The sequence below is a fragment of the Pelodiscus sinensis genome, chromosome 1 (assembly GCF_052426305.1).
Source record: "Pelodiscus sinensis isolate ZL-2025 chromosome 1, ASM5242630v1, whole genome shotgun sequence".
NCBI lineage: Eukaryota > Metazoa > Chordata > Testudines > Trionychidae > Pelodiscus > Pelodiscus sinensis.
The window spans coordinates 9,414,106-9,536,001 of record NC_143052.1 but is presented as its reverse complement, the minus strand read 5'-3'; the positions used below and the strand labels follow the sequence as shown (position 1 = coordinate 9,536,001).

Below are 121,896 nucleotides of genomic sequence, written 5' to 3'. Positions count from 1 at the left end.
GTCTGGACTTGAAATTCCTCAGAAGGGAGGACCTGAGTGACCTGGCCAGAGAGCCAAGCCACGAAGAGGAAACTGCAGGTCTGAATGTGAGCAGGAGCCACAGAGGAAGGCAGGATAAAGAAAAAACACTGCCACAGGAAGAGTGAGAGCCTTGAGGGATGACCCACAGGATCTGCCACTCATAGTGAGTGGGCCTTATGACTCGACTCAATGCAATCTTAAACATTGGAAGCATACTTGCAATTTGGTAGCAGGTTTAAAACAAAGAAATATTTCATTAAACAGCTTAGTTGAAGGGGGAAATCTCGCTCCCCTGGGGTACAGAGCCCCCAGAAGGGTCCGAGGCTGGAGGTCAAATCAGTGAGGCAGGAAAGAAACCTAGAAGAGAAAACTTTATGATGCATGCATGCAGGCTGTCACTTCCAAGAGTGAAGCAGCAGCCCTGACAGACAGATTCAGGTATCCTATATACAGAATGCTTAGACAGTTCAGTTGCTGATTGTTCTTCTTTAACATATCAAAGTCTCAGCAGAAGTACTCTGAGACTTCTGTTCACCCCAGGAGTGCTAGAAGTAAGTTTTTACAGTACACAAAGCCACATGAGAACTTGAGTGGAGGAGTCTACAAGGCAAACTGTGACAAAGATAAGGGTTTACATGACAAATTGTGACAGACTAGGAGTATCCATGAATTTGAGATAGTCATTTGTAAGGGTCTTTGATTAGAGCTAATTTGATTTCTCTCTGTTACAGGGAGAGAGGTCTGGAAAACTTTTTAACCCTTACAGCAGTTTTCTTTTAGAAAGTTATGATTTCTGCACAGTTCCCCCCTTTAGACACAATTGGAGTTATTTGATTTTTCTCCCACATAGTCAACCTGTGGAACTCCTTGCCAGAGGATATTGTGAAGTCCAAGACAGCAACAGGGTTCAAAAAAAGTTAAATTCATGGACCATCTATGGCTGAGCCAGAGTGGGAAGGGATGGTGTCCCTAGCTTCTGTTTGTCAGAAGCTGGGAAGGGGTGAGAGGATGGATCACTTGATTGCCTGTTCTGTTCATTCCTTCTGGGGCACCTGGCATTGGCCAGTGTTGGAAGACAGGATGCTGGGCTAGATGAACCTTTGGTCTGACTCACTATGGCCATTCTTATGTTTGATTTGTGACCATGTCCCTTTAATGCAAGCAGTCTCCCTCCTTGTCCCAACCAAAAGAAAAAAAAAGCCAAGTTTTAAACAAAAGAATGTTTATTGACAAATACATGGTGTCTTCAAAATATATTTTGTAGGAAAATGCAAGAATTATAATCTCTACAATCCAGTTGCTCAGTAACTTCCAGTGTAAATCAGACTCCTGTCCCTGTGAGATGCCACTACACAGCACGCAGAATTGCTGTCTTGTGTTCATGTGAAACATTCAACAACAAAATAGCCACTTTAAACATGTATTTTCCCTCCCCATGGTCTGTTTTGGGTATGAACTTGTGGTCGTGGTAATAATATAACCCTACTGTCAGCTGGACCGTAGCATATAACTATGAGCATAAAATATGCATTATTTACACTTTCCTTCTATGATTCTTAAAATAGAAGTTTTGCAAGAACTTTAGTCTTACCAAAATGTAAAAGTAACGATCTCTTTGTACAGTGTGTCTTTATGTTAAAGCTAGTGGTTTGGGGAGGATTTTCAGTTTTTGTTTGTTTGTTTTTTGGTCTCACGCACACAATTATAGCTACATGATACTAAGAAGTTTTAAGGCCAAAGATGCGCAAAGCTGCATTTTCTAGTTCCCTTATTTACCTAGCTGACTTTGAAGAACATTATCTCCTTGGCATCACTTCCCATTCTTCATAGGGAATCTTTATTTTAAGAGAGGGAGGGAAATAAAATGGTTTTTTTTTTTTTGTTTAAAGCTACCTGTAGTTTAAAAACACGGTGTTTGGAACAATAAATAAATTTCACATTTCCCATTCATCCATTCAGTTGCTGCTTGTTGAGCAATCGTGTTGGCTCTGAATAAGACCTGTAACATCACAGTATCGGGTCCCCAACCTTTACAGGATTCTTCCAATCTGTAATATGAGGTCCTTGGACCCAGTTCAGCAAAGCAGTTAAGTACAGTAGATACTTGATTTCAAGAGGACTTAAGTATGCGCTTAAAGCTGAGAACTGCTTTCCAAGCGCAAGGAATGTGTCTTTGACCTTGCCGCCTCTAACATAGACATGTATATTTAAAAAACAAAACAAAAAACACCCCAATGTGCCTAACTGTATGGCTTTCCCCTGGGGTAAAACCGAGATGTTAGACACACAGTGAAGGCACTCAGTTACTCTGTGATGAGCATGATAAAAGCACATATGCAGAGTAGAAGTAAGTTGAGCCGGATTTGCTGAGTAGGAGCCTTTATGGAGCTCTCTTGCAACTCATGATTTCTTGGCATATATAAGCAGACTCTCGATATTATGTAAAAGGGCAGGGGTGCAAGCTGGCAAATGGATGGGTTGTCCACTAGAACAATTGTGAATCAAAATGGTTCTGAAATGTATCGGAAAGACTGAGGCCAGTTCCGTAAGGCTTTTTGTAACACTCAGCAGCTGGGGCCTGTTTCAACCTGGAAACAAAGCTGTGTGTTTCGAAGCAACAGTATGCTTCAGAGGCGGTCCCTTGGGCAGTGTTGGTCAGATATCAGCACCCTGCTTCACCCTGGCATGCAGCAGGGAGTCCCTGGGCCCGCCAGACTCTTCACTGGCAGGCTCCTGGTGGCGAGTAAGTTCCCGGAATGCTCAAATCCGTCCTTCGTGTTCAGATTCTCCGCCCCCGGTCAGGCTAAGCAGCACTTGCCTGGGAGAGTTGTTCCGGGGGGGGGGGGGGGGGGAGCTGCTCACACACCACTGGACTCTGCACCTTTGCTTTATTTCTTCCCCCCCCTCCCAAAGTCATTGCCCCTCAAGCAGCCTAAGGCAGCATGCTGTGGTTGGCTGAGCCTCATGGTGTGTTTGGGCCAAGGTTTCCTAGCCAGGGCTAGAACCTAGGGCTCCGGGACCCTTGTCGAATACCCTGTCTTTGAATTAAGGAGGCTACTTTAATTGTTCATGTCTTGGGGTCGCACTGGTGAGGATTAAGTTAAAGGGACACCATCCACTTGAGCCTATTTCTAAAGGAAGGTTAAAGTCACTTGTTACCACTTCACCTGCCCACGTGACTGCAGCCTCGCCATCCAGTTCCTCTCTTTTAAAATGTTTTCTCTACTGCTGCTGTGTTAAGACTCTCAAAAAACAAGAGCGGCTGCTTGCACCGGCCCATGAACCAAGCCAACAAATCGAAATGGCAGAAGCAAAATAATTCTCTTAGCTTAGCTCCCGTGGGGGAGCCTCAGCAGAAGGGGTGGGGCTGAGGGAGACTCCCCACTGCCCATGTGCAATCCTGGTGTGTGTTAATGCTAACGACGTGGTGCCCCCTCCCGTGGCAGGGCTGTGTACAGCAGCTTAACTTGGCTACTGCCCCCAAGCGAATGACGCTCCTCCTTTTGCTCAGGCTTTAGATCCACTGGTCCCTGGGTCAAACCCTGCCCGTGACCCAAGCCAAGGCAACACTTTGGTGGTGGCAACGCTTAGAAGTGCTCGGTGGTGTCCAGCCACGAGGGTGAGCAGCGCTCTGTGTTGGTGTGAGTGACACTGGGCTCTGCTCACAGCGAGAATGACTGTGGAAGTGAAGGGCAGCAATCCAGATCAATGCCTCGGGACTTCCAGGGTGGCGGCTATATAAGAAGGTGGCTTTTGCTTCATGCGTCCTTCCCTGCTGCAAACGCTCGCTAACCTGTTTGTAATGTATAAACCAGACTCGCGCCCCCTCTCCCATTGCTTTGGGGTTGAATTCACAGCTGCCTTTTCATCTGCACAATATTGCTCGGCACGCAGTGTGCCTAAGCACGTTCCCACTGGCTGTATACACGCCTGAGTTTCTGGGAGCTTGCTACGCAGAGGAGTCAGCCCCCGAGGCCAATGCCCCCTCATCTTTCCCATGCTACGGGGCGGAATACATGTATGTGCACCAAGGCATGTGTGAATGTGCACCACCACTAGAAACACACATCTAGCTGTGGGTGCTCTGCTGATCAGCTGGGGGCACTGGACTCCTGCATGGCTGCCCAGGGAACATTGCCCTAGGCCCAATTATGCACAGGCAGGAGCAGAGTGTAACCACCCTGATCTATAATACTGAGGTGCAACCTACAGAGGAGACAGGCCCTGCATGTTTTGATCCGTGTGACTAGGCGGGACAGATCAAAGGAATATTGCATGCTGGGAGATGTAGTCTCCACACTTGTTTATCCCTCCTTTTACCCAACGCCAGGACCCCTGCACTGCTTAGGTGACTGGTGAGTTCTCTGGGCCTTCAGCGAACCCTGCTGGCTTGTGTGAAGTTGCTGGCGTCCTAACATAATTGAGATGCTGAGCTGTAAAGCAGAGTTTGAACTGGCATCTCCCCAGGCTCCTTTGTGGATAAATCTTTGGGATGTGCACAGAACAGTGGGGCTTTTAAAGAGAAAGGTCAAAATCCAGCCCCGGCATTGCCGCTGAAGTAGAAATGTCTTCGGAGTGCCTGCAGCTCCATCCGTCGGCAGGCTGACATGCTTTTAAAGAAGAAACGCTAAAGGGGCCATTCAAATATACCAGTAATATCAGCCTGGTTTGCGAGGTAAAACCAGTAAAAACGGAGGGAGCTGTCTGCATGCAAGCGAGAATTTGACCCACGGGCTTCTCTTTGCGCTTGTATTAAGGCTTTCACTGTGGCTAACCCCGTTTTTAAGACACTATCCTGCGTGCACACATCTGAGGTGTTGAATTTTGCATCTCGTGTCACATATTAGACATTCGATCCAAGGTGCTTTTTCTAGCTGAGACTGATGCAAGATCCATTCGTCTTTCCTGCCTGTGAAGCTTATTTATTTCAACAGGGTGTGTGGACTGGCAGAAACGTTCCAACACCAACTGGATCCGGAGAGGAGATTGGGAGACTGTCTCCCGCAATGAAGCCAGCTCTTGCTTAGCCTGATTTCTGAGTTCTCTTCTCTGCAGTGTGGCGGCGCTTTCTGATGCCACAAAATGCTGCCAAAAGTGGGGCTAGGAAGCCAAATTTCACTCAGCCCAGCTCTAACTTTGGCACCGACTTGAGGTTCCCAGGTCCATGGGGCCCTGCTGCATTTCTTTGCGTGTAGCACAGGGTGCATAGCTATTGTGTATTGCAGCGGTCCAGTATGGTCTGCCAAAGGGTCTTGCTCTGTTGCCTTCTAATCCTGCACGTGCTCAGCAGTAAAACACACGTCCTTACAGCAAATGAGCAGCTCTTAGCTGAAGAGAGATGCGATTACTGCCCACCGGGGGGCAGGTGCGCTCAGAGCATCTGGAATTGCTCTGAGCTGCAGGTGTGACTTTATGCCCCTCCCCAAAAGAGCAGGTGATGCTCTGGAGTGGGAGCTATGGGGGCCTTCCCTGTTCTGCTGCATGGCACAGACTTTCGCAGGTTCTCAGCAGCGTCAGGGACGTCTCCACCCAGCACTAGCCCTGGCCTTGCACAATGAGTTTGAATCCTTCCTTTACCATCCTGCGTTCTCGTCAGAGCTGCATCCCCAAGCCTGCCTGTGCACCGGCCAGCCGAGGCGGCAGGTTCCTATTTGACCGCTCTTAGGTGCCTTTTTAGCATCAGCGAGGAACTTCGGGACCGAATTTGTCACTGGCTGGCTGGAATGACTAGAGTCCTGCTGCCGACGCAGATCCCGCAGAGGAGCCCTCCTGGGCACCTCCCTCACCACGTAGGCTTGGGAATTGTATTTGATGGGTAAAGACCGTGCAGGTACCCCCTGCTCAGCCTGTTTGTGGACACAACATCAGCCCGGAATGAAATAACTCTGCTTCCATTGGCGGAGGGAAGACACTACGGGGTCTGAAAAACGCTGAATTTTAAAGGCTTGAGAAGGCAACGTCTACCTGCGGTGGTTAACGAAAGCCAGCAGAAGTGCAGCCTTAAGACTGTCCCTGCCAAACACAGGACCTCGGCATCGGTCAGTGGAATTCACCCTGCAGGCCAGGAAGGTGCACATGGGACAGAGGGAATATTAAGGCGCAGGAGGGGTTGCTGGGGAAAGCATTTTCCAAAGGGATTCCAGGGAGATTTTGCAAATGATTTGGGATGAGGGCAGCAGCTGCTCTTCCTTTTTCCTCCTGTGGCTAACGGGCACTTCTAGAACGCTTCTCTGCACATAGCAAAGGGGGAGCACGCGCACGACGTCTTTCAGAATGGACCCCGACCACGCTGCTCCGTGCTCTCCCCACTGGAGGACGCTGCTCCCCCTGAGGTGATGGCAGCGGAACCCCCTGGGGATCTGACATGCAGGTGAGCCATGACGGGGAAAGAACCAAGAGGAGGCAGAGGCTGGAAACGTACTGGAAGGGCCAATCCTGCACTGGCAGCAGGCGACGTGCATGGTGGCCGATCGAGGAACTGAGGGAAAACGTGTTACAGCAGATCGCTAGCCCCTTGCCTCTCACCCTCCCGTCCCGCATAGCGCCCTCTGCCATGGCAGATCCGCTACGAAACTAACTCCGCTTCTGGAATAGCTCGGGAGGCGACAGCCGCTTCTATTCTGTACTCAGGGTTCAGCCCAGTGGGAGCAAAGCGTGGGGGGGGGGGGGTTTGACTACTCTGCCCTTCCCATAGTGCTAGATCCCAGCTAGATGGAAGGGGTCCCAGCATGGAAAAGGCTGAGGGGCCCTACAAGAGGCCTTCTGTCCCTTTCCTTCTATGACTGGCAGCAGCTGAACTTTCTTGTGTCCTCTGGCCATTACTTAACTCCCAGCACCCTCCCTCTAGAGAAGAAGAAAAAAATCTCGTCTGGAATAGGTTCGGATTTACCAAGGTTTAGCAGGCCAGAGCAAACTCCAGTCCTGTCCAGGCACCTCTGTGTCTCCGTGCTCCGCATGACGGCACTTGTGGCTCTAATCATCCTGGGGTTTTTGTTTTGCTTTTTTTTTTTTTTTTAAGATTTTAATGTGGCTTATAAATGCGTGTCCTCTTCCTCCAGATCCTCTTTCGTGAGGTTGTCCATGGGGACAATCCAGCTGTCTCCCAGCTCCCCGTTCAGGTTCACCTTCTTCTCCTGCATCTCGGAGGGGGTCTCCATCACCTCCAGGGTGGGGTTGTCATGGTAACCGTTCTCCATGGTCTGGAGCTCTTCCGTCAGTCGTTGCTGGAAGGGGACAAGGAAATGACAACAGCAATCTGTGGTGAGCACTACGGCAGCGGTTTTCAAACTTATTTTCTCGTGACCTAGTTGAAGAAAATTGTTGATGCCCACGACCCAACGTGATTTGGCTGTTCCCTCCCTCTGGGGCATCTGGCATTGGCCCCTGTGGGCAGACAGGACACTGGGCTAGATGGACCTTTGGTCTGACCCAGCCTGGCCGTTCTTATGAGGGCAGAGCTAGTGCTCAGGGCAGGGGCAGTGCCCAGAGCCCTGTGTGCTTTTACACCACCACCACCTAGGAGCTGTGCCTGCTGCCGGCTGCTTCTGGGGCGCAGCGCAGTCTTAGCACCCCCACTGCTCATCTGATCCCCCTGCACAAGGAACCCCAGTGCCTGACTTGCCACCACCCAGCCCTGGGTCATGACCTGTCGTTTGAGAACCCTGCCCTAGAGCGTGGTGGATCTGCGGATAAATATGCACCATTTCCCAGCAGTCAACCTTATCCTCAGAGCATCTAGCCACACTGCACAGCCGTCTCGTAACCAGGCAGCTCGACTAGCTGGGGCGCAACAAACAAAAGGAAGTTTTTCTTCATGCAGCGCACAGGCAACCTGTGGAACTCCTTGCCAGAGGATGTTGTGAAGACCAGGGCTTTAACAGGATTCAGAAAGGATCTAGATACATTCATGGCAGTTAGGTCCGCCAATGGCTGAGCCAGGTTAGGTAGAAATGGTGTCCCTAGCCTGTGTTTGTCAGAGGCTGGGAATGAGGGACAGGAGAGGGATCACGTGATGGCTAGCAGATCTGTTTGCTCTCTCTGGGCTGGATGGACCTTTGGTCTGACCCAATATGGCCGTGCTAGTGTTCTTACCCAGTCCCCATGATGATGGCAGTGTGAGTGGGCCAAGTGTGAGCGAGCGGCGCTGCAGCCCCATGAGCTGGATTGAAACTCTGTCCACACGCATTTGGGCCAGTCGGAGGGGCAGGGCCAAACCCAAGGGGAGCAGAGAGCCCGAGCCAAATCCAGCCAGCCCCCCCGCATCCCCCCCGTGAGGTGAGGGTTAGGCAGGACACAACCCCACTGGGGGTGCACAGCAGGTGCAAAACTACCCTCAGGTTATTACTGGCCATGGCAGGCCCTAAATATTTGCAAATGGGTCCTGAGCCCCCGAAGGTTGAGAATCACTCGAGTTTTAAGGCCAGAAGGGAGCCTCAGCCTATCTGATCTGTATAGCCCAGGCCTCCACACCAAGCCCAACAACCAGCATCACACTGCAATACCCCAGCCCTCTGGTGCCTACAGGGCTGTGCCCTGTGGCCAGAGGTCAGGAGGGATAGAGATAAGCCACGGGCAGAGAATTGCCACCACTACCTTCTCCCATCTGCTCCCCTCAGCCCACGTCTGTTTGAAACTCCACCCTGCATCTGAGCAGCCTCCAGGGCTCCAAAGCGGGGCCCTGGTCTGTTCCGGTCCAAACACAGCTTCCCCTTCACCCTACTGTTAATCTCCAATCTAGTGTGGGGTCTGGTCCGTTTCCTCAGGGCTTGACACGCAGGCTGAGGAGGGAGGGCCTCCATCTCCAGGCAGGCTGCTGCCGCTTCCTGTTGGGTGGGTGACTGCAGCTTTCCTCTCCCCTTTGAATATTTATGATCTATTAAGTAAGCTTGGAAGGAAATTTGGGGCTGGGGTGACAACTGGCTCTGGGCTAGCAAGGACCTGCCGATGGGACGGGGCGGCCATGTGGGCCTGTGCCCATTTGTGTGCTGCTGTTGTACAGCGAAGGCCTCAAATGTGTTTGCAGGGGAAGGATCATGCACTTGTCTCTTGCTTTAGAAGTTCTGGCCTCATCTGCCCCCGGAAGACACCTGTGGTGACGGGAGAGGAAGAGGCTGAGCAGCACGCGAAGGTTTTGCTCTGAGGTAGCTGCGCTGATGGAAAGCCCCCGAGGCAGGCTGCGCCCTGAGCTTACGGGCAGTGGTTTGGAAGAGGAGGGGCAGCTGCAGCAGCCGGAGCTGTTGCTCACACTGGTGAAGTTGTGCTGTGTTGAAAACATCCTCCCCAGGGAGGATTTCTAAGTCAGGGTGTTCTAAAACCTTTGCTCTTGTCCCTGGTGGGAGCATGTGTCTGTGGCTGTGAGAGAGCGAGAGCAACCTGACACTTCAGCAACCTGATCCCGCAGCTGCTCAGGAGAAATTCAAATTACCCCCCCTTCCCCAGCCCACTAGCAAAGCACCCACAGGGAGGTTCTGTTTCATTTGGTGGTGCACATTGTACATGCCTCAGTGTACAGGGAATATTTATTCCCCACATAGATGGAAATGATTTAGAGGGCGCTTTAGATATGAGTGTGCTGAACTGTGGTTGGATTCCCAGCGGCTGGGTATCTATGCAGCAGTGAAAGAAGATACCAGGAACTAGAGATGTAAAATTCTGTTCATTTACCCGTTAAACATCACTGGCTGGGTGGTACTGGAGTGGCCCCTGCCTGCCTCATGCCTGGGCCTACTGCAGATAGAGGGTAGAGGGGAAGCTGCTCCTTCCCCCCCATTGGTTAACAAGACCTGGTAAGCATCACCTGTTACGCATGATCTCAACCGGTTAACCTTTCACATCCCTACCTGGAACCTACATGTAACATTTCTGCCTGGAAATGTATTTAAACCTTTGACAATAGCCAACACTGAGCATTGGGAACTTATAGTGGGGCTAGTGTCACTCCCTGCTCCTCTTCTCCTCCCCCCCCCCCCCCAGCAAGTTGCCAAGTTGTTGTTTCATGTGAACCCCTCACAGAGCAAGAAGGGTGAGAGAAAAATTTAAACTCTAGCTCTGTCCACCTAGCACACCATGGCCCTAGCTAGTATATCAACACAAATAACTGTCAAATCAGCCCTTAAAAAAAAAAAAAAAAAAGTTAATTTCAAGTTGACGGTGTCCCTTTAACAGCCCTGAGTGACTAAAAGTAAAATAGACCTGAGACCAACCTGTCTTTTCATGCCTGATCACAGAAGTGGGGCGGTGCTGTGTGTAGGAAGTTGGTATTACAGCTGTTCCGTGATCTCCAGGACTCTTCAGCTCGCACCATTCATCAGTCCAGGGGTCGCTAAGGCCTGGTCTACGCTACACAATTAGGTCAATGCAAGCCTGCTTGTGTCCACCTTGCGGTATGCTTCAAATTGGTTTTGAAACTGAGGCTACGTCTACACTCCCAACACGGCAACGCAACCTTTGTAGCACATCAGTGTACATCCTCACTACAGTGATGGGAAGGCCCCTCCCCATTGTAAATCGTCCCCTCTCCCGAGGGGGTAGTTAGGTTGATGGAAGAATTCTTCTGTCAACCTATGGCACTCAACCCTGTGGATTTTTTTGCACCTCACTTTTCAGGATGGCCCAGCCCTGAGAGATCACCTGCTATAGACATTCCAAAGCCAGCTGTACACAGGATTCTAATTCTCTGACAGCCTGAGGGCATTTTGGGGTTTAACTCATGAAGGCCTCCTGTGGCTTTGACCTGTTGCAGGCTTCTGGCATATGACATTGTCAAATTCCTCCACCTTCGCCTCCAACCTTCTATGAGTAGCAGCTGGAGCTGTGTCTAAGCTTCAGGATCAGTGAGCTTGGGGGTCTTTTTGCTCTTTAGACTGATGCTACCTGTTGCCTTTATCTAGCCCTGCCTCTGCACAGGCAGCACAAAGGGATTTCCCTAGCAGTGCTAAACTAACGGGTTCGATTGCTGCCGCCGCAAAACCTCCCAGCTCTTTGCTCTGAAGTGTGTAGCACCTGCGCCCTCCTGTGGATATCAGCTCTCTGTGCAAATCCCCTCTGCCCTCCATGCAGCCCAGCAGACCTAGCCAGGGGCTAGCAGGAGTAAATCAGTGCAGATCTTAGGCCGATATTCAGATCCGAAGGGAGCCTTTAGCCTGCTAATCCTGGGGAAAGTCAAAGGGACCTGCACAAGATGTGTGTACGCTACCCTGCCAACTTAGCCCCTTGCAAACTCTACAGCTCTGCTCACAGTAGCCTGACCTGTCAGCGTCCCTGGGGCCCTGAAGGGCTTTATTGCAGGAGTTCCGTGCCTGGCTTTGACCCATCGTTACGTTCTGAGATGCCAGATGGTTTGAATGCCGGCTCAGGGCAGGCAGCCAAGCTGCCGGTCCTTTTGAAAACACAGCCCTTTGGGCTAAGTGCGTAATGGCCAGCCCTGTGCTCGTTCTCCAAGTTTGGGGGCAGACCTGAGGACAAAACTTGCTGGCACCTTAGAAATGTTGGGTGTGAGGGAAATGTCATCCCACCTTCTCCGTATCCTCTCTCGGCCAGAGAGGAGGATTAAGTCTGGCACAGGAAAGGTTAAGAAATGGTGGGTGCAAGGACAGATTGTTCCGTAACTTGATTTCACGGGAGGGGGGGAGAGAGGGATGTCTGTGTTCCAGCTGGTTGAAAAATGCCAATTGTTTTTCACAGGAAACTTTAAAACTCCGCATAGCTTTCTTTCAAAAAAGTAAGTGGTGGGGGAGGGAGTTCCCCTTCAAAAAAAAAATGCCAGGAGAAATTTTTTTTCAGGGGAGGGGAGGAACCCTCCCCAATTCAAAATATATAAAAAAACCTGATTTTGATAACCACATTTTTATCCAAAAAAGTGCATTTTTGCTTTTCTCTCAGGCAGCTGGTGTTTCGCTGCCAATAGAGTGACTCTCCAAACGCATCTTCTGTGCTCAGCGAAAAGCGGTTTGATGGAAACTAGGTTTCCGGGGGAGGGAAGGGGGGAACAATTCTCACCAGCTCTTGCCTGTCTGATAGAACGGGGAGGGGACTGCTCCATATCAGTCCTCCTACCCCAGCCACACTCACAGGGCCGATCTTCCACCCCCGGCACAACCCCAAGGAATTCGGGACAGCTGGCAGTGTCTGATCTGAGGACCACCCCTTTGGTTGTGGCAGTGGTACATGGCCGTTACCCTGCCATGCTGCTCCCCCCCCAGCCTTTAACCAAAATGTAGAGGGTGGGGGGGCATGTAACGAGAGGCCCGGACGGGTGCATGGAGGATGGGCGCTGCTTACCTGATCCTTCCTATGGGCGATCCGCTGGTGGCAGCAGCCGTAGATGGCCGCGATGAGCAGCAGGGTGCAGGCCATGCACACGATGGTGATGACTAAGGGCATGCTGAGCCGGTCCTCATTATCCTCCTCCAGGCGCATGTGGGCGTAGGTGACATTGCTGATGCCAACCTGCCAAAGGAAGGGTGGGTGAAGGGAAGGGCCAAGGGGCTGATCCAGCACCATACGGGCGCCTTTTGCTTGGCGTGGGGCCTGCGCTGACCGGCCCCCTGTCCCTCCCTATGCCCCGCGGTGGTTTTATGACGCAGCCAGTGGCCCCGCTCCTGCCTCCTCCCTACAGCTGGGGCTCCAGGCAGCGTGCACAGTAGGACAGAGGGGTGTCCAAGAACAAGCACAGGGGGAATAAGCAGCCATCCCCCTGTTCCGATTCCCCCACTGCTCTGGGCAGCTGGGCGCCGGCCCGCTTAGTCATAAGCTAGAGCCCTTTGGAAACAGAGAGGTGGACTGGGCCTAGGGTTACCAGATGCTTTCAAAAAAACACCGAATGCACTTGATCTCAGAGCGGGGTGGGGGAGGGGCGGCCAGGAGAAAAGTGGGGCTGGTTGGGGGAGATGGGGAGGGGAGAACTGGCCGGCGGGCAGCGGGGCTGGTGGGGGAGGGGAATGAGGGGGGGAAGTGGCTGGCGGGCAGCGGGGCTGGCTCGGGTGCACATGATTCACGGGGCGCTGCCTGTCCCGCATACGGTCCCAGCGGGGTCCACAGGTGGGTCCAGCCCCGAGGATTTCATCCTGCCCTCACGCTCTCTACCGCGTACTGCCTGGCTGATAAGACACGCTGGCGCAGTACGCCACGACGAACGGATACTCCTCCCAATAATAAAACATACCTAGTTAGAAAATCCTGCATATTTCTACGTCTGGTATTTTCTCAATCTGTTTCCCAGACAGAAAGCGCAAATACCGGATTGTCCGGTTCAAAACCGGACACCTGGCAAACCTCCCGGGGGCAGTGGGGCTCTCCATTACCCTCCATCCTAGAGCTGCTCCCGGAGGACTAGGCCCTGAGCAGCCTTTGCTCAAAGCCGCCCCCCAAGAACAGGAAATGGGGCTGGTCGGGGGAGGAGAGACGAACCTTCTGCAACTCTTCCTTTTTGGTCGCCAGCAGTTCAAACAGCTCCTTGGGCACAGTGTGGGCTGGGGGGAGAAAGGAGCCAGAGGTGAAGGGCAGCCCCTGCCTGCCTGCCCCACGTGGGCCTCAGGCCCCTCAGCGCTACAGCTCAGCCTCTTCCTCACACACGAGGAAGCGGGGCCGGGCGGTGACTGAACGGCGCCTCCCCCGTCCCTGCGCGACCCACTGGACCGGTGTCGCTCAGCCATTCCTGAGGCCTCTGCCACGCCCCCCCACTACAATTCGTGGGCAGTGGGACGCTGCCTAATCGCCTTTCTGCGTGGCGGGCTTGGTAGACGTGAGCTCAAGGTGGCCACGTGGCTGGCTCTGCTTTGCCTCTCCCCTGTGTGCTGCACCAGATGGGTTCAAAGGAACATCTGCTCTGGCCCATTTTGGTGCCAGAGCTTCTCGGGCTAGCTGCATCCCGGCGTGTGGCGCTCCGCCACCACCGCTGCAGGGTGTTATAGCAACAGCCCGCGAAGAAGGAGCAAGCCTGCAGCTTTGTTTGTGCAGCCGGTTCGGGCCCTACGGCCCGTGGACACAGCCCTGTCCCGTAAGTAGCCAATGTTTCAACCTAAGCAGGCCTGGGGGGAAGAAATGGCTTCTTCCAAGCAGCATGCACCCAAATCTCCCAGCAGGTGGGGCGGCTGGTGAGGTAACAGTGCAGCGAAGGGGAGGAGGAAGGTAGCTATGGGAGATGCTACGGCAGTTTTCCACTCTCTCTCCCTCATGAGCTCCCTGGCTGGGGCTGGTCCCGGCAGCTCTCGCTGGCCCCAGGCCTTGCTCTCAGCGCTCCACCTCCTCGGTGGTCAGAGCAAGAGCTTCCCGCAGGGGGACCAGCTATGGAATAACCTGCCCCATGGGGAAATCGCTTCCTGGCAGTGAGCATTTGGCTTCTGCCCTGGAGCAAGCGCCCTCGGGCTTGTCCTGCTGCTCTGAACAGGGGCTGTCAGTTCCTGGCCCCCAGGAGATGCGAGGGAAGCTCACGCCCAGGCCCTGGTCCGCTGGGGGCAGGGTCACCACAGAAACATGTGCAGCCAGGACCGAAACCTGCCCCTTCCTGCCATCCACCTGGCACCTGACCTGAGCTGGATTTGAACCAGGGTCCTTGACGTGAGAGCGCATGGCTCTGCTTCTCTGCTGAGCAGGGCCCTAAGCAATATGGGGGGAGGGGCATGCTGGGCCCAGAAGGGGCAGTGCCTTGGATGAAAAGGGCAGGGGGGGGAACCAGCCCTCCTCCCTACCCACACCATGCCAGGTTGGCCTCTGCTGGCCATTTAAAGTGCCCGGATCCCTGGCCCCTTTGAAATCACCAGGCCCCAGGGGGCGACTGTCACCCCCTGTCGGCAGCCCTGCTTCCGAACCTCCAGCGGGTGCGGCCTGCGCGCCGTTTCCTTGGTGCTACGTTCCAGGGAGTTGTGACCCTAGTGGAAGCTGACCCGGCTCTCCTGAGCCACCCAGCAACAGTCTGTCGCCCCTGGGAACACGCAGCCCCAAAGCAGCCAAAGTCCCCGGTCAGGCGAATTACACAGCTCCAGGATGCCCACCGGGCTTCTCCTCTGCTTCCTGAGGATGACGACAGGGGCACCTGGACTCTTCCTCTCGCACATCCCCCTCCTGCTCCAGTGGTGGAGTCGTGGCTGGGCGGGGGGCCAAAAGGGCTCTGTCTACACGTCTTCTTGTGTGAGTAATATGCAAATGAGGCTAAACGTGGAATCTCGCTGAGCTTCATTTGCATCCCGAATGAGCCGCCATTTTTGTCAGAAGAGGCTCTTGCACAAGGAGGAGCGTCTACACTGCCCCTTCTTGCGCAAGAGGGTTTTTCTTACGCAAGAAGGGGCAGTGTAGACGCTCCTCCTTGTGCAAGAGCCTCTTCTGAAAAAAATGGTGGCTCATTAGGCATGCAAATGAGGCTCGGTGATATTCCATGTTTGGCCTCATTTGCATATTACTCACGCACGAAGCCGTGAGTGTAGACACAGCCAAACAGGGACTGGTGGTTGAGCTGTGGCCTGGGGCAGGGGCTGGAGCCAGGGGTGGAATGGAACTGGCAGTAGAGCGGGCCTCATTGGCACCCCTTCCCCGTCTCCCGATGGGGGCTAGCCCAGCCCGGCCGTGCCCCCCAGCATTCCTCCGTACTCCCTGGGGGCAGACACACCCTGGCAGTTTCGGCACCACTGGCTTAAAGGGTCTTTATCAGTGCTACTCCCCTGCCCCTCCCTGCACAGTCACTGTGTGGAGAGCGGCACTCACTTTGCATGGACACGTCGAGCACAGCGATCTGGTGGGAGGGGGCCGGGGCAGTAGCCACGCGCACGACGCAGCTGTCTCGGCTCCGGTTGAATGTGGCCTTCGCAGCTGTGCAGAGGATGGTGTGCAGGGTCTCGTTGATGGGGCTGGCCTGCAGGGATGGAAAGCACACGTCAGCCAAGCCAGTATCTATGCCAGCGGCCAATCCAACCCTGCACTGCGATGAACTAGCCAGGGGCGGGGGCAGGTGTGTACATCTCAGCAACACCCCCGCATGAATTGGCCAAGTTGTGGATGGCCTCAAGAGACAGTGACCAACCCTCTTGGCCCAGCCGTGGTACTGCCAGGCCCGGAGTGGAGGTGTTGCTATGGCGACAATGGTGGTGGTGGAGCGGCATTATAAGGGACCTGAGTGAGACGGATTAAATCCAGCCAGGCCTCCTTTTCAGAGTCCCTGCAAGTCTTCAGGCCTTCAAGCATTTCTCCACCCAAGCCTTGCTGGCTTTGGCCTCGCAACACCCCTGTGAGGCAGGACAGAGCCAGTATTCCCAATGCACGGATGGGAATGAGGCCCAGCGAGGTTGTGACTTGTCCACTGTCACAGGGGATGTTTGTGGCCCACCAAGACATGAACCCAGGTTTCCCAAGCCCTTGCTGCTAAGCCTGCTGCCACTGTATTGAAAAAATACGGTCGGTGGCTTGCACTGAAGATGCTAGAATGGCAGCAAACGTTTCCTGGTTGGGGAGCGGGGTTGCTGCCTAGAGGGTGCGTATGACAGAGCTACCCCTTGGCAACGAACACCCTGTTCTTGGCAACCCGACAAACTCACTACACCAAACCCGTCTCCCCAGGTATTTACGCGTAGGGGCGTGTCCTGGCTCTGGAGTCAGACTCACGCCGCGATGGACGTAGATGAATGACTGCGGTGTTGCTATTGCACGCAGGCGGGACGGCCAGGGTGTGAAAGTTAGTCCCGGGGGTGGGGGGCGGGAATGTATTTGGGCAAATGGCAGCTGCCACCCCTCTCCGCTCAGCCAGCCAGTGCAGCTTCAGGGGGGCTATGTGACCCCTGTGCCACCCCAAACCCAGCAGTGCCCCCTCCCAAAAACGTACTTGAGCTGAAAAGGCCCTTTCTAGCAGGCCTGGGCTGGGATTAACTCCTTCAACGCTGGGGAGGAGTCTGACCCGCTCCCCCTCCTTCCCCTAAAGAAACCTCTTGGGGAGCAGGGTTGTTCTTACAAACTGGCACCTGGTTCCGGCACCGCCAGCCAGCTCAGCAAGCGCCTGACCTGCAGAGTGAGGACCTGGGGGGGGGGGAGGGGGAACCTCCTTTGGGAGCTAGGAAAGGGTGTGGCCCCATGTTTGCGTGTGCATGATGTTGTGTTCCATGGACACCACTGGCTTCCCCTGCGTTGCTGCTAGCCGCTGCTTGGTTCGGTCCTAACGACACGGTTTCATGACCCGGGCTGGGTGGTTGGGGGGGGGGGGCGGGGAATTAGGGTGGCATGGGGGGGTCCCACCAGCCCTTTGGGCAGCAGGGATGTCTGCAGAGGCCAGCTTGAGGGGCTGCTGGTGCCAGGGGCCCCCTGCACACACATGGGAGGCAAGGCGACCGGGAGGCCTCCCAAGAAACATCTGTGTTGCCTCTTTTTCCAGAGCCAAGGGCTAACCTGAGCAAGGGACCTGGGGCAATCCTCCCTACTGCAGGCCCCATCCCTGCTCCATTCCTCCCACAAGCCCTGCCCCTGCATCCTCCCCCGAGCAACGCGGCCTGGAGCATTGCAAGGGGCTCGGCGCGGCGGCAACCTCCCCCGGCCCACTCACTGCAGCAACGGGCACTGGAGCGGTGTCATGATTATGAGGGTAGGCCAGCAGCCTGGGGAATAAGGGGTTAACTACACCTAGCCAGGTGGAGTGACCAGTAGCAATGTAGGTGGAACTTTCAAACTGGGACAAAGGAATTTGGGTTTTTTCCCTTTCTCCCTTTTGTCTCTCTGGGTGTCCTCTGCAGCTACAGAGAGGGACAAGCATGTCTCTCTCTCCAAGGCAGCATTCTTCATTTTCTGTAAGTTGGGTAAGGTTTAGGGAGTTTCGTTAGGCTTTATTGTTTTAAGGGTAGGGTATGGGATCTGAGATCTGGCACTGCTTAAGAGATGTTTGGCTTTTCTTTTTAACTAAGTTCTAGCCCATGGTGTAACTCCTGCATGAGTCTATTTTGTTACCTTTCCCTCTGATCCTTATGCCTGCAACAGGAATATTGTTGTAATAATAAAAGTTTTCTCTTTTCTTTTTATTAACCTGGCAGTGGTTACTTGTGTGTCCTGATTTTTATAATAGGGGTGAGATTTTTCCAAATGATCTTTCCCCTAAGCTCGTTATTAATATTTGGGTGCTGGCAGCGGAAGTTTTATTCCCAAAATCTAGGTTTTTAAGATTTTGGGGGAAGTTTTATACCAAAGCCTGGTAGATAAGACTTTGGGGTACACTTGCTGGCCCCCCACTTCTGCATTTATCATGCCAGAGTGGGGAAGGAGCCATGCCAAGCAGCTCAGCAACCTGCACCTGCCACCCGCCTGGCCCGCTGCGGCCTGTGCCTCTGTGGCAGCGGGACGTGGCGCACACTGGAATCCTGCAGGTCCTGTCCATAGGCCAGCTGGTGCGGGGCCCCCAAAAGTGCAGCCTCTCTGAACCCTCCGATGGACTGGCTGGCTCTGCAGATGCCACCTCCAGCTTCTACAGCGCTGCAATGGTTCACCCTGGCTGTCTCCCTCTCCACAGAGAGATGGGGCCTGCCTGAGGGCTGCCAGGCTCCAAAGCACCAGCTTGTGGAGCAGCGATGCTACCTCAGCCAGGGACTGTTCTCCCCTGCGCCAGACCCCGACCCCCCCCCCCCGACTGCACCTGCGGGGTGCGCCGGGAAAAGGCTCCACGAGCAGCCGTCCTGGCTGTGGGCTCCAGCGTCTTCCCCCCCCCCACTCTCCCCGGCCAGGAAGCGTCGCGGAGTCGTTTCTTTAGCACAAGCCAACGCCGCTTGGCTGCGTGCTTCGCCGGGGCAGCCTTATCTGAGGGACGCAGCTTCTGGCATTACAGGAATAGCAACTCCCCGGGGGAGGGCGGGAAGCAGGAGGAGGCAGATCGCAGGGCCGGCGGGAGAGGCTTTTATGGCTAAGGCTGAAGCAGGCCGGGGATAGGATGCGCTGGGGTGTGGGCAGGGCAGTGTAAACAGGGCCCTGTGAGCGAGCAGGCCAGAAGGACGAAGTCCCGGAGGCGAGCAGTGTCCGTTCAGCACCCAACAGGAATTTGTGAGCAAAGGGCTGGCCTTGTGACACTTTGCGTAAATGCTGTATGGCTAACCGGTGCACGGCCGTGCCAGGCCAGAGACACCCCCCACCACCACCACCACCATTCCTGACTGGGGGAGGAGGGAGCCTGCCCTGTATCCCATACTATAACTCACAGCGCCATCAGTCCCTGCCCTTGGACTCCTCAGCAGGCGCCTCCATGAGCCTGTGCGCAGTGTGGAACCCAGGTGGGTAGATTCTGGGGCGTGGCGCCAGGTGAAAAGGGGTGCACAGGCCCTACCAGAAAGGTGCCTGGCACAGATGGGGAATGGACCCCGGAGGAGAGCAGGGGTGGATGCCCGGGAGCTGCCAGAATGGCACTGAGCCGGGGGAGCAGAGCCCTGGGAAGAAGGGGGTGCATGGAGCGCCCAGAATGATGCTGGCTGGGGAACAGAGCACACCACCACGGGTCTGGCAGCGGCTGTGCTGCGACTGCAGCTCAGGTCACTCAGCCCCCTCAGGCTGCTCCCGCTGGCTGTCTCCAGCCGCTGTCTGACCGGAGGTGCTCACGGCAGCGCTCTGGGGTAGGAACCCTCCAGACAGGATCCGGCCAGCCTCTTGCGGTGCTCCCGCCACCACACAGCCTCCTAGGGCTGACGCAGAAGGGGCGGAGCTCCTGGGATGCTGGGGACTGCCATAGAGGGGCCAGGGCGGTGGGGCTGGGGGAGACCAGGGCTGTCTGATACGCCCCAGGGCTAGCAGCTACCCACAGCACAGCAGCTTTATTCCTGTCCCCTGCCTGTCCCCCTCTTGGCTAAATACTCGGGAAGCGGCTCAGGGGGCGGCCGTGGCGGTGACAGGATGCACGTGCTCAGGGGAAGGAACAATCCCCAGCCGCCGGCGCGAGGGAGTTTGCCTCCTTGTGCATTGTTCCTCCCCAGCAGGGACAGGTCCTTGGCCGCGGCTCCAGGAGACCTGCGCCTGCCCTTTCGCTTTCCACTGGGAAAGTCAGGCCCTGGCAGGCTCTTCAATCACACACAGCGAGTCCCTCTAGGGCGCTCACCTTCCTCCGACCCACAGCCTGCGGGGGCGAAGGGGGGGGCTGGCCCCGAGCTCCAGCATTCACCGCACGTGCCGCTTGAGGCCCAGGCCTGCTAAGGGCTCGGCAGTGCTACGCTTGCCCAGGCGGGTTCTGTGCTTGGTCACGCTACCAGGGCCTCAGGCACAGCGCGCACAGAACGGCCGGGCTCCTTCCCTCACAGCGGAAAGACGAGGCCCAGGCGGCGAGTGGACCCAGCGCGCTTGCGGGATCCTGGCCTTGGCTAACGACATGCACCACATGGTGCGGATCGTCCGTTTCTTTTGCTCTTTAAAAATCCTCCCCCCCCCGCCGAGCATCTGCCCCTTTGGACTATTATGCTAGTGGTGTGTGTGTGTGGGCAGGAAGTGGGGAGTTAGCACTGGCTGCCTTTCCCCCTCGCTCAGCTGGCATGGGAGTTCTTATCCTCCCCTTCCCCAGGACATGGTGCTCCAGGCTTTGGGAGTTTGGTTACAAGTCCCTGTCTGGCTGCAGTTTTCTAGCGACACCTGTTAGGCACCTTCCCGCTCCTGGAAAGTCAGTGAGAAGGAGGCAGCTCCTTGCTGCGGGTGCTGTGCGTAATCTTCTCCCTCTAGTGGCTCCGGGCCTCAGCTCTCCCTGCAGGGCTCATAGCACTGCACGAGCTTCCTGTCACGCTGAAAGCCCACGAGGCGCTCAGCTCGGGGGCTCCGTGAGGAGCCGGAGGTCGAGCGCGGGGCAGTGACGTGCCGGTATCCGTCGCTCTGAGCCATTTCAGCAGAGTGCAATGACGTCGCTGCAACCAGATGGGCCTGCTCCATTCCTGGGGGACCCTGCCCTGTGCTTACTGGCTCTGTGTGGGAAGGTATCTTTTCCATCCCTCCTGTCCACGAGCCAGCATGTTCAGTTGAACGTGCTCAGGAAATTGCTGCAGCCCAACTACACCAGGGAGGCTGGCTGTGTAATGTCCACAGGCAGCACCGAACCTGGGACCACTGGAGCGCAGTGCACGAGCCCCTACCTCAGCTGGCTCTCCGCTCAGGCTGTAGAGGAAACTCATCCTCTCGCTCTGTAAGTGGCCAAAGTGCCACCGCCAGGCACAGAGCACCCTGCCCAGCAGGTGGACCCCAGATGTCCCAAAGGACTCTGGTGAGGAAGACGCCGAGGCTGCGGGACAGACGGCCGAGAGGACGCCAGCGTGGGGAACAGCGGGCGGACAGGCAGAGCGTGAGACACCAGGCTCAGCGCACGCCGGCAGGATGGAGCCAGGCCAGGGCGGGAGACATTCCCCCATCCAGTTTGAGACGTCCCCCTCGGGGGCTTGGGCCTGAGAGGGAGCCACAGGCCTCAGCAGCTCCACTGCTCCTCGCCTCCCTCCCATGAGCAACCAGGGCAGGACGGTGCTTCTGTTCCCCGCAGCACCCGCCCGGGAAAGGAGAGAGAGGAAGTGTCCTTGGCACCCCCCAGCCTGGAAGAGGGAGAGGGGGCCCCAGAGGGGGAGAAGAGCCCCAGGAGAAGCAGAGTTGAGGCTGGAGGGGGATGAACTAAGGAGGTGGGGCTGGGGTGGGGTGAGCTGATGGGTCAGGGCCCGGGGCAGACTTGCTGAGGAGCTGTAGGACAGAGGGAGGCAGAACTGAGGGTGGTTAGGGGGCAGAAGTACGGGGGGAGGAGGCAGAACTAAGGTGGGTTAGGGGGCAGAACTGCGGGGGGTCAGGAGGCAGAACTAAGGTGGGTTAGGGGGCAGAACTGATGGGGGTTGAGGGGGAAGAACTGATGGGGATTAGGGGGAAGAACTGCAAAGGGTCAGGAGGCAGAACTAAGGGGGGTTAAGGGGAAGAACTGCGGGGGGTTAGGAGGCAGAACTAAGGTGGGTTAGGGGGCAGAACTGATGGGGGTTAGGAGGAAGAACTTAAAGGGTTGGGGGCAGACTAAGGGGGGTTAAGGGTCAGAACTGCGGGGGTCAGGAGGCAGAACTAAGGGGGTTAGGGGGCAGAACTGATGGGGTTAGGGGGAAGAACTGCAAAGGGTCAGGAGGCAGAACTAAGGGGGGTTAGGAGGCAGAACTAAGTGGGGTTAGGGGGAAGAACTGCGGGGGGTCAGGAGGCAGAATTAACAGGGGTTGGGGGCAGACTGGATGGAGGTTAGGGGGCAGAACTGATGGGGGATGGGGCAGACTGGATGGAGGTTAGGGGGCAGAACTGATGGGGGATGGGGCAGACTGGATGGAGGTTAGGGGGCAGAACTGATGGGGTGCAGTAGGATGGGCAGAACCAATGTGGGGACTGGGTAGGACAGGATTGACTTGGAGGTTAGAGGCAGAATTAATTGCAGAGGAGGGGTGGAGAGAGGTTGGGGTGAGACCTCCTGAAGTGGGGTGTAAATTCCCTTCCCCAACACATCTGGGAGAATGTGCGGCACCAATTATCTCGCAGGCACATGCGGGGGCTGGGCAGGGGGGCGTGCAAACATTTTAGAAAAGACTCACTTCAGGCTTTCGAAAAAAATCTTCTGATACCGGGGGCCGGCTTCCAGATCTCTTGGGGGTCTTGGGTCTGCCTCACGCCGTGTGATCTCCCGCGGTTGCCAGGACGGCAGCACCGTCCCCTCCCCGCTCCCAAGACCTGTCGAGAAGGCGCGGAATGCCGCGGGAATCGTGGGCCGCTGGCGAATGCCGCCGCACTTCCTGGGTCCGCCTGAGACGCTAGAACCAGTGTGACTTAGTGTGAGTGGTGGGCGCCGGCCTGGCTGAATCCTGGGAAGAGGGGTGGGGGTTCCCCGTCGCAACTGGAAGGCCTGGCCCCCCTCAAGCGAAGCGGTGGAGCCACACACTCCAGAACCGAGCGGAAAACGGAGGGCAAAGGATGAGAAATGGGGGAGGGGGGGCAGCTCACGGGTCAAACTGAGGGACCCAGAATTGGGGGGAGGGGGGAAGAGGAGGGGCGTCTTGCACACGTCAACTACGGCTCCTGCAAGCCGACGCCGTCCCATCACAGGCACGTGACCTCCTCGGCCTGCTTTGATGTTTGGCTATGCTGGCCAATGCCAGGCGACTGAGAAGGAATCTTCAGGACGCTGTAGGACCACGGATGGGTCAGCCCAGCAGAGCAAAGGCCTCTGGTGTCCATCAGTCACTCTGCTCCGGGGTGCCCTGGAGTGGATGCCTGGCAAGCGTTTGGTCCTGCCTCCACGGCCCATGCTGTCATTGCTGCCTCGCCAGTGAGTGCCAGCGGCTATGGCTGCCTCGCCACTAGAAACCCGCCGGCTCAGTGCCTACAGGCCCCCATAGCGCTAACAGACAACTCTCAGCCACTCCGGACCTGGGCGGGGAGAGGGGTGTCTGCTGCCCTTGTAGGCAAACATCTCTGTTCCCCTTTCCCCGTCTCCTGAACCTGCCTGCCCCCTCCCCACACTTTCCATCGGCTCCGATGCCTCCCCGCCCTTCGGAGTATTTCACATTCCTTGGCTGGAGTTGACAGGGCCTGACGGGCTGATGTAATCTGGTTCCCACACTAGTGGGAATCTAAAACTAACATCCCCAAATGAGGTAACAGCACTTGAATCAACAAACCGCCCTGCGCAGATGGACAGGGAGCGAGAACAGAGATTTCCCCCTCCGCCACTCCCCAGCACGGCGAAGCCACGCCGCTCAGCGCTTAGCATGGCCGACGTGGGAAAATCCGGGCCCCAAGGCATAGCAAGCATTCGCCTGGCCCCGTCAGAACCCTGCTTTCCCATGTCAGCCGCTGTGGGGGGGGGGGGAGCTGCCAGGTGGCGACATTGCCCAGATATCCAGGAAGCAAAGGCCTGTCCTCCTGGCCCTAATTCTTTCCTTTTCTGGCGGCGAGGGAAACATGTTGTCACCGATCTTTTAAACAACACATCACATCAATGAGACGAACGGGATGGTGCTTCTGAGAGGCCGGGCAAAAGCTACCCTGCCTCAGGAAATCAGCCCCCACCGTAGGGAGAATCTGCTGAGCATGGGGCGTCCCCTTTAAACATCCTTCTTGCCTTCAGGCGGCCGAGCGGCAGAGCGTGAGGAGCGCCCGACAGACTGATCCTGGTGATTAGGAGAGTGGCATTGGACTGGCTGTCAGCAGATTTGGGGTCTACTCCTGAGACTCCTAAAGCCTTTTATCAACTTTAATTGTGCCTCATGATGATAGGAAAAGGTGAAAGTGATGCTCACTTTACTTGCTCCTGAAATGCAGCCAGCTCTGGGGTGGTGGGCAGCAGCAGCTCCTGCATGGAACACTTCAACACGACAGCAAAGAACCTGTAGAATCTTCTGTCCAGCTGGAGCGACCGTCTCCTCTAAATCTCTCGTGCAGCCACCCGAGGTGGAATTTAAGGGGGACCCCCTCCAGAGTGGAGACCGTCACCAAAACCACTGTCTCGTAAACAGTCACAGACGGGTGGGACCCCATTTCATCAGCAAGACAGCCCCTGCTGCAGCCCAGCCCCTAACGGCATGGTGGGGCAATGGTTAGGGCTCACGTAAAGGCACGAACTGAATCAACAGGTCTCCTGCCCAAGTGCTGACCCATGCCAAGCAGCGTGGCGCTGGGAGACGCTGCTGCTGCCCACCACCCCAGAGCTGGCTGCATTTCAGGAGCAAGAATCACAGCGCAGCGCAGTACTGTGTTGTGAGGCTTAATTAGCGTTCCTTTCTCGGCCATTTTGAGCTCCGTAGCTGGAAAATGCAGCCGAAATGCAGATACCACTCAGGGCTGTCTTGGCTTCTCCCCAGCCCAGAAAAGCACACTAGGCCCTGTTCTACGCTAGGGCTTTCCTTGGAAATAACCCCCCATAGGTCGAATTATTAAGCGGCGCATCCACGCTACCAAGGCTGTTATTTCAAAATAACAGGCAGCTTATTTTGGAATGTGTACTCCTGCTTTCCTTGGGGAACAATGCTAATGGTGAAATAGTTATTGCGAAATAGTGGGAGTGTGGGCGCTCCGGTGCCGCTATTTCCAAACAACTGTTCTCCAGAGTCATTCAAATTCATTCCTCCCCAGTGCCTCCTGGGACTCTTACGTCGAGGTAGCGTGTCCACATTAAGGGAGCCTGCCTCGGACTCATTTTGAACCTCAGGTTCTCCCCCGGTAGCGAGGACACACTATTTCGATTTTGTTATTTCGGGGGTTATTAAATCGATGTTAGCTATTTCGAAATAGTTTCCTAGTGTAGACGTGCCCTAGAAGGCCTCAAATACTGTCAGGACAGCCTCAGTATCAGCGTGCTGGGATGTGGCAATGCCAGGTGTGTCATGAAACGGCGAGCCAATGGGCCGAGTCCTAGAGAAGGACTAGAAAGGTCTCTCCCCTGTGACATTGGGCTATGCAGGAGATAGGCCTTAGTTCTTGGGGCGTTCGTTCCATAGTCCCAAACTGGCCCCAGAAGAAACTATCACAAAACTCATCACCTTCTACTCCAAAGTGCAAGGGGCACCTCTCTGCCCAGCCTCTTCTAATATCCTCACAGCGTGGCCATGTACATTACAACCCTACCAAAACAAGCCACTCTCTGCACACATCTCTCTCCCCCCGGGGACCCCAGAGCAGCGAGAACGAACCCCAAATAACAGCTACTCATCTCGCTGCTTAGTGCATGACTGGCAGATCCTACGGCGAAGCCACAGGTCACAGACGAGAGCATGTCACTTGAAAGAGAACGGCGCAAACACCGTCGCCACCAGACAGACAGGGAGGCTAGCGCCAGAGAAGGGGAACTGGGACTCTTAGGTTCTCAGCTCACTGCTGGCCTCTATCTGCAGAGTGCTTTGGGCATCTCTGAGCTCCGCCCACGTGGAGCAATGTGCGTCCCTGTGCTATACAGTAATTCCTCATTTAACACTATAGATGCTTTTCTGAAAATGTTTGTGCTAAGCGAAAACATGCTATGTGGGATCAATTTTCCCATTCAAAATAATGGAAAAGGTGGGGGTTGCCTTTCAGGTGGTGGAGGCAAAGTCAATTGTTTGTTGGTGCAGGGTTGTCAGCATTCGATATCTAGCCACACAAGATAACTAGCCACACAAGTCGCCACGGCTTCTTAAAACACAAAGATAAATACATGAGTGAGCAGAGGCGTGCTTGTGACCATGTGTGTTCATCCGCTCATGCGTATTACCACTGTTTTCACCAACTTTTATACCGCCGCACGAAGTCGTCCTCCACTTGATTATTTTTGTGCTATTTCGAGGACGGTTGTGTTATGCGAAAAATGTTCCCTAAAAAAAAATCGTGCTATTGCAAAAACATGTTAAGCGGGCACGTGTTAAACGAGTAATTACTGAACACACGCAAGGTCGGAGGCAAGCCAAGCAGAGTCAGCACAGACTAGCAGTGTGCAGCCTCCCGCTGCGACGGATACAACCACACAGACCCTGAGCTGGGCTGCGGCCTGTCATGCAGAGTTGAATCAATCATGGAACAAAACAGCCCCCTTTTTCTGCTTTCCCTTGTGTTACCAAGTGCATGAGACTGTCACGGTTTGGCTAGAGACTTGTTTGCCAGACTGGCCGGGGGCAGGGAGAGGGGGAGCAGACGCTGCAGGGTCTCAATTATCTGCGTAGCTTGGGAGACATAAAAAAAAATCGTTCCAGTTTTCAGACTTCCTATCATGGGGTATGTCTACACTACCCTCCTAGTTCGAACTAGAGGGTAATGTAGGCATACCGCACTTGCATTTCCCGGGCTTCATTTGCATAAGCGGGGAGCCGCCATTTTTAAAATCCCGCTGGTTCAAACCCCGTGCAGCGCGGCTACACGGGGCTCGAACTAGGTAGTTCGGACTAGGATTCCTATTCCGAACTACCGGTACACCTCGTGGAACGAGCCCCGTGTAGCCGCGCTGCACGGGGTTCGAACCAGCGGGGTTTTAAAAATGGCGGCGCCCCGCTTATGCAAATGAAGCCCGGGAAATTCAAATCCCGGGCTTCATTTGCAAGTGCGGTATGCCTACATTACCCCCTAGTTCGAACTAGCGGGGTAGTGTAGACATACCCATGGGGAGTTAAAGGAAGGTGAGGAGGGGGCCTTCCAATGCTGATGGGATGCACCATCTAAACCTTGCTGCAGCTGTTTAAATATTTAATTAGTACATCGTGTTAACAGCATTTCAGGCCATTATGATGTCCCTAAGAAATGGGAGCTGCAGACTTCCTGACTAGCCTGCCAGAAGATGCGATAGTGCAGCTCCCATCAAGACACCGGAGATGTGACCGGTGGAGGCTAAGCCATGATGCTCACAGGCTGATTACCCGACTTGGAAAATGCGTTGTGGGGTGAGAGGGGGGGGAGACTTAATCAGCCTCATTTCAGCACAAAGGGGCATTTCTCCGCTTTGTTTTTCAACATTTAAACAAACCCCGTGACTGACTTTGAGGAGTGGCTCTGTAATGAGCCCTGGCTGTGCAGAGACGGACGTCTCCCTCGTGAGAGGACCGAGCACAACGCCTTCGGCACTGAGCACACGTCCCCGTTGCTAAACCCCGTTAGCAGGTCACAATCACACACACTAAGCCGGCGTAATACACGTTCTCTGCACACACATTACTGGGAGAGCACATTCCATGTCAGGTGTGATTTTGTAACAGCCGCTACAAGTCTACAGACAGACACTACAGGTGGACAGCAGCACCCAGAGCACAAACCCTGCTACTTAGGTTAGAGCAGTGGTCACCAACCAGGAGATCAGGATCTACTGGCAGATCTGGGAGCCTTTGACAGGTGATCCCGACAGGCTTGGCTGGGAGGCTGTCAAGTGCCAGCATTTCATCTGCCCCACCCACACTGCCCTGCTGCTCTTGCCGCCCCCCTACCCCCTTGCTTGCTATTCAGGGCACAGGAAGAAGAGGAAGGGAGTGCTGGTCTCAGGGTCCTCCTCCCTACCCTCCTCCATCTCCACAGAGCAGGGGGAGCAAGGATGGAGGGAGTTTACTGGCTGCTTTGGGGAGTGGTGCAAGACCAGGATAGGAGTGAGCCTGCCTTAGCCCCCTGCTCCACCACCCAGAAGCCAGCAGTGCCCAGCTGGAGCCTGATAAAAGTGAGTGAGAACGGGGCAGGGAAGGAGGATGGAGTTAGCAGGGGCGGGGCCTCAGAGAAGGGGCGGGAAAGAGGCGGGGCAAGGGTGTTTGGGTTTGAGGTAGACCCTAGATTGCACTTCATTTGAAAAAAAGTGATCACATGCTTAAAAAGGCTGGAGACCCCTGCGTCAGAGGAAGTTTCTACCTGCACTGTGTGAAGCAATAGGCTTCTTACACTGGCCGGGGCCTGAGGCAGAACGAAGAGAATCCTATGCTACAGCCTGTCGTTAGACAAAATAAGTGGCAGCCAATTTAGGTGCAGATTTTTGGGTCTGTAAACAACATTTTCATGAATTAATGTATACACACGGTCACTGCAATCGAGGGGCTATTCCTGGTCAGGATTGAACAATCCGATTTACAGCGATCAGACCAAGACCTGGCGTGGGGAACAGATTCTCCCGTGCCTGCCTACAGCAGAGTTCATAGAGTTTCCACTGACACGTCAGAGACAACATGCTGGAGGAGATGGACCTCGGTTCTGATTCAGTCTGGCAATTCGAGGTTCCTGTGTTGGACTGCCCCCTGCTGGTTACCAATCTGGCTTGTGCTAGTGACTGACGATATGGAAGTGAAACTAACTAGAAACACCCGCGAAACAGGCCAGTGTAGCTTCATCCTCCAGTCCAAGTGACATGTACCAGTGGAGAAAAGTGAAGAGGAACATAGCCAGAGCCAGACTCAATCAGACCAATCCAGGATCCTGTCTCTGGTGGTGCCCAGTTCAAATTGCTTCAGAAGAAACGGCAAGAAGCACTAAAAATGGGCAAGTCTGGACTAACCTGCCCAAAGGAGAAGTTTTCTCCTGACCTCCTCAGGGAGAGGCTGGCTCATAACCTGAAACATGAGAGTTTATTTCTTCCAGACATTTTTAACCTTGTACAAGGTGACTTGATATTTTAGCCATATTAATGCCGAACACTTTTTGGAACCCTGAGCAATTAAGCCATCAGAGAGTAGTGGTGACACAGATGGGGTGGGTGTTAGTCTGACTGTCTCTTGAAGGAGCTCGTCACAATACACACACACACACACACACACACACACACACCCTGATCAGCAAGAAAAAGAAGCGTTGACGGAAGACCAGGTGGTGGCAGCAACGAGTCATTTCCCATCTCAGCTGTTGCATCCCAGGCTGTGATTTAGGTGCAAGCTTGCACCAACCCCAACCACAGTTTGTATGGGAAGAGGCCAGAAGTGACTCAGAAATCACCCCGCTCACAGAGTCCCTGCCATCCTCGGGCCCTCACTTCTGTACCTTTTCGAAGCTTGCATGGTCAGAAGGGGAATTGATTGCGCTTTCCAAACTACTTCTGAATCCATCCTTAATATCCATCCCCAGGGAAGGGGGGGGAGGAGCTGGACCCCCCTGGGAACAGCTTCACTTTTCAAATGATGCACATCCACACCCACCCAAACAGGAGCGATAGTCAGGGCTCTACAGGCAGGGTGGGGGCTGGTCTGCACTACACAACAGACTCTCATGGAAGGCGCTCAGTGCATGTTGCAGCCATTCAGAAATGGTGTCTCCCCGTCTGCAGCCAGATGGAAAGAGCAGCACCCATTAGTGGAGATGCAAGAAGCCACATCCTCACATTATTACATTAAAATAGTGTCGTGCCAGGCTCTTAAGGAGATCTTGTCCTAATGGCACCCAGTGTCACCAGATAAAGACACGGATCTTAAAATGGCTAAAGTTTGACAGCATTCTGTCTGGCACAAAACTACATATCAATAGTTGGGGTGGTGACATCCTCAGTCCTTCATTGTCCCTACTTCCCTATTGTTTGTCTGTATGATCTTGGCCGGGTTCTTTAATTGCGTCTGTCTGCTGTGTAATTCATTTTTCTAGGTGTAAATCAATTACGGTGGCAGGAGATCACTGTTTGGAGAAGTATGGTACAATATGCTCAAGACTGGTTAATAAAATTTGAGTCAAGTAACTGGCTCAGGTCTAGCTAAGCAGGACGCAAGTTTCACTCTATAAACTGTGGTCCCCAAGGAAGTTCTTTGGGAACCAACTCCAGGACACAGCTCCAAGATCAGAGCTGCCCGACCTCAACACTCTGCCAGCGACACCGGGCAGAAACTGAAGTCCCGCCCCCCAGATAGACCTGATCCTGACTGGCCAGCAAGAAAAGTTCATGTGTCTTATTGGGAATGGAGAGCACTGTATGCTGAGCGTGTGTATTCTGGCTTTTGGTGATTGTCAATAAACAGAGGTGAAGGAGGATATTATGGTGTGAGGCTCTCTCACTGGTAAAAGACCCCGCAAACCCACAGAGGGTAAGAGTCTGCCTGAGCCCTAGCAATGGGGAGGGGGCTTGAAGGGAGAAGGTTACACCTGAGCTCCACAAATGGGTCAAGTGTGCGAGTGACAGAGGAGTTTGCGCGGGTGTTGCAGGCAAACGAGGGTACTCACGCAGGGTCTGGACTCATTCAGGGTTAGAACGACTTCTGATTCGCTGAACGAGAGCTGTTCCTCACAAATGACCTGGAAAAACAAAACCCAGCCCAAGTCATTTCTGCATGGTGGCTGGACAGCTGGGCCTTGCTGCTGCAGACGGATCAGAGACATGCAACTGAACACACGCTAATCAGTTCTGAAGCCTGTGTTCGGCAGGTCAGACAGATGGATCATTTCTGGCCTTAGCATCCATGAATACAAATCAAGAGGCAGAGACGGGAAAGGCCTGGCAAGTCTCCAGAGCCCGTATCTCCCAACCCTCTCTATATGAAGTGTCCTGAAGAGCCTGGGTAATTCTATTCAGGAAGCTGTTGTCTGATCTCTGTTTGCTAGTGCATGTGCCAAAATGGGCCTAGGACCTACAGCAAGAAATCAGAGGGTGAGATCAGGGTCTCACAAGCACGTTCCTGCCACCAAACACTTGGGCTGCGTCTAGACTGGCAAGTTTTTCCGCAAAAGCAGCTGCTTTTGTGGAAAAACTTGCCAGCTATCTACACTGGCCGCTTGAATTTCCACAAGAACACTGACGATCTCATGTAAGATTGTCAGTGTTCTTGCGGAAATGCTATGCTGTTCCCGTTTGGACAAATGCTTGTGCAAATGCTTTTGTGCAAGAGGGCCATTGTAGACAACGCGGTATTGTTTTGCGCAAAAAAGCCCCAATTGCGAAAATGTCGATCGGGGCTTTCTTGTGCAAAACCGCGTCTAGATTGGCACGGACACTTTTCTGCAAAAAAGTGCTTTTGTGGAAAAGCATCCGTGCCAATCTAGACGCTCTTTTCCGCAAATGCTTTTAACGGAAAAACTTTTCCATTAAAAGCATTTGTGGAAAATCATGCCAGTCTAGACATAGCCTTGAAGTAAGACACGTGAGGTACAGGAGTCAGCCATGATGCGTGCTCACCTATCGTGAAAACAACCCCCGACGGGCGTTTCACTCTCCCTGTTTCCTGTGCCATTGGTCCTCACTCCTGTGCCTGGCGCAGATCACATCCTTGACCCATCATCTAACTTCTGTTGCTGTTTGTAGCAGGCCCACTGGACAGAGTAAATGCAGACGTGGCCTCTGTCCAAAGCCGTGACAATCTAGTTCATTGCCCAGGCATTCAGGGCTAGAGTCACACACGTGCCTCGGTGCCTAACCCCCCGATTTAGAAACCTAACTCCCAGTTTTGGCTCCACGTCAAGCCTCAAAACTCCTGCTGAACCTCCCAGATGCCAGAACTCCCTCCATACCTACATGTTTGCTTTCAAAATGGTCACCACGCCTCTGGGACTGTGTATTCTAGTCGCCTGGACCTGTACCTCTCGCTTAACCAAGTCACTAACCGGGGAAAGAAAGGCGTCGGGCTGCCTACACCGCTGATTGTCATCAGCAGCAGTAGTAGGGCTTGCGTCTTTTCCACGGTCCAGCCACTAGAGGGAGACCTAACAGCACATACTGAACCTGGCATATTCCAGTGACAAAGCTTGGCACTCTTATGAAGGCACATTAGCCTTTTCTCCTGCTGGCTTGGGCATGACTAAGGAATGTCCACCAACATCCTGGCGCCCAGTACCTGATTGTTGAGTAGAGCATCCGAGGGCCTGGCTTTCCTGCCAGGAGTTGAAGCATGGTGGCTTGAGGATGTGCTGGTTGTCATGGGGACCACAGTGCTGGTTGTCATGGTTGAGGATAGGCTGCCATCAGCCTGTGGTACGCCACCAGCCTGTCGAGTGGTTGCAACCGTCGTTGCCCCAGGTGTGGTGGCACCCTCCTTAGTAGCCACAGGCGTCGCTGTCTCGTGTCCTGGCTGGGTGGCGTTTTCCTTGTCTGCAGGGACACCTGAGCTCTGCACTACACATCAAAACAGAAAGCAAATAAGACACTGATAAATGATAGCAAAGCCCCACAAATATGCAAGGAGCGGACAGGTACCATGAGGAGGCACTGCCAGTGAATGGCAGAGGGAAACTTTCACCTGAAACTTTACATGGCATTTACTGACAGCCCCCGTGTATCTTCAAGCTTTTTGTCTCAGAACTTCTTTAATGGTGTTTATTTATTTTATTAAAGGAAAGGGACAGGCAGGGAGGAGGGGATAGAAAATGCTAATATGTGAGGATTGCTATATTTCCTTGAGATGCAACCTCTCCCCACTCTGAGGCCTGAAGGCTGCCCTGTCCTATCTCAGGCTACATCCACGCTCTGGGGCTATGCTACCCTACGAGGTTTTTCCGGGATACCAGAACTCAGCTGCATCCAGGGAATGCGTCTGATCTTCCGCTTTTTTTTTGCGGAAGAGCAGACACGCTCTTTCAGAAGCCCTGGCTTCCTCAGCCCACAAGAAAGAAGGGCTCTTCCGAAAGAGGAGGCTTTTCCGAAATTTGGCCCAGTGTCGACGGGCCAAATTTCACAAAAGCCTCTTCCGAAAAAACGATCAGAAAAAGGTACGCAAATTGCGGAGCACAATTTGTGGACCTTTTTCCAATAGATCATTGTACAGGCTACCCCCGACGTGCAACGTGATCAGTTCCTGGGATAGCGTCGCAAGTCGGGGGCATCGTAACTCGAGCCTGTATTTACGACAGGAGTTGTGTGTGGTCGTAAATGTGTGGCCGAGGATGTATGTCGGGGGATTTTGGCCCCTTCCACACTTACAGTTGTAAGGTTGTAAGTGAGGGTGGTCATAAATCCATAGTGTAGACAGCCTGGGGTATTAGCTAGGGACTGAGATGGGGGAAGGTCCCGGCTAATGCCTCCCTATGGATCCCACATATTGAAGGATCTTGCCAATGTCTCCATCCTTGGTCTCAGTCTCTTCTCCCTCAATAGCTTATCCCTGAGTCATTTAATCTGCAAACACAAATTCAACCACCTTCTCTAGGCTGAGGATTCATGGCTTCACCTCTCTACTCCAAATCTGTCTCCTTCTTTTCAAACTCAAAACTCAGCGTGTCTCTCTGACACCAGGGGGATGTCTAGCCTTCAACTCAAGTGCAACACGGCTGAGGGTATGTCTACACTACGAAGTTAATTCGAACTAACAGACGTTAGTTCGAATTAACTTTGATAGGGACTACACATACAAACTGCTAGTTCGAATTTAAATCAAACTAGTGGAGCACTTCATTTGAACTAGGTAAACATCATTCTACGAGGACTAATGCCTAGTTCGAATTAACTAGTTCGAATTAAGGGCTGTGTAGCCACTTAATTCGAACTAGTGGGAGGCTAGCCCTCCCCAGCTTGCCCTGGTGACCACTCGGGGCACCACCAGGGAAACTCTTCTGCCCCCCTCCCGGCATTTGCGCAAGAGGGCTTTTGCCTGAACAGGAGCAGCACAGTATTTCCTCAAAAACACTGACAATCTTACATGAGAACATCAGTGTTCTTGCAGAAATTCAAGTGGCCAGTGTAGACAGCTGGCAAGTTTTTCCACAAAAGCAGCTGCTTTTGCGGAAAAACTTGCCAGTCTAGACACAGCCAAGCTGTTTGTCTTCACTTTCAAGGCCCTGCAGAGCCTATTGTCACTCCACCTATCATCTCTACCATACATGTGAGCTTTGGAGTCCTGCCTCTGATTCACCCATGAAATTGGCCTCCATGGCTTACCTGCTACATTTTCAAACAAGCACACACCAGAGCCCTACTAAGGACAAGCAAGAATTTCGGCCTCTATGCAGCATTCAGTCCAGAGCCTCTACTGCCGAGGCTGCCAACAAGGAGGCCAATTAGTAGGGAGGCTTTTGAGAGAAAGACTCCGGCCCCGGCAACTGGACTGTGAACCCCCAGGTGAACTCATGATCAGCATGGCCAACCCAAGCGCGCTACGAACCCATCTCTTCACCTAAACTGGAAAGACTCTACAACCAGCCTTCCCCCAGCCTCCCAAACCCAGTCACAATCCTGCTCAGACCTGTGGTGCCTTCTGATGTTCTGGTCTTCTGAGGTGGAGACGTGGCTGAAGAACCATGGATGGAGGTCGTGGGTCTGGAGACGTCAGCAGCAGGGGTGGTCACAAAGGTGGAGGTGGCAGCAGACGCAGGGGCAGAACTAAGAGCGTTGAAGACCGTGGCAGCTGTCGGGAGGGGAGCAGCACTGCTGTGGGGGGTCACAGATCCCGTGGCGGTGCTGACCGCTGCCTTCGTGCCCTCAGGGGTAGCACTAGTTTTAGGGGATGGAGTGCTGGTGTCAGCTGATACTGGGGTGTTGGCAGGGGGCAAGGTGCTTGTGCCAGAGTGAGGGGGGCTGACAGTGGGGGACAAGGTGCTAGCTTTGGGTGAGGTGCCAGCACCAGAGGTGGATGGCACATTGGTGCCAGGTGATGCAGGACTGATGGAGGGCGGCACGGTGCTGGAACCAGACAGGGTGGTGGTGGGAGACAGGGTTGTAGGAGTGATGCTGGTGTCAGCGGAGGATAAGGCACCAGCTTTGGTGGTGGTCAGGGTGCTGACGAGGGCTGTGGTAGGCACTGCTCTTGAGGTGGAAACAGGGGACTGGGTACTTAAGGTGGTAACAGCTTGTCCAGAATCACTGGTTTTGTCAGTAGTATCATCTCCTAAAAAACACAAAGGGCCAGATGGTTACAAAAGGTTTCCTGGCTTCCATCCAGCCCACCCCTCCACCTGCTTTCCTATGCACCATGTCCAGAGCCAACACTTGTATAAACAGCTAATGAGTGGGAGCCCAGCCCCTGCCCACTGCTGAAAACACTCACTCAGCATTTTCCCTGTAGTCCCTATAGGATAAAGTCACTGGGTGGGAGTTTCAGAAAATGCCCCGAAGAGCAACGTGGCAGAGGGGAGACCTGTGGACAAGCTAAGGAAAAGGAGTGACGAAGCCAGTCTCTCATGGGAATAAGTGTGGTAAATTGCACAGAACGTGGGCGAGAGGCGCACAGGTGGCGGGACGGGAAGAGTTTGGAGGAAGCACCAGGAAGTCGCTCTGTGTGCACATGGCTGGAATGCTGTGCAGACTCTGCATCTCTCTAAATGGTTCTCTTATTGAAGAGCCTGTTTAATTTTACCAGCGCCGAGTCCTTTCATGGTACCATCTAGACTCTGGTACATGAAAAAACAGGTAAGAGGCCAATGGAGGAGCATGTGAGACTTGCCCGATACCAAGCAGGGTCCTTCTCTCACCCTCTCACATCACCTCCAACCCAAAATTCAAAAATACCCAGCTGAAGATTAATTCTGTCAGAGGATCTGTGGCAGGGGGTAGCTGCAAGACAGCCCAAAAATGACAAACCCCAGTTCAGAGGCGTGAGCAAAAGAATAACACTAACATTGATTTAAAGTTAAAAAAAACCCCACGACTAAGAAACAAACTCAGAGTTTGTTTAATAGACTTTCACCAAAGGCAGGTTCCTGCAGGTGACCTGTTTTCCGCTCCCCACACGGGCGCTGGAACAATTTGCACACTGCGGGTAGGCTTGCCAGATAGTTTCAACAAAAATACCGGACACACTTGACATGACATCACAATCGACATTCCATCTGATTTAGAAAATATCGTATGTTTATAGTTTCTCATTTATATTTTCTCAATTTGTTTCCTGAACAGAAAGCTCAAATACTGGACTGTCCGGTTCAAAACCGGACACCTGGCAACCCTACCAGTGCGGGTGCTGAGAACCATTGAGCCAAACTGTAAATCCTGTTTATAATGGAAACCACGTCACTCAGGGGATGCGGAAGTGCCACCAGTATGCCTAGTTCCAGCACCGTTGCTTCCAGCTGCCTGGTTTAGGGTGTGTCTACACTTTGGAGCTGGGGGTGCGATTCCCAGCTAACGTAGGCATACGCACACTGAAAGCGCAGTGAAGCCGCAGTGGCGTGAGGTGCGGGCCAATTGCATAGAGGGTGGCTAGGCTTGCTTATGCTGTCATGGATACCCTGTGTTTCTAGCCTGCTAGCGAGGAATCGCACCCCCCAGCTCTAAACACAGACACACCCTCACAGACGTTCCCCCTGCTGGAAGCCAGGGGGCGTTCCATGGCGAGAAAGGAAATCCCGCCCGTAGCTCTCTACTTGATGGACAGCCCTCTTAGCCAATTGGCTTTACACACAGATTCATAGCCAGGCAGTTTGGGTCTCACTAAAAACCTTCCGGCCTGCAAAAGCCCCAGGCTCTAAGTCATCAGTCCTGCTCACGCTCACTATTTTAAATGTAAAGCGGCCAAATCTGGATTGTCGGCAGGTGGGATTGAACCTAGGGCCTTAAACCATGTGCCTCTATTGCAGGGGTGGGCAAGAGGCTGCCAGCAGGCCAGATCCAGCTGGCCAAGCCACCGGATCTGGCCCGTGGCTGCCCCGCCGGAACCCTTAGGCAGAGAACAGCTCACACTTTAACAAGCCAGCTGTTCTCCTTTCCAGCCAGCTGGGGAGGGAGGAGGGAGATGTTTCATACTGTACCTGCCCCCCAGCAAAATCTCTTAGCTCCGATTGGCCAATCTCTCCGTTTCTGGCCAACAGGAGCTGAGAATTTTTGTCAGAAGTAGGGGAAGTGTAGAAAGCCTTCTCCCTCCCTCCTCGTCCCCGCTCCCCTTCCCTCTCTCATGGAACCACGTGGAGCAGCCTGCAGCAGACAGTCTGCCTCAGGTTTCTGCTAGTAAGTGCCTCCCAGCCAGAGCCTGCCTCTGGCACCTCAGCCTTTCCCTTCCCCCCCGCCCCCACCAAACCCTCTGCCCCCTCCTGCATCCATACCCCCTCCCAGATCTGGCATCCCAGTCTCTTGCCCCAGATCACAATCCCCTCCTACCCTAGGTCACATCCCCAAATCCTGCAGCCCAGTCTCCTGCCCTAAGTCCCTACTACCTCCTTCACCCAAACTTCCTCCCCGATCCCATTCTTCCTCCTGCACCCCAATCCCTTCCCCCAAGCTCCTTTCTGCACCCAACCTCCAGACCAGACCCTACACCTCCTGGAAAAGTGCGGCTCATGGCCACTTTCCAAAATCTTGGAGTGGCCCCTCCATCAAAAATTATTGCCCACCCCTGATCTACAGCATGAGCTAAGGCTGCAGAGACTTCAGGTGCCCTTCTCAGCGGTCTCAGGGCCTGTGGATTATACTAGTATTAGGGCCCGGATTGAATTCCTAGCTCAGCCTGCTGAGTGTCCTTGGGAAAGTCACGTCACCTCTACGTGCCACCTCTGGTCCCCCTCCCCGCTTTCCGTCTCTCTTTCAGGGCTGGGCCACCATGCGACTGTGAAGCTCCTCGCACAGTGGGGTTCTGATCTCCCTTGGGGGACCCTAGGTAACGCCACATAATAATAATATGGGGGGGATCGGATTCCCCCCAAAGTGGGGGTTGCTGACCTGGCCAGAGCCAATGAGCTATCCACCTGGATCCCAAACAGCTGTGTCATTGTCACCTCCAGCTGCAGCGATTTCATAACATCCCTCCCTCCCCCCGCACGCTCCTCCACAAAGGGAGCTTCTGTTAATTAATTCCCGGCCACAAAAATCTGCAACTTGTGATTTTTCCTGGCTGGGTGAGAGCTGCAATTCTAACTCCCCCTGCCCATCTACCGTAGCCAGGCTCCGTAGACAGGACAGCAGGCAGAAGAAGGACATAAGCAGTGGAATTCCCTCTTCTTTTTGTCGCAGCTGTTACCCAAGGGTATAACAGAGACAGAGAGAAAGGGGACCGAGATCTCCCACCCACCTGGAGCCCCTGGCGTGAGTGATCGATCTGTGAGCAACCCGTAAAGTTGGACCATTATTTCCCGAGGAAGGTGGGGAAGCACTGGGATGGGTGGAACCTCCATCCCTAGAGGTTTTTGAGCCCTGGCTTGACCAAGCCCTGGCTGGGATGATTGAGTTGGGGTTGTTCCTGCTTTGGGCAGGGGGTTGGACTCGATGACTCCTGAGGTCTCTTCCAGCCCTGGGATTCTGTGAATCTTTGACCATCAGACCATTGTTTCACCCTGTAATGCAGGATGGTGAGGACCCTGGGGAAGCCCCTGAGCTCCCAAAACTGATCAGAAGATGGGGGGATGTTTTGAAACCTCTGGTGGAGCTCAACTCAGCCCTGGCATCTGCCCCACTCACCCCACCCGTGTGTAAGGACACCTTATCTCTGGGCTTCAAGGCAGATTCTTCCAAAGAGCAAGTTTTGGTGGCCGGAATGGAGCACGTGCCCCAAGTATGCTGTTCCCTATGCTTCCGAGGGAGAGGAAGTCCAGGAGGTCTTCAAACCCATCTCTCCTCCTGCCTCAGTTTACACACACCGCTGCGCGCAGGGGGTTGCTCCACCCCCACGGGGACTGCTGTGGCCTGGGGCGCGACGGGGTGCAGCAGGAGCTGCTCTGGCAACTCCCCTATTCATGCCCCCTTTAATCGGTTCACCGGGTAAACGTTTAACCGATGAACAAATCACATGGGATTTTACACCCTAATAATAATCAGCCCCAACTGCCTTTACTTCCCTTGTCGCCTCCCATCTATTGGAGAAACTTGTGTCCATCATGGCCCGCAGGAGCAAGCCAGCTCCCATGGCCGTTAATTCACTACCAGGCAATCATGTTCGACAGACCATCCACATTGCTGTGGGATGCACCTTTCTGCAGCCGCACTCTTCCAAGTGTCCCACCCCTGCCTCCTTCCAGAGTAACAAGAACAGGATCGGACAGAGAAGGGGAATAAATACGTTGATTCGATTGGCCCTCACCCTGTCAGAGGTCACATTCGCCCAAGGATGCTGAGCTCATCAAAAGTTAAGAGAAAGAATCGTTTTTTTTGCGGAAGAGCTAAATTATTCTCATCATCTCCCTAGGGAAAGACTCTTTCTGACCGTTGGAGGAACGTGCCTCTGTGGTTTCATCTAGGGTCACCCTCCCCTGACCCTGGTTTTGGGAAGGTGGAAAATTATCTGCCTCTCCCCATTCTGAGGTGGTAACATCAGGGTGACATTTGATCCACCACATTAACTGGACTTTTATCTCTTGTATCATGCCAGGGGAAACTAAGGCAATGGTTCCCAACTGCCAGGCTGCAGACCGGTGCCTGTCCGTGAACCGCTGGCTGCCGGTCCGTGGCGGCTGCTGGAGCTGAAGCTGGCTGTCCGTGGCGGTTCAGCTCCAGCAACCATGGTGGCTGATTTTTGCGCTTGGGGAAGGAGGGTGCGCGAAGGAGGAGGGAGCATGCACGCTGCCAACGGCCACTCCCCCTGCCCGTAGGGCAGCCTTGCTCAGGACTGCAGGGGCGGGGCAGGGTAAAGGGGAGTTGGATGAGGGCATGGTGGGGTCATGGGGCAAGAGGGTGTTGGCATGTAGGGGTCAGAGGTCAAAGGGTCAAAGGGCATGGGATCAAAGGTGTTAGGCACTGGGGAGCAAGGGCTTGGGTTGGGGCTAGGAGGACAGGTAACATTTCATTTGCATATCTGCCTATTCATTATTTGCATAAATATGCAAATATGCAAATAAAATGTTACAGGTCTGCCAAATGTTTGTGAATGGGTGTGGCAGTGTAAAAAGGGTTGGGAACCACTGAACTAAGGGATTCTCCTTCCCCCCCCCAGTATTGCGGTGGAACCATCATGGGTACGACAAAACCCAAATCTTGAGGGCGAAGACATGCTGCACGGGACGCTTTGCAAAAAGCCATTTAAAATTCAAACTCACGCAGCAGTTTGGGGCTAAATAGGCGGAAATGAAGAAGTGCCTGGAATAAGAGCCCAACATGATCCGGTCTGCGTGTGCGTGAAAGATCATTTGTCTTTCTCGAGGGAAGCTGTAGCGTGGACAAGACTCTCATACCAAATGCTAGTCAGCAAGTGAGCCGGGTCTAGGGTTATAATGCTGAAAGTGCAAGGGTCAGTCCCAGTCGATGGCTGAGCCTGATTCTCTATTGGCCCGTGTCTTGTGGAATTGTTCACAGAAGCGCAACATGGTGGTGAAATGCTCCGGTATTTAGTGGGGGAGGGGGGGTCTGGCCACCTGAAGGGCTGGACAGTGGAGACCCGACTAATCTGTGCTTCACATTCTTAGGACTTGTTCTGTTTGCCCAGACCCAACAAAGGGAACCATCATTGGCTGGAGTCAATTGGCATAACTACACTGAGGTCAACAGAGTGAAGCCAAGTCACCCCTACTGAGGATCCGGTCTAGAGTTTGAAAACCAAAGCTCCCGATGGCTGGAGCAAAGGAAACGGACAGAATTTATTCAGAAAGACCACATGGGGGCGTGGGGGAAGAGGAGGGCACACGGCTCCGGGTGTGGAGGAAGAGAAAGGCACATGGCTCCGGGCATGAGGGAAGAGGAGGGCACACGGCTCTGGACGTGGGAGAAGAGGAGGGCACACGGCTCCGGGCGTGGGGGAAGAGGAGGGCATACGGCTCCGGGCATGGGGGAAGAGGAGAGCACACGGCTCCGGGCGTGGGGGAAGAGAAGAGCACACGGCTCTGGGCGTGGGGGAAGAGGAGGGCACACGGCTCCGGGCGGGGGGAAGAGGAGGGCACACGGCTCCGGGCGTGGGGGAAGAGGAGGGCACACGGCTCCGGGCGGGGGGGAAGAGGAGGGCACACGGCTCCGGACGTGGGAGAAGAGGAGGGCACACGGCTCCGGGCGGGGGGGAAGAGGAGAACACACGGCTCCAGGCGTGGGGGAAGAGGAGAGCACACGACTCCGGGTGTGGAGGAAGAGGAGGGCACACGGCTCCGGGCGGGGGGGAAGAGGAGGGCACACGGCTCTGGGCGTGGAGGAAGAGGGTACACGGCTCCGGACGTGGGAGAAGAGGAGGGCACACGGCTCCGGGCGTGGGGGAAGAGGAGGGCACACGGCTCCGGACGTGGGAGAAGAGGAGGGCACACGGCTCCGGGCGTGGGGGAAGAGGAGGGCACACGGCTCCGGGCGTGGGGGAAGAGGAGGGCACACGGCTCCGGGCGTGGGGGAAGAGGAGAGCACACGACTCCGGGCGTGGAGGAAGAGGAGGGCACACGGCTCCGGGCGGGGGGGAAGAGGAGGGCACACGGCTCTGGGCGTGGAGGAAGAGGGTACACGGCTCCGGACGTGGGAGAAGAGGAGGGCACATGGCTCCGGGCGTGGGGGAAGAGGAGGGCACACGGCTCCGGACGTGGGGGAAGAGGAGGGCACACGGCTCCGGGCGTGGGGGAAGAGGACAGCACACGGCTCCGGGCGTGGGGGAAGAGGAGAGCACACGGCTCCGGACATGGGAGAAGAGGAGGGCACACGGCTCCGGGCGTGGGAAGAGAATTAAAACACACTGGAGCCAAGCACCAACATAGGGAACTTCCCTCGTCATCCTCCCCCAAAGCCATCTAACGCTGCCCCCTCCTGCTCACAGCTTCTGTGTTAGGTTCATTCCCCGTCCCACCCCTTTTGTTTCCTCTCTCCGTAACTCCCCCTCTCCCCCCCCAACTCGTCAAAACAGCTCAGCTTGGCTCCAAGTCTATTAATAGTGGGAAAAGGAAATGCAGGAGAATAACCTAGGAAATGGTGGGCGACACGCCCCACTCAGCCTAGCAAGCAGGCGCAGGCCCACCCCTTGCTGGCGGAGCCCCTCCCCCCCTCCTTCTCCCAAGACCTGAGGGGAAATGGAGGGACACGAGGCCAGGCAGTTGGTGGGAGGGGAGGCGATAACCTGGGGCTGGCCAGGCCTGAGGAAATGCCCATTTCCCTCTTTGCTGCCGTTCCTGCTTAACAAAGGGCAAAGGGTTGAGCTCATTAAAAGGAAGATGGATTTGGGGAGGGAGTGTGGAGGGCAGTGTCAAGAGTCTTCCATTCTTTCCCCTTCCTCCTGCGAGGTCCCACGGCGCTTTGCCGGCTTATTTGCAGAGAGCCCCCGGAAAGGCAGCAGCTGTGCCAGCAAGCACAGAACCACCAACTGAAACCAAGAGGGAAATTAGAACAGAATGACTCGTGCTGGAAGGTGGTCACGGCGCCGGGGCAAACGCACCTACTGCGGACTAAAGTAATGCAGGATATTTACGGAGCACATGGGAGTAGGCCCTCAGGTTTAGGGGACCTGTAGAAAGGTTGCACATTGAGCACAGCACCCCCTGCTGGCACACCAATCCCAGTAGTTATACTAGTCATGGTCTAAGACCAGTGGTCCTCAAGCTTTCAGGGCTGGCGGGTGCCCGGGGGCGGGGCCGAGCATGCGCCAGGCACCCAGGGCGCAAGAATAACTCAGGCTGGCCCTGACCATGGCCAGCCCGCAGGCACCACGTTGGGGACCCCTGGTCTAAGACAGTGGGTACTTGGGTAGGGTTGCCAGGTGTCCGGTTTTGAACTGGACAGTCCAGTATTGGAGCTTTCTGTTCAGGAAACAAATTGAGAAAATATAACTGAGAAACTATAAATGTCCAGTATTTTCTAAATAAGATGTAATGTAGATTGTGATGTCATGTCAAGTGTGTCCGATATTTTTGTTGAAACCATCTGGCAACCCTATACTTGGGAGAAGTCTGGGGGGTGCGCCAACACAACTGAAATTTGGAGAAAACTTAATTTTTGTTTTAAGTTTTACAGCCCTTTATTATTTTTGTACTTTTTACACCCAAAAGTTTCATTGCCCTTCCGGCTACAATTAAGTTGTTTAAACAAATGTGTTGCAATGGTAAAACAAAATTGTGTGTCTGAAAACTGGAGGTACTGGAGGTACTTTATATATGTATATATAAAATTTATTTATATATATTTATTTACAGGGCCCAACAAACCGCGGCGAGATCTACTCACCATCCACGCACCGTGCATGCGCCAGACCAGCACTGCGCATGTGCGCAGCGCCAGTGAACAGGGCGAATGGAGTGACCAGCTGAAATCTACTTGCCATGGTCGAGTAGAAACAGCGGTTTGTTGAGCCGTGTGTGTGTGTGTGTGTGTGTGTGTGTGTGTGTGTGTCTATTTAATTTAAAAGGGGTACTTTATAAAAAAACCAAAGTTGAGAAACACTGGTCTAAGACAGTGATACTCCGAGTGAGGCTCGTAAGCCGTGGCTCTATCGTGCGTCTCCTGCACCTCTTTGCAGCACATGACATTAAAACACGGTGTGATTTCCTTGTTAACCAATCACTTTTGCTATGTTATTAACCAGTGGTAGTTGATAAAATAATGCTTGATTAGTTGTTTTGCTGAGAGCAACCATAGGATACTAGGACTGGAAGGGACCTCGAGAGGTCATCGAGTCCCGTCCCTTGCCCTCATGGCAGGACCAAATACTGCCTAGACCATCCCTGATAGACATTTATCTAACCTACTCTTAAATATCTCCAGGGATGGAGATTCCACAACCTCCCTGGGCAATTTATTCCAGTGTTTGACCACCCTGACAGTTAGGAACTTTTTCCTAATGTCCAACCTAAACCTCCCTTGCTGCAGTTTAAGCCCATTGCTTCTTGTTCTATCCTCAGAGGCCAAGATGAACAAGTTTTCTCCCTCCTCCTTATGACACCCTTTTAGGCTGTGTCTAGACTGCATCCCTTTTTCGTAAAAGGGATGCAAATTAGACACATCGCAATTGCAAATGAAGCGGGAATTGAAATCCCCCCGCTTCATTAGCATAAAAATGGCTGCCGCTTTTTTACGGCTCGGAGCTTTGCCGGAAAAAAGCGCCAGTCTAGATGCGGATCTTTTGGAAAATAAAGCTTTTTCCGAAAGATCCCTTATCCCTCTTAAAATCAGGAATAAGGGATCTTTCCGAAAAGGCTTTATTTTCCAAAAGTTCCCCGTTTAGACTGGCGCTTTTTGCAGGCAAAGCCCTGAGCTGGAAAAAAGTGGCAGCCATGTTTATGCAAATGAAGCGGGGGAGATTTAAATCCCTGCTTCATTTGCAATTGCGCTGTGTCTAATCTGCATCCCTTTTCCGCAAAAGGGGTGCAGTCTAGACACAGCCTTAGATATCTGAAAGGATGCAATGCACACATAATACACGACAACAAATTCACACTACCGTGGCTCTGTGGGTAATATTGCTGGCTAATTTGTCTCCTGAACTACTGAGGTCTGAGTGTTACGGCTCTAAACCTAACAGTCGGGTTACAGAACAGATGATAACTCAGTGCCACTATGCCCTGGGGAAAGCAGGCATCCACACGGCAAAAAAAAAAACCCACTCACTAATTGGCATTAGCTGATTCTTTTGCGGCTGGTCTCACAAGAGGTGATTAAGAGGCGGCTAAAGCAAAGAGAATGAACTGACTCCGTGGGTGCTCTGGAGCTGGGGCATCCATGGAAAAAAAAACAGGTTCTTAGCACTCACTGGCAGCCAGATCTCCCTTCCCTTCCCTCTCCGACGCCCTCTGCTGCCAGCCCCAGCTGATTAACTCCCCCTCTCTCCTAGTGTCTCCTGCCCACTGCAGTCAGCTGTTTCATGATGTGCAAAGGTGTGGGACAGAGAGGGAGAAGCAAGGATGGGGAGTGCTTGGGGGAAAGGCAGGGTGCGAAGAGGCAAGGTGGGGTGGGGACTTGAGTAAAGGGGCGGGGCTTGGGCAGAGCAGAGGTAGGACAGGGCGGAGTGGGGTTGAGCACCCCTTTGGCCCAGAGGAAGCCAGCGCTTGTGACGGATCCCTTCCCCTCTTCTCCCCCCACAAAGAGAAACCACCATGCCACATCCTCCACACAAGGACACTTAGCCACCCATCCAAGCACTTGACAGCCAATACTTCAACCGTTCCATTATTGCCTGGGGCAGAATTAAAACCACGTGCTGACACCCCGATGTACCACATCTCTGGGAAGGATTCTACCATGTGTGGACTCGGAGTTAGTGTAAGGGGGATGGCTTTCTAAATTGGGGGGGGGGTCTCTTTAGCCTCCCCCAGATACGGAGCTGGCTTTCAAGTCAGAGCTTTTAGTGTGTGAGTGACACAGAGTGATCAAGGCAATAAAACACACTGGGTAGGTGTAAGTGTCTGTGTGCATTCTCTCCAAAGCCTGCCAGGCCAGAAGCCTGCCTGATAAGCCCTGACTGTCTGAATCAAGAGAAAGATAAAGGCAGGGCATTCTTTAGATCTGAAGTGTCCTGTTCTTATCACCCCAGTTCAGACAGACAGCATAGCCAGTGGGTAGCAGAGGCAAGGGAAGCCATTACGCCCGGGGGTCTTAGTGCCCTACCATTCTGCTCACCTCTTTCTATCCCTTTTCTGACCCGTCCTGCAGGCACCCACAGCCAGATGCTGCCCGGTGAGTCTTCAGTCTAGTAATTTAAGAATGAAAAAGCCTCCCACTGTGTCAGAGCTATAAGCAGAAGATGTACATTGTTAAAGAGCCATTCACTCAGCATGCAATCAATCTGCGGAACTCCTTGCCAGAGGATGTTGTGAAGACTAGGACTTTAACGGGGTTCAAAAAAGAGCTAGATAAATTCATGGAGGTTAGGTCCATCAGCGGCTATTAGCCAGGATGGGCAGGAATGGTGTCCCTAGCCTCTGTTTGTCTGGAAATGGATGACAGGAGAGAAATCACGTGATGATTACCTTCTGTGTTCACTCCCTCTGGGGCATCTGGCATTGGCCACTGTCGGCAGACAGGATACTGGGCTAGATGGACCTTTGGTCTGATGCAGTATGGCCGTTCTTATGTATTCAAGTGGTAATGAAGCCATTTAACAGGCATTTGCCAAGCCCACGTGTAATACTGCCAGTTTCTGACTTTACTGATACGTTCTGTAATATCTCTTCAGAACATGCTAGTTAACAGGACCTTGGCTTAAAAATTTGCTTTAAAGTATTTCAGTGATGTGTTGTTGAAGACGATAAAAATCACATCTCCAAAGAATCCTTGCACAGATATTTAGATGCACAATCTGAGTATTCATTGGGGATGTAAAATCCTGTTTAATCTGTTCACCAGTGAAACATGTTAAACCACGGTCAGCAGGGAATGCCAGCTGAGCTGGAGAGCCGCCCTGCCCATAGCACAGCTGGACTATAGGTTAACCAGTAACTATCACCCTCTTACCAGTTAATCCATTAATTAGTTACGCATAGACATCCCTAATCTTCATCGTTAGCCTTGACTGCTTGTATCTTCAGACATAGAGGTTTTAAATAAGTCCTTCAAAGGACCACCCTTATCTAAAATGTACACATTGTAATTTTAATGATTATAATACAAAAAAATGTGTCTCCTGTCTTTTCTGTCCATCCCTGTAAATTTAATCTTCCTCCCTTAACTCCCCCAGCCACTGCCACTCTTCCTTTAAGGGGGCCCTTAAAAGATAACACCCCTTTTGCTTCTAGAGCATTTCCCTTTCTCTACTTCTGACTATTTGATTAATACTTTTAAGTGAACCCGCCAGGAAAATCAGTACCTTGGTAAGATTTAAAATCCTTTGTTAGGCCTAAATCCTTAGGAAACGATTTTTTTTTCAAGTTGGTGAAATTTCATAAACATGTCTATTGTTACGGAGAGCCCACAAAGCGAGTGTTCCCTTCTTTTTTTTTAAGGAATAAACATTGTTATGAACAAACTTAACCACTCTACATCCTAAACTCCAAACTCCGGTCATCTGAAGAAGTGGGCTGTGCTCACAAAAGCTCATGATACCATCTACATGTTTTGTTAGTCTAAAAAATTCTACAAGACCATTTGTTGTTTTTTAAGTTCACTCTGACTGATGATTTTAAAATGATGCCTTTGTTTCAGTGAGTTAAATATGGAGTAATCGGGAATGATTACTTTATGAAGGCTTAAGAGGACATTAAAAATATAAAATCAGCTTAGAAATACTGGCAAAGAAAATGTAAAAGAGAAGAGCTGCAGCATGGTATTCCATAGTATTTCAAGTTGTATTCAACAGGACAATTAACTAGCCCTTTACTATACAGATTTTATAAATAAATCTCTGACAGTCATAGGTTTTTTAATACACCCTGAAGTTTAACACTTTGTTCCCATCTTTAGTGCTTTTCATTAGGTACCTTCTGCATGACCAGCCTTCAACATCTTGCCACAGCTGGGCCACCCAGCCTCGACCTGGATCCTGTCTGTCAGGGTGGCCCAGCCCCAGCACTGGTTGCAATCCTGCTGCCACCAGGGCAGCTTGGTCCCAGCCCGAGCCCCGATACAGGCCAGGCTGCTTAGCCCCAATCCTGAGGTGGTCCGTCCCTGGCCTTGCTGCAGTGATCCAGCCTTGCTGCTGCCACGGCTGGAACACCCCAGTCCTAGCCCTGACGTGGCCCTTCTTCAGCCAAACATCTCTTAAACCTGGCCCCATCCCACAGCCTGTGCCCCAGCCGGAGCCCTTACATTTGTGCACCCCAACTCTCTGTTCCAGCCCTAAGCCCTCATCCCCAGCCCCATCCCAGAGCCCGCACCCCCAGGCAGAGCCCTCCTGGCCTGGCACCCCAACCCTCTGCCCCACACACCTGAGCCCCCTCCCAGACTGCAAACCCTTCCCCCCTCCAGACACATGAACTTTGTTATGGGCATCAATAAGGAGACGTGTTGCACCTCACCTTACATAACCTCCACATTGGTGCCCATAACAAAATTCATTCCACTCAGGGGTGGGAGACATTAGAGGGAACACTGCCCAGAACACCTGGGTTTGAGTGTAATTTCACCTTTACATTTCCAGATTACTGGGGGCTGTTGTGCCTTGCTTGGCTTCTCTGTGCCTGGGAAAGCTGGCCTCAGTTTCCTCCCTCCCCCCAAATAGGCCATTTAATTTTCCATCGAGCTTGATTCTCCTCTGACTTTGCTAGAGTCAGGCAAGCGCTAATGGAAAAAAAAACTGGTTACTTATCTTGTAACTGTTGTTCTTCGAAATGTGTTGTTCGTGTCCATTCCAATTAGGTGCGCGTGTGCCGTGTGCACGGATTTTTCCGTGAGCAGTACTCGTTGGGCCAGCCACGGAGCCCCCTGGAGTGGCGCCGGCATATCGGTGCATATATATCCCTGCTGTCCCCTCACCTCCTCAGTTCCTTCTTGCCGGAGTCCTCCGACAAAGGGGAGGTGGGTGGGATTTGGAATGGACACGAGCAACACATCTTGAAGAACAACAGTTACGAGGTAAGTAACCGTTTTTTCTTCTTCGAGGGCTTGCTCATGTCCACGCCAATTAAGTGACTCCCTAGTCGTGTCCTAGGAGGGGGGGGTTGGAGACTAATGCTATCTACATGTTCACAGACTCCAGCACTGCCTTGCCAATGGTTGCATCTATCCTGGCCTGCTGCATAATCGCACAGTGCTCTGAGAAAGTATGCACGGAGGACCACGTGGCTGCCCGACACATGTCGAGGAACGCCACGGACGTCGCCTGCGCTCTTGTAGAGTGCGCCATCCGTGGAGACACCGGTCTATCTGCGCTGTCATAATACTCCTTAATGCAGGAGGTGATCCCTGACGATAAACATTGGGCTGGAACCGGTGAGCCCCTCATCCTTTTAACTATTGAAATAAGTTGTGGAGATTTCCAGAACTCTGTTGTTCTCTCTGTATAGTGCAGGACCTGTTCCCTAGCTGAGGCGAGCGGTTTTGGGAAGAACGCCAGTAGGTAAATGTCCAGTGACATATGAAATTGAGAGACCCCCTTAGGGAGGAAGGCCGGGTGGGGGCGCAATCTAACTTTGTCCTTAAAGAAAACCGTATATGGAGGCTCCGAAGTGAGGACCTGCAATTCTGAGACTCTTCTAGCAGACGTGATCGCGATGCCACCTTCCACGATAAGTGTTTCAACGACTCAAATTGTGCTCTCAGTAGGCCCGTAAGGACCAGATTGAGATGCCAGGGTGGGACCGGGGGACACGTATAGGGAAGTAATCTATCAACCTCTTCCAAGAACCGCTTAACCATGGCGTTAGCGAACACGGACCTGTGACCCTCCCCAGGGTGAAAGGCCGTAATCGCTGCCAAATGCACCTTCTGTGAGGATGTAGCGAGGCCTTGATGTCTCAGCTGTAGCACATACTCCAAGATTAGCGGGATTGTGGCACACAACGGGTTTATCCCCTTCTGTCCACATAGTGACCCGCCTCCACTCGGCCTCATACAGCGCCCTGCTGGAAGGTTTTCTGCTGTCTAGCATCACCCTCTGTACCTCCTGTGAGCACCATTGTTCTACGCCTGGCAGCCATGCGGGTTCAATCCGGCCTGGTGGAGGGCCGCTAGGTTTGGGTGTCACAACCTCCCTCCTCCCAACTCCTGAGTAATCCGGTCTGGGACTAGAGGCAATCTAACTGGGTCTTCCACCGCTAGCTATAACAGGGTGATGAACCAGTACTGGCGGGGCCACATCGGCGCCACCATGATGACCCTCCCCCGAACCACCTGACCCTGATCAGGGTCTCGAGAATTAGCAGGAAGGGGGGAAACATGTACAGTAGCCCCTGGAGCCATTGTATATGCAGTGAGTCCCCTGGAGACCCGGGCCCGTGGCCCACGAATGAGCAGTAGCTCTGGCATTGGGCATTGTTTCGTGAGGCAAACAGATCCAGAAGGGGATAACCCCACCTCTGGAAGACTTCCTTTATAATATCCATCCTGATAGTCCACTCGTGGACCCGGAAGGAGAGGCTGAGTCTGTCCACTAGATAAAGACACAAAGGATAGGGTACTAATTAACTGAGAAAGCCAATAATTAAACCTAAAGAACTATATACAAGCTAAGGGAAAGACTACCAGACTTGACAGTGCTCCAGCTACCCTCACGGGCGGTAAGAAGGAACTGAGGGGCCAGCAGGGGTATATAGGCACCGAGATGCCGGCGCCACTCCAGGGGGCTCCCAGGCCGGCCCAACGGGTACTGCTCAGGGGAAAAGCTCCGGAATCTGTGCATGGGGCAGACACACGCCTCACGGGAATGGACATGAGCAAGCACATGAAGAACAGAGCTCTTCATGGATTCTCACCCTGCCTACCCCAGGGTGGCAGCGCCCCTTTAAGAGGGCAGCGGTGACTGGTCAGCTGACCCCAGCTACGCTTTAAAAGAGCACACCTCGGCTTACAGAGAGAGATTCTGACCCATGGATGAAGAGAAAGCCTGGGTAAGTCCGGCTGAGAGCCAGGAAACGGGCGGGAAGAGGGGCCGTGGGGCTCTCACTGCCTCCTCCTGGGAGCCCTAGAGAGCAGGAATTCCTAAGTCCCCCTTAGGAGCAAGACTGTCACAGTGCACTGGGAGGGGACACAGACGAGACCGGAGAACCAGCCCCCCGAAGCTGGGGGGAGGCCCCTGCCTTGATACACTGCCCAGACAGGTAAGGACCAAACAGCATCCTCAGAGACCCGCACATGTTGGCAGACAAGGGTCCATGTTCCAAGAAGGGCAACCCAGCCCCCTTGACAGCAGCCTCAGTGACCTGATCAAGAGACGGAACCCCAGGTCAGGGCTGAGGGACGCTAGAGGGACACTATGTGAGGAGCTTGCCTAGATACAGCCCTACAGATCGAAGCAGGACTTCTGGGTCCAGGGCTGGGACGCCAGGCTGTTCCCCAGCATTCTGCATTGAAACCGTCCATGGCGAAGAGGCAAAAATCAATAGCCCCGTGTACAAAAGGAGGGACCTACAGAGTTCTTCATGAGATTGCTAAACAGGAAACACACACACCCCGCCGCTTCCTCCCTCCCCAACCCCATTCTACATCTCAGCCCCCATGTCATTTAAGAAATTCGTTGAAAGCTTCCATGGTGCAGTCATTTGATTTCTGGTGGATGCAGCTTCCCCTGTTCCAGCCCATCGCCTACCCAGAGCGAAAATCCTGTCTGCCTAAAACGTGCAGGAAATGGGAGAGGAACTGCTGGACAGGAAAAGCAGGGGATGCAGGCCAAGAAAGCAGCGTGACCCTGTTGAGCCAACTGCTCTAGAGGCAGCTCCATAGACACAAGAGCCCCACGCTTGAAATCCTTCCGAGGGCCTGTCATTTTAGGGGGGTTGCCCCACCAAACCAGAGTGGTGCCAGGCTCTCATAAATTCAGAGGCTGAAGCCAGAATTCAGAGGCTGAAGTATTCAGAGGCTGAATTCAGAGGCAGAATTCAGAGGCTGAAACCAGGGTGGACTGGATCAGGTGGATATAATAGAGGTCTATAAAATCATGACTGGTGTGGAAAAAGTGAATAAGGAAAAGTTATTTACATATTCCCACAATATAAGAACTAGGGCTCACCAAATGAAATTAATAGACAGTAGGTTTAAAACAAACAGAAGGAAGTTTTTCTTCACTCAGCACACAGTCAATCTGTGGAACTCCTTGCCAGAGGATGTAATGAAGGCTAGGACTTTAACAGAGCTAGATAGATTCATGGAGGTTAGGTCCATCAAGCCTCTGTTTCTCCGGCAGTAGGTGACAGGGGAGGGATCACATGAGGATTACCTGTAGTGCTCCCTCCCTCTGAATAATCTGGTATTGGCCACTGTCGGCAGACAGGATACTGGGCTGGATGGACCATTGGTCTGACCCAATATGGCTGTTCTTATGACTAGCGCAGTGCTTCTCAGCCAGCACTATGTGTAATCGGGGGAGGGGGGGAAAATCAACTCATCTAAATATTTACCAAATGTTGCAACAAGCTGCATAAGGAGCACTAGCGAAGTCAGTCACCCACTGACGTGTTTATGCTGCTTAGGGATAGTTTCAGAAAAAAAATATAATCGTATTAAGAAACACGCGGTGAAGCTTTTTGGCCCTAACAGGCTGCCGGCGGCCACCCACCGGTAAGCACTAGGGTCGCTGGGTTGCCAGGCTGCCTCAGTATTGAGCTGGACAGCCCAGGATTTTCGCCTCCTGGCCAGGAAAAAAAAATCAGAAAGTACCGGACATTTTAGGTGTCCGGTATTTTCTGGATTTTTTTTTTTAACCAGACAGGAGGAGAAACTATCAAACTATCCGGGTAAATACCGGACACCTGGCAACCCTAATGCTGCTCGGTAGGCCACGTGCTGAGATGTACGCCCAACAGATGTATTTGATAATGACATGGCGAAGACGGAGAAAGGCAGCTATTTGTCAGAAACGAGGTTCAGTGACAACTTCCACGGGGCCCGGGAATTCTAAAGGGCCCGGGGGGCTCCATCCACCCCTGCCACTGCCGCAGTGGCGGCTGAGACTCCTGTCCCTTTAAATTTCTGCGGGAACACCACCCAGCACACTCAGAGGGCCGGGAGAGGTGCAGCGTGGTCATCTGTGGCGGGTTGGCTGCTCCAGCCCCGCCTCTTCCATCCAAGACCCCGCCCTTTCTGTTGGCATGGAGCCCTCACACACACCCATCGCCCAGGGGCCCGGCAATCCTGTCGGCTCCCTTGGGAGTCTGCAAGAGAAATCAGACTCCTGAAAAGAGTTCAGGAGCCTGGTGCGGTTGAGAGCCACTGGACTAGAGGTCCTCTGCATCTACAATTAGCTCACGTCGTTATTCAGGCCTGGTGCAGGTGCACTGTATCCCCATTTCCAACGGGTGCAAAATATCCCTGGTGTGAACAAGCCCTCGGAGGAGTTTTTCCGTTGAAGCGGGTGATAAGGGTGCTCGTGGAATGAGCTCTCACACCCTTGGAGTCCTGCAAGTGCTACACTGGGGCCAAGAAGAGAGTTTCCAAGTAAACCAAAATAGCACAAGAGTGGAGACGGGCTACCTCCACCCCCCAGGCTCCCTCGGCCGTAATCGTAAGTAAGGCCCGCAAAATGAGGAGATTGGTGCTAGGGATAAATAATAAAACTGCCTCGGCTCCACAGGCCAACTGCTTCAACCCCATTGCCTCTTCCTGCACCAGGCTTTACAGAGACCAGCCAAAGGGAAATGGTGCCAGTTTCAGCAGCAATCGGTGACGGGGCAGGCAGGCCATGTTGTAGGAAAGAGATCTGTGCTAAGCATGCAGAGGGCCATGCTACATGCTCATAGGCCTGTGTCTGTCTAGTCACAACCAGGCCACCAGCTTGCCTTTTGGGACTCCGGGTGTCACATCAAATTGTACCCCACGGGAGACGTAGCCTTCTTTCTCCAGTTCCACTCGCTGACAGAGCTTCTCCGTGATACACCAGAAAGGCCTGAAAGGTTGAGCTGTTTAAAAATGAGGCCATGGGGTGGGTTCTTCTGCTGGGTTTTATGTTAGAAAGTGAACTCTCTATCCTGCTTTGCCTTGAGGATTCAAAGGAAAACCGAAGACGTAGAGCTAGGAGATCCAGCACCACTATGAAAGCTCAACCAGATGAATTGCAATGGGAAGCGATTTTCATTCACACTGGCTGAAATGCCAAGTTCTACCCTCATTTGCAACCCTTGAAAATGCAGGGTTTGTTTCTGCAAACACCTATTTAGCTCAAAGGCCTGGAAGGAAAGGTCTCTTGGTTAAGGATTCTGCACTTGGTAATTAACGCTGGCATTTCCTCGACCTTGAGTGTTGAAACAGTGGTCTCAATGTTACCATCACAGGTTTCAGAGATAGCTGTGTTAGTCTGTTTCAGCAAAGAATAATGAGGAATCCAGTAGCACCTGACAGACTAACACATTTATTCTGGCATAAGCTTTCGTGAGTTGCAACTCACTTTATCAGATGTGTAAAGAAAAAGAAAAAGAAACCAAGAGTAGGGATACCAAGATGGGTGTGTTACCTCAGAGCTAATTCAACCAGATGGATGTGGATAAGACAGGGGGTATGTCTACACTACCACCCTAGTTTGAACTAGGGTGGTTAATGTAGTCATACGGAGTTGCAAATGAAGCCCGGGATTTGAATTTCCTGGGCTTCATTTGCATAAAGCCGGGCGCCGCCATTTTTAAATGTCCGCTAGTGCGGACTCCGTGCCGTGCGGCTACACGCGGCACGGAGTCCGCACTAGCGGACATTTAAAAATGGCGGCGCCCGGCTTTATGCAAATGAAGCCTGGGAAATTCAAATCCCGGGCTTCATTTGCAACTCCGTATGACTACATTAACCACCCTAGTTCAAACTAGGGTGGTAGTGTAGACATACCCAGGGAGACTATCTAAAGTGGAAAATTACACATTGCAATGAGAGAGCCATTCCCAGTCCCTATTCAGACCCACTCTGACCGTGTCAAATTTGCATATCGATTCCAGCCCAGCAGTTTCACACGGCAGTCTGGTTTGGACATATTTTTTTGCTTGAGGATGGCAAATTCCTGCCCAGCGTGTGGGAGCGAGACCCAGCTGGCATGGGTGAGGAAGCAGGGTAACTCTGCAGTGAACTGGCAGGTAGGGGCTGACTCTGACCTGCTTTGCTGTCCTGGCACTTACTTTGCCCTGCTGAAAGGGACTCGCGGGGGTGCAAGGCAATGAGAGCCAGACCTGGGGAAGCACAGCGCAAGAGCGATGTGCAGAGAGGGGCATGTGTGCGAGAGGAAAAGCATCCACCCAGGCATGGCAAGATAAGCGGCTCGCACTAATACACGCTTAGTTTCTGACAAAGGATGCTGTCAGCCCCGGCTCATGCCATTCCGCCCTTTGTCCCGGCACACCCAGTCTGACTCGGTTTTAGCCCTGGTGAGTGAGGCCGGTCACCCTCTGATCTCACCCCTCTTCACAGGCAGCCCTTACAGAACAGGCAGCCGGGCTCTCGGCTGATGTCAATTGACTTCGATGGGCCTATGGTGGTTTACACCAGCTGAGGGCCTGGCCCTACGGGAGCCCTGAGGTGAGGTTAGCCTTGCTTTGCTACAAATGATGCACAGAAGGGCCATGCTTTCCCCAGCATTCATCTAGGGACAGAAACTGCTTTCAGAGCCTTCTCCCCATAGCAGGAGTGATGGGCGCATCCTAGAAGTGGGGAGGAGGGGCATGAGGCCCTGTCCTACCCCCAATCTTTCCTCAAGGTCCCATCCCCCAGCAATGCCAGAAGCAGAAGTCAGGCTGGGGAGCCAGGGCCCCTCCCACTGCCCAGGGCAGAAGGACCCCCAAGAGCAGCCCCGGAGCCTGTGTCCCTGCCCCCAGCATCTCCCATCCAGGGCAGGTGGAGGTTTGGTGGCTCCCTACAGTTGCCTGCACCATAGGTGCTGACTCCAAGCGGGTCAGTGAGGTGGGTGTGCTCAGGGAGGGAGAGCAGTGGAGGGGGAGAGGCGGAGTGAGGCGGGATGTGCTCGGGTAGGGGGAGAAGCAGAGGGGAAGATGCAGAGTGAGGGGGGTGTGCTCGGGGAGTGGGAGGAGCAGAGGGGAAGATGCAGAGTGAGGGGGGTGTGCTCGGGGAGGGGGAGGAGGAGGGGAGAGGGGGAGAGGCGGAGTGAGGCGGGGTGTGCTCGGGGAGGGGGAGGAGCAGGGGGAGGGGGAGAGGCGGAGTGAGGCGGGATGTGCTCGGGGAGGGGGAGGAGCAGAGGGGAAGATGCAGAGTGAGGGGGGTGTGCTCGGGGAGGGGGAGGAGCAGAGGGGGAGAGGCGGAGTGAGGCGGGGTGTGCTCGGGGAGGGGGAGGAGCAGAGGGGGAGAGGCAGAGTGAGGAGGGATGTGCTCGGGGAGGGGGAGGAGCAGAGGGGGAGAGGCGGAGTGAGACGGGGTGTGCTCTGGGAGGGGGAGGAGCAGAGGGGGAGATGTGGAGGGAGGCAAGGTGTGCTCGAGGATGGGGAGGAGTGGAGGGGGAAGAGGCAGGGCAGAGGAGCAGCCTTGGGGGAGGTGGCGAGGTTGGGGTCTTGGGGGGGAATAGGAGTGGGGGTGGAGAATCCTCAGGGAAAGCTGAAAGTTGGCACTGGTGGCTAGCACAGCTCTTACCATGGCCCGGCTCTAGCTTCCAGCCTGGGTGGGAATTTGGGGAGAGGAGGAGGGGCAGGGAGCTGGGCCCCAAGAAAAATATGGGAAGATTATGGCCTCTTCGCCCCCTTCCCTCCACCTGCTCCGGCATCCCTGCCCCACAGTAGGGCTTGACTGGCAAACATTCTTGCCTTGCCTGCTCTTTGTCAACTCAGGGCCTGCGGGAAGTGGGGAGGGTGAGTCAGGACAGGGTGCTCTGTCCCTGACGCAGGTCCCAAGGCACAGGATGTCCTCAGGCCCGTGCTGCCTTTTAGCGTCAAAAACCAAACCGACCCTCTCTGGCCACTAAAACTCCATGGCACTTACAGCAGACTAGGGAAGTCTGTGACTAAGAGGCAGGATCTCTGGTGTCCTGGCCAAATTCAAATGTCCGTGTATTTATTTTCAGTTCCGGCCGTTCCGACTGGAAACAGAACCGTTCCCTTCCTGCCCTGCACTGTTGTGTCATGCTGCTGTGCACCGTTAAATAGCTGCTGTGCGCTACTCCAGAAGGGGCTGCTTTTCAATGTTGGGTGCAGTGATTAACAAAAGATACACAGTGCAAAAGATACACATATTGTAGGAGATCCATCTGACAATGATCTCCATGCTACATGATTATTTCCAAGGGCTTTAAAGGCTTAATGAGCAGTCCTGTGGCACCTTAGGGCGTGTCTACACTGGAGAGTTATTTTGAAGTGATTCCCCTTATTTCAAAATAACCAGGTGAACCTCCACAGTACCAAGCCTGTTATTTCAAAAGAACGAGCTTGTTATTCCGAAATAACAACTCCTGCTTGTGAAGAGGAATAAGCTTATTTTGAAATAGTTATTTCGGGAGTTATTATTTCAAAATAACTTTTTTTGAAATAACCTGGTAGTGTAGACATAGCCTCAGAGGCAAACAAAATTAAATAGCATCATGATCTTTCCTGGGTAAAACACACTTCATCAGATGAGCTGGAGTTATTCTGTTATTTTCACTCCAACTCATCTGATGAAGTGGGTTTTACCCATGAAAGTTCATGATTCCATACGTATTTTTGTTAGTCTCTAAGGGTACGTCTACACATCTAACATCTGTTATCCCGAAATAGCGTTCTGCGTGTCTTAACAGCAAGCCCGTTATTTCGAAGTACATTCAAAATAATGGGCTTGTTATTCTGACGTCCTGTAAACCTCATTGCACAAGGATTAAGGAACTCATCGGAATAGCATGCTATTTAAAAATGAGCACTGTTTAGACAGTGTAAAATTTCAAAACAGGCTCTCAAAATAAGCTATGCAATTTGCGTAGCTCCAATTGCACAGCTTATTTCGAGCTATGCCTTACTGTGTAGACGTAACCCGAAGGGCACATCTGCACAGCAGTGTTATTTCATAGTCCGCGTCTACACTACAAGCAGTTATTTTGACATAATGTTGAAATAATGTCGAGCTGGAGGACTTTATTCCGACTCCTGTAACCCTCGTTTTACAAGGAGTAAGGGAAGTCAGAGGAAGAGTGCTCTAACTCAGACTCGCTGCTGCTCAGACAGCGCCAAAAGCCGAAATAACCTTTTTCGACTTAAGCTACGCAATTGACGTAGCTCAAGTTGTGTAGCTTATTTCAGATTTCACCCGCGCAGATGTGATGTAAGGTGCCACGGGACTACTCGTTCTGCTACAGACGCAGACTCTTTAATTCTGAGTTTAATTCAGCTCCACCTCTTTCTGCAGCAGTCATTTGAGACAGCTTTCACTGCAGTTGTAGAAGCTCCAGGGGGATACACAAGAATGGAACCAATGCTACACAAATGTAAGCGACAACGCCCGATCCTGCAGCCAAACAGCAATGGGAGCTTGGCCGGCGTGGGCCCGCAGGATCAGGCCCTGTGCGACAGACACATTGTTTAATGACCCTTGGTCGCTGGGGGTTACTGCGTCAGAAGCCTGGAGATTTCCTGTTAGTGTCTCAAGAAGGGCTGTACATTTCCGTTCAGTCTTTTGTCTGTCGATGCCATTGAGGGTCCCACCTTTTTGCTTTTAATCCCCACACCCACCACTCCCCCACAGTGGACTTTACCCAGTCCGTTTTGAGAGCTGTGTATTTAAAGGTGATGACGCTTAACCTTCAGGCATTGTCAGGACGGGGTTGGCTTGGCAGGAGATGGTACCATTCTTTAGGTGGGGATGAGGGTAGGAAGGGAAGGACACAGCTAGCCCCCTCTCCTATTCAAAGCTATTTAAAGACTGGCACACACAAAAAAACCCTTCCCAATGAACGGCTCCAGCAACCATGTCGCTTTAAATCCGCATAATCAGATCAACTTCTATTGTTGGCAAATTCATAATGGCTTCATTATTTAGCTCTTGTGACAGAGCAGCTATTCCAGGAGTCGGACATCCTGATGAACTTAGACCTGGGTTCTGCTAGAGAAACAGCTTCCCCCTGGTTTAACATCATACACACAGTCCTGGACGCCTCGGATGGAAGAGATCTGGAGTAAGGAATAACCTTGCTGAACATCCTGTCAAGGCAGAATTCTTCCCTATGATACCAGAAAGCCAAGCGCCAGCCCTGGCCAAGGCCCGTAGGCGTTAGCGAAGAACTGAGAAACTCATAGATGGAATACAAACCAGATCACCTCCTTGTTAGTTTTGTCCAAAATAAGCACTAGTCTTTTGAAAATATATTGGAAATTGCTGCCTGCATTGAATCCCAAACGACACTTTCAAAAGACACTTGTCTTCCAACGACACTTTCGAAAGGACAAGCCAGGGCTCTTCAGGTTCATAACTCTGCCAGACACTATACGTTGGACAGAGCAGAGGGAAGGTCTCCACTCAAAACACTGCAGCTGCACCGCTACTTTGCCAACACGAGGGCATTTTTTGAGGAGTAACATTAGTTCGGACTAACGGCTTTAGTCCGAACTAACGCGTCCTGGTGTGCACTTCCTGGTTCGAATCAGCTGTGATTCGAACTAGCGCGTCGGCGAGATCATGTTAATGGAGCGCGGGATATTTAAATCCCCGCTTCATTAACTACTTCGATTGTCTCCATTTGCATCCCTAGTTCAAACTAGGGATGCAGTGTAGACATACCCCCAGTGCCAGGCATTCCATGGCCCAGGACTGGGTCACGACCCACACTTCGAAAACCACGCATGTAGACAAAATGGCGGCCCTGTTCCACACAGAGCACCAAAGAACCTGACTTTGGGCCACTGCCCCACTGGGTCACTAGTGGTTGAAGGGTTTCTGGCCCCGCAGTACCAAGTCCCTCAACTTCCCACATACCGAGCTCTGAATGGTTTGTGTTTTTTCCCCTCCATCCTGCTTCTGGAGCACCGCAGATGAGAGGGAGAAGTGAGCCTGAAGGAAAACACCAGAGCGAGGTGCTTGCCCTCCCCCGCCCCGAGCTGCAATCTTCTGGATTGCAGAGCAAGCTGGGAGTCAAACATGTGGGATGCCCCCCTCCAAAAGGCAGGCACTCGAGCTGGACTCATTCCCTGCAGCACTTGGTAAATGCCTTCCCTGCCAGAGGAAGAGGCTGGGGAATTTGGGTTTATTTAGTCTGCAAAGGAGAAGAGTGAGGGGGGATTTGAGAGCAGCCTTCAACTTCCTGAAGGGGGGGTTCCAAAGAGGATGGAGAGAGGCTGTTTTCAGTGGTGGCAGATGACAGAACAAGGAGCAACGGTCTTAAGTTGCAGTGGGAGAGGTCTAGTTGGATATTAAGAAAAACTATTTCCCTAGGAGGGTGGGGAAGCACTGGGATGGGCTCCGTAGGGAGGGTGTGGAGTCTCCATCCCTAGAGGTTTTTAAGCCCCAGCCTGACAAAGTCCTGGCTGGGATGGCTTAATTGGGGTTGCTCCTGCTTTGGGCGGGGGACTAGACTCAATGACTCCTGAGGTCTCTACCCGCCCTAGGATGCTATGAAATGAGTGGAAGTGAGTAGGGCAGAACTGGGAGGTCAGGAAATGTAGCTGGTTCTTATATTGTAGAGCACAGGAGGTTGATGGTCCAAGTTCCCCTCTGGTGTAATTCCACGGAGGGGTGTGTGTCAATGGAGTGTTACTAGGGATAAACATGGCCTGCTGCCTCCGAGGGCTGGAAATGGGACATGGAGCCTTTCGTCTACAGAAACTTGGCTCCAATGCAAGTTAAGTCAGGTCAGGTCAGGTCAGCTCAGCTGGGACCCAACCCTGCTATTGTTGGCCAGCTGTTTAGTGGGAGCCTATGTGGGAAAGAGGATGGCTGGTCTCAGTCCAACTCTCGGGGGGATGGAGCTGCCTCTATCACCAAACCCCCAACATGTTTGGCTCTAACGGCGTCTCTGATTGGCTGTCTCACTGGACAGGGCTCAGACTGATCGAGGTCTGGATAATCAGTTGCCCACTGGCCCCAGGCACCCAGAGGCAGCCGTGTTAAGCTTGAAGCCTATTAGCTGGGTAGTCTAGGAGGAATCTCTTTGCTCTGCCTATTCTGGGGATACATGCAGGACTCTGGCCTGTATCAGCGTCAGCTCTGCACCTTATTTCTACCTTGCTGTTGTGAAATGCCCCCTGGTCTGTACCAGGAGAGGACGGCCTTGCTGCTAAACCACAGAGCTGGAGGTCTGAATTCTGTTCCTGGCTCTGCCGATACATTTCCTCTCTCATCACCGGCACTTCCCAGTCTCTGTGCCTCGGTTTCTCCATCTGTACAACGGAGTTAGCACTTCTTAGGGCACCCGTTTCTAGGGGTTTGTGAATGTCACTGTTCAGCACCGCCAGCTGAGCTATCCATCACCGGGGTTGTGAGAGAGAGCAAGAGAAAGACACTCTGTCATCTCCCTTCCTATTGTGACATGCTTGGCATGGCAGGACGGGGCTTCGGGGCATTTCTGAGGAGCAAGGCGCGAGGCAGGCTCAGTGCCCTCAGACAGAACAGAATGTAGCAGCCTGCCTGCTCAGTGAATTGTTGCCTTTGTGAATTCCTGCCCAGAGTATTAAACAGGTGTAAAAGTTTTAAGGAGCCTTTACATTGCCAGAGAGGTGTAGCAGGGCCTTATAAAGGGCTAGAGTGCTCGAGTGATTAGAATAGATCTAATTTTTTGGACTGAAATATTTTCTCCATCAAAATGTGCTTCATGAACAGTTTATGGCTGACCTTTCTAGAGAGGGTGTGTAGCCACTATAAAATGGGGCTGTGTCTACATTGGCACCCTTTTCCAGAAAAGGGATGCTAATGAGACACTTCGGAATTGTAAATGCCGCAGGGATTTAAATTTTCCCCGCGGCATTTGCATGAACATGGCTGCTGCTTTTTTCCGGCTTGGGGCTTTGCCGGAAAAAAGCGCCAGTCTAGACAGGGATCTTGTGGAAAATAAACCCTTTTCCGGAAGATCCCTTATTCCTGATTTTAAGTAGGAATAAGGGATCTTCCGGAAAAGGGTTTATTTTCCGCAAGATCCCTATCTAGACTAGAGCTTTTTTCCGGCAAAGCCGCAAGCTGGAAAAAAGCGGCAGCCATGTTCATGCAAATGCCGCGGGGAAAATTTAAATCCTCGCGGCATTTGCAATTCCGAAGTGTCTCATCAGCATCCCTTTTCCAGAAAAGGGTGCCAATGTAGACACAGCCTGGGAGTCTGATTCCCCAGCCCTCACTGGATTGGCAGTTGCCTGTGATGTAGCAGAGGGTACATGGCTGCATATACAGATTGAACCTGTCTAATCCGGCACCCTTGGGATGTGACCAGTTCTGAGCATTTTCCAGACCACAGGAAGTCAAGTCCAGTCTCCCACCCGCATGGCAGGACCAACCACCATCTAGATCAGTGTTTCTCAACCTTTTTTTTTTATAAAGTACCCTTTTTTTAAAAAAAATTATAAGTACCCCCAGTACCTACAGTTTTCAGACATACACATTTTTTTTCTACCATTGCAGCACATTTGTTTAAACAACTTAATCATAGCTGGGTGGGCGATGAAACTTTTGGGTATAAAAAGTATAAAAATAATAAAACGCTGTAAAACTTAAAACAAAAAAATCAGTTTTCTCCAAATTTCAGTTTTGTTGACGTACCCCCCAGACTTCTCTTGAGCACCCCTAAGAGTACTCGTACCACTGGTTGAGTAACACTGATCTAGATCATCCCCGATAGATGTCTAAACAATTTGCTCTTCAAAATCTCCATCACTGGAGATATTTAAGAGTAGGTTAGACAGACATCTATCAGGGATGATCTAGAAGGTTCTTGGTCCTGCTGTGAAGGCAGGGGACTGGACTTGATGACCTCTCAAGGTCCCCTCCAGTTCTAGTGTTCTATGATTCTATGAATATTGTCTGGCAGCATTCCCAACACTTCCACTGCTTACTGGATTGTTAGAAGACGTTAAAAGGGTAAATTAGAGCTAAATAACAGCACAGAACTCTGAGAGCCAGGACTGGGGGCTGTATATAAACTTTATGGGACCGCGGGAAACTTGGTCATACCCGTGAAAAGTGGGCATCCAGCTAACTAAAATCATTACGGACAACAGATGTTTTCAGACCAAAGAGTTCTGGACAAGAGAGGTTCAACTTGTATTTGTTGACTAATAACTAGAAATAAAGCATCAAACCTAGCTTCATGACTGTTACGCAAGGAGTGTGGGGATTTCCTGCATCTCATTCTCCATCCACTGTACTGTAGTGTTTTAAATACATTACCGAAATAATTGAAACCAGCAGAATTATTCTGCATTATGTTGACGAACAAAATATGCAGAATTTTAAAACACCGGGCACAGAATTTTTCAGTTATTGCTGGAGAGTTTTTAGGCACAGAATTCCTTCAGGAGCAGCAATCTTGAGTTTTACGACGATGTCCAAAAATCAGGGATTTTTGGAGCTTTCTCTTTGTAACTAATGCCATGAGTAGTGTATATCATATAAATTACTCACTACGGTAGTATACACTGTAAAGAATGATTTCTGTCACATTCTCTAGTACACCTGAACTGTTTCAAATCATTCAAACACACCTGGGAACCGTCCGCATGTATCAGCAGGGTCTACACAGACCAGTTAGTGTGTAAGATGTTAATATGCTTTAGAAATCACATCCCCAAGCTCCACATTACTGCTCTGTGTAGACAAAACCTTAGATACAAGTATCCATTTCCAGTGCTTTTCCAGTCTTTATTGGATAAACTCTGATTTAATCATTTGTAAATAACAGGGGTGTTTTATTGGTGCGTATCAGTTAAAACCAAAAACAGGAGCCTTAATATGTCACAACCTGCCTCCCAGTAGGGTTGGGAGACTCTATTCCTTGTTCAGCACTCAGAGATCCTCAGGACGAAGGCACTGCAGAAATCCAAAGCCTTGCTCCTCACTGGCATTTTGTCCGGGGATGGGGTTTGACAGGGCATGCGCACATCTGTTCAAGCTATGCAGATGTTTCTGAAAGCCTGGAAATCCGTTCCCCTCTGGGGTGATCCCAGAAAGGTCAAACTGCAGGATGGGAATGAAATACTACTAATAAAAATGATAGCAAAAAAAAAAAAGACCATTAGGTAAAAGAGCTTGCAATACTTTCTAGTCACTTCTCCATTCACACAGCTGCTGCTAACGGGAATATTCCTGCCTCCGTGCTCTCGTCGTCTTAGGCTGTTGAGTTTCCGTGCCAAGACAGAGATAAGCCCCACTACTCGGACTCTTCCTAGGGCCCAGACCCCTAAGAACGCTCAGAAAGAAATCAGCTTATGAATCTGTTGTGCTGCAGCCCCTTATTGAAAAGCCCCCTTCCTAATCGGATTGACGGTCTCCCATCCCACGCACAAAGAGGCGGAACAAACAGAGAAAGCAATCCCAGGAAAAAAACAAAACCGAGGGCAGAAATCCCATTGCTTCTGCTCCACTCTAACACAAACAAAAAGCAAATAGCTGGCATTCTTTTTGCATGGCTGTTCCAGAACTATTTCTAATTAACTGGAGTCCTCAAGGAACTGCCAGCACCTGGAGATTTTGCTTCACCGTGATTATGACTCAGAGTATCCCGAGTTAGAACGGTATGGAAAGCAACAGCTACAAAACGACGGAAAGGAATAGGAACGGGGATGCTCCTTGGGAAAGGAGCCGTACCAAGAGGAAACCCAACAGAGCCAAGAAATGATCTCTTCGCATTTGCCTCCAGAAGGAGATGTGTTAACATGAGTTAGTGAAGTGCAAGTACCTGAGGCAGAACATAGCAGCGGTTTAACAGTTTAGGACGGGGTGGGGAACACGTCCGGACCCTGGCTTGCCTAGACCCGGCCCCTTAAGGCCTGCCCCCCAGCATTGGCTGCCCACCGCAGAGCTGGAGCACACAAATCTACTAGGCTACCCTGTGTGAGGGAAATGTGGGGAGTGCCTTTCTCCTTCTCGGTTGGGGGCCACGTCGGGGGGAGGGGGTTTGGCTTTTCATTTGTGCAGCCCCCAACTGATTTTTCTGAGGGTGGGTGGCCCCCGACCCCAAAAAGACTCCCCACCCTGGTTTAGGAAAGTGAAGAATACTAAACGGATTTGAAAGCAGGGGGAACCAGTGAGGCGGAATGTAACGATGCCGTGAGATCATGCATGATGACACACAGTCAGGGCGTGGGTTTAATGTCCCATCCGAAAGGCAACACGGTCAGCAGCACGCCGGGACGCTGCTTCTCCCATGATGTCACCGCTTGAATCATCCACACCACTTCCCAAAGAGGCTGCGGTTTCCTTACCGGTTTCCCATCCATGTGGTGACCAGCCCCGACCCCCGGTTACGAGAGCAGACGCAGTCACGCCTAAATACATTAACCAAAGCTGAAGCAGAGAGCGTCAGACAAAAATCCTAGACCAGGATCTCTGGTTTGGGCCTCATCACTGGGACGAGCTGGCTGCATTTTAAAGAAGCCTTACTGAGAGCAGCAGGAACAAACCATCCCAAGGTGCAGAAAGAATAGCAACTAAGGCAGGCGACCAGCGTGGCCAATCAGAGAAATCTTCAGTGAGCTTCAACACAAAAGGGAAGCTTACAAGCAGCGGAAACTTGGACAGATGACTAGGGAGGAGCAGAACATTGCTCGAGGATGCTGGGATGTAATCAGGAAGATCAACTCATAACAGGGGCTGCAGTTGGCAAGAGATGTGAAGGGTAACAAGAAAGGTTCTTCCAGGCATGTTAGCAACAAGAAGGGGAGGTCAGGGAAAATGTGGGGCCCTTACTGAATGGGAAAGGCAACCTAGTGACAGGTAATATGGAAAAAAGCTGAAGCGCTCAATGCTTTTTTTGCCTCTGTCTTCACAGACAAGATTAGCTCCCGGACTGCTGCACTGGGCAGCACAGCATGGGGAGAAGGTGGGCAGCTCTCCATGGTGAAAGAACAGGTTATTTAGACTATTTAGAAAAGCTGGACATGCCCAAATCCATGGGGCCGGATCTAATGCATCTGAGGGTGCCGAGGGAGTTGGCTGATGTGATTGCAGAGCCATTGGATATTATCTTTGAAAACGCGTGGGGATCAGGCAGGTCCCAGATGACTGAAAAAAAAAAGGCAAATGTAGCGCCCATCTCTTAAAAAAAGAAGAACAGGGAAATTACAGACCAGTCAGCCTCACCTCTATCCCTTGAAAAATCGATCCTCAAGGAATCCACTTTGAAGCACTTGGCGGAGGGGAAGGTGATCGGGAATAGTCAACATGAATTCACCAAGGGCAAGTCATGCCTGACCAACCTCATTGCCTCCCCTATGATAAGATAGCTGGCTCTGGATATGGGGAAGCAGTGGATGAGAAATACCTTGACATTAGCAGGGCTTTTGACATGGTCTCCCACAGTATTCTTGCCAGCAAGTTAAAGAAGTATGGATTGGATGAAGGTGGATAGAAAGCTGGGTAGGTTGTTGGGCTCAACGGGTAGTGATCAATGACTTGGTTGTCTAGTTAACAGCCAATATCAAGCAGAGTGCCCAGGAGTCAGTCCTAGGATGGGTTTTGTTCTACATCTTCATTAATGAGCTGGATGATACGAAGGACTGTACCTTCAGCCAGTTCACAGGTGACACTAAACTGGGGGGAGAGGTAGATACGCTGCAGGGTAGCGATAGGGTCCAGAGTGACCTAGACAAATTGGAGAACTAGACCAAAAATGTCTGATGAGATTCAAAAAGGACAAGAGCTGCTACAGGCAGGGGACTGACTGGCTAAGCAGCTGTTCTGTAGAAAAGGACCAGGGGATTACAGTGAATGAGAATCTGGAGATGAGTCCACAGTGCGCCCGTGTAGTCAAGAAGGCTAACAGCATATTAGGGTGCATTAGGAGGAGCATTGCCAGCAGATCGAGGGAAGTAACTATTCCTCTTTATTCGGCACTGGTGAGGCCACATCTGAAGTACTGTGTCCAATTTTGGGCCCCCTGTTACAGAAAGGATGTGGATACACTGTAGAGAGTCCAGCAGACAGTAACAAAAATGATGAGTGGGGTGGGACATATGACTTATAAGGAGAGGTTAAGGGAACAGGACTTATTTAGTCTACGGTAGAGAAGAGTGAGGGGGGATTTGAGAGCAGCATACAACTACCCAAATGGGGGTTCCAAAAAGGATGGAGAGAAGCTATTCTCAGTGGTGACAGATGGCAGAGCAAGGAACAATCGTCTCAAGTTGCAGCGGGGGAGATCTAGGTTGGATATTAGGAAAATCTATTTCCCTAGGAGGATGGGGAAACACTGGGATGGGTTCCCTGGGACGGGGTGGAATCTCCACCCCTACAGGTTTTTAAGCCCTAGCCTGACAAAGCCCTGGCTGGGTTGATTTAGTTGGGGTTGGTCCTGCTTTGGGCAGGAGGCGGGAATCGATGGCCTTCTGAGGTCTCTTCCAGCCCTCATTTGCTATGACTCTAGGAAAAGCCCCATCCCATCCATCGCTGACACTGATGAGGCAATGCATCTTGTCTCAGACTTAGAGTTTGTCTACAAGAGAAACAGAATTCAACCTGTATTAGGTCAGCTTCCAGCCACCCCTATAATTACTGCAGGGGTGTGTGTCCATACTCACCCCCTTGGGTTGGTGCTACGTGTCTTCCCCAGGGCTCTTCCATCACTAAGAAGGGCAAGTGTGAGGAACTGACTCTCTGCTGGCAACTCCCTGCAGGGAGACGGGCTGCTCCCCAGTGGACTGCTCCCCTGCCCACTGTTCCCAGACGAAGCTGCCCAGGCCGGGGGATTGAGCTCAGCTCTGAAACTGACAGGGTTGCTTGGCTCCCAGCAAGGAGCCAGGGGAAGCTGTAGGGCTTCTCGTCCCACCTCTCAGCTGAGGGACTGGGGTGAGAAGGGGAAGCCGCTGGGGCTTCTTGGTCTAGCTCCCAGCCAGGAGCAGGGACCAGCCACACAGTGCTCCTGGGGAGCTGGGGACACCGAGGCCCTAGCTGCCTGGTGTTCTTAATAATTGGCACCTGTCGTGAAACTGACGAGACGGCCAACAGCCAATGTAAGGGACACAGGGTCTACGCAGGCACCGCCTCGCCCTAACTAGATCGACACACGCCTTAGGCCTCAAGTGGAGGTGGAATTACTGGAGTAGGGCACCGGCATCGGCAGCAGGAAGGCTGTAAACACTGACACAATTCTGCTGATGTAACTTGCCTTAAACTGTGTAACGTAGACCAGCCCTCGGACTAACTCCTGGATTATGCCCGGCAGGCTGTCACCAACGGTACATCTACACTAGCTCGTTAGTTCGAGCTAGGTAGGGTAATTAGGGCAAGCGGAGTTGCAAATGAAGCCCAGGATTTAAATATCCTGGGCTTCATTTGCATGTTCCCGGGCGCCGCCATATTTAAATCCCCCTTAGTCCAAACTCCATGCTCGCGGTACACGCGGCACGGAGTAGGTAGTTCGAATTAAAGATCCTAATTCGAACTACCGTTACTCCTCGTGGAATGAGGGGGCTGGTGTGGGATGGGAGACACCAGGCCAAATCTTAAATCTCTTCCTCAGACAATACCCCCATTGGAAAGGCAGCCATCTGGGAAGCATCCAAATAGGAACTTTGCCCAAGTACAACTGGAGAGAGGACAGGAGGTGGCCTATGAACTAACCAATTTGACACTGTTTCCCTGGGCTTGAATGAAAACATTAACTGGATGTCACATTATAAAGCCAGTCTCCACTGCCTTTAACACCTCATTGTTATATCAAAAGCCAAGTCTGGGTCACTTCCAGCCCCCTTAATTAGCCTCATTAGCACCGGTCCAACAATTGACAGGGACCTTTTTTTTTAAATGTTTTTCAATACATGGTTTCTGTTACAGCCGGTCCCCGAGTTATGAACGAGTTTCGGACCAAACACTTGGCCGTAACTCGAAATGTTCGTAAGTCGGACCTCATCGGTTTACATTGCAACCGCGCTGTTCGTAAGCATGGGTCGCATTTGTAACTCGGGGACCGCCTTTACGACCGCTTCATGGGAGGTTTGGTCGTAAATGCGAACAGTTGTAAATCGACTGTTCGTAAATCAGGGACCAGCTGTATTCCTCTCCAGCTCATCCTCTGAGGAAGTGGGTTTTGCCCAAGAAAGCTCATGCTACTACACAGGGCTGCTCGTTGTTTTTAAAGTTACAGACTCACATGGCTCCCTCTCGGAGTCTTTTTAACCAGAAGTGGGTGCTGGAGCAAGTCAAGATCTGCTAGCACAGAATAGACAGGAGTCGAGTTGCTTGGCCAACATGCTATAACTCTGATAAGGCGTTGACATGACCTTGCGTAGGCCGAAGGCCCACAGTTGCAATCACTGTGATATCTTCCAACACTGGTGAGGAGGCCGGACCCAGATCTAGGAATGCCCGGGAGGAGCCGCACACAAATCTGGTGGAGGAGAAGATTGCTCAGAGCAGCTGACTGCATAAGGATGACGTTTCCTTAGAAAGGTGCCTTCCACAGCAAGGGGCCCGGGATAGCTACATGAGCAGGGATGTATCTTTGGCTGAGTCAGGCTATTTCAGGATCCCTGACTGTTGCATTAAGTGGCCACATTTTAGATGCTAGGCTGCAAGAGAAAACATCCTTCTGATGCGCTGGAGGCAGCAGGGCGGGGAACGCCTCTGACATGGCTGTGTGGGAAGAGCCGGCCTCAGACAGGGCTTGAGGACTTGGGGTTTGTTTTGCTCCGTTCCTTTAGAAACAACACGAGATGGGCTAGTGGCTCACGAAGGGCTGGCAGTGCAGGGGCCGCCTGGCATATGCCGGGCTTCCCTTCAGGGAGTACGTGGCAGTAGGGGCGTGCCAGGCCCGGCCTACTGTCATGGAACCAGCATGAGAGGAATACGCGAGGCCAGCCCTGCTAGTGGACAGCATGCTCTTGACCCAAGATGCCGACCGGACCAGACCAAGACAGGTCTCTCTTGATGGGCCATGGGGTGGCTGGATCACACCATCCCAGGCTTGTCCTCACTGGACACTCAATAGAGGTATCACACCATCCCTGGCCTGCTCCGGCACAGGGATGTGGAAGTTTAACCATGTAAATGGTTAGCCAATAATCCTCCTGGTTAACATTCACGGTGACACACAGGCTCCCGCTCTGCTCCCAGGGAGCCGGCTGCCACTCTCATGCTGCTGCCTCTGATACTGAGGCAGCAGCGTAGGGCAGCAGCTGGCTCCCTGGTAGTGGAGCAGCAGGCAGAAGCCAGTATACGCTAGGAGCTGGCTTAAAAGCTGGCAGCCATGTGCACTGGCTCTCGGAGCGCCAGCTGCCACCTCGTGCCACAAGCGTGGGTAACCGTGTAACCGCTGAGTTTTTCAGCGGTTACACGTACTCAATTACCCGCTTGTTAACATCCCTATTCCAGCAGGAGAGAGGTGCACTCTCCCCTCAGGTGCCCTGACTGGTGAACTCAGAACCCCTCACAGCACACACGCTTGCAGCCAGCCATTCTGTCCATATGCAGCACCTCCATTTCTTTGCAACGAAAAAGAACTGCTAGCCCCATGCCCAAGCGCATACGCCCATTTGCACTGAGATGCATTTCAACACAGATGAAAAGACCGCAGGGAAGTTGCGCTCAGAAATTGCAATGCCGGACAACCGTCAATACTGACCCGCCCCTTTTCTGTAATCAAGCATTTAATAGACACGCTGCTGCCCACTGCTGGACTATCCAGCCGTGCATCCTAGGCCCTATACTGTTCACAACGGATGGAGATTCCCCTTTAGCTCAAGTGACAGAGCCTGATCTTTTTGGTGCAGCAATATCTGGCTATGTCTACACTCGCGGCTTCTTGCGCAAGTACGGCCGTTCTTGCGCAAGAATCTGCAGCGCGTCCACACTGCCCGCCTGCTCTTGCGCAAGGAAATTTACAGTGCGGCGTGGTAAGAGAGGGCTCCTTGCACAAGAGCTACGCTCTTTTTTGACAGGTGTAAGCCCTCTTGCACAGGAGCTCTTGCGCAAGAGAGCAGTGTGGATGCTCAGCAGGGATTTCTTGCGCAAGAAAGCCCTATGGCTAAAATAGCCATCGGAGCTTTCTTGCGCAAGAAAGCGTCCACACTGCCATGGGTGCTCTTGCGCAAAAGCACAGCTCGCACATGGCAGTGTGGACGTTTTCTTGAGCAAGAGTTCTTGCACAAGAACACTTGCGCAAGATGTTCTTGCACAAGAAGCCGCAAGTGTAGACATAGCCTCTGAGTTTCATTCTTGCTGATACATGCAGTTCCTAAGTGGTCACCGTTTAGTTACGCTACATTTTAAATCCATTTAGTTAAAGGTCATTTGCCCTTTTAAGCTACCTGCCAAGACCTGAGTTCAGGGTTCTCCATTTGACCTTTGGTGGCAAACAATGTGGCAGGCACCCTGGGCAGAACACCTCCCTTCAAGGTACTCAGGCACCTGTACTGTCCTCTATCTGCAAGGGAAACCACAGAATCTCGCATGCGGGGCCTAGAGGGAATGAGGATTTTCAATGGATCGTAACCAGTCCATGACCAGTGAAGAACTATGCTGGTGTCACACAATACTGCACAGCTTGGGAACTTGGGTGTTCATGGCAACTGCAGGACTGATCTCGAATCTTTCTCCTCCTCCACAGCACTGGTAATGTACAGTAGCGTCCGGAAAAACTCCTCCTCTTTAAACACCTTTCTGCTCACATGCAAGACCCGCTACAAATCCAGGGCTTTTGACACTGAGGGTATGTCTAGACTACAGGGTTTTGTCGACAGAAGTTTTGTCGACAGATGCTGTTGACAAAGCTTCTGTCAACAAAGAGCGTCTAGATTACATCCAGTTCTGTCGACAAAGCAAGCCGCTTTGTCGACATAACAGTGTGGACGCAAAGGACAGTATAGATGCAATAATGCCTTCTATCGACAGAACTCTGTCGATAAAAGGCGTTATTCCTCGTAGAATGAGGTTTACATACGTCGACAAAACTGCTGAGTTTTGTCAACGTTATGTCGACATAACTCAAAGGCAGTGTAGATGCAGATACAGTTTTGTCAACAAAAGTCCACTTTTGTCGACAAAACCCTGTAGTCTAGACACACCCTGAGTGCTGAGCATTGGAAAGCCCTAAAACTTTCCCTAGCTTCATCGGGACTCAATTGCCTAATTGCTTCAGATTCCAGGGGCACAAAACTGCTTCCTAGTCCCCAAGAAAAGACTCTAGGTTTGGGGCTCGGTGTCTGGACATTGAGCTGATAATGTACCAAATCTGCAGTCACGTCGCAGCTGTTCCTGTTGCCACATCCCATCCATGTACCCAACTATCGGGAGTACGCTCAGCAGACAGGCTATGATGAGATCATTGTAATGGGAAAAGAAGGGTGAGATCTTTATGGAAGGGTCCCAGGAGGTTAGATTCTGACCCCTTTATGACTAGCTCACCAGCACGAGGAAGGGCCTCCCAGTCTGGTTAATACAAGCTAGTGAATAGAGAAACTAATGGGATCATAGACCCATTTCATTGGATTCTACAGAAATCACATCCACCAGCCTCTATACAAGTGAGCCGAGAAGGAGATCCTTCAGTGAAGCTTTCTGAACCATCCCAGGGAATTCCAAAGCTGGGATACAGTTTTCCAGCAGCAGTGGGCAACCTGTGGCCCACCAGGGCTCTGTGCGTGCCACACAAGATGTTTTGTTTACCGCTGCCCATGCACAGGGCTGCCGGATTCTGCCGGTTTCAATCCATGTAGTTTTGCTTCCTGCCGGTGTTACTAAGCAACATGCGCGTGAAGCCAGGTGCGTGCAGACTGTATGTAACATTGCGAGAGTCAGGTGGTCCCTCTGCATCCAATCAGAGTGCTGCTGTGGTTCAATCGGCACATGGTGCAAATTCTGGATACACAAGCACTGTTAGCAAAACTACCCTACCCCGGGAGACCGCCTTGGTTACGAGAACCTTGTGGCCCACCGAGATGACGGGGACAACTCACAAGGGCAGGGCCCAACAGGGTTGTGAATTTGCTTCAAGACAGAGCCGATTAGGGATAGATAGTTGCTTTTATTAAAAGACAGGCTTACTACTGCAAGATGGGTACACAGCTACTGCAAAGTAATACAAATAAGCATAGGCAGAGCAATCCATAAAAGAGTAACAGGCACTTAGAAATTCTTACACCCTTTCAGGTCTGCGGGGTTACCTCGCACCCAGCTGCAATGGGCGTGGCTCCAGCAAGGGGTATTCGGGACACCCTTCAAGGTCTAGGTCCCTGCTGAGACTCAATGGGCATGGGGCTTCCTACACTAGTTATACTACAGTTGTTTACCGGGTGTGCACGTACCTGGCTCAACGCCATTCTTATCACTGTTACAAGCTGAGACCGAGGTCAAACTTGTTTACTGCTCAGTAGTTTCCCAGATCAAGGCATGGGATAGAGTGGATAAAACCCAGCTGCTGTTTGGGCTTGCAGAGTCTCAGTCTATGCTAAGCTAGGTACAGCAGGGGTAGAAACTTCCATCCCAGGCCTGCTATGCTGCAGGACTCCCATGTGACTTTTATGTGACAGAAGGAAAGCCACTCGTGCCGCCCACTCACTAGCCCAGGTGGCCTATCACTGTGCTACAGAATGATTTTTAAAAGTCCATTTGTTATGACATTGCACAGACTTTTTGATCAAGGAAGGTTCATTGCTGGTTCGAATGACGCAGGCATCTCTCTCCCACCACCTGCCTTTTCTCTCTTGGAAATGAGACTAGACTTTCAGTATAAATAATACTTTATACACCCACACACAAAAACGCACGCGCGCGCGCACACACACACACAGACAAACACACACACATACACACTCTGCACTTTCTGCCTTTGTTTGCTGCCAGTCACCTTCATTAGTCACCGCAGCGTGGGCTCCCCTTAACTCCTGACGGTTAGAAAAAATGCGGTGTATGCAGAGGAGAGCGTTGGCACAACAATGCAGGTCCTCAGACAGGGCGAGATGCCTTCTTTCAGAGCTCGCGCAAGCCAGGAGGTTCAGGCACTGCTTCTCCCATGTTTTCTTCCAGGCCTAGGTAGCTGGAGTCATTCCACCCCTTGAGCACCACAAATAATCAAAACCTCTTCCATCAGACACTCCCACTCCCAATCCCACTGACGTTAACGGAGCAACCCAGTAGTGTAGTATTAGTCTTACCTGAGTTTTACCAGTGGGGAAAACCAAGAGACAGCAAGATGAAGTAATTGGAATTCTGATTCCATATTGTGCTTCTCTAGCCATTAGGTCATGCTTCCTTGCAGGAATAACGTAAGGAAATGCGCTTGCCCAAACTGGGCTGGGGCTGCAAAGCTCTGTCTGGTCTCTGGGACCAGAAGGCTATGTCTAGACTGCAAGCCTCTTTCGAAAGAGGCTTTTTCAAAAGATATTTCGAAAAAGAGCGTCTAGACTGCAACCGGTACTTTCGAAAAAGCAAGCCGCTATTTCGAAAGAGAGCACTCATGCAGTCTGGACGCTCTCTTTCGAAAAAGCCCTGTTTGCATTATATAGCGCGTTTTTTCGAAAGAGCACTTTTGAAAAAAGGCGTTCTTCCTCGTAAAATGAGGTTTTCAGCGGTCGAAAAAACGGCCGCATTCTTTCGATTTACTTTCGAAAGAACGCGGCAGCAGTCTAGACGCAGGGGAAGTTTTTTCGAAAAAAGGCCACTTTTTTCGAAAAAACCCTGTAGTCTAGACACACCCCAAGTGAGCCGGCCTCTTTTTATATTGCAAAGATATCATGTCTCCAGTAAGGGGACCCCAACTCACGCTACGGCACAGGTTCAGTATGAACCATTACTGAACAGCCACTGAGGCATGCCACATCAGGGCACCCGCCCACAACCCTGATTTAGTGTAGGTTGAAGCTCTCTAGTGTGGCACCCTCGAGACTGGACTGGTTCTGAACCAGAACATTTTCCGGACCACGCAAGGTCACTATTGTCTAGCAGCACTTCCATTGCTTCCTGGGCTCTTTGAGGACATATAGGGTGTGTCTAGACTACACCTCTCTGTCGACAGAGAGATGTAGATTAGGCACGTGAAAGCAGGGATTTAAATAAATATACAAAATACAAAAAATGAGGTATACAGGATCTGTCGAAAAAGGGCTTTGATAGATCTGCGTCTAGACTACCGCTTTTTTTCGAAAAAGCTCCATGTCGAAAAAAAGCAGTGGCCATGTTTATGCTAATGAAGCATGAGATACTTAAATCCCTGCTTCATTAGCAATTTCGACGTGCTTGATTTGCATCCCTAAAATCATGCCAGACCATGGATGTTGCCGGACCAGAGAGTTCAGGACTAGAGAGGTTCATTCTGTACTGCCCCAGAGGGCAATGTGCCATCTGCTGAATAATCAACGTCTCCTGCAGCAGCGGAGTACATCAAGAGAGCGCTCCCACTTGTGTGTCTGATTGTTTGCTGCCTAACCTTTCACGAAGCTATTTGCATCCCTAATCTCTGCTCTGCTGCAGTGTTGCCATGCCAGGCAACGGTGAATCCAGCCTGAGCTCTTTAGATCTGCATTTGAGGCCCTACCGTGGCCTCAAAAAATCATTCTATTGTACAGCAATTCACAGAATAGCAGTGAACCTCTCCCAAAGCCACCACAGCTGGGACAATTAGATTATCACTCATCTATTAACACGGTCAGAGCACCGTGCGAACTTGAACGGGGTCTCATCTCTCCAACAACACCAGGGAAAAGCAAGCAAGTGGTTTATTCCTCAGCTTGCAGCTCGGGAAACGAAGATGCAAGGCGCTTACTCTGGTTTGACTAGGGATGTGGAGTGAGTTGATTAAGGCCACAAAATGCATATGTGCCTCTGTCCTCTTTCTGGGACAGCCATGCTTTGTACCAGGGAAGCCAACTGTGCTGCTTTTACCTCAGTGTTTCATACAAATGAACCAACACGTATTAAAGGAGGCAGCCAATGAGAGGGAGGGTCTAAAAGGAAACATTCTGATTGGATCATAGGGCTGGTAGTGTGGGTCAGTGATTAGAGCGGGAAAGAAGACGTAGCTGTTTAGCATTCGACTCCTGCCTCTTACCGTGGAGTTTTAGGTCAGTCATGTCCTACACAAGACATACCAAACCATCTACATTATAGGCTGCAACTCCCACTGTCTCTCACAGGTGAAAAGGAGTCAGCATAGAAGTCCCCCCTTTCTGCCTTTGCTTGCCCATCTGTAAAATGGGGACAATCATTCTTATTTACTAACAGGCAGGATACAAGGACAAAGTCACTAATGTTTGTAAATTACTTTGCAATCCTCACACAGAAAGAGCATTGCCTTTGAAATCAGCCCCACAGTCACTTCCCAGAATGCCATCTGAGTTTTCCTCGGCATCCAATCGTGGCAACAGTGCATGCAAATTAGACACACAACTGCACCACCGCGTATGGCTTTTACACACACCCACAACCTACATGAGGCTCTCGGGGGGGGTCAATCGGTTTTCTTTTTTTCAGAACACCAATGCACTTCACTTTTGGTTTTTGGGGGAGCAATTCCTGAACAAGGTTTGCAGTTGTCACGAGTGATAAACGCATTACGCACAAAGCATAGAGGGACAAGCCAGCCATTGGGAAGTACTGGATACAGTATTACCAATCTCAAACATTCAAAAATCATGAAGTTGGCGAAGAAATCACGAGGGATTTTTTTAAAATAAGCAAGGGGTTCTTTTTCTTTACCTGCTGGGTTTTTTCCTCCGGAGGTTAGGGTGACCTTGCTTCACATTTTCAAGCTTTTCTCTGCCATTGGGGGGACAGAAACTTACTTTATTTGAAATGCAAGGAGGCACTAAAACTTGGGACACTGCAATAAAATCAGGAGAGCTGGCAAGACTACAGGGCACATCTTCTCCTCTAATAAACCAACTATCCCAACACAACAGTGACGTACTGAAGACACTGCCGCTTAGGCTGTAATAAACAAACTCAAGGGCAGTCGGTGGAATTACGTCTCTGTGAGGGGAAAGTCAAACCCACCTACCAAAAGAAGCCGAGGGCCGGAATTATACAGAGGCCTTCTCCTCTTGGAGATTAATTACACACCAATTGATAGGCACTGAAAGCCAAATTGCAACCTAAGGGAACAAAGCGAGATCACTTAGCATGACAGCATGTTCTCTTCTCACAGATGCTTTGTTATGGTTGTGCATCTAGAAGCAGATGTTCCGACACAGTGATTGCCAGCTCTTGAAAATAAAGACACCTCTTCCGAGTCATCATCCTGCCCCCCTCCTGCTCCAGGCGGCTTGAGTGCTGTGTTGTTCAGCAAGTGGCATAGATATCATTCATTTGCCCTCTCTTTGCACCCTGCAGTACTGTCACCACGCTGTCACCAGCATCTGCGACACACAACTAGTGCTCTCTTGGCTTGCGGCCATACTGAGTTGCGTCATGTCTGTTGTTTATTTGATTGTATGGAACTTAGCACAAGGGAGCCCCGGGCCCAGATTGGGAGCGCGAAGTACGACTACAATACAAGTAGAAAAGAATCCTGCACTAGAAAGAAGCCACAGCGAGGTAGCCAGGAAAATCATAGAACACTAGAACCATAAGGAACCTCGAGAGGTTATCAAATCCAGTCCCCTGCCCTTGTGGCTGGACCAAGTGCCATCAAGCATGTGAAACATGTGGCCCGCGGGCCACATGCAGCCCAATTGAATTTTTTTGCAGCCCACGACTACATATTTATAAAGTATCTAAGTGCGGCCTGCCCGGTGACATTGTTTATAAAGCAGGTATAAGGGACGCGGGGCCTTCCAAGAAAAAACTCTCATGTTGCATGTGTGCACAGGATGCAAGCTGCTATTTAGTTGCATGCAGGCAACTCCGTGGCGGCAAATGATCTCGTACCAAGCCATATTTGCACGTGAGTACATAAGAACATAAGAACGGCCGTACTGGGTCAGACCAAAGGTCCATCTAGCCAGTATCCTGTCTGCTGACAGTGGCCAGCACCAGGTGAGGGTGGACCGAAGACAACGATCAAGCAATTTGTCTCCTGCCATCTCTCTCCAGCCTCTGACACCATTTTATCCCTTGGCTAATAGCCTTTTATGACCTAACCTCCATGAAATTATCATGGTGCGCTCTGCCATTTTCTCTGTTATGTTCATCAGTTTGTAATTTTCGTTCATCATGGATTGTTGTGCTTTTTGTGCTATAAAAAGTCCTTCGCAATGTCACTATCAAAACCGGAAAGTAGCAAATCTATAAAAAGGAAGATTGAAGACTAGCGCTGTGTTTTCCAGCACAAATGGGAACTGTGTTATTTTTGTTGTCAACCAAAAGGCAAGATTATCTGCTTAATATGCAATCAAAATGATCAGTGTTCTAAAGGAGTATAACACCAAGCGGCATTATGAAACCCACTGAGAAAAGTACGATATATTAGAAGGGAAATTATGGCAAGATAAGTTACTGGAATTAAAGACAGCGTTGAATAGACAACAAACTGTTTACAAAAATTAACACAGACAGTGAAGCTGCAGTTAAAGCTAGTTGTGTTTTGTCAGAATTAATAGTGCAAAGTTCAAAATCATTCACTGAAGGTGAATTTATAAAAGAGTGCCTGGTGAAAACTGCTGAAATGTTATGTCCTGGAAATGTGAAAGCGTTCAAAGATCTCTCTTTGTCATGGAACACAGTTGGAGAGAGGATAAATGAAATGGCAAGTGATTTAAGTGAGCAATTAAAAGAGAAATCATCAACTTTTGAAGTGTTTTCTATTGCTCTCAATAAAAGTACAGATATTGATGGTATTGCACAGCTGACTGTCTTCTTGCATGCTTGTGACAGTGATTTCAATTTAACTGAAGAACTTTTGAACTCATACCTATGCATGACACTACAATTGGGCAAGACATTTTCAATTACGTGATTGTACTTTTGGAGAAATATAATTTAAGTTTGTCAAATTTGGTTTCCATAACAACCAATGGCACTCCTTTGATGACGGGAAAAAAAGCGGTTTTGTGGCTAGATTACAAGAACACCTACCACCAAGAAACATAACATTTAACCATATCTACTGCATAATCCATCAGGAAGTGCTATTCTCAAAGACTATAAACATGGAGATGTACTCAAAGTTGTGAAAAAAAGTATAAACTATCTGTGCACGTGGTTTGAACGAACATCAAATATTTGTCCATTTTTTGCAGTCGCACAAGTAATTATATGCTTCTGCAAAATCTCAAACTTACAAAATCTCAAATTTTCACATAAGCCTGTTCTATTTGATTAACCGCTGTCTAGACTTGTTTTGATTTCAACAAAACAAGTTATGTATCATATAAAAAATAAAATAAAAAGTATCTTAAAATTATATTTAAATTAAAAATAATTATATATGAGCAAATAACAATTTTACACCTCAGATTACTGTATTATATTCAAACAAGACCTGAACAAATATTATAAAATATACCTAAAACATAATCCATAATAATAAATAATTATGACTTTCCGATAGAAGTACATTTTCTTTGGTGGCCCGGAAAGCTATCAGTTTTCATTTGTGTGGTCCTCAGTAGTCTTTGAGTTTGACATGTCTGATCTAGGTCATCCCTGACAGGTGTCTGTCCAACCTGCTCTTAATTATCTCCAGTGATGGAGATTCCACAACCTCCCTAAGCAATTTATTCCAGTGTTTTAACCACCCAGTTAGGAAGTTTTTCCTAATGTCTAACCTAAATCCCCCTTGATGCAATTTAAGCCCATTGCTTCTTGTCCGATCCTCAGAGGCCAAGGAGAACAATTTTTCTCCCTCCTCCTTGTAACACCCTTTTAGACACTTGAAAATTGCTATCATATTCCCTCTCAGTCTTCTCTTTTTCAGACTTTTTCAGACTAAACAAAACCAATTCTTTCAGTCCTCCCTCATAAGTCATCTTTTCTAGACCTTCTCTGGATTCTCTCCAGTTCCTCCACATCTTTCTTGAAATGTGGGGCCCAAAACTGGACACAACACTCCAGTTGCGGCCTAATCAGCGCAGATCTAAATAGAGAATCTGAAAGTCCATAACCTTCTTCCTGACCGAAGGCCACAAGGTCCCCTCAGCTGCCTGGATCCTGAATGGAGCTCACCAACTCAGGCCATCCACAACACATCTCCTGGGGCTTAGCCCTCCACAGTGTACACTGGGCCAGGCTGAGTCCAAAGCAAGTTCCTGGGCCTCAACTGCAAAGCCCGAGCTAAATCCGATGCCCATTTATCTCCAGATGAGGACTGCCCCTTGCCCTGCATCTCAGAACGGACGTGAGCTTTCGAAATAACAAGCTTGCTATTCCGACATCCCTATAAACCACATTCCACAAGGATTAAGGGACATTTCGGAATAGCGCTCTGTTTCAAAATACACTTGAAATAAGCTACGCAATTTGCATAGCTTATTTCGAGCTATGAGTGCCGTGTAGACACACCCACGGTGAGAGACGGTCCCTGCTTCAAAGAGTTTCCAATCCAAAGAGACTAAGGATGTAAACGTGTAGTTGATTAACCGATTAACCGATAAGTAAAAGCTTACCGGTTAATGCTATAGACTACACGCATTCCCTTCTTCCCCCACCCCAACTTGCAAGTAAATTTTTTAGCAGGCTGGCCAGCAGCCCAGCTCAGTCCTGGGCTTGCAATGGGTCTGGGACCTACCCCCACTGTGGCTCTGCATTTAAAGCGTATTAGGAGCCGGGCAGGAAGCATCCCGGCTCAGTTCCAGCTCATGCTGGGTTTGGGAGCTCAGATCACCCCTAGACAGAGGCTGCTGCCACCCCGCGCCGCCGCCTCTTTATCAGAGGCAGCAGCACAGGGTGACAGACAGCCGGTCCACAAGGGGAGCTAGTTTTTAAACTGGCTCCCCTCACAGACCAGCTCCCACCTGACATCCCGCGCTGCTGCCTCTGATACAGTGGCAGCAGGACAGAGTGGCAGGGGTCTTCTCAGGAGCAGGGCCGGAATGCACTAGCTGGCTGCTGGCCCTGCCCCCTGGGACTATAGAATAGTCGACTAACTGTCAAGAATTCATGAGGTTACTCGACTCTTCAATTAACCGGTATTTAACCTCCCTAAAACAGACTAGTCTGATTCAGGGTGGGAGGGGAACAGAAGCACAAAGAAGAGACATAGTCCACCCAAGGGAACATATCAGGTCACCAGCAGAGCTAGGCCTAGATCTCACATTTCTTGATTTCCAGGCTACTGCTCTACCCACTAGACCACACTGTTTCTTTATGCTTAGTGTGGATCCCAAGAATTTTTTAAACGATGGAAAATCCATTCTCTCCCCACTCTCAAAAAGGGCTAGTACACTTTGGCTCCCGCACGTCAAAATAATTCACCTTCAGACCCAAAAGGCCCAAAACCAGGCCCAAAAGAATTCCACTCCCAACGTGAAAAAGCCAGAGGAAATTTTGCACTGCCAATGCACAGACAATGAGAACTAAGGCTACTGCTTGTATTCCAGCTCTAAGAGTGAGAATTTCCCACCAGCCTATTACCATGTGTAGGTAGGGATAAAATACAGGACTATGTAGCACTTTAAAGACTAACAAGATGGTTTATTAGATGATGAGCTTTCGTGAGCCAGACCCACTTCCTCAGATCAAATAGTGGAAGAAAATAGTCATATATGGTTGTGACTATTTTCTTCCTCTATTTGATCTGAGGAAGTGGGTCTGGCCCACGAAAGCTCATCATCTAATAAACCATCTTGTTAGTCTTTAAAGTGCTACATAGTCCTGTATTTTGTTTCAGCAACACCAGACTAACACGGCTACATTTCTATCACTATTCTAGGTAGGGATACATATTCCTGGAGGGCAGAGAGAAACACTAAGAGGTTTTAGCATAGCACTAACGCGGAGAATTATGCAATTAGAATGATTAAAAGTTGACAAAGCCCTAGGCGCAGATGAATTGCACCTCAGAATAATGGAGGAAGCAGCAAGAGAAACAGAGAAGTCTTACTCCAGGAATAGGGGAGCCTAGGAGAAGCGCTAAAATTATACTGTTTAGCCAAGGGAAAAGGAGCGGGATTTTCAACTCTTGATTGACATATGGGAGAGACTGCACTAGTAAGTTGTCACTGAGCAGCAGGACTGCAGCACTTCTCAGGGCCCTGAGTATCTCTCTGATGGATTGTCAACGTTGCAATTAAAAACCCACATCTGGCCCACGCCTGCTGACCTGGGCAAAGGGGCTGTTTGATTACAATGCAGGCCTGGCTCTGGGACCCTCCAACCACGCCGGTTCCTACTGCCCAGGCGCAAACATCAACGCCGTCATTAAACGGCATGAGCCGGAGCCCGGGTCAGCCGGCACAGGCCAGACACATGTGAGCATACCTCTACTGACAGGAAACAATTACAGCATGTGGACTAAGTGGCTGACGGATTTGGCCAGAGGGGACAGGGGCGGGAGGGACAGCCTTACTGGCAGGAACCAGTCCCACCCCCAGGCAGTGCGGTGAATGGGCGTGGCTAGTCCCCGCCCCCTCCCCTTTTGCCATGCCCCGCCCCCTGTCCCCCCCATCTCAGCTTCTAGCGCCCGGATGGCACGGTGGCTTCACTGCCAGCCCTGTCTGGACCATCCAGTCAGAGAGTGGGGAATCAGGGCAGGTTGAAAAGGGGGCAGAGGTTCTTGTGTATGAATGATCACAAAGCGATTAGCATCAGGTTCGTTTGCTCTTGAAGCTAAACCGGGGCAAGGAACTGGGGAGAAAACAACAATATAACCAAGTGAATCAACTCCAGATGGAGCCTGGATATTTGGCTGCAGGCAACCATGCAGAGGAACAGTGATAGATTTTTAAAAGACTTATCAAACTGGATCAGACCAGCGACCTATCTCAGTGTGTTTCCCGTCTCTGGCAACGGTCAGCCCCCGATACCAAAGCATGTGCTGAAACGCTTTTAAGGGACAAGTAATAGAAATTGGAGATGTTCTTCCAAATCCTCCCAGTGAGAGACTGGCTTATGCCCTGAAACAGGATGCTGAGCGACCCTCAGCCTTATTATCCTAACTAATGTGGACGTGCTCAACAGGTCCAACAATGGCTATTAGCCAGGATGGGCAGGGATGATGTCCCTTGCTTTGTTTGCCAGAAGCTGGGAATGGGTGACAGAGGTTGGATCCCTGTTCTGTTTGTTCCCTCTGGGGCACCTGGCATTGGCCACTGTCAGAAGACAGGACACTGGGCTAGATTGACCTTTGGTTTGCTCCAGAATGGCTGTTCTAATGTTATGTTTCAATATCCCCTTCTAATCCTCTCTTTTGATGGACCAATGAACTCCCTTGGCAGTGAGTTCCACAAGTTGTTAAGCACTGTGTTAAAGTACCACATCTTACCAGTTTTAAATCTGCTGCTTTTCAATGTCTTTGACTGGCCTCTTGTTATTATCTTAGGGTAAAGAGCAAACCGGGATAACAGTAATAGCCTAATTTGCCTTCTCTATGGCATTAAGCTTTGCAAAGACCATCACAAGAGAAACCAGAAAAGTAACCTGCAGCAGCTAGTGACTGTCACTAATATGCCAAGAGATCATTTGCAGAGCCAAATATATTGCCTCGAGACACAACTCCCCCGTGGATGTGTGGAAAGCACCAATCCATGTTATAACTACAGGCTGAACCTCTGTAATCCGGAACTCTCTGGAGCTGCAACATCCGTGATCCAGAATTATTTTAGTTAGACAGATGCCCATTTATCATGGGTGTGACCAAGTTTCCCACAGTCCCATAATGTTTGTTTATAGCCATCCACCCTGATTCTCAGTGTTCTGTGCTGTTATTTATCTAATTTACGCCTAAATGTCTCCTAAGAGCCCAGTAAGAAGCAGCAGTGCTGGTCATGCTGCTAGACAATATCAACCTCTCATGGTTCGGCAAATTCTCTAGTTCGGCACCGATCTAGGTCCCGAGGGTGCCAGACTAGAGAAGTTCAATCTGTATATCACACAATTCCATAGCTTGCCTATTACACAGATAGGTCCTCCCCACTCAGTGTTACATAGCTTGCTGTCCTTTGCAGGGTTACACACAAGATGCAAGAACAGGTAGATATTAGCAAGGTGCACACTGCATGCAGCTCAGCTTATCTTATGATATGAAGAGAGATTGTGGTCAGGGAGGGAAAACCTAAGGCTACGTCTAGACTGGCCCCTATTCCGAAATAGCCATGCTAATTTCCAACTTTGGAATAGGGAAATCTGCGGGGGATTTAAATATCCCCCGCGGGATTTAAATAAACATGGCCGCCGCTTTTTTTCCGGCTTGGGGAAAAGCCGGAAAAAAAGCATCTAGACTGGCGCGATCCTCTGGAATAAAGCCCTTTTCCGGAGGATCTCTTATTCCTAACTGAAAGTAGCATGGCTATTTCGGAATAGGGGCCAGTCTAGACGTAGCCTAAGTGATTTAGATACCCCAGGGTCTTAGCAAGTCAATAAAGCTAAGCAAACAAGGTCATCATTCTGTAGCAAACAGAAGAGGAAGAGACAACTACTATGCAGTGCACAGAATTCACAAGAGGGGGAACGGAAACAATAGACTTTCCAGAGCTATTTGCGTCCCTGTCAATGAAAATAACAAGAGGGTGGGGTCGTGAACTCTTCCCAAAGGAAAAAGCGAGTGCTATAGGAATTTGAAAACAATTTTTCTGCAAGGAAAAGTGGCTTATTATGGAAGATGCTATCAAGGGCAGCAACAGGTATAAATAGGCTCTTAGAAAACAAAGACATTGCAGCAAACATATAAAAGGAAAAAGTTACCAGGGTTTCAAACAAGTGAGCGGAGCTAGATGGCGCCAGACATTTTCTAGTGCATGCGCGCGCATGGTTGGCTCTTGGCAGTTCTGAGCTTACCCTTGAACAGCATGAGTGATGGCCAAACATTCTGGAGGGCCTTTGCTTCCCTGCATGTCAGTAGCTTCGAGCAGTATAGGGCCTATGACACTCAACCGAGTGGTTCTGATCTCCTCATGCAATCAACCTTCCTCTCTGGTCACTGGGGCTACATCTATACTACGGAGTTTTTCCGGGATACAAGGTCTCTCAGAAAAACTCTGCCGCATCTGCTCTTCCAAAATTTTTTTCGGAAAAGCAGACGCATTCTTTCAGGAACCCTTTAAACCTCGTTTCATGAGGAAAAGGGGCTCTTCTGAAAGAGGAGGGCTTTCCGAAATCTGGCCCAGTGTAGATGGGCCAAATTCTGGTAAAGCCTCTTCTGAAAAAAGAATCGGAAAAAGGTATGCAAAGTGAGGAGTGCAATTTATGTACCTTTTTCCGAAAAAGAAGTGTAATGTAGACATAGCCTGGGACAGATGTTCACAGCAAGAATGGGGGTGGAATCCATGCACTCAGCATGGGAGATGAGGGTAGTTTGAGAAGGAACCAGCTGGATGATAAAATAGGATGGGCTTAGGGGTGCTAAGGCAGGTGGCCACAAAGCCAGAACCCAGATCCTTCTGCTCCAGAAGCACAACCCACTTCTATTTGAGGTAGGAGGCAACACTGTTAGGTGAAGGGGCCAGTGTTCCCTGAAAGCTGTGCACTTGGGCGCCCACCCAGGAGAGATTCAAATGCTGCCCATCTGATTAGCAGTGCACCCACAGTTGGCAGCATGTGCTTCTACAGGTGGTGCACATCTGCACATGCCTTGGTGCATGTAACAAAATTTATTCTGCACATGGATGGAAAACAATTGCTTATGACAGAAAGTTGGGCCTTTCCAGGTCCATCCAGCAGAGGGCACATGCACACTAGCCAAGCCATTACAAGGATCCTTAGGTGAACAGGTAGAATGTCTGGCACCTTCTCCTCCTCCCCCGCCTGTCCCCCCTGGCCCAGTGTTCTCCATGCTGGGGACTGGCACCCTGACAGGCACAGCCCTCATCCCTGTTGCTATGAGTGCTGAAGGGTGCAACATCTGAGGAGAAGCTCACGCCTTGGTGTTCCCTGCTCTGTCAGAGCCCAGTCACGCTCTGCATGCAGCTGCGGTTCCCCCTCGCGGACTGGCACAGGAGCCAACCGACAGCTTGACAGCTGGCTGACCAAGTAAACAGGCGACTTCATACACAGGGACAGCCGCTGGCAGCAGACAGGCGCTTGCATGGAAGGAACCCGAGACGAGGAGGAGCCAAATTCAGAGCTGCTGCAAGCTCATGGAAACGCACCCAAACCAACAGCGAGGCTCAGAAGGGGAAGGTCCATGCTCACGGGTGGGGGAGGGCAGCCCAGCAGAAGCCAGCCAGGGGCTCCACAGCAAACAGCCTCCTCTTCTTCCCCACACTCATCTCCCCTCATACCCACAGGGGCCTCCCCACTGTAAATAATGGGGATGGGGTTCAGCACTATCTTCTGTGTGGTGTGTGGTGCCTTCTGCCAGTACTCCCGTCTCCCCCGAGTACGTACAGCGGGTCAGGCCAGGATTTTCCAGGTTAGGTGGGTCTCACTCCATCCGCTCTTGAAGGGGAGTCTACAAGCCACAAGCTCCCATGGTTTTAATGTCACAGGCAATGGGGAAATGATTCCAGGCCTAAGAGATCTCTCTGACCCCACTGACTCTCAGATGCCTGCCACAGGACCCCACAAACGCAGGCCCCACTGGGCTGATGTCACAAACGCCAGGGCAAGAGCCCCAACACCGTAAGGGAGCTGCAGAGAAGGGGCCGGGCTCATGTACAGTGTTTTGAAAACCGCTGCAGTATCACATCAGCCACAGGCATGAATTATAACAACAACAATACATCAAAGAAACCCTCCGGAATGAAAATAAACCATGATGTCGCTCTGCTACAGGTCCTTTCATCCAAGGATGTCTGGGTGCTTTGCAAACATGTATTAATTCATTAAGCCTCCAAACAGCCCTGGGAGGGGGAAGAACCATTTGGGTATCCGTTTCACTAGTTGGGGGGAAACAGCGACACAGCGCAAGTTCAGTACCTTGCCAGAGTTTACGAATACCAGCGTCAAAGCTCCCACATTGTTTACCTCTCCCTGCTAACTACAGCCTGTCTTGTCCACATTATGATTTAGTTAACGCATGCCTGCTAATGAGTTAAAGAAAACCCACCCCACTCATTCCTAGCACAGTCTGACCTCGGGAACTCTCCCGCTTTCATCAGGCGGCCTCTCCTGATGAAGCAAGAAAGAAGAATGAGTAGTTGAATGAGACAGGAGATCCCACTAAAAGTTTCTGCAAGTTCACGCACAGACCCTGAGAGCAAACCAGCTCTTGGCCACTTTGGAACTGCTGTAGGAAGGAATTTTCCTCCAGGGTAGATTGGCAGAGGCCCTGGAGGTTTTTCGCCTTCCTCTGTAGCATGGGGTACAGATCACAGCTGGAGGATTCTCTGCATCTTGGGGTCTTCAAAGTATTTGAAGGCTTCAATATCTGAGATATAGGTGAGAGGATTATTTTAGGAGGGGTGGGTGAGATTCTGTGGCCTGCACTGTGCAGGGGGTCAGACTAGATGATCATAATGGTCCCTTCTGACCTTAAAGTCTATGAGTCTATGAGGTCTGGAACTGCAAGTGGTGTTTTAAGAGACCCACGTTGAAATCTGCAGTGCTGGGATGGCTTCCGATTAGACAGCAAGCTTGTGGGGAACATCAGGTCCTGCCATTTGAATCAGAGATTATTTGGGGTTCTTTGTATCCACCCTTAAGATATGGGGGGGTCAAATGTCTCCTCCAGCGGAACCCCCATATCACTTAACGGAATGTAAAACCCTAACAAGCATCCTGTGAACATGCTAAAATAGGCATCGCTGGGCCTTTCTCAATAGATTGTCTAAATGTGAGGCAATTAGGGTTAAGACCATCTTCTCATCATCTACAGTTAAGCCTCATGCCTTGCTGTTAAGGTGTATGCTGTGTCAGCCAGTCTCCGATCTGACCTACCCCAGAGGACATCAGGAATAGCTTCACTGCAGCCCCGGGATCCCCATGGGAGTGAGCCCATAATCAGGCCCTGATTACACCGTAAAAGAGGCTCCGTAGAAAACAGCTGTATTTTTAATACTGCTGTGCCATCGGCCTGATGCTGAGGTGCCTTGTGCTCTGGGCTGTCATTTATTCACACCTGTGTGGACCTACCCAACCAGAACTCGTCACTCGTATGCACCGGCAACAGCATTTCCCAACACCTGTGCACAGGTAGAGCAGTCAGGAAGAAAACAATCAAGCTTCTTGCGGTTTCCCGTCATATTGTTTTCTTTAAACCTCCCCAAAATTGCACATTTTAATTTACACCCTCCCCCATCCTCACTTTTTTCCTCCTGTAGGAAAATAAGGGACAGAATCAGCCAGCCTTCCTGACATATATTAGTCTGCCATCTCTGAGCGTACCCATGGATTTGAACTGTTTCTGCTCATAGAGTGACAACCTTAGAGGTACGAACGCCAGAGTTTCAAACTGACCCATCAACCACATGCCTCGTTTGGAACCAAAAACATGCAACCAGGCAGTAGCATGTGCTCATGCTCACACACACGGAGTACAGGGCTGTGTCAAACCTAAACTAAAAAAAAAAAAAAAAAGAAAAAGGAAAGTTTAAAAAAAGATTTGACACAGCGAGGAGACTTTCTGTGCTTGTTAATTTAAGATGGTTGAAGGTCACATTTTTTCCCCTGCATCGTAAAATTTCAAAGCTATATTAAGTTAATGTTCAGCTGTAGACTTTTGAAAGAACTTAGTGTTTGGTTCAGCATATAGAACATTTCAGAGTTACGAACAACTTCTGTTCCCAAGGTGTTCGTAACTCTGAAGTTCCACGGAAGGAGACGCTGTTATGCAGAACTGAATGAGTTCCAAGAGGAGCCCAACAGACTTCCCTGATAGATCACACACCCCTCACCATCACCTCAGGGCCCCGCCCTAAACCTAACCCCACTTCAAATAACTCACAAAGGATTTGACGGAAAACCCTACGGAAAAAATCTTCCAAGACGTTCCTGGGCCAAGTTTTTATGTGGTATAAAATGTAAACGGCTGCACTGACTGATAGTGAAGTTACTCCTGATTTACACCACCATCACCGAGATCAGAGTGAGGCTAGTCTTCTCGTGTTAAAAATGGAGAGAAATAATTTTTTCAAGGCCTCTATCTGCATTCATAATGGCCTGACGTCCCAGCACCTGTTGACACAGGACTTGTTTTTCACTGCTAAAAAAAGAAGGGTTTTTTCTTCTTCTATACCATGGGTTAATTACGGAGCAGGAGCTACTCTGAGGCAAAAACAGAGTGAAGACAAGACACTTTACTTTTAGCCAGAGATTGAAGTCATTAAGCTCAAGACCTCTGCCTGGGGCAGACCTTCACTGCGCTTTTAACTCTGGATAGTTACTGTAAGGTAAGAAAATGAGTTTTTTTTTTTTTTTAAGCAATCAGGGAAATTTTATCCAATGGGCAGAGAATTCACTACAATGCATCCCCTTAACTTTCCCCCCTCCTTTCTCTCTCTGAATAGCAAGAAATATTCCACTCCTTTGCTACCCCACCCTTCCTCTCATTTACAACAAAGAGAAATTCCCCTTCCGACTATTTTTCTTTAAAAATAGTTCATGCCAGGAGTGCATTTTTAAACACACCTTTCAGATGAGACGGCCAACTAAGGTCTTGGTGGCTTGGGGCCATTAAAGGTCCTAATGGAAGTTTTCACAAGAGGCTGGATATGAAATCCAAAGTCCTGGGTTACTGTTGCTTCTCATCAAATTCCCCTGTACAGTGGTCCATTCCCACCAGTGTAGGTTGGAGTATGCAAACAGAGATCCTGTAGCTAGAACACTGCATGGGGAGTTAGAACTTTCCCTGGCTCTCCCCCTAACCTCAGGGGAGCTGTCTTCCCTGTTTGCCCTACTACCTTTTGTCTATCTTGTCCATTTTTCACAGTAAACTCTGCAAGGGCAAGGACTGTCTCTCAGGGCTTCTCTACATTTACAAGACTGCAGCTGCAGCGCTTCATGAAGACGCTACCAACCCCGAAAGGAGAGTGTCAGCAGCTACGACGACAGAAGCCCTCCCTGCTCCATAGTGCTGTCTACATCAGAGTTCAGTGGGTGTAATTATATCACTCAGGGGTGTGGATTTTCCACGCCCTTGAACAAGTTGGTAGGGTAGACCAGGGCTGTGTTCGTACCGCACCTAACACAGCGGGGCCCGGCTGTTGGTTGGCACGGGCGCAGGTACTGTAACAGAAGTCAAAATAACAACTCCAGCCCAGTCAGTGGGGTGGTACCAGCGTGACACTAGCACTGGTGTACGATCCACATCCCAAGCAGCACTCTTTATGTCCTGCTCTCAGCTGCTGGGTGCTGCTAAACAGCTGCCCCGTTCCACCCCAGAGACACCTGCATTTCAGCCAGGGGTGAATGGATTCTTGTAGCAATTCCTGAATGACGGCGGAAAGTGCTTTCTGGGATGGAGAGCGGCAGAGAGACGCCAAGTGTTACTAGGCAGACAGGGTCCCCTGTCTGGGGCCTTTCCACTTCAAACTCAGCAAAAGCAGGAGTGGCTTCCAAGTGCCCAGCACACGCCAATAGGGTCTGCGGCGTGGGGGAGCCATTGGTCTCCGTGTCCCTCCATTGCCACTTGCTTTGCTCCCAGGGATGAGATCCTGGTTTTACTCTGCCCTGCCCCGGGGCCCATGCTGCCCATTCGCTGCTCAGTGTCAACACAAGCTCCTCTCTCCCCTAGGCAGCTGGGGGGTTCAGAGGCTCGCCAGCTGTGGGGGCTCACATGCGATGAGTTGCTGGGTCTCAGCCGGGTGCGCCTCTGCAGTGGAGGGGAGAGTGGGAGAAGCGAGCCCTGCAGAGAAGAGGTCCCCGAGGAAGGCGCAGGGCAAGAGGCCGGCACTTACCTCTGCAGCAGCAGACCAGGACGAGCAGCAGGAACAGGCGACGCATGGTGCCTCCCCGGATCGCCGAGCGGTGGTTGCCTTTCCCCCCAGCCCGGGCCCGGGCAGGGGACTGGCTCTCCGCGATGCACCACCAGGACAGGCGCCCGCCGCCCGCGGAGCCGGGGCGCTGTTTTGCTGCGCTGCTCTCCGCTCCTGCGCCTCGCCGGGGCCCGCGATCTCGGCTCCCCCCTTTGCACGGGGCTTGGGGGCTCCCCTGCGCCTGGCGCTCCGGCTCGGCTCGGCTCGGCTCTCCTGCCCCGCGGCTCTGCGGCTCCCCCTGCCGGGTTCCAGGCGCGCTCTGCAGCTGCCTTTGTTCAACGCTGCCGCTGCGGCCGCTGCCTCAGTTAGCCCTGCCGGGTTCCAGCCTGGGCACCGCTCGCTACTCCCGTGCGGCTGAGCCCGGAGAGAGCGATTGGTCCGCTTCGCCCATCCCTGCTTCCTGACTGGCTGCCCCCTAGGGCGGCCCTGATTGGCCACAGCAACGGCCTGTCCACTGCAAGTCCCACCCTCCCACTTGCAAGTTTGGGGGCTGGTCTGTTCTCCCCTCTCCCTCCCCACCTTCAGTCTGCAAGGGTGCAGTGAGAGGCCCCAGGAAGCATGCAGGAGGCACAAGGCAATTATTCCTAACAACCCCCCCTACTTGCCTCACACACACACAGTGCTCCCTTGGGTGTGGAGCTTTCCCTGGGAATGGCATAGAAGCCACAGGAGGATTAGGAGGCTGGAGTTGGTTCCACAGGCCACAGCTGAAACTGGATGAAAAACTTACCTTTTACACAGGTCACCACTGGAGACTGAATGATACCAACACCAGGACTTTGCCTGCTAGTTCCTTGAGGCAGGAACTTTTAGTGCTATGTGTGTGCAATAGGGGCCCTGTGACCGGCTCCTAGGTGCTACTGCAATAGAAATAAATAAAGAATAACATGCACTCTCCCATCCGCAAAGCAGCATCTTCACCAAAGCACTGCAGCTGCTCTACACAAAGACGGGAAAGGAGCAGTACTAATTCTCCTCGGACATTACTTCTCAGTGCGGAGTAACTGAATGTTGAGGACTGAGTGCTTTTCCTCAGCCATTTGGGGAGCAAATAAAATATTTATACGTTTTAAAATGGGAGTACGTTTTCATTTGACTCTTTGTCCTCAGACTCTCTAGAAAAATAGCACTTCTGGGTGAAGACCAAGCATGGAGAGCGCATGGCGAATGTGCAGAAGTTTGAGGGGTTTTAAATGAGGGCAGATAACAGAACTTGGTGTGAATCCTAAACATCTAGGAGTTCTGTTGTCGGATAGTCTCAGTGGGGTTAGCCGTGGGAATCTGTAACTTTAAAAACAACAAGCAGTCCTCTGGCACCTTAGGGCACATCTATGTAGCAGGGCAAAAAGCCAAATTAAGCTACACAACTTGAGCTACATCAATTGTGTAGCTTAAGTTGAAATAGTTTAATTCGGCTTTTGGTGCTGACTACACAGCAGGAAGTCGAAGGAAGAACACTCTTCCTTCGACTTCCCTTATTCCTCATAAAATGAGGGTTACAGGAGTCAGAGTAAGAAGTCCTCCAGCTCGACATTATTTCAAAATAATGGTTTGCAGTGTAGACACGCTGTTTATTTTGGAATAATGTCCGTTATTCCGAAATAGCGCTGCTGTGTAGACATACCCTTACAGACTAATTTCTCTCTATATTTTAGAGTGCGTCTGTCCATCTGTGAGTTCGTTAGTTCAAGAACTCCTCCTAAATGCTAAGAGCTTGAGCCACTAAATTTGGTAGGCAGCTTCCTCTTCTCCTAACTTAATGCAAGATCAGGGTTGGGTTGTGCCAGGACAACCAGAAGCCCTGGGAAAGGGGCTGTTTTCCATAACATGCAAAGGGAAGGGCTGCTGTTTGGAGGGATGCGATATGAGATTGTCTACTGGGGGCAGTCATACAACCAAAGGGAGAAGCCAGCAGGGCCGCGGCTCTGCCATCTTGCCTGCCAGGAAACCAGTAAGTACCCCCTCTCCCCGCCCACGCCCCAAACCCTTCCCTCCCCTCCCTCCCAGGCCTTGACTGCAGTGGCAGGGAATGGGGGTGGGGAGAGAGAATAGGCCCTGGGCAGGCTGGTGGCATGGCTTAGGGGAGGAGATAGAACACCCCCCCCCCCTTTTATTATAATTTATTACCAAGAGTGTAGACAGCCTCTGCAGGCCCCTAGGCAAGATGAGGGGGGGCGGCTCCGTCCTCCTGGAAGGGGCGGGGCCTTAGGCAGAAGGGGCGGGGCTGACAGATTTAAAGGACCTGGGACACTGGCCACCGCCTTTATCACAGTAGCAGCAGCACCAGCTGGGAGCCTCAGCCCCCTTTGAATCACTGAGCACTGGGCAACTGCCCCCTGTGTCCTCCCCCCCCCCACTGCCAGGCCTGTTTATTACCATATAGGGACAGAACCAATGAAGCTATGCCGATTAACTCTAGTGAGAATTGGAGGCTCCCAGTGCTAGTAATGGGCACAGCTTCTTTCACTGCAGATAAATCCTTCAATCTCCTACCTCTGGCCCTGAATCACCACCATGTTATTTCAGGAAAAGAGTGTTCAGGTACCGGAACCGAGAGATACTCCAGCCTGTCTGGATCTGTGCAGGGTAGAACCAAGCCCACGGTACTGAGCTGTGCCATACTAGTAATAATGTTAACGCCAGATGAGCTTGGAGCCCTGTCAACGTACCAGTCACTGTAGGGATCATTGTGAAGATAGTGAGACTTTTGCTCACTTCCGACCTCTAGGATAAGACAGATTCTCTGCCCCAGCTTACATTTTTTGTGGGCAGACTTTTGTGCTTGTGATTAACTGCCCACACCCAGCTGATTGTGCCCATTTAACGAGTACTTCCGGGGCAAAAATGCAGACACGGCCAGTAGCTGCAACACTCTGCTGCTGCAGTAAAAGCAGGCCTGTTTAAAAATCCCAAGCGGTTCACAAGGCTGCTGTGTGTTGGCTAGTGGAGTGCTTCTGCTGCAGACGTTGTAATGTATCCACTGCCGTGCATGGAAAAGAGCAGGGAGAAACCTGCTCAGATGGCTTTAGTGGGAGGCGTTAGCAGAGCCACAGTACCTTGCTAATTGGCCAGCTTTGTGCAGAGAGGGGTGGGGTAGGGTCACCAGTTGTGTTGTAAAGCTGGTAGCAAATAGTCAGAGCGGGTATGGAGGAATGTTGTGCTGTCTCACAGCCTGGGGCAGAGCTGGGCAAACTTGTTGGTCGATGGGCCACATCAGGGTCTGGAAATTGGGGTTGGCGTCCGGGAGGTGGTGAGGAGTCTGGCTGGAGGGGGTGGGCTCTGGGGCGGAGCCAGAAATGAGGAGCTCAGGAGGTGGGAGGCGGCTCCGGGCTAGAACTAAGGAGTTTGGAGTTCAGGAGGGGCTCTGGGCTGGGAAAGGGGGTTGGGATGCAGGAGGGTTCTCTGCCCTGGGACCAAGAGGTTTGCAGGATGGGCGTGGCAGCAGAGCTGGGGCAGGGGAGCTGGGGCTCAGGTTGCAGGGTCTCGATTGTGCTTACCTCTTCAGCAACCCCCGGAAGCAGCAACATGTCCCCCTTCCAGCCGGCAGATGCTTTGTCAGGGGACTCTGTGCTGTCCCCTGATCCGCAGGCCCCACCCCTGCAGTTCCCATTAGCTGCGGTTCCCAGCCAATGAGAGCTGAGGGGGCAGTGCTTAGGGCCGGGGCAGTGCACAGAGACCTCTGACTGCCCCTACACATAAAAGCCGACCGGGGACATGCTGCTGCTTCCAGGCATACATGGAGCAGGTCAAGCCATAGACCCTGCTCCCCAGCGAGAGCGCAAAGACCGGATTAAAATGCCTGATGGGCCAGACGTGGCCTGCAAGATGCCATTTGCCCACCCCTGCCCTGGGGAGTGAGGTGCCAGGCAGTTTTATCCTTCCCAAGGAAGGTTGGTTTCTATTTAGGCCTTGCAGCAGGACAGATGGGCACATCAAAGTCTGGTACTTCTGCCCTAGATCAGTGGTTCTTTTCAGCCCTTTTTTCATTTGCGGACCCATAAAAAATGTATCATGGAGGCAGGGACCCCTTTGGAAATCTTAGACATAGTTTGCTCACCCCCGAGGATCCACGACCCACAGGTAGAAAATTACTGTTCTTTGGTAACCGCAACCTTTCAGAGACCCCTTACCTCCGTGGCAGTCGTGGTGAATTAGCAGTCTGGCCCTACGTGACTCTGGGGGATAACACCCTAAGATAGATCCAGCCTCAGATTGTAGAGTTTTGCCAGATGCAGCAACACACAGCTGAAAAAGGAGAGTCATGTGCTGATGAATCCCCAAGAGGAAGTTGTTCCCACAGGATACCCAGAATATTTGTTAGTGAAAGGATCTACCGGACTTTAGGATGGTTGTTAGGATGCCCTTCTCCTCCTTTTTTTCAGGGGTGGGGTGGGCTTTTGTGTATGCAACATAAAAAAATAAACACCTCACTCCACCACCAAAGCAGCATTTTTTTCTACCTTGGCTGATCACCTTTCAAAGGAAGGCTTTGTGTTATTTCTGTTTACTTTTGCAGCCCCCTCCATATACCCCCATGATGCAGTAGTACAGAGATACGCAATCTTACAAGTAATTCCAGAGAAGAGAGGTTAGTGGGCAGAGTGCAGATGAGGAGGCCAAAAGTACTCAATCAATGCAGTTCCACAATTTGCCACGCAGGTCTCACTGCTTCTTTCAGACAAGATCACAAAGAAAAAACAGTTTCTTGCCATTTTAACCAGAAAGGACACTCTCTCGATGACTTAACCACCTGCATTCTGCTACAAAGACCTTTTACATCTGCACTTGAAAGGGAATCTTCTGAACTGTCATTCATGTTAAAATTCGACACCCTCCACAAAGGAATGAACAAACACTCAAACTATCTTACCCATTACCAAGATAGCTTCCCCAATTATCACCTCTAATACCATTAACTCACAAACATCCCACTCTCCCCACCTCTAATATCATCAATTCACAGACACTTACCTTCCTTCCTCCCCCCCCCCTCCTGCATCCCCCTCCTGTTCTGAAATGTGATTTGTCCTTTTCATATGTGTTCATTTTTTTTAATTGTATCCTTTGGTATATATGGTTGTGACTATTTTCTTCCACTATTTGATCTGAAGAAGTGGGTCTGGCCCACCAAAGCTCATCATCTAATAAACCATCTTGTTAGTCTTTAAAGTGCTACATCGTTCTGCATTTTGCTTCAGCTCATGGAGTCTGCTGATTACATGAGAATCTCAGCTTACTTTTTTTAGTAAGTTTCCAACTCTCATGGTTTTGGAGAAAACCTTGAAAACACGACCTCAGTGCACTCCAAGGTCTCAGAGCCTAGAACAGTGTTTCTCAACCTTTTTTTAATAAAGTACCCCTTTAAAAATATTATAAGTACCCCCCCTTTTTTAAAAAAAAAAGTACCCCCAGTACCTAACAGTTTTCAGACACACAATTTTTTTTCTACCATTGCAACACATTTGTTTAAACAACTTGATCATAGCTGGGCAGGGGAGGAAATTTTTGGGTGTAGAAAGTACAAAAATAATAAAGCGCTGTAAAACTTAAAACAAAAATTCAGTTTTCTCCAAATTTCATTTGTATTGAAGTACCCCCCAGACTTCTCTTGAGTACCCCGAAGGGTACCACTGGTGATAAACACTGGCCTAGAAGGCACATAAACAACTCCAGCATTTATATTATTATTTTGTTCCATCTCATGATTTTTAAGAGATTTCATCATTTGTAATGCCTGAGTTTGGCAATGCCACACACACACACACACACACACACACACACACCCTATGTGTGCATATACACACAGCTGTGTGCACATTGTTTCTTGAAAAACAATGCCCTTTTGTTCTAGGTACTTAGGTAAAGATTCTCCGAAACAGCAAGGTCGGGATGTACAATGGGGCATTACACAGTGGCTCAGTGGCACAGAAGAAGGAGTGATGGGCCTGAAATGACAAAGAGGAGAATGGTGGCTACATTTTAGGGAAAACTTCTTAACAGTGACATCTATTAGACTCTTTAATAGTCTCTCGGGGGAAGTAGTGGACGACTCATTACTCCAGACATTTAGAACACGACTCGACAAAACACTGGAAAATAGAGGGAGCAATTCTGTCCCTGGGGAGAGATGGGATGTATTTTCGCTGTCCTGCCTAAGTCCCTTAGGGCGGCATTCAGGTTTGCCATCCGGGCTGACTGACATTGACAAAACCATTGACCTCTACTGACATGTAGCAAGTGAGGGAAAACCTGCGCCTCTCGGAAGCGCGAGCTCTAGAGTTTGGGCTGGGATCCCGGTTGGGTTCATTTCACTGCCTGTCCCAGGCTTCCAGTAATCCGATTTTATTGACTGTCATCCCCTGTCTTATTGGTGCCATAGGGCCCAAAGTAATAACGTTTGGAATTCAAACTCGGGATTAAGGCAGGAAGATGAGCTGACGCACACCAGTCTGCAGCCTACGGGACCAGTAACAGAATGAAGAACAGAGGCTACCAATGGGGTCAAGACAACCACAGGCTATTTCGGGAAGGTAAAGGGAACCCAGCAAAAGACAAACATGCCTGTAGTCTGCTTCAGAAACAGAGCTGCAAAAAAAAAAAAAAAAAAAAAGAGTTTAGTAAGGCAGGAGAGGTGGAGGGTCTGAAGGCAGAATTTAGGGAGAATTTAGAGAGAAGGCTTGGTTTGGGTTCTATTGTGTGGGACGCTTCTCACACAGCACCAGAAACTTTTGTCATACCCCAAAATAAACAGTGCCTTGTAAGCAGGACCTGTTTCCTAAAGCGATCCTCATAGAATGAAACACAAGGCCCTTGCTGATAGCCACAGGGAAGCTTTGGGGTGCACTAACAAAGAGGTAATAACAATAGAAAGGATGGTGTTATGACTAGGGATGTAATGGTGCAGACGATTAAAAGATTAACCAACAAGCCAAAGCTTATCGGTTAATGCTATTGACTACAAGCATTCCTCCCTCGCCCCTGCCAGTACATTTTTTAGAGGGCTGGCTAGCAGCGTGGCTCAGTTCTGGCTCGCGCCGGGTCCCAGGAGCTACCCACGCTGCAGCTCTGTGACACAAGTACAATAATTCCTCATTTAACACGTGTCCGCTTAACACGTTTCCGCAATAGCACAATTTGTTTTTAGGGAACGTTTTTTGAATTACACAACCGTCCCCAGAATAACACGATTTTCCCAGCTGGCCTGTTGCTGGCGGCTGCATGGGGCTTCCCCCGACTCCTTGCAAAGCGGCAGAGGGTTTGCCGCTCGCCGCGCTGTTCCCCAGCAACCCTCCCTTGTCGGACACAGTGCGGGTCCTGGCAGATCCGTCACAGGGGCATATTCCCAACCCAATCCCCCTCCCCTCTTCTCTCCTCCCCATCCCCTCCCCAGAGCCAAACACCTCCCCTCCCTGCTGTAACCCAGTCCCCTTTCGCTCCCAACCTTATATCCCGGTCCCAACAGACACCACCGCGTGAAATGCAACCCCCACCCTTTTCATTATTTTCAATGGGAAAATTGACCCTGCATAACACGTTTTCACTTAACACGAACATTTTCTGAAACATATCTATAGTGTTCAATGAGGAATTATTGCAATTTAGGAGCCAGCAGGCAGGCAGCCCAGCTAGTCCCGGCTCGCACCGGGTTCCGTGGCTCCTAAATTACTTTTATTGCAGAGCCACAGCGGGGGTAGCTCCCAGGACCCAGCTCGAGTCAGAACTGAGATAGACTGCCTACCCAACTGGCTCCTGAATGTCTTTCAGTGCAGAGCCGCAGCGGAGGTAGTTGCTGGACCTGACATGAGCCGGGAATCAGTGCTAGCCCTTCTTGATTAATCTATTAAATTTTTGTCAATTACACGATTAATGAATTACACGCTTCTTAACATCCCAAGTTAACATCCCTAGTTAAGACGCCGAACTGTCACACAAGCAGCCTGGGTTCCGGTACCAGCTATGTCACAGACTCCAGGTCACTGAATCTCATGGAGGGCTTGTCTAAATTGCCGCTTTACTGCGCTGTCACTTTCTCACTCAAGGGCGTGAAAAAACACCCTCCCCCCGAGCACAGAAAGGGGTAGCGCTGGAAAGTGCCAGTGAAAACTGGCTCCCAGTGCTAAGCGTCGTGTTCCCAACTCTGTCAGCTACTCCCCTCTTCAAGGTGGTTTATCTAGAGCGCTGGAAGAGTTCATACCCAACGCTGCTGCCATGAGCACACTGTCTGGTTAAAGCGATGCTGCTCTACACTTAGAAGCATAGACAAACCTGTGCTCAGTCCTCCATATTTACAAGGGGCACAATAGTACTTCTATGGTTCAACCATTCATCGGTTTAGATTGTGCACTTATCTGGATGGGGACTGTCTCTTACTCCTATAGACCCTAGTACAGAGGTCTGGTGTTGACTGGAGCATCTAAAAGCCTTTGTCCTGCAAATAGTAATAATAATTCTGTCACACATGCCTCCCACACAGTGGAAGAAACTTTTGCCATGGGCAGTACATTTTACAGGTACACTGCTGGGGGGTTTTCAGAAGAAGATATGCAAATCGCTCTCGTATTTGCATATCTTCTTCCGATTCTTTTTGTGGAAGAGGTTTTGCCACTATTTGGCTTTGTGTAGACGGGGCCAAATGTCAGGAAAAAAATCCTCTTTTGCAAGACCCCTTATTCCTTGTAAATCTACATGGGGCCATATAGCGGCAAAACCTCTTCAGCAAAAAGCATCGGAAGAAGATATGCAAGTGCGAGCACGATTTGCATATATTCTTCCAAAAAAACCCTGGCAGCGTAGCCATAGCCAAATTTCTAGGGGGGAGGGGTGTATCTGCCATGTATTTGAGAGAGTTTGTCTGGCTGTGAGTGTATCTGTCTGTCTGCCTGCCTGTCTGTCTAAGAACTGCTCCTAAATGGAAAGAGCTAGGACCACCAAATTCAGTGTACAGCTTCCTCTGTCATACCTTAAAGCAAGGTAAGAATTTCAGGACATTGGGGTGTGCCTGAAATGGGATTTATTCTCAGAAAACCATACATAAAAGAACTAGGTAGGGGTGTGCCCCCCCCCCCCCATTCCAGGACTGCCCCAGGTACCCTGTAGACAGGGCGGGGTGGACTGAACTTCCCCCTCCCCAATTCATATGGGGACATCAATGGATTGCTGGCTGTTCCCCTTCATCAGGGAGCGAGGGGAAAGTGCACAGTTTGCTGCAACCCTCACTCTGACTTGGGGGCGCAAGGGCGGGACGAACGTGGACCTGCCCCAACCTAGGGACATGTACCCCTCCTCCGACTGGAGCTGCAGCAGCCATGGAGAGGCGCTTCTCACCTGGCCCCAAACTGCCGCGGTGAGAGAGGGCAGGGGTAGTCCTTTCTCCCTGGGCCAGCCTGCATCCTGAACCCTCTTCCCCAGCCCCGCCCCAGAGCAATGATTTAAATGAAGAAAAACAAAAATGAATGGAGTTAAGGACCTGAGCAACGCCGAGTAAATCTTCTAGGATCAAACTGACGTCAGGGGAAATTGTTGGCACAGGACCCAAGGTCAACTCGGAGTTATGCCCATTAGAAATGAGTCTGAAGATCTCAGTCCAGATTCTAGCCTGATGTTTTTCCTCTGCATCACAGGAACGACTAGGCTATCGATTGGATTGAACGTAAATGATTGGAAGAGCAAGTCAGGATTCAAGGTCCCTGGCAAACTTGTACAGTGTGGACACAATCCAATGGAATAGCAGGGGCAGGTGTAGCTCAGGCTGGGTTTATACTGGCACGGATGTGATGGGCAAGTAAGGACTGACATAGCAGAAGCTGCTGCATATCAGGATTCAAGGGCCTTGGCAGACAGTCTGAAGGGGCAGAATTGGAGTGGTCTTCAGGGATAGCTAATAGGTGGACTGTGGGTCAAATCCGGATGGCTAGGCACTTCTGAATCGACTGCAAAATCCCTTTTATTAACTAATTATGATCGTTTCAAGGTACTGTTCACTATCCACATCAATGATTTAGATAACGGCATAGAGAGACACTTGCAGAATTTGCCAATAATGCCAAGCTGTCAGGGGCTGCAAGTGGTTTGAAGGACAGAATTAAAATTCAAAATGATCTGGACAAACTGGAGAAGTGAAAAGGGTTGTCTGAAGTAAATCGCATGAAACTCACAAAGAACACATGGAAGGTACTCCAGTTAGGAAGGAACAAGCAGTGGCATGCATACAGAATGGGAAATGACTTACCAAGAAGTACTGCACAAAGGGATCTAGGGGTCATAGTGGACCACAAGCCAGTGGGACATTGTGGCAAAAAAAGCAAATGCGATTGTGGGATACATTACCAGGAGTGTTGTGAGCAAGACATGAGAAGTCATTCTTCCGCTCTACTCTGCACTGATTACACCTCAGTTGGAGTATTGTGTCCAGTTCTGGGCACCACATTTCAAGAAAGATGTGGAGAAATTGGAGAAGGTCCAGAGAAAAGCAACACAAATTATTAAAGGTCTAGAAAACATGATCAGTCTGTGGAGATTGAAAAAAATGGGTTTGCTTAGTCTGGAGAAGAGAAGACTGAGGCTACGTCTAGACTGCAGGCTTCTTTTGGAAGAAGCTTTTCTGAAAGAGATCTTCTGAAAAAACTTCTTCTGAAAGAGAGCGTCCACACTGCCAAAGCACATCGAAAAAGCAATCTGCTTTTGTCTACATTGAATGGGATGCTCTCTCGCATTGAAGATGTGATTACTATGGATGGAGTGGCCATCAAGGCACCTGTGCTATTCCCTCTTTCCTCTTCTACCGAAAGAACTTCCTCTTTCCCCATCCTCATATGCCTTTTTCAGAAAAAGCTCTTTCGGAAAAAGTTTTCTTCCTTGTAGAAAGAGGTTTACCAATGTCGGAAAACCCCCTCTGTTCTTTCGATTTTTTTCCGAAAGAACACGATTGCAGTGAGGATGCGAGTGAAGTTTTTTTCGAAAAAACAGTAGTGTGGACCTAGCCTGAAAGGGGACACAATAACAATTTGCAGGTACATAAACGGTTACTACAAGAAGGAGGGAGAAAATTTCTCCTTAATCTCCGAGGAGAGGACAAGAAGCAAAGGGCTTAGATAGCAACACAGGCAGTTTAGGTTGAACATTAGGAAAAACCTCCTAACTGCCACAGTGGTTCAACACTGGAATAAAATGCCTAGCGTGGTTGTGGAATGTCCGCCATTGGAGGTTTTTAACAGCAGTAGACAAACACCTATTGGGGTAATCTAGATAATACTTAGTCCTGACATGAGTTGCAAGGGACTAGTCTAGATGACTTCTCAAGGCCCCTTCCTGTGGCTCTATGGTTGTTGGTATGCGGTGTGGGAAATGATTCTCTGGAGTCTGGATTTTGACTATACCTTGACCAGGAGATTTGGACCTTGACAAAAATAACTATTTACTCCTGGACTCGTGGGAGTGCTGAAGATCAGCCTTCCACTGCAATGGGAGAGCTGAATGGAAGCATTCTTCGCAGCATCTGCTATGCTCGCCCTGCGGCTGCCCAGTGACGGCGATGCCCCTTTCAGACGTGCTAACCTACATTTGCATAATGTAAAAAAGGCGGGGAGAAGAGAGAAAAGCATTAGGAAAATAAACAAGCAGTCCATTAAGAAGGGTGGGCGGGCGGCTAGACACATTTTCAGCGGTTAAAAATAGCCATTGGAGGAGGCCTGTATTTCCGCATGTCTCTTTCACTGGTGCGGCTGAATAGACATCTCTTGTACAAAGCCATCGCCCGTGGAAAGTCACATCGCTGTGACAAATTATGTAATTCCCGTCACAAAGGTCCCAATTCAACACCACCAGTAGCTACTGCAGGGATTGGCTTGTTGGCAGGGCTTCTGGACTTTTCATTGCCTCTCCCTCATTGCTGAAGTAGGCCCACCAGGCCTTCTGGATCTGATCCCAAAGTTACTGAATTCAGAGGAGAAGATGCCTATTGAGTTCCACAGGCTTCAGCTTGGGCCTTTTGGATTGCAATGAAAAAAAGCCGGATAGCTGTCTACCCTGAGCAAACATAAACCCGCCCAGCTGGAGAAACACTGCTCTCCCAACTCCTTAGCCAGCCTTGTTTCAATAATATTTCCCTGACTCCCCTGCCCTCTTTGACTAGGATTTGCCCACAAACAGCCTGGAAGTTGCCAAAGCAACACCTTAAAGCCTGGTGGAACAGATCATTGTTTAATTCCTGCAACCTCCCCGAGGAATTCACTATTTGTTTTAGAGAGAAAAGGCAAAACCGTCCCGCATTCTTCTCCAATTTCACTCTCCATTAACCACGTTGCACTGTTATATCAAAGTGCATTGAGTTACTAGAGACGAGCTAAGTCTCTTTAAGACAACAGCATGGGGAGAGAAACTTGTGGTAGGGTCCCCGAATGGAAATCCATTGATAATTTTGGCTGAAACGGAGACTGGATTAGGGCTTTGCCAGACCATGAGAGGCAATGTTGTCTAGTGGGTAGAGTGAAGGCATGGTAATCAGGGACCTGGCTTCCCCTGTGCAACATTGGACAAGCCACGTCCGCTTTCTGTTTCCTCTTCCACCCTGGTCTGTGGGGGGCCAGGGTTAGAGCCATGTGGGGGGAGGTGGTTGGAAAGCAGCACCGAGGCAGGGTTAGAGGACGAGGCTGGTGGGGAGGGGCTGCAGTTTAGGAGAACCCCGTGGACAGTAATTCGGAGTTATTATTCATATTGTGGTTGTGCTTAGGAACCTTAGTCACAGACCAGGTCCCCACCATGCAAGGGGCTGGGCAAACACAGAACAAAAAGACAGCCCCTGCCTCAAACTGTTCGCAGTCACCGTGGGGCCCTGGTTACCTGTGGGACCGCTAGGAGGTACGGTCATACCGCTAATAGTAAATGCAGGCTGGGGAAAAACAAGGCCATCTTGATCTTCTGCGACATCCTCCTGCCTGCTGTTGACATCTCCAGCTTCCTGCTGCAGGGAGTCCCTTCAAACAGCTGTAGCCAAAGTCATGTTCCTCGCCTAGTGCTTTGATTGTGTCGTGTGCTCTCTTCTCCATTGAATCCGACAGACACTACTTCTTGAGGTGCCTCGACATAAGGACACCCCTCGGCACGAGAGACCATTATTTTGAAACGAGCACAGGCATTGGAAAAAGGTGCCGGATCGATAGCTCTGGAGACTCAAGTCCAAGGTTTGCCGACAAGACACGGATAGAGCTGACGATGGCAGTGCCAGCGTCTGACACAGCCCATCCCCAAGGTACTCAGCTTCCCCGTGGAGGTCATTCAATCCCTGGCCCAGTTAGTCCTTAATCTGTCTGCTCACACTGCTGGCAAGGGGCTCAGCTGCAAAGGGAATTTTGGGGGTGTCGACAGAGCCTTCTGCTGTGGGTGACTAAATAGAATCATAGACACTAGAACCAGAAGGGACCTCGAGAGGTCATCGAGTCCAGTCCCCTGCCCTCACGGCAGGACCAAGCACCGTTTAGATCATCCCTGACAGGTGTCTGTCTAACCTGCTCTTTAATATCTCCAGTGATGGAGATTCCACAACCTCCCTAGGCAATTTATTCCAGTGTTTAACCACCCTGTCAGGTAGGAAGTTTTTCCAGATGTCCAACCTAAACCTCCCTTGCTGCAACTTAAGCCCATTGCTTCTTGTCTTGTCCTCAGAGGTCAAGGAGAACAATTTTTCTCCCTCCTCCTTGTAACACCCTTCAAGGTACTTGAAATCTGCTATCATGAAACAGAGACCATATGCCTACATTTTTTTAAAAAAAGCTTCTGTCTCTGGTATTTGGAGAGAAACAATCGCATAATCTGTGGCTACCCACTCATAGTAGAATAAGACCATAAACCCCGAGAGACAATGCTAGCAAAGCGCCATCTTCATGCTCCATAAAATTGCAGCGAGGGCTGTCCTGCAATGACAAATAATTAAAACATTAATTGAAGGCAAGTTGGTTCCCTTTCACCTTTTCTGACGGTCAGGTGGGCTTTTCCCAGGACAACAGAGTCTCTGTCTGTTGGGCTGATCACACAGCAGACAGGTCGTCCCCTGCATCTATCCAGACATGAATTTCCTTGACTTCGTCGCCGGTCTATATATGATGTAGTGATTAAAACGGGATAGGGCCAAGGCAGAGCAAATCCCAAACCTGATATGCAGGTCTGTGGTGAACGGGTCAGCCACAAAGATACTCCAAAGTGTCTTGGATCTGGAGTTTGACCTTCCAACAGCACCTTGAGAACACCCAGCATAAGGTCAGGTCTCGTGTTGTGCTTAACAGGAAATAGGCCGGAGCCTCACAGGGCTGTAGTCCATGGACCTTACAAACTGTAACAATCACCTTGGTGCATTCGGAGGCTGAATTCCGTGCCCCAGTGTGGCCCCACATCAGTCACACCACTCTTTGGGTGTTTCTAGACTACAGGGTTTTGTCGACAAAAGTGGACTTTTGTCGACAAACCTATATCTTCATCTACACTGCCTTTGAGTTATGTCGACATAACGTCCACAAAACTCAGCAGTTTTGTTGACGTATGTAAACCTCGTTCTACAAGGAATAACGCCTTTTATCGACAGAGTTCTGTCGATAGAAGGCATTATTGCATCTACGCTGTCCTTTGCGTCCACACTGTTATGTTGACAAAGTGGCTTGCTTTGTCGACAGAACTGGATGTAGTCTAGACGCTCTTTGTCGACAGAAGCTTTGTCGACAGTATCTGTCGACAAAACCCTGTAGTCTAGATATACCCTTTGACACACGGTAACGCCACATGCTTCGTTTCGGGATGCCCAAATCGACTCCACTTGATGGGCCCCCAGGCCTGTTGCACATCTAGCCTCCACAGAGGAGAGGAGAGGCTCAGACATCTTGCTTTCTGAATCACATCAGCACAAATACAAGGATCCCACTGTCCCAGGAGCCGCAGAAACCACCAGAAATCCTGTTACGCTCTGTGGAATCGTATCAAGCTCCTTCTGAGGTGACTGGGGAGGGAAGACCCACACGATCCCCTCCAGCCCAGGGAAGAGCCAGATCAACCCCCTATTGCCGCAGGCCCTGCCTTCTCCCCACCCGTGCTCCGCCCCCTCCTCATCTCTCCCCACCCCTTTTCCGCCCTCTTCCTGCCCTAGCTCCTCCTCCGGCCTCTCTCCACCCCTTCTCTGCCTTCTCCTGGCCCTTTTCTCTGCCCCTGCCCTGCCTCTTTCCCCAACCAAGGCGGCTCAGGGGAATACAGGGGCCAACACTGCTGCCCAATTCAAGGACTAGTCCATAAGGTTTAATAAAGTTCCACCTGTTCTCCTTGGCATGCATTCAGTTTCACTCTTTGCTAATGGAACAGTATCCAGGCCAAATTCTAATATGATAATAAGGGTTCGGCTACATCAATTCCCTCCGTAGTTTCACGGGGCTAGAGATTTCTGCTCCACTGAACCCAGGCGTGGTGTGTGGCTAAGCCGTGACTGAGTTCCACCCCAGAAGTGGCTGCATTTCAGCTGAGTGCAAGGCAATTGCTTTTACTTGGCATGAGTTCCCCTCGTTAACTAGAACAACAGTCTGCCCTCGTGCAGCTGCACGGACTCCAGCAGAGATGGAAATGAGAAGCCGGGGCCAGATGAAAGAGATGAAAGGGAGTATGAACGAGCCCCGTATTATTAATCTATTCTAATAATTTCTTAATTATGTACGATCATTTCCTGTTTCCACTCTTTGGCTTGTATCTCTCCTCCCTCTGCCTCTTTTGTTAGCACCTGCATCCGACTGACATCTTGTGTGTTTGTGTGTGTGTGTGTGTGTGTGTGTGTACGCCAGGTGCATCAGAGGGAATGAACAGAACAGGCAATCATCCTCTGTCATCCACTCCCAGCTTCTGGCAAAGAGATGAGGTTTTGAATTACAGGCCAAACCGAAATCCACTCTCCATACCTAACACTTTAAGTATTGTGGGGGTTTTCAGGTCCATTCTGACCTCCCGCCCTGGAGGCCTAGTCTCCCATCTGAACAGCAGGAGGACTGAGAGCCAATGAGACCAGTGTGGTGTGTTTCAGAGCTGCAGCGTGGAATTGTGCTTGCTATCAACAGGATTCATCACAGTTCAGGGCTGCCCAGGATCTGGGAAGGATGCAAGGTCCTGGGGACGGGCACCATGCCTCTTCTGGTCCCCTTGAGTATATCCAGCAGAGGCAAATCCCTTGAAAGACAAGGCCCTTTCACTGATAGTCATATCAAGGTACCACTTTCTCCCCAGCAACTCCTAATTAGAACGCCCATCATAAAATCATGGAACACGAGAACTGGAAGAGGCCACGAGAGGTCATTAAGTCCAGTCCCCTGCCCTCATGGCAGGACCAAGCACCGTCCATCTCCGAGAGATGTCTTATTAGGTGACTTATCTTGCCTCATTCCTACCTGTGACCTGATTCTGCTCTCTGCTACCCAAGAGCAACTTGAGGGATGTCACAGAATCAGGCCCTTTGCGTTTAAATGTCAGCTTCCGTATGGATAGAGGATAAAAAGACGGGGGGCGTTCCAGCTTGGAAAAGAGCTGACCAAGAGGGGGTATGCGTGCACACGGCACCTGGGAACACTTTGCAACCAGTCTACTATACCTAGGAAAGAATGTGTGTGTGTGTGTGTGTGTGTGTGTGTGTGTGTGTCTATCTGTCTGTCCAAGAACTCCTCGATGGTAAGAGCTAGGGCCACCAAATTTCATCCACAGCTTCCTCTTCTCCTAACTTAAAGCAAGGTCAGGGTTGGGTTGTGTCAGGACAATGGGATGTGCCTAGAATAGGACTGCTTCTCATCAAACCATACAGAAAAGAGATGGTATTGCCAGGCAGGTGAAAAGGGCTGGCTGGCGTTGCCTACCCGCTTTTCCACCATTGAGGACTGCCCCAGCCCCGAGCTTCCCAACTCCCTTTAGGGAGGATGGGGATGGGGACATTGCTGGCTGTTCCTCTTCCTCAGGGAACAAGGGGAAAGTTCATAGTTTGCTGCATTCCTTACTCTGGTGGGGGGTGCACAGGGAGCAGACAAACCCGGACCTGCCCCAGCTGGGCGAAATTCACCCCTCTGATGGCTATGCCTGCTGCTAGCTGCAGTGCCCATGGAGAGGCGCTTCTCACCTGGCCCCAAACTACTGTGGCGAGAGAGGGCCTACACACTGAACCCCTCATACCCAGCCCCAAAACAAACAATGATTGAAACAAAGCATGGACATTTTCATTTTATTTTCCAAAAAGCAAAAAAGTAATTGAGTTAAGAACCCGAGCAACACCGGATAAATCTTCTAGTAGTTCATAACAGATAATAAGAACAAGCAATAGAATAGAAAAGGCTGAGGCCAGGGGGGAAAAGTGAGATTTTCATATAAGATTCGTGAAGAGATGGAGACCCACGGAGGCAGATGTCTAATCTATGGAACTACAGTTCATCTTCAACAAGAAGATGGTTTATTAAAGAAACCAGCTGCATCTACAGAAACAAAGAAACAAGCCTCCACACAGCATGAGTTCCAACTCTGTCTCCCTTGTTTACCAGGAGCTGCATACTGCTTGGACTGCTATACAGCACACACAAACCTCTAGTGATTGAATAATATATTGGAAGTGAACATATCTTTACTGCTGAGAGGCACAGGGAAGTTGTTCCAAAGACCAGACGCTGCAGAGAAGATTGTAATAATACTAATATTAAGCTTCACTTTTTATCGGTGTATCTCAAATTAGCTCGCAAAAGAGAAGAAGTACATGATTTCCATTTTACAGATCTCTACTGCATGAGATAAACAAGTAACTCTGTTAGCCAGTAGGAGTAGTAAGTTGTTACCCTCTATGGAAACAGCCTCTTGATGGGAATAAGACACGAAGTTTTCCAGTCTGTTGCACGTAATGAATTGGGTTCAATAAGACATTGACTCAAACTTTCAACTCAGGATTTAGTAGAACCTGATTCAAACTCATTCCTGGTTCATGAAGTCTGGAGGATTTTATTTCTCTGCCCCCTTTTCATTTTGGGAAGGGAGGCACAGGGCTGCCAGCTCCTTTTCTGCTTCTGACTGAACCACAACTGGAAGCCCTGCAATCTCACAAGCGAAGCTATTTCCATGGCAATCCCAGCCTGCTGGCAACAGGTGGTCTTGCAGGAATGCCTGTTCTCTTGAGATTTGATACAGACTTACAGGGCCGGATTTGGATTCGTCTCCTGCCCAGCGTGATGCTGGCCTAATTGTACTGAATGTGGCGGAGTCAGGTTGCGTCTACACTGCACCCTAAGCTCCAAATAAGATACGCAATTTGTGCTACGCAAATTGTGTATCTTGTTTTGATTTTATTTCGAAATAAAGTACTATTTCATAGAATCATAGAATACTAGGACTGGAAGGGACCCCGAGAGGTCATTGAGTCCAGTCCCCTGCCCTCATGGCAGGACCAAGTATTTCGAGCTATCCTTTATCCCTCGTACATCAAGGTTTACAGGGATGGTGAAATAACAAATCCGTTATTTCGAAAAATATTTCAAAATAATGGACACGTTCTTTGGATGCGGGGTAGCTATTTCAGGATACGTCCGTTACTGGGTGTAGACATACCCTCAGTCTTGATTTAAAGCCACATAAGTGAGAGGAAAGGATGAATTGATGATGAAAAGGACAATATTAGCACTAATAATTAGTGACATGGTATTTTGGTAGATCCTGGACTGAGTTCAGGGATCCACTGGGCTAGGCGATATATGCCCGCATTGTAGAAGACAGTCCCAGCTGCAAAGAGAAGGCAGACAAGGGTGTCGCTTCTAGACAACTATACATGATTTAGGTGTGTGGACAATGAACTTTCTGAGATTTTATGATTTTACATAAGAACAGAAGGACGGCCATACTGGGTCAGACCAAAGGTCCATCCAGCCCAGTATCCTGTCTGCCAACAGTGGCCAATGCCAGGTGTCCCAGAGGGAATTAATCGAACAGGTAACGATCAAGCCATCTCTCTCCTGCCATCCATCTCCACCCTCTGACAAGCAGAGGTTGGGGGCACCATTCCTTACCCATCCTGGCTAATAGCCATTTATGGACTTAACCTCCATGAATTTATCTAGTGTTTTTTAAACCTTGTTATAGTCCTAGACTTCACAACCTCCTCAGGCAAGGAGTTCCACAGGTTGACTATGCACTGTGTGAAGAAGAACTTCCTTTTATTTGTTTTAAAGCTGCTGCCCATTATTTTCATTTGGTGGCCCCTAGTTCTTATATTATGGGAACAAGTAAATAACGTTTCCTCATTCACTTTCTCCATTCATGATTTTATAGACCTCTATCACATCACCCTTTAGTCTCCTCTTTTCCAAGCTGAAAAGTCCCAGTCTCTTTAATCTCTCCTCAAATGGGACCCGTTCCAAACCCCTAATCATTTTAGTTGCCCTTCTCTGAACCTTTTCTAATGCCAGTATATCTTTTTTGAGATGGGGAGACCACATCTGTACACAGTCTTCCAGATGTGGGCATACCATGGATTTATATAAGGACAATGAGCTATTTTCCGTCTTATTCTCTATCCCTTTTTTAATGATTCCTAACATCCTGTTTGCTGTTTTGACTGCCACTGGACACTGCATGGACATCTTCCGAGAACTATCCACGATGACTCCAAGATCTCTTTCCTGATTAGTTGTAGCTTAATTAGTCCCCGTCATATTATATGTATAGTTGGGGTTTTTTTTTCCAATGTGCATTACTTTACATTTATCCACATTAAATTTCATTTGCCATTTTGTTGCCCAGTCACTTAGTTTGGTGAAGTCTAAAAGGGGTTCATGCAAAGCTTCAGTTCCATTCCTTATATTTTGCATAAGGGACATCCATTGCAGAGCAGTCACACTGTAGTTATATGTCTATTAATATTATATGTGCTCATACAGGTTGGACCTCCCTGGTTCGGCACCCTTGGGACCTGACTGGTCCTAGATGGGGGATTTTTCTGGACCAGGGTGGTCATTTCAGGCCCCCTGCTGCCAGCCCCCTGCCTCCAGGCTTCCTCCGCAGCCCAACTGAGATGCATACCAGCTCCTGGTCCCTCCTTCTCCCCATAACCCAGATGAGCCGTGCGCCGACTCCTGGCCCCTCTTGTACCTCAACTGAGCTGCGGACCGGCTCCTGGCCTCCCTCACAGCCTAGATGAGCTGTACGCCGGTTCCTGCCCCCCCCATCACAGCCCAACTGAGGCGTGCACTGGCTCCTCGACCCCCACCCCCCAACAGCATGCTGGCTCTCTCTAATCCTGGAACATCCAGACTACGGAGGTTGCTGGACCAGAGAATCCCGGACTGTAGAGGTGCAACAGTTACGGTGCATCTGGAAAAATTCGTTCTATGGGCGGTCATGTTCTATCTCTCACGGCTCCCAACACTAGGTACCCATTTAAGTAACTAGCAATGTTTACTAGTGGTTCTTTGGCATCGGCACTTCATCAATAATGCAACTGCTTTATTGTGTGCAAAAGAGATGTCTTTTTATAGTGTACCCTATCCGATAATACATACGTGTAACAGGGAAACAGGTTCTAGGACCCAGCAGAAAAATGCAGTGCTCTTTTGCTGACTTGTCTTGCTACTAGGTGCACCAATGTTCCACAGAAATGTGGGTATTTTTGCTTGTCCAGGAGGATAAAAAGGGACTGCATCTTTGTCTGTGCCAAAGGGAACTAGAAACAGCATCAGAGAGGGCCCTGCAGGGAACACCCAGCCTCAGGAGAACTCTTGAGCTGAGGTTTGTGTTTTGTTTGTCGTCAAAGTTAACAATAAAGGGAAATTCCAGGGAGAGGAATAAAGTGGACCAGGTCGTGTGTGTGTGTGTTTGGTTGTGCAGCGAGAGGCACAGGACGAGAATGCCACCTGCTTACAAATACTTTGCTCCAATGTCTGAAATTAAGAGGAAATTCTTATTCTAGTTCTACATCCTGCGAGGGATCCTATTCAGCCCCCATGTATAAGCACTTCTGTAAAAGAAGCAAAACAAACTGCGTGTGTATCAGCTTGGAAGCCTGCAGGTTGTCTGGGAATATTGGTTCTCAGGCTCCTGAATGACAAATTCCCTCCGAGGAAATCTGGGATTCATTCCCAGCTCGCTTGCAACCCAGCAAAAAGCTCTAACCCCCGTCACAATGAATAACTCCTTGGTGAAGAATTTGACTTGCAGAGCAGGGAAATCTGGGGGCGGAGGGTGGTGGTGGGGGAGGTAGGGAGGGAGCATTTTAGATTTGGGCTGAGTAGCAATAAGTTCACACACTGTGATTTTCTGATCCAGGTCCAAAATTCTCCCAGAGTTGGCAACACTGGCATTTTTGTCCTGTCCCATCTGCTTTACCCCTCTGGGTACTAAGAAGTTTTGAATATTCTACAGTGCTGCTCCCAAGCAATGCCGTTTACTGAAAGGTTCAAACTAGACCGCAAAGAGGAGCTTTTCAAAAGCAGGCAGGACAAGGAAACGCCCAGCTCCTATTGAAAAACAATAGAATGTAAGGGCCTAATTTCTCCCTGTGCTTCTGAAAATCTGCCTCCGAAGTACCATTGTCAAAAGCCTTGGACACCTTAAGGGCTTTGATATCTCAAAATGCTGAGTCCCCACCCTCTGAAAATCCGATCTTTTAAGAGGTCGCCTCCCCAAACAAAACATTCTAGCACAATAGCCACTTTTGGAAAATCTTGTCCGTAGGCATGGAGAAGCCTAAATGTCACAGCCTTTCAATAAGACCAAAGCTGTGTCTATACTGCGGAGGTTTGGCGACAAAAGTGCTGTTGACATGCAAAAGTGAAAACTCGTCAAACCAGTTTTTCTGCCTCCCATTGTCCACATTGCATGGCCACATTGCTAGCTCCTCTGTCAACAGCTGGAGCAAAGCGTCCCACAGTGCAGTGTTATGGGAAGGCAGAGCTGATCCCTGTGCTTTTTAGGATTCCCTCCTAGCTCTGTGAGCTCTCCATGCTGAGGAATGTCAAAGCAGCACAGCCGTCCCCCAGAAATAGCAGTCTGCCTGCCTCTGTGTTCCTAGTGCAAGGCAGAACAGAAGCACTCCAGTGATTTGTGCTTTGTTTGTTTCCAAACAGAGACGCTCACTCAGCTGTCAGATACTTCCCAGTGCTTTCAAAGGGGGGCGGGGGAGGGCACATGCCTGCAAGGCAGCAGAGATCACAAATCACTGAGCACAGCCATCAAGGCAGGCATTGTGGGATACTGATGGAAGCCAGTTCTCTTGACAGAAAAAATAGCAGACTCCACACTAGCTTTTTGTTGACAATAAAGAGAGGAGAAATGACAAAAGTCTCTCCCAGAGCTGGAAGTCTTTTGTCGCCAAAACTGAGTGTTTGTCCCGACAAAAGTTGCCTTGCCGTGTAAACGCTCTTGCTGTTTTGTCACCAAAAGGCAGGTTTTGGCGATGAAACGTGTCAGTGTAGACAAGGTGTAAGGCTATGCCTTCACTATACCTTATATCGGCATCATTCATGTTGCTCGGGGGGTGAATAAACATAAGTTACACCCACCTAAAAGCTGCCACGGACAGCGCTATGTCGGTGGGAGAGCTTCTCATGCCAACATAGCTTTTCCACTTGCAGAGGTGGTTTTATTATGCTGATGAGAGAGCCCTCTCCCATCCGTAGAGAGCGTCTTCACCAGATGTGCAGTCTTGAGTCACTTCTGAAAATGGGCCCTTGGCTCCTATGTAACTTGAAAATGTTCCCCGTCAGTGTGGCTGTAATATTTTGGACCGTTATCCTGGAAAACAGTTGTGTATGTCTTAATAAGGGAAAGAGATCACTTGTGTGTGTGTGTGTGTGTGTGTGTGTAGGGTGGTAATGAGGCAACAAACAATCACAGAGATCCAAGCTCCATTCTACATCAGCTCTTCTCCGCTATCCTCCTTCCTCTGTAGACAAACATTAGAGATCACATAGATCACAGCGAACGTCCCCTATATTTAGCAGAAAAGTTTCCATTTGTTCCATTGCCCTGAGCCAAAACCAGACCACCAGTGCGTGTTCCTCTTTTTCCGATTCATCTCTCCCTATTTATAGCTTTTCAACGCAGGCATGGAGGAGTTGGCTGACAGTCCAACTTTGCTCTTTCATCCAAAGGATCTGGAAACACTTCCTTGACATGAGCGAGTCGAGGCTCACAGCCCCATGGGAATATTATGAACCACATTTTACAACTGGGCTGAAGCAAAGTGACTTGCCCAAGGTCAATGTGTCGGTGGCAGAGATAGAACCCAGCTCTCCAGGCTCTATCTATCCTATTGGCAGCTTCCACTGTTCAGCAGCATCCCCTAGGTTGGCGCAGAGGTCATACCCTAAGACTGTGTCTCTAATAAGGTTTGAGAGAAGAGTGTAACCCAGTTTTCTTCTCTCCCCATAGAAAAATCCGCAGGGAGTGATATTGCCTCTTTGTCAAATACTGAAATTAAGTACCATGTGAACAGGCTGTGGAGTAATCTCTAAAGAGCAGTGGAGAGAGCCCCAGCCTGTGGGACTTTTAAAATGAAACTGGACACAATACTAACTCAAGTGATCAAGTCTCTACTGGCTACATGGAGATAGACATGAGGGCCTCTTCCATGTAGGGCTTTTTGTGGATTAATATGGACTCCGTTTTAAAAAAGTGCATAGGGCAGAAAGATCCAAGCGTCTGTTTCCTCGTCGGCTGCTCTGCCAGAAAGAAAAAGCAATTCTAGCTCATTTTCAAAACAATCCCATGGAGGGCGGGAAAAGGCCCTGTTGCTAGAAGTCCTAATTCTCTTTCTCTGCTGTTAGTGGCGGGAAAGCCTTTGTCTGGTGAAATCTCAGCAGCTTGCCTCCCTGCTCAGTTGAGTGCCCGGAAACAAAGGCAGAAACATCCAAGGAATTTCCAAGTGGCTTCTTCAAAACCAGCTTCCCTCTCTCCAACCTGCCCACGCACACGCCCTTCTTTGCCCACTGTTAGCACTGGGGAAGCGGAAGACTGATAGACAGCTTGGCCAAGCACTGAGGGTTAGGCTGAAGGGAGTGAGCATAGCCGAGAAGGAAAAATGAGAACCCTGCCAGGGCTTTTGTTAATTTCAGCTCCAGTCATTTTGTTTCTGAATTTCTCCCTCTTGCCATCTTACCATGAAAAGTCCTTCAGCTTTTCATTCCATTCCCCAATGAGAATCAGTCTGCAATTCAAACCTGCTCCTCGGTCATTAGCATATGAAGGGAGAAAGAAAACAAAATCCTTATTGGCTCTTGTGGAGCAGAAGCTGCTGTCTACGCATTGGCATGCCTGCTATTCTCTGGCCTGTTACCCTGCTCCATTGTAAATGTTTTCCTGTGAGAATATGAAAACACCGGGGAGGGGAATGGGACACAGAAGCTGGGAGGATATAAAGGAATGGCAGGTGGAATGTTTTGAATGGAAAAATCCATCCTGCTCCTCACTTTGGAGTTTGGGTAAACTTCCCTGTTCTCTAGGGAAGGACATGGCTTAAATGAAGGGAGAATTTGTAATGTAGAATCTCAACAGAACTCAGAGACGGAAGAACCCAGGGATTTTAGGGAAATGTCTGCACTATGCAGCTTTTAGCTATAAGGTTGGGCCAGCCGTCGGCAGGAGAGCGCTCCTGCTGGCAAAGCAGCGTTCATACTCTCACTTGCTGCGGCAAAACTTTGTCCTTCCTGGGTGGTGGTGGTGGGGTGGGGAGGTTGCGCGCCCGGGAACAAAAGTTTTCTTCTGCCATGAAGAGACAGTATGGTCTAGTGGGTGGAGCAGTAGCCTGAAAGTCAAGAAGGGTGTGTCTACACAGCACCCCAAACTTGAAATAAGATGTGCAATTTGCGCTACAAAATCTGATTCGAAATAGCTTGTTTTGAAATTTGACATGGCTACACAGATCCAAATTTCAAAATTACGCACTATTTTGAGACATCCCTTAACCCTTGTGGAATGAGAGTTACAGGGATGACGAAACAGCGCACCTGTTATTTCGAAAAATATTTTGAAAGATTAGCAGCTTCTTAACATGTGGGGTAGCCCGGAGGTATCCCGAAATAGCCATGCAGTGTAGACGTACCCGAGATGTGACCTTTAAGCTTAGCTCTACCAGTGACCTGCTATGTTCCCTTGGGTGAATTATGTCCCTTCTATGTGGTTCTGTTCCTCTTCCACCGTGAGTCAGACTTGTCTGGTTGGATTGTAAACTCTTTGTAGCAGGAACTGTCTCTCCCTATGTGTCCAGTGCTTAGCACAATGGAGTCTTGATCTCAGTTTTTAATAGGGAACAGGTTTAAAACAAACAAAAGGAAGTTTTTCTTCACCCAGCACACAGTCAACCTGTGGAACTCCTTGCTGGAGGATGTTGTGAAGACTAGGACTTTAACAGGGTTCAAAAAAGAGCTAGATAGATTCATGGAGGCTAGATCCATCAATGACTACTAGCCAAGATGGGTAGGAATGGTGTCCTTAGCCTCTGTTTGTCTGGAAATGGATGACAGGAGAGGGATCACGTGATGATTCCCTGTTCTTTTCACTCCCTCTGGGGCATCTGGCATTGGCCTCTGTCAGAAGAAAGGATACTGGGCTGGATGGACCTTTGGTCTGACCCAAATGTGTTCTTAAATGTAGGACACACTCTTTGTGGGGTAGAACCTAAGCTGAGGATGGCAGAAAAGGATCAGGTTAATGGGAGAATGTCTAGACCAGTGTTTCTTAAACTGTGTTCTGTGTCACATTGGTTTTCCGCGAGGCAGTCAGAGGTGTGCCACAGAGAACAACAGAGTTCAAAATGGCCGCCCTTAAAGGGGCAGGTGACTTTTTTTTTTTTTTTTGGTCAATAACTTTTTTTGCTCAACAAAAAATGCTTGGTGTTCCTCATAAAAAAAAATATTGTTTGGTGTTCCTCGGTCTTAAAAAGTTTAAGAAACACTGGTCTAGACAGTGCCACTCCCTCCCTGCTTCCAGCCCAACCCAGCATGGAAACAATCTGGTGGGGCATAAATCCAGGTGTGCACACGGATATGATGTCACTCGCCCATGTGACCAGCGCTTTGGCAGTCAGGGTCACCCAATGATCACAGTACTGGGAGTCGGGTGGGCTCCTACTGACACACTTTGCGGAAGTCACTGGTCAGTGTCTCAGTTTCCCTGCCGGTAAAACAGGTCTAAACATCCCATTTGAAAAACGTTCTGAGTTCTGTGGATTGAAAAAGGCAGCCGAAGTGCTAAGTAGAATGCTGCACCTGGGTTCGGAAGGGACGTGCCATTGGAGTGGAAAACGGTATCTGTTTGTATTTGTTATGAGTATGTGATGGGAACGCCGATGCCTCTGGGGCTGGCCTGCTGTCAAGCCAACCCCAGCGGCTGAATTCAATTCCCCCAGCTCAAGGTGTTTCCTTTCCTGCTCCCGATAATGAAATCCACAAGTTCCAGCCGGTTATTTGCAGTTTCCATTGCTGTTGGCGGCGATCCGCAGACACTGGACAAACTGCTGCAAGTCACTCCGAGCACTTGCCAACAGCCTCTGTTACACAGCAGAGTTGACTCACCTGGCACCCGCCAGAGGAGGATGGTCTGGATCCAGGGCCGGATTGGTGCTCAGAAGATTTGGTCTCTTTCCTGGACTCTGCCACCCATTCTTCTTGTGCGACTTTGGTCACATCACTTACTCCCATTTTCCCAGCTGGGAATAATCATGCCGGGGTGCTGGGTAAATTCATGAGTGATCGGGAGGTGCTCGGATAAGATGGCAAGGAGGCGTATAAAGAGCCAGAGGGTGCTGGTTTTCGCAGCACCCCGCTCTCCATTCCTGGGGGCGGTGCAGGGAGATTGCTCCTTACAATGTGATGTGGTTCTCCCTGGGGATCAACCTTACCTCCCTTCCTGGTCCACGCCTGTCCCGGGCTGTGAGTGCAGACCTGGGGGCTACCATGCCAATGACACTCACAGCATTACCTCTCCCATGCTTGGCTCGGGGCTTGTCTACACAGGGATGCTCCAGAACGTGAGCTAAAGGGGTGACATTACAGGAGAGTTAAGCTGACGCAAACAAAGCCACTTCCCTTCCAAATAAGAGCATCCACCCGGGGTGTAACCTCCTTCAACAACTCGTGGCTCAGGGGGATTTATCTGAACTTTCCTGCGGTCCCTCCCAAGGTGGATGGCCTTCTGTGGGACAAGTGTTCGCTGGCTGAACTGCAAGCCGGGTACTGAGAGGAGAGGGGACGGGGACAGGAAGCAACCAGAGTATATGGCCAAGGGGATTCACCCACCTTTGACTGAGGATGCTGTCGTGGGCAGCGGGCGAACCTCCAGAGAGGTCCTGCCCCTTCTGCCTCAAGTCCTGCTCTCTGGAGCTGGAGGAACCTTGGTCCATCTACCCCAGCTGTGTGAGCTGCCCCCCGCTACCGGGTTGCTGGCCCCAGCTGCCTCCACCAGTGCAGAGCTGAGCTGCTGGTCCAATCTCCTCCCCACACACACCCCAGGCCACCCCAAGCGCAGCAGAGCCTAGTGGTGCCTTTTGTGGGGGGGAAAAGCTTCCAAGCAGCACTTGACTGTGCCAGCCAAGGGGAAGAGAACAACACGCGGAATCGCTTCCTCCCACCGCCTGGCAGAGCGGGGCTGGCTCTGGCTTGCCTCACAAAGATTCAGGGCTTCTCTCTCCACAGCAGGGAGCCGGCACTTGTGCTTTAGCCTTGGGGTGGAGGGTACAATGGGCCTGGACCACCAGCGTGGGGTCCTCGATGCTGGGGGAAACCCCGGGGGCCAGATCCAGACAACCCGGGGGCCGGATCTGGCCCAGGTTTCCTGCCTAATGCAGAAATAGGTTTATGTAATGCCTAAGTTAGGCAACCAGTGTGGAAAATACGGTGCCCAGAGGGTGGGCTGGTGCCAGTCCTGAGGAGTTTGCCCTCTAAGAAAGGCAGAGCCTCCTAGGAGAGGCCAGCGCACGGACCAGTCAGGCCAAAGAGGCAGCTTCAGAGAGCTGAGATCCCCGCACCTGTGCCTGAATCATCCGCCTTCGCTTTGGTGACTCACACGGCCACGAGAGCCCTCTTTGTCGGCCGGGATTGTCATGTACAATGAGTCGAATGGGCGTCAGGAGTGCTACATAGTCTCAGAGCATCACCTCGGGCTGATGGAGGCGAATCATTGCAAATAGGATTTTTCCCTTAGTCTCTCTGCTGTAAACAGGGGGGAAAAATCTCAAGTGGATAACAGCGCCTTGGGTCCCCATCCATCCCAGAGTGCTCTAGAAAGACCGAAGGTGGTACTGGCAAGGCCACATCTGGAGCAGGGCCTCCAATTCTGGGGCCCCCGTTACAGAAAGGGTGTAGACGCATTGGGGGGGGGGGGGGTCCAGCGGAGGGCAACCAAAATGACGAAGGGGCTGGAGCACATGACTTATGAGGAGAGGCTGCAGGACTGGGGCTTGTTTAGTCTGCAGAAGAGAAGATTGAGGGGGGATTTGATGAAACGTAATAGAGAGGTAGCTGTGTTACTCTGAGCTTGGGAAAACAAAAGGAAAAAGATTATGTAGCACTTTAAAGACTAACAAGATAGTTGATTAGGTGATGAGCTTTCATGGGCCAGACCCACTTCTTCAGATCATATTCTGAAGGTGACTTGGCATGACCATATAAAACAAAGGAATACAATGAACAAAGTAAACCGATTATAAACTAACAAATCAGCTACTAGAACAGAAAGTGGGGGTGAGGGGAAAGGAAGAGACAAGGAAGGAGGAAATAGCTTATTGTAAGTCAATAAGTGGCTAATCTGGAGTTAGTACGAATATCAAAAGGTGGGGAGGCTGTCTTTGTAATGTGTAAGGTAATTAGCATCTTTACTAAGGCCCATTTACAATTTGAGAGCAGCCTTCAACTACTTGAAGGGAGGTTCCAGAGAGCATGGAGAGAGGCTGTTCTCAGTAGTGATGGATGGCAGAACAAGGAGCAATAGTCTCAAGTTGCAGTGGGGGAGGTCTAGGTTGGATATTAGGAAAAACTATTTCTCTAGGAGTGTGGGGAAGCACTGGGATGGGTTCCCTAGGGAGAGGGTGGAATCTCCTTCCCTAGAGGTTTTTAAGTCCCAGCTTGACAAAACTCTGGCTGGGTTGATTTAGTTGGGGTTGGTCCTACTTTGGGTAGGAGGTTGGACTCGATGACTCCTGAGGTCTCTTCCAGCCCTAGGGTTCTGAGACAGGGAGATGTGACAGTAGCACTCCGCAAAGGCTGGGAAACATTTTCCAGCTGATCTTTGAACACTTCTTCACTGCTCCTGGGCTGTGTCCAGACTCAGGGTTTTTTTCGAAAAAAGTAGCCTTTTGTCGAAAAAACTTCACCTGCGTCTAGACTGCAGCCGCGTTCTTTCGAAATTAAATTGAAAGAATGCGGCTTTTCTTTCCACGGCGGTAAACCTAATTCCACGAGAAAGAACGCCTTTTTTCGAAAGTGCTCTTTCGAAAAAAGGCGTTCTTGAAAGCAAACAGGCTTTTTAGAAAGAGAGCATCCAGACTCACTTGCTGCTTTCTTTCGAAAAAGCGGCTTGCTTTTTCGAAAGTTCCATGTGCAGTCTAGACGCTCTCTTTCGAAAGAGGCTTGCAGTCTAGACATAGCCCTGGAGGGGGAGGAGGTGGCTTTAGCTTTCCTGGGCTATGTTAGCAAATGGGAGGGAATACTGATGGAAACAGCCTATTTTAAATGGAGGATATAGACTGTTCCTGGAAGGCACATTTCACATTCACAAGCTCAGGTATTTACATGGGATTCTTGATTCTCAGAATCACTTTTATGAAACTCCGTAACAGAAACTGTGCCCTCTGACTCGCCTGCTCAGTCAAAACAGTCCAAGTACCCAATGTTGAATGCTGACTAGTCACAAGCACTTGTACACAGGAAAGTGACAGGGCAGGGAATGAGTCAGATAAATTATTTCAGCTAATAATTGTAGTGTTATTTATTGCCTACGCAATAGGGGCCCCAGGCCTGGCCAACCAACTCACTCAAGAAAAATTGCAGCCAATTGGCCCAGCTTCAAAGAAAAAAAAAAGGTGAAATTCCCTGAATAACTCATTTGTTGCAAATGATGCATCCAGTCACCACCATATAGCTACTTCTGGGGTGGGTGGTTTAAGCATGCCTAGCAACACTGCCCAACAGTGGGGGATACAGGGAAAGGCTTTGTCCATTTTAGAATTTGGCTGAGACTATATTTAATGGTTTGAGTGAAATGCCCAGAGGCCTTGGCTCCATTGCGCTGGGTATGGCACACATGTATAGCAGCTGATCCCTGTCCCAAAGCACTTTGGATTTCACTGTACATTGTGCTGACAGGCAGAACAGAACCTGGAACCTCCGGAGCTTAGTGCACAAGCTGCAAGCCAGCTGACTAGCTACTAAGGCTGAGGAGCAAATACATCCGCTTGCTCTCAGTCAGCCATAACAGAAGTTTGGGGAGGGGGAGGGTTACATATTTCCCCCAGTTGAGGAAGCCCATCTTGAGATGTCACCGTTGAAATCCCAGATCAGCCCCCACTTGTAACGCTGAGAGGTGGAACTAAACTTGGGCTCTCTGGAGTTTAGTGCATGAGCCTCTATAGTTTGAGCTAAAAGCCGGCTGGCACTCAGCTAAGGCTGAAGAACTCATTTGTTCTCTCTCTGTACGTGGTCTATGTGCCAGTACATGGGACAGTGCACCACACCCAGTAGATCTGTGGGTTACTTACACAGACACAACAGCCAGCCAGTGGGGGAGCCCAGCGAGATGATCATAATCAGAGACAATTAAAATAAAACAAGGGGGTTCACCTTTTTACTCTTGGAAAGTGCGGACGGGTGTCCTTAAATGCTCATTCGTTCTCAGAACCTTGGCATCAGCTCTCATCTAAAAGGCAGCTAAAATCCCCACCCCCCTCGCCACAATGCTGGGGCATCATTTCAGTAGGGAAGAGCAGTGAAATGCATTTCTTTCTCTCTCACCGACAAAGCTTTCTGCATTATTAGGCACTGAGAGCACCCAGCTCCGACCCATTTCTGTCAGGAGCAGTTGCGTTGCGCAGAGCTGTCTTTCCAGCTAACTTCCATAGATAACTCGGCTACCCCTCTGAAGCTTTTCCATAGATTCATTTCTGCTAAAACCAAGCTTTCATTGAGCATCGCATCTCATTATACGCTCACATCCCCTTTCAAGAGCAGCCGAACCCTGAGCGTATAATAGAGAATATAATGAAACGCTTTGCAGACAAAATCTTGGCTTGAGTGGAAATGAATCTGTAGCCAGCGACTTGGGAAGCGGCTG

At 50.7% G+C, this 121,896-nt stretch overlaps 1 protein-coding gene across 2 annotated transcripts; it reads right to left on the bottom strand.

Moving 5' to 3' along the window:
* Window positions 1-1,697: 1,697 nt before the first annotated feature.
* PODXL (podocalyxin like) lies at window positions 1,698-90,955 on the bottom strand. Of its 2 annotated transcripts, XM_006120348.3 has the most exons (9): window positions 90,529-90,955; window positions 34,515-35,156; window positions 32,175-32,452; window positions 30,571-30,642; window positions 15,718-15,865; window positions 13,429-13,490; window positions 12,301-12,468; window positions 10,224-10,359; window positions 1,698-7,244 (listed from the first exon to the last, which is right to left on the bottom strand). In XM_006120348.3, exons 1-9 carry the CDS (start codon window positions 90,572-90,574, stop codon window positions 7,198-7,200), a joined length of 1,599 nt encoding a protein of 532 aa, XP_006120410.3. In that variant the 5' UTR covers window positions 90,575-90,955; the 3' UTR covers window positions 1,698-7,197. The 2 variants fall into 2 exon arrangements, with proteins under 2 accessions (XP_006120410.3, XP_006120409.3); XM_006120347.3 differs by lacking the exon at window positions 10,224-10,359 and having other exon boundaries at window positions 90,529-90,953.
* Window positions 90,956-121,896: the final 30,941 nt, after the last annotated feature.

Excerpts from the sequence above, each read along its gene's own strand:
- PODXL (XM_006120347.3), bottom strand. The coding sequence starts at position 90,574 with ATGCGTCGCCTGTTCCTGCTGCTCGTCCTGGTCTGCTGCTGCAGAG. Across the intron at positions 13,491-15,717 it reads GCTCGACGTGTCCATGCAAA|CCCACACTGTGCCCAAGGAG; the intron begins GTGAGTGCCGCT and ends TTCTCCCCCCAG. Across the intron at positions 7,245-12,300 it reads TCGCCCATAGGAAGGATCAG|CAACGACTGACGGAAGAGCT; the intron begins GTAAGCAGCGCC and ends GTCCCCTTCCAG.